The sequence below is a fragment of the Prionailurus bengalensis genome, chromosome D3, assembly GCF_016509475.1.
Source record: "Prionailurus bengalensis isolate Pbe53 chromosome D3, Fcat_Pben_1.1_paternal_pri, whole genome shotgun sequence".
NCBI lineage: Eukaryota > Metazoa > Chordata > Mammalia > Carnivora > Felidae > Prionailurus > Prionailurus bengalensis.
The window spans coordinates 17,728,441-17,835,400 of NC_057356.1; the positions used below are offsets into that span (position 1 = coordinate 17,728,441).

A 106,960-nucleotide genomic window follows, 5' to 3' on the forward strand; every position below is an offset into this window, starting at 1 on the left:
CGCCGGTAAAATTTTCTTTGCCAAATGAGGTGGAGAGCCAAATTTGTCCCACCGGCTGATCCCTGACCTAGAGAAATGAAGAGACACTGGCTATGGGGAGAACCAAACTGGAATAAGAAGTGACCCACCAGGTCCCCACGGATGGACAGAATGAAACACGGGTCCCCCTCAAGACTAGGCTGCTGGCTTTCTCGGCGCAGGGCACATTTATTGAGCCCTGACGAGTGCCAGGCACTGGAATGAGCCGCACCTAAGACAGATGCTATCCTTGCCTTCTGGGGGCCTCCAGATTCGTGGCCAGGCCAAAAGCCACAATCCAGGGTCACTGAATATAGCCAGGTGGAGAGCACAGGTCTGAGAATGAGAATTGGGTCCTTTAAGCTTGCTGCGTGGCTTAGGCAATTCGCTTGAGCTCTCTGAAAAACGGTCTCATCTGGAAAATGGAGGCGTGAATGCTTAGTGCAAAACAATGCAAGGAATCAGTGAAAGTCCAAGAGCATGTTTATTTTTTTTTAATTTTTTTAATGTTTATTTATTTTTGAGACAGAGAGACAGAGCATGAATGGGGGAGGGGCAGAGAGAGAGGGAGACACAGAATGGGAAGCAGGCTCCAGGCTCTGAGCCATCAGCCCAGAGCCCGACACGGGGCTCGAACTCACGGACCGCGAGATCGTGACCTGAGCTGAAGTCGAACGCTTAATCGACTGAGCCACCCAGGCGCCCCTCAAGAGCATGTTTATTGGGCTGCAGATGTAGGCAGAGCCCAATCGCCTCGTCTCTGACTCCCTGAGTCTCTCCATCTTAAAACTTCAGAGCGGCTACAGGTCTCAGGCCCCCAGTCCTCAATGGAAAATCCTTGCTCCAAGTTCAAGAACAACTCTCTGCCTGTGCAGGATTCAATGGCTCCCCATTGCTTTTAGAATAAAGACTTAAATCCCTGACATAGTAGACAATGCCTTGGCCCCCCTCTTCCTCTCCAGTTCATCTCATCCACATGACGCCTTGTTCCAGCACCTTCTTCTAGTTCCTCTCGTGTTTCCTCCTGACACAGGACCTTTGCATGTACAGTTCCTTCTGCCTGGAGCATTCCTTACTGCTCATCACCTGAGTAACTCCTACTCACAATTCAGACCCAGTTCATGTGCCATTTCCTCAGAAAAAGCCTTTCCTGACCGCCGGCCCCACTCTGATCTCACAACACTGTGCCCCTCCCCAACGCACATGTGGTGACTTGATACATCTCTCTGTCTCTGGAAAGCTCCAGAAGAAACCCAGGCCTCTTTTGGCCACTGTCGCACCTCCTGGGCCAAGCACAGTGCCCGTCGTATAAGCATAACAATGGCTAACATTTATCAGGTGCTTCTTCATGCCAGGCACTGTCCTAGGCGCTTGACATATTTGTCACAATGACGCAAATTGACAGTTTAATTTGTCCCAATTGCCTCACGAGGTAGGTAGTATTAGCATTCCCATGTTTGGATGGGGGGAAAAAAAAAACCCAAAGCCCAGAGAGGTTAAGTAACTTGCCTGAGGCCAAACAGCTAGGAAGCGAAGCAGGAGAGCCAGGGTTTAAATGCAGGCTCTCTGACTACTGAGCCTGCGTTCAATCACAGTGGAATAAATATACAAATTATCACAGCCCCTCCTGGCAGACGCTGCCTGTTGTGATTGGTCCCCCCCCACTTTACAACACCATGTGATCTGCTGGGGTGTGAAGGAGCTGCAGGTCAGCAAAGCCAGCAGGTGTGAGGTTCCTCTCGATACAGACCCAGACCCCGTGGTGGGACTAGCCTGGGGACCAAGGGCCATTTGGGGGGGGGGGTGGAAATGTGCTGCAGGGGGTTAACTAACCCGTTACCGCTGGAGCAACCCCATCTTAAAGCTCACTGGGTCCCGACTTGGACAACAACAGACTGGATATCCAAGCAGCCTACAGCCTCCTTATTACTTGGACGCCCCCTGAGCGGCTGTCCATGCACGAAGGGCAATTTTGCCTACATTAGCCGCTGCGTGAAACTGCTCGTAGCCGCCACGTGATGGTGTTTCCCATCAGCTTCGCGGTGGCCTATCCGGGTTGCACTTTGCTCCTCTCTTCTCTCTGGGCGGGGAGTGGAGCAGGGAGGGGACTGTGCACACTAGTGACAAGTTCACGGCGACGACGGTTAAGTTCTAGAGACACAGAGGGAGGTGCAGGTGACCAAAGCCAGCAACGCTTAGCTTCGACCTGGTATTTACCAGGTGTAGGCTGGTCAACTATGCGCTCAGCTAGCGAGGAAAATGAGGAAAAAAAAAAAAATTAAACACTCGTGGAATCCTGAAATTTCATGGATGGGCACGGACTGTACCTGACAGGTATAGCCGAGATCCAAAAAGCCATTTGGAATTTGCTGGGAACTCACCATGGGCACCCTCCGTCCCCCAAAGATGCCCATTTCCCTGAAAATGGGGAAAACTGCGGGCAAGGTGGGGCCGCAGCTCTCCTAGAATCATGCCTGCCTTCTCAAGTGGCCATTCTGCCTCCTAGGAAGCTGAGGCTCAGGGAGGGGGCCCGGGCGGATTTGAGCCCAGGTTGGCCAGACCAGACCACAAAGCCTGCAGCTTCCTACTGAAGCATCCAGCTGGCTGTGCAGCCTGACCTCTCTGGGCAGCACCGGGAAATTACCCGTCATGGGATCCTTTGTTCAAATGAGAGCAAAGATCTCAGAGAGAACAGAGCTGCTCTAAGGAAAGGCGGGGGCGGGGGCGGGGGGGGGAGGGGCCACCCTCAACTACCTGCCCGCCCCGCCCCCCCCCCCCCACTTCCCCAACACACACATCCTCTTTGATTGAAGGGAGGGCTCACAGCTGTGATTTGCCGATTCGGACCATCTAAAAGGGAAATGGCCACTTGGGGGGCCCACCGCAGCTGGGATGCAATTCCCCTTCTCAAAGGGCGGTGGACCCTTGGGGAGCCCTGGATTCTGGCTGTCACTCTGGGCAGCTCCGGGATGAAAGGCTGCAGAGTGAAGCTGTTCCTCCAGAGAGAAGAAGAACAGGCGTTCCCCAGGGTTCAGTGGGTCAGCTTTGGTGCCAGAGGGTGGTCAGCGCAGGGGCTGTTCCCAGACCCGGAAGGCCAGAGGGTAATCAAGCCTAGAAATGTGCTCCAAACTCAGGGATTTTTTCCAACAGTAGTCGCTGAAGGGATCAATGCCTCCAGCACCCACCCCAAGCACGGGGCAGGGAGGTACAGTGATGGAGAACTCCGGACTCAGACCTCACGGGGCTCTGATGATGGAGAAATACCGCCACGAGGAAGGAGTCTTGGGTGCAAACTCCTCCCTAACTGGCTTCAATGGCAATAGGGTTCCTGGGATAGCTGGTGGCACTTAAGGTTAGAAATGTAGCTGGATCTTATGCGTGGATTTAGGGAACTCAAGGGACCCAGAAGCCCCTTGTCCATCACCACACACCTGCTCTGCCTGCTTGCTCCCTCACATCCCCAAATCCCAGGCCTCTGTGAAGGGAAACGTGGATTTGGCACCGCTGGAGGTGGCTCCAAAGGCGGCGGGGGGGGGGGGGGGGGGAGGGGTTTTGGCCCAGCCAGGGGTCAGCGGTGCTCAGGGGAGGGTCATATCCTGGAAGCAAAGTACTGCCATGCGGACAATCCAGTAGATGCCCCCACCCCAGATCGTGTCCCTAGTTTCATTCATTTATTGAGCAAATATTTCTTAATACAATATGCCAGATTCCAGGGATAACAGTGAACGAAAGGTGTTCCTGTCCTGGGGGAGTTTACATTCGTTTCAGGGGAGACGATCTGATCTGATCCGATCTGATCCGATCTGATCCGAGTCTCCACCAAAGGTGCTAGGTCTTCATGGAAATAAGGTGTTATGGGGAGGGGGGCAGGGGAGGGAGAGCAGTGGTGAGCCTTGCAGACACTGGGGTGGGGGGAGGATGGGTGGTCTGGAGAGAGCAGTATGTGGGAAGCTCAAAGGCAGGGGGTCTCCTGAAAACCAGGGAACATCATCAGAGGAGGTCAGGGAGGCGATGGGGCCAGCCAAATGTGGGGATCTCAGCTTTTGTCCCGAGAGGAGAAGCCATGGAGGGTTTTGACTCCATAAATACGGGGATCAGCAAGCTTTTTCTTAGTGGGGCGGATGGTAAACATTTTAGGGTTTGCAGCCAGTCTCTGGTTGCAACTAAATTCCGAGGGTGTAAGGCAAAAGCAGCCGTTAGATGTGGCTTAAACAAATGGGCGCGTCTGTGTTCCCATGAACTTTACGGACATTACAACGTGAGTTTCATATGCCTTTTACTTGCCACTATTCTTTTTTAAAGTCCCCCCCCCCCCCCATCATTTAAAAATGTAAAGACTATTTTTCCCTTGTGGGCTATCACAGAAACTTTCAGAGGGTTGGATTTGGTCTGTGGACCTTACTTTGTCCTCATCTGCCTAATACCTTAAAAGGTTATTCTGGCCACTTTGTGGAAGACAGACTTATTAAAGCAGGGAACAGGAAGCTTGGTTTAGAAGCTCTGACAGTTTATGTTCATTTTACTGGGCCAATGGGGGTACCTAGATTATTTGGTCAAATATTCTGGGTGTATCTGTAAGGGGTTTCCAGATATTAACATGTGAATCTCCAGATTGAGGAAAGCAGACTGCCCTCCACCGTGTGGGTGGGCATCACCCAATCAGGCGAAGGCCTGGATAGACCAGACAAGGAGAGTAAGGGAGATCCCCTTGTCCTACTACCTTTGAGCAATGATTTTTTTGTTGCCTTTGGACTCAAATGGAAATATCAGGCCTCCTGGGTCTCCAGTTTGCTGACAGGAGACCTTGGGACTCGTCAGCCTTCAAAATGTGAGCCAGTTCCTTATAATGAACATTTTTCTTTCTGTATATGTACACATCCTATTGGTTCTCTTTCGAGAACCCTAACGCAGAAGCTTGGTCCACATCAGGGATGACAGGGCCATGGACTAGCGGGTTAACAGTGGCAGTGTGAGAAGCAGCTGGAATATGGACGTATTCTAAAGCTACAGCCAACACGAGTAGCTGGCAGAACGTGTATGGGATACGAGAGGAGACAGGAATCAGGTGGGGTGGGAGGCAGGGGGCAAGTCAAGGGAGCTCTCATAGACGACGCTGAAGAGCACGACTTCATCCTAGAGACAAGGGGAACCACTTGTGTCCCCCTCAGAGATCTTGACAGATTCTGTTTTAGAAAACATCACTCTGGAAACAAAAAAGGGAACAGGTGGGTGGTGTTAGAGGAACCAGTTACGAGGCTGTTCCTACAATGATCTGGTCTCTCTACAACTGGAAGTTTCTGGCAGGTGCACAGATGCCTACATGGGATTCTCCACCTTGCCATTTTCTACGGCACTTGAATCCACTGCCCCTTGTGGAAAGCGGCCAGGGTGCCAAGAACTCACTTTACTGTCTTGGGGGACGCGTGTAGTTGAGCGTGGCCAGAAGAAGCCCAGCAGTTTCTTAACCGTGAGGTGCCTTTTCTATCTTCTGTGACCCAAGTATCATCTCGGCGAGGAAATGAACCTGCAACAACTTCCTGTTATTTATGGGGCAACTTCCCAGTTCTCAGACCTATCTCCGCACAGCCCAAAAGCTTGGATTTTGTTGCTGAAATACTGATGGTTGAGGTCTTGACCCTCAGGGCACCGAGCTGTGGTCCGAACACCGAACAGCTGGACCACTTGGTCATTTGCTCAACTACAATTTCCTCTGGACCTTTACACCCTCACTGGAAAAGTATTCGCCCAGTGAATGTCAAGACAAACAGAACCACGTCTAGTTGGCGGCGGGGGCGGGGGAGGGGGGGCGCGGTTTGTAAGTAATGAGAAGACAGCAGGTCTGTGAGGAAGGCGGGGCCTGCTGCCCGGGACCAGAGGGGCCCCCAGGGGAAGTGAGGCTCAGCAAGTCTGGAAACCCACCCTCTCAGCTTCTGCAGCCCCTCAGGGCCCCCCCGGCGTCCTGTGCGGGGTCCCCTTGCCACTGTGATCTATCGGCATCACCTGAACCAGCCGGCAGCTCACAGCACAGGCACCACGTGAGCCTCTGCAACACCGATGACTGCTGGACCCTCAACCCGGAGCCTTCCCGACACCGGCAACCCGCCCGCTGGGCTTCTGTCTGAGTCATTTCTCTCCAGCGCTGCTGCAGACCCCCACGTCATCCTTTCCAAAAATATTCAGTCTTTGAGACCCGTGTGAGGAAGCCTCTCCATTTAAAACAAAGAATGAGGCACCCAGTGGTTTTGGTAACAGAAGAGATCTTCCTTCCCAAGCTCCCGAGTCGAGCAAGCTGCAGTGGATTCGAACTTTCCAGTCACCCGAGCTGTGTTCCTCATCCAACACTACGCCCCCACCCCCCACGTACTAGCCCTGGCTCTTAAAATCAGTTGTCTTACCTGGCTGCGTTTCCACACAATAAAGGAAAACTACACTGAATTGCAAAGATTTCAGCAGCTTGTCTAAACTCACCTTCCTCCACATTTCCACCGACCTAACCAACTTAGCGGCCACCTGACCCTCGAGGACCACTGGATCTGGAGCAGTCTGTCCCTTCGTCTCTGTCCCACCTTTTCCAGAAACTTGCAATTGGGGGAACAAAGCTCACTGTGCCTAGTGACTCCTAGCACTGTCTGTCCATCCACCCCTGGTTCTGATAAACCACTTGCTGACAGACTCAATTCCTAGGGGCCAGGAAGGAATGCTACGGGCGCATCAGCACAGATCACCCCCTTCGCAAACAGAGACAGCGGCTGGATCTGAGATCAAGCATATTACACGAAATATATTAGATACATTAGATGGAAATATACTTCATATCTTACTGGTTGAAAATATATTTCCCAGGTCCCATGACCTTCATTTTTTTGTTGACATATTGAAGTCTTATGTAATTCCACTTTAACAGAGCCAACGTTATCTTTTCCTTTGTGATTTAAAACGTTTCCGCGCAGACAGAAGTCTGGGTGGAAAAGGGCTTATTTTTTCTTCTAAACTTGAAAATAAAGTTTCCTTCCGTTTAACTACTGACTCTATCAGGAATATACACTGGTATCGTCGGGTGGCTCTGAGGAGTCCCTGCCTCCAGAACTGGTTATGGCACGCCATCATTTCCTGCCTCACCCCCCGCCCCTGTTGATTTAGGATGTTTAGGATCCCTGTTTCCGCGGATTACAAATTCATCACTCATACGTTAAAAAAATTTTTTTTAAGTTTATTTTGAGAGAGAGAGAGAGCTTGCGTGCAAGTGGGGGAAGGGCAGACAGCAAGGGGGAGAGAGAATCCCAAGAAGGCTCTGCGCGGTCAGCACAGAGCTGACAGGGTGGGGGTGGGGCTCGATCTCACGAATCATGAGATCACAACCTGAGCCGAAGTCAAGAGCCGGACACTTAACTGACTGAGCCACCCCGGCAGCCCACACATTAATTTTAATAACTTGTTTTTTATGTCTTAATGTTTATTTTTGACACAAGAGACAGAGTGCGAGCAGGGGAGGGGCAGAGAGAGGAGGAGACACAATCCAAAGCTGGTTCCAGGCTCTGAGCTGTCAGCGCAGAGCCCGACGTGGGGCTCGAAACCACGAACCGTGAGATCATGACCTGAGCCGAAGCCGGACGCTTCACCGACTGAGCCAGCCAGGCACCCCTTGAATGTTTTTTTTTAATGTTTATTTTTGAGAGGGAGAGACCGAGCATGAGTTGGGGAGGGGCAGAGAGTTGGGGGGGGAGACACAGAATCCGGAACAGGCTCCAGGCTCTGACCCATCAGCACAGAGCCCGACGTGGGGCTCGAACTCACAAACAGCAAGATCATGACCTGAGCTGAAGTCGGACACTTAACCAATTGGCCACCCAGGCACCCCTACTTTTAATGACTTCTGTCTGGGCGTAAAGACATTTGTGTGAGATAGAAAATTCAGGAAAATCTAATTAAGTCAAAACTACCCACCGCTGGTACCTCCACATAGAAACAAGAAAACTTGGGTTTATTCTACATGTAAATACACACTGTATATGCGTACAGCCTCAAGAGGGCTTGTGGAGAGCAATCGGTCCTGGGTGGTTAAAGTTAACTAACCCTGCTAGACTAATCTTCCCTCCTCTCGTTCCTGAAGAGTTCTTCTACCAGTTTCCTTGGGGCACAATTCCCAGAGGTGAAGACCCTGGGCCAAAAGGTAAGGGCATTCAAGACTCCAGACGGACCTTGTCACACCGCCCTCCGGAAAGGTTGCACCAATGTGCAAATACCCCCTTCGGTCTTGCAGGAAAATGTGCGTGTCCGTGGCCACGACTCACGGTCGAGTCCAGTGACGGCTTCGGGACGTTCTAATGTGCTAGCAGAAGAGAAGGGCCACTTAGAGTTAACAGATTCTTAAGAGCCAAGAAAAAGCTTTTCTGGACACACAACGCCGAGACCAGCAAGGGAAGTAGCCTTTCAAAAAACGGAAGTTCTCCCTTGATGGGGCCTGGCTGGACGTCTGGGGCGGACATGGTAACCTTTAGGTCTCTGACCAAGAGGCAAGGCAGCCAAAAGGAGAGAACGTCAGTCGTAAACACCTCCCAGCACGCGTCTGCCCCCTGACTGTGGGCACCAAGGGGCCCAGACAGCATCTGTCGTCGCTGCTTCCTGCAGCCACACGAGCTGACCACGAACCTGGCTGCTGTTCTCACCGACTGCAGCAACTTTAGGAGAATGTATTGGGGGCGGGGGGACATCTTCACGCCAATTATTCATCATGTTTACAAACCTCTGGAAAACCCAAACGGTGGGCAACTCTTTGCTAAAATCACTGAAATGTCCTGAGACGATATCCTGGTGTAAAAAGGGAAGCTGCCAAAGGCCACGAGATTCAAAGGACCCTGAAAACCTCCCACTGGAATAAAAGTCACAGCTAAGCTGAGAGGACCGTACTCCACCGAAGAGCACGCTTCCAAAAGCGCCGCCAGGGAAACAAGAGAAAGCGGCAGCCACTCGGCGAGGGCTCTTCGTGTGGCCGGTCCCAGGCAGCTCCCTTCCAAACCACGCGGAAGCCTGCGCCCCTCCTTCAAAGCAGGAAAAGGGATGCCTTGAGATTAGGAGATGTGCCCCAGATCCCCCCTCCGGTAAAGGCCGAAGGCAGGATTCAAACACGCAGGCCCGTGGGGGTCTGGCAGGCAGCACGCTCTCCGCTCTACCCCACTCGACGTCCCCGCTTTGCCGGGGCTGAGTGGCTCACCCACACTTCCCCTGTACTCACCCTCAGAGAGGAGACGGTCGCCCGGCCAGTTCCACGGAGTCAGAGGAGCTGTGCGCTGCCCCAAAGACAGCCGAAGGTGCGAAATAAACACGGACACCGTTTTGTAATCAATGACTTTTTTATCTTTGAAAATGGAAGCAAGTGTTTTGACAGAATACTATGGCCGCTCTATAAGAGCCGATCTAGGAGCAATTCACTGGTTTTCCTCTGGGATAGCACGGCTTTGAAAAGAAGAAGGAAAAAAATAAAAAAAGACACAACAGGAAAAAGAATCCACAAAGCTTCAGGCGCCGACTCTGAGCCTGGCTGGGCATTCGTTCATTAAATAAGTCATAAGCTAAAACCACTAAAATCAGGGTAATTTCTCCTTGCCCACTGTCTTCTCTTTGAACCACGTTCCCTATGGTGTTCCACCACTATCAACAATTTTGTTTACTTAATTTGTCAGAACCTTAAAACACTTCTCAATTTAAAAAATGAAGGTCCTCAGCAGATTACGTCGATAAAGAAACATGTACAGGTTTGAATAGAAGTCACTGTAATTATTGTTTTCTTTACATCTCATTATCCACTCCAATATTAAACACACACACGTACACACACAAAACCACACCAAACATTCAGATGCCCTGAAACTGTGGAGACAGTGATCCCAATTCTGGGTAAAAACACGGTACCTTTCCTACGCAGACATTAGCCCCAGCTCGACTGCGCGTTCCAACCCAGTGTCGCCACACTCCGCCTCCATCCTGGGTCCCTGTTACCGATGCTCCCAGCCAGTTCGTCCCCACACCGGCGGGAGCATGCGCAAGAGCCCCCGGGCGGTCCCAATGGCACTCCACGTTTCATGTTCGACCACAGACACTCAGTCTTTCCCAGAGATTCTTTAAATCTTGTTCCTCAAAGCATGCAAAATGAGAACATGGAAATGGACAAGTTCTAGCTAACCTAGGAATGGAACAGGTATTCAGAGCTCAGTCGCTGGCCCCTGAATCCGGGGGAACCTCTGTGCTTTGACACAGCCTCTGTGTGAGCTGGAGGGGCAGAGCAGGCTGGTTTGTGTGGAGGGTGCAAAGGGACAAGTTCGTACACATTAAAGCTACAGCAGAGGCCCGTGCTCCTGGTCTTGCTTCATTCTAGACTGTTCTCAGTCTCAATACTCAATAGCACCCTCTGCCCTTCATCTCAGCTGACTGTGGAGAGGGCCGAGGCAGGAAAAACAGAAGGACTGTCTGGGGGAGCCCTGAGAGAGGTGGCTGCATCTGTGACACAGAGGGGAGGGCAGGGGCTCTGGGGTGCAGAGAGAGCCATTTCTGCCTCCAGCACAGCACAGGGTCGGCATGCGATGTGCTGGGAGAGCAGAGGGTCCCGTGGGGGCACACTCCCCCCTGCAGGTTCGCTCGGCCTACAGTCCCCTACTGCACTCAGGAGCAAGACAGGCTGCTGAAATGGGCAAGAAGGAACACTCCACAGTGGCTTCTGTGGCCTCCTGTCCCGGGCACCCTTGTCAAGTATTGACCGAAACCTGAACTATGAAGTTTAAAGTGATCAATGCAATAGATTCTACGTGTATAACAAAACTGCGGAAACACACGCTAGTTTAGGTTAGATTATAATCATCTGAAGCACAGGATAACCAAGAAGTGAAATTCCATTCTGGTACAACCACCCAGTTTCTAGAAAAGAGAAAGGAAAGAAAAGAGACGATACAATAGGAGCTTTTTTGATCAGAAGACTCCGTGAAAGGAGAGGGGTGGTGACGTGACCCCACGTGATTTTTCAAGTCTTCCTTCTGTACAGTCATGAGGATGACCGGGTTTTGTGCTGCAAACGAGCCAGCACCATGAGGCTACTGCTCTGATTGTTCTCGGATGAACGTGTATACAAAATAATATCTTATCTTCATTTAGTTTATAAACATACACAGTGCTGTCCCTTTCAAATTAAGGAGGAAAAAAAAAACCCACACACAAATACTGCAAAGTAGCAAAATACAAGGGCGGCGGGGGGGGGGGAGCTAGTTTTGGTTTTGGCAACGTTAAAAAAAAATATATAAAAAGCAATGTGGCATTGGTCCCTGTTTATAAAAAAAAAAAGAGAGAAGGTACTTGGGCACAACACTGAATCAGAATTGGTCGGTTTTCTAAAATTCAGAATATCTGGGATTTTAAAAGTAGCACTTTTGTCTTTTAAAAGTTCGACAAGTCACGTAACACTTAAAACATCAAAAAGGCTTTCTGATAAAAAGCTCAGCTTTTAAATCACATTTTGTTTCTGCAAATTTGGGAGACGAATTGAGTTCTGGCTGGAATGCGGCCCATGGCTGGTTGACACGGGCCGCTGACACGGAAGGTCCCCAAATGGCAGTGCCTCCCTTCCGCCCTCCCTGGGACCACGCCCACAACCGGCTACCACGAAGAGTTCCTGCTCCCATTTTGGGGGTGGGGGGTGGACCTTCAGGCGGCGATCTTCGCCATCTGCTGTTCTAACTTGGAAATGCGCTCGTCTTGATTGCAGATTGTATCTTTTATAGATTTGATCTCTTTTAAAATCTCATCCAGCTTGGCTTCATTTTGCTAAGAAAACCAAAAAGGGGGGAGAGGGTAAGAGGCTGACTAGAATGCACTCAACGAAGTTCACCACAGTTGAGAATGTATAGGTTGCGCAGTCTCGTTTTCCACTTTGGATGTGGCCAGGCACCGCCACCAAGTTGGGCCATAGGAGAGCCCCGGCTGCTGGCCAGCCCACCTGCCGCCCCACAGCAGAGCCACAGTCCTGCAGCGCTGCTCCTCATGCCCGTGCACTTACCGGGACTCAGTCTCAGGACAGAAACTGTGGGAAGGGACCGGTCCCTTCACGGCTGCGCCACAGCCTGGCCACCCGGTGCAATACCATCAGGAGTAATGTCTACGTGACCTTCTGGAGGCTGCCGAGCCCCTGCCATCACCCGGGGAGGGCCCTTCTTAGGAGCTAAAGCCCTTGCCCTGCTCGCTAATTCTAAAGAGGCCTCAGCCTCTCCCACGTGCAATGGATCCTGTTGGAAACCCTGCAGTCCACGGCATCTGACGTGGCTTCCCTAGTTATGGCCAAAGTGCCAGCTCCTCCGGGCACTTGGCCTCTTCGTTCCACTTACCTTCTCACCGACAGTTCACCGACCTCCCTCTGGCCCCCGGGATCCTGCTCCACGCCCACCAAGTCCCCTTGCCGCCGCCTCCCTGGCTAGACCCTGCCCTCCTAGCAGCAGCATCCCCAGTGGCCGTGCGGGCCCCCAATGTCAGGCTTCGGCTCCCACCGCTCCACTCAGATGGTTCTTGCCAAGAGGTCCAAGATCATCTTCGCTAAGTTGCACTCGTCGCCACACGCCTGTGTCTCTGGAACACTCAGCAACATCTGGACCCTCGCACCACTCTCTTCCCCTCCCAGGACCCCCTCTTCTCGGCATCTGTGGCCCCACGCTCTCTCGCTTCATTTCCACCCCAATCAAAGATGGACGTGAACGGTCTGGGGAGACACACTTAAGAAAACACCCAAGCAGCTCCTGTGCACTCTCTTAAAAATGGTCGTAGACTGACACCTCTCGTGGTCATTACAAAAAAACGAAAACAAAAACCCCAAAAACAGCTAATGGAGCCAAACTCAAAAATGTTATGTGGCCAAGGAGGTTCTTAGAAATAGTCATGTTTTCATTCACTTGAAAGAAAGCCCTGAGCCAGCCAGGCGCACCGCACCCTTCAACCTCAGGGGGTCCTTACCACACTGGCTGTGTCCGGGGTTTTCTTGGGGATGTTGATCAGGTCACACTTCTTATTTGCAGTGGGCTTGCTATCCAGAATGTTCTTCTTGACCACTTTGAGATCCCGGTTTTTGCCAGGAATGTATCCATGCTTTAAGGAGATGAGGACGGGATCTGCATTCTTCCCCTCAAACCACTCCTCTGCCTCCAGCGCCGCTTCGGGCCCTGCTGTGTCAGGATACAGGTCATCCTGGAAAAGGTCCGACTACAAGAGACAGTTTGGGAAAACCCTCAGTTAAAGAAGAAGAAAGACCTGACATGTGAAAGTCTTTGAAACACAAATTTGCCTAAGAAACTGGGCACTTACTTTCCTTGGAACAGTCATGATAATGGGCTCACACTTTCTCTCATGAAGTTTGAAGAATCTTCAAGGGGGAAATAAAGGCAAAGTTGTATTAAGTGAAATAAGAGGCCAAGTCACAGGCTTCACAACAATTACTCTCCTGTATGGGATATGACATGCTCTGCCTATCACCGCGGCTGATCCACCCTGGGGAGCAGGTACAATCTGTGTTCCCATTTTCCAGATGAGAAAACAGAAGCCAAGAGGAGCTATGCTAGGAAATGGTGGACTAGAAACAGGAACCAGGAGTTGAGGTCTATGCTGCTGGGACAGTCAAACCCCCATCTTCAGGGCTGAGCAGCCGTGGTGGAAACGCCACCACTGCCGATGATTCACTTCTGGAACAGTGACCAAGTCAACAGACAGGAGAGAACAAACACCTGACATGAGATTAGCATCCACGATTTGGATGCCAGGTCTTCTGCCAACTAGAAGTGGCTGAACATTTGTTGGCATAAATAGGATTTTTAAAAAGGAAAAGAAGATAGGCGCCTGGGTGGCTCAGTTGGTTGAGCGTATGACTTTGGCTCAGGTCATGATCTCGCAGTTCGTAAGTTCAAGCCCCGTGTCAGGCTCTGTGCTGACAGCTTGGAGCCTGGAGCCTGCTTCGGATTCTGTGTCTCCCTGTCTCTATCCCTCCCCCACTCATGTTCTGTCTCTCTCTCTCTCAAAGATGAATAAACGTTAAAAATAAAATTAAAAAAAAAAAAAGGAAGATAATCCTAGGATTACAATTTTGGCATCTATGCGAACCGCATCATATTTGACACTCAAGAAAAATTTGAAATTATCCAAAATGTGGAAAGACCAGGAACATAAAGCACGAAACCTCTGCAGTCAGCAGAGTGGTAAAAAACAAAAACAAAAAAAAAAACAAAAACCAACCAAACTGGCCTGGGTTTGACGTCCAGCTCAAGTACTCAATGTATTAATGAATGCTCAGTAAACATTTAATAAGTAGGAGGTATCCTGAATGATTATGCTTACGGGTTTTTGACTTTTAGATGACAGTAAAATAAATGCTTTCCCAAGTACCAGAAGCACTCTCAAGTTTGGATTCAATCTATTTTAAACCACATTTTGATGAGTTTGGTTTAAACCATAATTTTGAATTATCTTTCTTTCACTACTCCAGCTATAGAGAATTAAGTATATTTAAAAATGAAACTTACAGTAATTAACTTAAAAGATGTGCTCATTATTTAACTGTATGACCAAAACAACAGAGGGAGGCAGATGTCCACAGAAATGTAGTGTTGTACAAATGTGCGGTACGGTCACCGGCCCAATAGCGTGGCGCTAGTCATCCTGTTGCTCAAAACGGTCAGTTATTCATGGGGCACCCGGGTGGCTCCGTCGGTTGAGCGCCCGACTCGGTTTCGGCTCGGGTCATGATCTCACAGTTTGTGGGTTCGAGCCCCGCGTCAGGTTCTGTGCTGACAGCACGGAGCCTGCTCGGGATTCTGTCTCCCTCTCTCTCTGCCCCTCCCCTGCTCCCGTGCGTTGGCTTTCTATCTCCCCCTACCCCTCTCTATCCAAAATAAATAAATAAAGCTTAAGAAAAAAGTTTAAAAAAAAATTTTTTTTTTCAACGTTTATTTATTTTGGGGACAGAGAGAGACAGAGCTTGAACGGGGGAGGGGCAGAGAGAGAGGGAGACACAGAATCGGAAACAGGCTCCAGGCTCTGAGCCATCAGCCCAGAGCCCGACGCGGGGCTTGAACTCACGGACCGCAAGATCGTGACCTGGCTGAAGTCGGACGCTTAACCGACTGCGCCACCCAGGCGCCCCAAGAAAAAAGTTTTTAAATGGCCAGTCATTCGTGAGTCTCACAGAGTATCTCCTGTTGACTAGGAGGAGAAAAAAGCCTACCCTTTGGGAAGACCACTGGCATTATGCAATACAAAATTTTTAAAAAATCCCTAGTAGTATAGACAGGCAGGAATTCTATAACATAGTTGCATTTCCTAAATCAAGCTAACCCAACACCCAGCTACTGGTCTCTGCCTTCTCTAATCTAGGGTCCGTAAGGTCCACGATCCAGTTTGGAACATGTTTGTCCCCACGGCGGGCAGGAAAATCATCTATTCGGTCCATCTCAGGGGCAGGCTCGCCCCCGCTTGCCTCCCAGCGGACACTGGCCACAGCCTCGGCCTGAAGACGAGAGATGGAGGCTTTGCTAGGTCAGTACGTGTGCAGTGCGCCTTGGCTGAGCCACGTCACTGGTGCTTCGGGCCACACAGTCTGAAGCACGGTTCCATGACACGATTTTGCAAGTTCTTTCCTGCTCTAAAACTCTGTGTTCCTCAGTGTGGACAGGAAATGAGAAACCAATTCCGCAGTGCAACGGAGGGGAGACAAGACTGCGGCCCTAGGGCATTACCGGCAGCTGTATCGCTCTGGTGTAACACGCGGGGCACAAACAACCTGCGTATCTTCCGGTACCGGCTCTTTACCTGGCGATCTCACATTTGTTAACGTCAAGTCCCCTCTTGGGCATGTAGCCCATCCCTCTCTGAGGCTCCTTGCTGCTGAATGTGTTGAGGTAGTGGACATACGGGGATTCATCTGTGATCTCAAAATAGCGGATACTGCTGTCACCCTACAAGAAATCAGAGAAAACTTCGCATTGAACGTTACCTGAAGCAGCTGGATGAGGCGGTGTCTCTCTCCCCTGTCAACCCAGCACTGACTGGGACTTGGCCTCAGTGGCCAACCTTCGCTTCCTCTCCAGAGGGAGAGGATCTGATGGTTGCCCTTCCTGGCAAAGCCCTCACTCATCAAATGCTAGCATGTCTTTTAAATGGTCTCCTCCGCCTCCTACTGGAGGCTCTCCACTGAGCCCGGACGCCAAGTCAGAGTCAGGGAAAAAATGTTAAGGCCTCCGGCCCAGCAACTGCATCGCATTTCAACTTCAAAAGACAGACAAAGTCTAGGAGGACCATGGAGAGGGCAAAGACTGGCACAGAACGGTGTCCTTTGCAGACCTGAGGGCGCCAAACCCGGACAATCAAGCAATAATAAAAAGTAAGATTTGTAGAAGAATGAAATATTAAGAGCAAAGAGTTTTTAATCATCCTTAATAATTAACTCACAATTCATAATTCTTCATTCATAATGAAGAAACTCACTAAAACATGAGTATTCCTTAACTTCAGAAGACAGCGCTGTCTTGTTGCAATGTACCAAATTCTAGGATAATTTTCCTTAGGAAGGTCAGATAGTTTTGGAGGTCGGAAGCGTACACGAGTGTCTCTAAGCAGAAGTAGCTGTCCCACAGTTATGCCACCTTGAGCGGCAAAGGCAATGCTGCCTGCTGGAGGGGAAATGTGTGTGTATATGCGATCGTGCCCTCCCAAGTGTCTCAGTTCTCGTGATTTCCACTTGTTTCGATAACGTAAATATCTAAAGTGATGGTAAACAAGCTAAACACAGACTGTTTCCTGTGTACTGAAAATAAGTTTCCACCTAGTGTTGCTAACATCTGGGTAATCGCTCCCGTTACTGGTTTTGATGCAGTCTATGGCAGCTGTGAACATCTGAAAATGACTCTCAAGGAAACAGACAAGATCCCAGGTTCGAAGCAGCTGATGGTAGGACAACGTGAAGCAGAGCTCAGTCAACTATGAGAACCGAAACATGTCTGGCTTTACTCAGCAAGGGGCTATCTACACGGGTTTGGGGGAAATACAGCAACAGCTTCAATTTTATTAATTCATTTATTTCAGCTACGGAAAGTCTAAGAAAAATTGAATCTACAAAAGACTAAGGAACATTAAGGTTACTGCCCACTAGAAATAAAAATAAAAAAAAAATAATAAAGCTAGCAAACACTGTAGTTAGGTGGAGATAAGGCAGGAGGTATGCTTTTTGATTTCAGTGTGGGGTCTTCCTATAAGAACTGTCACCTCCTGACACTTTAGTCAGGCCACATACTTTCAAGCCCAGGGCCCTAATGCTGAACTCCAGCAACAAGAACCCCCTGGAGAGTCTCTGAGGCCTTTAAAAGCTCCTATCCAAAAAGCGCTATTCTCTTTACAGGTCCATGGCACGTGGTAATAAACACCTAATGCCACTCTAAGGCTACCCAATGGATTTCAGCATCAGATGCGGCAAACTGGCTACTTGCTCCTGATACCATTAGAGAGGATCTAAAATCCTCAACCACACAGCACCAGAGGTGAAGAGACACCGGGGTGTCCTCTTTCTCTCACTAGAGCGCCCAAGCGAAGACATTCCTGCCAGTGTTCACCCCAACACCCGAGCCCCATCCCTGCTGTCCTCAGGGATGCGTACTCAGGAGTCCTAAACATGGTGTGCTATCACCACACAAATGACAGGCTCAAAGGGTCTAGGCTCAAGACCTAAAACACACCAAAACACACATCCGTCCTTATTTTAGTTTAAGACACATACACAAATCATCTAAATTAGACTATTAATATGATACAATGCATTGCCCGGCAACTAAATCTCTGAAGGATAAACTTCTCCTCTTCCAAGATTAAACTGAATATAAAACATTAAAATGACTGTTTACCTTTCCACATAAGTAAATGATACTGGTGTCAGGGTCATAGAAGGGCAGCAACACCCCATTGCTAGTGTCCATTTCATGAAGAGCGATTGGTTCCTGCATATTTTTCTGGGAAGAAAATACAAATATCTGTATCTATCTATATACTTGTATATTCACCCATATTTTTACAAGATGAATCATTATTTTATTAAGTGAGCCATTTCCTAGAATAATGCAAGTCTGAACGATGCACATATATAAGATTCATACGTGTAAATACCAAAGGGATACTAAGTGGTATCCAACCCACTGAAAATTGTGCCCATTTGACAACCTAATCAACGCACACATCTGTGATTCCATGACAAAGAGGAGACAGTTCTCTTTTGTGACTATTTTCTGTTTTAAAAGAAATTTTTCTGGGGCACATGGGTGGCTCAGTAGGTTGAGCGTCCAACTTCGGCTCAGGTCATGATCTCGTGGTTTGTGGGTTCAAGCCCCGCATCAGGCTCTGTGCTGACAGCTCAGAGCTTGGAGGCCTGCTTCGGATTCTGTCTGTCTGTCTGTCTGTCTGTCTGTCTCTCTCTCTCTGCCCCTCCCCCACTCACACTTTCTCTCAAAAATAAACATGAAAAATGTTTTAACATTTTTTTTCCTAACATAAATACGTGCTCTTTAGTTAAAGTTACAGAAACACTGTAATAATCATCCCATATTCCACAATCCCACAATCCCACAATCCAGTGGGTGGCAGAAACAATTGCCATTTTGGTCTGCTTCCTTACACACACACACACGCGCGCGCGCACTGAGATTGTACCGTATATACAGTTTATTTTTCACTTATGCTATTAATGTGTTCCTAAGCATGACTGTTCTGATTTCAACATTTGGTCATATTCTTTATAAAATAAAGCTCAGAACTTGGTTCCCAAGTCCAAAACACCGTTTCTTCGTGCATTCTTTGTAAAAAATACAGCCAACACAGACTACTTTGGAGTGTCAAGAATGCATTTTAGTAATACGTTTAGCAATAAGTCTCTAGTGAGGATGAGCATGTCACATCCAATTTAAGACAGACAAGAGTTCAGAAAACTACACTAAGAATCCTATAATCTACTTACCCCCCTCCAAAGACCTGCTCAAAAGAGAAAGCTCAGTGTAATAAGCCAGTGGGAAGGCTGGGAAGGGGCATACCGGATTCCAGAGAGCCAGCTGCCGCTCACTCATGCGGCTGAAACCAGTGGTGAAGACATTCCCGTCAGCCAGAAAGATGGCTCTCATGGGTCTTGCTCCTTCGTGCGCTTTCTCTTTCTCCTGGGAGGCAAAGAGCAAGAGGCACATTATATTCAAACTGCGAGAAAGAAAGGCGGAGTGGGGGCTTATACGCAGAATCCAACCCATGCCGCCATGCCATTCATCCTGATCGCCAGGTGTGTGTGTGTGTGTGTGTGTGTGTGTGTGTGTGTGTGTGAGAGAGAGAGAGAGAGCGAGAGAGCGAGAGCGAATTAACCACTGCTCCTCCCAAAATGAGGAAACAAAGAGACACTATGTAAGTTGGCCAAGGTCCCTCAGCTAGTGAGCAAGCAGACTGCCAGGAGTTGACTCAAAAGCCTCACTCTTTCCACCATGCCCTGCTGCCAACCCAAGTCCACGCTGCAAAAATAAAACACATGAAAGGACTCTACCAGATGTCCGTTTCTCCAGGGGATAACCTGAAGATTGGGTATACCCTATGGTTTCCACCAATTTCGCAGGACACAGCGAAGTCTAGTTCAGTGAACCCCTTCCTTTATTCATTTGTTCCTTGAGAGTGCACTAGTAGTGAGCCCTGAAAGGTTCTAGTGGAGAAAGCACTTTGCACAGGGCCAGGCAAGTCCCCAGTGCTTGACAAGTACGAGCTGTGGCTGTCACCCAACTTAAGAAGTAATACTGCCAAAGGACCAGCACATCCCAGAGAAGGGGAGACGCACGACATTCTGGGGTCCAGCACCTACAGCTTCAACCCCAGCTCAAGTCCCAAAGTCTTCTGTCATGACAGGTGACTTGTTGAGGCCTAGTCTGGGTGGAAGAAACTAAGACACCGAGCTGATAAGATACCCGTGGCATCTCTGTAACGTGGTCTGACAATGGTTGCAGGAAGGGGCGGGGATCAATGAAGCAATCAGTACTCAGTGCTGAGCCAGAAACGCAGTGAACTATCTGGGTTAGCTGATCTAGACTGGTAAATTCTTAAGGATTCTAGTGAACCGATAAAAACTTTGTTTCTTTGTGGAAAATGGTCACCAAGGGAGAGGTACGGCTTGTGTAAATTGTGGGATACACAACTCTGAAGTGTGACGGGGAGGAAGAAGCCTGTACAAGCCTGTGCGGATTCACGGTCCGGCATCTGCAGTTAGGCTCCACGGAGCGGGCGCGAGGCCTCTGCCGCCTGCCTTAACAAGCAAAGCTCGCCCTCGCCCAAGTGCGACAAACATGGGCGGCTCTGCCCTTCGCATACTCACAGCAACAATCTCTTGCTTCCTAGGATCGATCACTCTCACTTTCTTGTCTTTGGAAGCTGTGCAGATCAGACTGCCGTTCCGGTTCCAGCTTACATTGTAAATCATGTCCGAGTGCATATCGTCCAGGTTTATGAGGGCTTCCCCCGTCCCCACATTCCAGATGATGATGGCATTGTCACAGCCTGAAAGCAAACAAAACCATGCTCCTCAGAGATGAGAAACACCCATACGGCAGCGCGCTTGTGAAAACTAGGAATACAGCAGGGAGACACAGACACAGGAAGATGTTGATCGCGGGGAGGCCCTACTTTATTTTACTTTTTTTTTTTCCCAACGTTTATTTATTTTTGGGACAGAGAGAGACAGAGCATGAACGGGGGAGGGGCAGAGAGAGAGGGAGACACAGAATCGGAAACAGGTTCCAGGCTCCGAGCCATCAGCCCAGAGCCCGACGCGGGGCTCGAACTCACGGACCGCGAGATCGTGACCTGGCTGAAGTCGGACGCTCAACCGACTGCGCCACCCAGGCGCCCCTACTTTTATTTTTTTTAATGTTTATTTTTGAATACGTATTTTTTTTTTCAACGTTTATTTATTTTTGGGACAGAGAGAGACAGAGCATGAATGGGGGAGGGGCAGAGAGAGAGGGAGACACAGAATCGGAAACAGGCTCCAGGCTCTGAGCCATCAGCCCAGAGCCTGACGCGGGGCTCGAACTCCCGGACCGCGAGATCGTGACCTGGCTGAAGTCGGACGCTTAACCGACTGCGCCACCCAGGCGCCCCAATGTTTATTTTTGAGAGAGAGAGACAGAGAGAGAGAGAGAGAGAGAGAGAGAGAGAGAGACAGCCAGAGAGTGGTGGGGAGTGGGGGCAGAGAGAGAAGGAGACACAGAATCTGAAGGAGGCTCCAGGCTCTGAGCTGTCAGCACAGAGCCCGATGCGGGGCCTGAACTCACAGACCTCGAGATCATGACCTGAGCCAAAGTCAGACGCTCAACTGACTGAGCTGCCCAGGCACCCCGGGAGGCCCTACTTTATTGGCCGCTAATTAAAAACTAAAGTGACAAAGAAAAAACACATGTATATAAAAGAAATGTATTAAAGGAAAAACATGGTTTGCTCCATTTGGTTTCATATGAAACACACAAAAAGTAACAACCAAACAAAGAACTCTAAGAAAATAAAATCCTATGTTTTTTAAGAGCTAATGGGCTGATGGACCCCGAGTGATTGTGTGTTTCCTTTTCTAGTAAAAGCAACATCAGAAGGAATATGACTTATTTCTTTTCCGGAGGAAATAAAAATGAAGATTTTAAATGACCGTCTAGAGTACTCAACAAAAATGTGACACAGCACGTTATTCAAATCAACGATGCTGTAAAACATGGCCTCACGTTGAAGGATGACCTAACCATGTGCTCACAACATATCTTTATCTTTAAAGGGGGAGAAAAATAGGTCAAGGCTGGGCTGATCTGAGAAGCCCAAACTATAATCAAGTAGGCATGTGGATTTGGAAGCTGATCCCCAAAGAGGCCACAATGCTGGCTCAGCCACACCCCTCTGTTCATCGATTCCACATTCCTTCAAGCATCTGCCCCAAGGACCCTGTAATAAGTGGCACCATTTGTTGCTTCCAGGACATTAGTTCAAGGATGAAGTAAATAAGGGATGGATATCCTGAAGATAAATTCTTGCCAATAAGCCAATTTTACAAGCACTTCAGAAAAATTAGCCACTGATATCCAGGCACCCAAGCTGTCTAAGGGCCAGAAGTAGAAGGCTGGAAACAAACTTGTACAACAGTAAAGCTGGAGCTAAACCCTAGGGTGAGACTTGACTCTCCTCTGTCTTGCACACCACAGGCAAACAGGTAACTTCAGCCACCACGGGTAGATCACGTAGTCTTAAAATATGCACAACACAGCAATTAGCCATTCTCTTCTGCTTGTAAAAGGCAGAATGGGGAGTCTGCTGACAGTACCCTATATTTGACCTCAATGAGAAGGGCAGCAGGAAATTTTCCATGATTGACTTCCATCTTTACAACTGTTTTTTCTCCTTACTGGACTGAGTTGAATATGAGGAGAGTTCCCAGGTATAGTCACTTGCGACTTAAAAAAGGAGAGAATTCTAAGTAGCATCTGTTTTGAAAAGGAGTCCTTGGTTTCAACAGGTACACGTGGTATTAAGTTTTTAAATTTATTACATTATAAACACCCTCTATTCCCAGTTAAAAACTCAACTGCCCCCTTCCTTTGTACTGGTGAGGGGAAAGATTTTAAAAATTCTACCATTCCACATTAGTATTTCTTTTTTTGTAAGTCAATTTTATGAAAGTATGATTTATATACAATCCAACGCCCCCATTTTTAGTATACATGTGCTAAATTTTGACAAGTGTATATATTCATATGTGTGGCCACCATCACAATCAAAATACAGAACTTTTCCGTCATCCCATGACGCTCCCTTGTGACCTTTGTATGGCTTCCATAAAAGACAAAATCTCAAACTGGAGACAAAGAAGAGATTCCTGCAGGGTAAAACGTGGAAACCACTCAAGTGGCAAACCAAGAACGTTAGATCTTGGTTCGGGGGTTCACTGTAGTGCTGTCCGGCAGCGTAAAAACACAAGCCAAAACCTCCACGTCCAGAAATAGGGGACTGATTACATAAATGAAGATGTCTAGACAATGGACTATCACCAAGGTCGTTAAAAATATGATAGGAAAGGGGGAGCCTGGGTAGCTCAGTCAGCTGAGCGCTGGACTCTGGATTTTGGTTCGAGTCAGGATCTCACGGTTCGTGAGATCAAGCCCCACGTCCACTTCTGCGCCTGCTAGGGATTCTCTCTCTCTCTCTCCCTTTTCTGTCCCTCCCCCACTGATACTTGCCCTTTCTCAAAATAAATCAATAAACATTTAAAAAAATATATCAGAGGAAGAACATTCAATGGCACATGGAGAGGACTACAGTGTACCACTAAGTGCAAAAAGCAAGTCACAAGTAAAGTGTCTGAACCTATCTTGGTGGGAGACATCACTCAGGTATGTGCAAAAAAGTACCCTGTGGAGCGAAACATGGACATGGTAATGATGTTCCCTCTGGGCGGGTGGCAGGAGTACAACTGATTTTTACTTTCTCCTTTCGTTTCTGTATATTTTCTATAACATACACGTACTACTTGTAGAAGGAGAAAAATGAAAGTATCTTTTTAAAGGAAGGAGGATATTTGCCTCACGGGACCACCCCAAAGTTGGCGACAACATCAGAGCTGGCACCCAGGGCTCCCACCAGGGATCCTCCTGCTCTATCAAGAATAACTAAAACTGTGGTCCATGAAGGGCCCCAGCAGGAGCCGTGCATCTGCTGGATTTATAGGTAAGCACGTATCTGTTCATTTCTCTAAGCAAGAAGTCTTGAGTCAGACCGCCAATGCAGCCTTCACACACACACACGCACACGCACACCCACACACACACACGCACGCACACAGGGTGCAGGCAGGCTAGAGAACCGCTGCATCTCAGCACCTCAGCATGGATTCCTAATGAGCTGCTTCAAAGCTGTGGAGCACACATCAAAACGCACTGGCTACTGCCCCCTCCCCCACCGCTCGGCTCCCACCTGCGCTAAGAAGGACGTTGCGGGCAGTCGGATGCCAGGCCACGATGCCAACTCTCTTCGAGTGGCCCTCTAAAATCACCACAGGTTCGGTCAGGGAAAGGGTGAGTCCATTTTCTGGGATCTGCCACACCTGTTGGGAAAGGAAGCGAGAGGATCCACGTGAGGTAGGACCTTTCACGATCACCCTCCCTTGACCATCCGGTCTGCAGACGTGCTCTGCATAAACAGAACACACACTGGTCTTTGGACGAAAGGCGGAATACTGCACGTCGACTCTATGCCGCTGTTTGTAAAATGGAGTGCGATATTAAAGATCAGAACATCCACCAGGCCTCCAAAATGCTGCGTCCCCACTTTTATTTAACAGTAGTTGACATTTTATTCTAAATTCTCTGTTAAATTCAAAACTCTCTGACTAGAAGCATATAGAAATACTTAAAAGAAAGAGGGAGAACGACCGAGGCCCCCATGAGAGGCAGCACTGGGGTGATGAGCCCTCGTGGAGCCCACGGGTTTTGAGGGGAGAGACGCCACCCACCAGAGCTCTTGGGATGGTGCAGCGTTTAAAACATCATGATTTCTCTAGTTTTACGTTTGGAAAATAAAAATACACGTAATAGTTCTGTAACATCTACTACAGAAAAACCTTACAAAGAAACAAAAGATAAATTTGGCCTCATGGAAATTTAAAGCTTTGTGTTTCGAAGGACATGGAAAGAAAAGCTATAAAGAACTCTTACAAATCAACAATAAAAGTAAAACAACCCTATTTTTAAAATGGGCAAAGAATCTGGACATTTCTTCAAGAAAGATATACAACTAGTTTTAAGGCACATGAAAACACGCTCAGTATTATTTAGTCATTAGGGAAACGCAAATCTAAACCACAATAAAGTATCAGTTCACGCCCACGGGCGGCTACGATCAAAAGGCAGATACCGAGTGCCGACGAGGATGTGGGACAGTCAGGGCCCCCACACACTGCTGGTGGGGATATAAAATGGTGCAGCCGCTTTGGAAACGAGTCTGACAGCTCTCAAGTGATTAAACACCAGAGTTTATACGGCTTAGCAACATCGCTCCTAAGGTAACCCAAGAGCAATGAAAATATATGTCTACACAAAAACTCGTATGTGAATGTTCACAGCAACATTACTCATAAAGGCCACAATGTGGAAACAGCCCAAATGCCCGGCAACTGAGAAATGGATAAACAAAATATGATAGATCTATATACAATGGAGTATTACTTGTCCACAAAAAGGAATTAAGTACTGATTCATGCTACAGTATGGATGAAGCTCAAAAATATTACGCGAAGTAAAAAAAAACTAGGTCCACATATCGTAGGATTCTGCGTATATGAAATGTCCGGGACAGAAAAATACACAGAGACAGAAAGTTGATTAGTGGCTGCTTAGCGCCGGGGACTTCGGGACAGTGATAGTGAATGGGTACACGGTTTCCTTCTGGGGTGATGAAAAATGTTCGCGAACGGTCTCTGGGGATGGTTGTACGTATCTGTGAATAAATCGAGACCACTGAATTGTACACTTTAGATGGGTGAACTGTGTGTGAGCTGTAGCTCAACGAAGCAGTTTAAAAAATGCTTCTGACTGGTGAAGACACACAGGATATTCACCATATCTTAAATGGGGATGTGCCTGCATGGTAGAGGGGGTCAGGGATGGGAAGAACATCAGACGGAAGGGATAATAAGACACTACGACAGAGGAAGACATGAGTTTTAAAAGACTAAGAGAAACCCTCTACGAGTAACAACTAAGCCGAACAGCACCAAGAATCCTGTAGAAAACCAGACATTAAGTAATACTTAAGTGTGTGAAAAGGTTCAAGTTTAAAGTAATTATCTTTTCACATACAGAGAGTAAAACACATTAAATATGTTAATATATTTTAAATCGCTTGTATATTTAAAATATATTAAAATATTAAAATGTATTAAATAAGTATTAATGTATTCAAATAAGTAAACTGACCACCAAAAAAGATTTTAAGGAACCAGTTCACGAAAAATTTAGAACTTGCCAGTGAAAAATCATGCTCAACGGTGGAACAAGTGAGAAACAGAATTTTCCTTTGTTGGGGATTTTTAAGGAGGAGACAAACAATGTCTGTTTTCAACTGCTTAGTGGAAGGCAAAGATCTGGATTAGATGGGTGTTTAAGGTTCAGCTCAGTTCTGCTGTCCGGCAAAAAATTAGAAGAAAAAGTTTGCCATCCTGAAGAATGGGAAAAAGGCATGAATTAAGTGATCGTTCATTCTTACGGCTAAATTCTGCCCAGGCTAACTAAACCCCTTACGCCAATCACGGCAAAATAAACCTGGCCTTTTGAGGGCCTTAGTTGAGGATGTCACCTAATTTCCCCTGAACCCTCACCATTCAGCAAATTGTCAACAGTGCAGTTGTGAACGAGCACAGAAAGCAGAAGGAAAACCTACCTTGCCCCTCTTCTCCACCAAACAGACCTGAGCCATGGCCCCCTCCCCCGGAGAATGTGGGTATCTGCTGAACACCCCCAGCACTATAGGTTGCTTTCATCCCATACACATTACTTTATAATCAAAGCTTTATGATTGGTAAAACAGCTCCAAATTGAACTTCGCTATCTGAATGCAGAGCAGGTCTTGTGTTTTGTTGTTGTCGTTTTTCAACATAAGGAACAGAAAACAACTGATTTGATCAAAGCATGAAGTCAGAGAAACAATTACGAAATGGGACTTTAGTGACTCAACAGGAAATGCATTCTCCAAGATGAATTCCGACCCGGGCTTAGAACTGGAAGAGTGGCAATACCACCTGCCGTCTCCAGATGGCACCACAACCACGGGCTGCTGGTTTTCTTGCAAGGTCTGCGACACCTCTGTATCCCGCTCTGACCACAATTAAATAGTGTGTTCTCTAAATCCCGAACGGGGCATGGAGTGACGGAAGGCTTTGTTTAGAGCCAGCATTTCCAATCTTAAACACGAAGGTGGAAGCGGGGCCCACGATGGGACTTTACCTTCTCCTGTCTCTAGCTTCTCCCTCGTTCAGGTTTTCCTTGGATGGCAAGGAAATTTTAATGATGGGGCAAAACACTTATATAATTTGTAAAATGAAGAAACTATTCCTTTTTTAATTTCACCTTTAGAAGATTCAATGGTTCCTAACCCACTTTACCACCTTGGTCGCTCATTCACACAACACAGCTCTTGAGTAGCCACGATAAGGCAGGCTCATTACCAGGCAAGGGGGAAAAAGGGTGATCACGCACGGGCCCTGCTCTCAAAGGGTGTACAGTCTAACAGAAAGCAGAGACTTCTAGGAGACCAAAAATCAAACATAACTGGTGTGATGTGGGGGCTTGGAGCATGGGCTCCAGAGCCAATTAGACCCTGGTCCAAACCCTGCCTGGGCCACTTACACTGATGGTCCTGGGCAAACTTTCTAGGGCTGCTGTGAGGATGAAATGAGTTCATAAGCCACGGAACAGTGCCTGGCATACCACCTGTGCCCCCCAAATGCAGAGACAGAACAATGCAATGCTTAAGAACGTGGGTCCCAGAACTAGAACAGATTGTTCAATTCCTGATTCTGCCCGGTATCACCTGCATAACCTTGGAGACCTGCACCTACACTTGCTGGGCCTTAAGTTTTCCTCACCTCTAAAATGGGAATAACAATGAATCTGCTTTCATCAGGGCTGTCTGGAGGACAAATGTGGTGATATGAAACTAAAGTGTTTAGAGCGATGCCTGTCGTGAGGCAGGCTCTTCGCGAGTGTCAGCCGCTGCTGGCACTTGTCTTGTGCACCAGGAAACCACACGGTGTATGGAAGCAACGCTACGCTGCCGTAAGCCACGTGCTGAGCGAAAATGCAGGTGTCGTGAGGTTGCTTCCTTGCTCTCCCCGGCTGGTATGTTCAGGAAGGCCCTCTGAGGGAATGACCTCTCGTAGCGACCAGGACTTAGAGGAAAGAAGGGAGGGGTAACACAGGCATGAGGATTTACAGCGGGAGGAGACAGTGGCCGGAAAAGTCTATGCAACTAAAATGAGGAGACGACGGAACCCTTGCCTCCGCTGGTAAGTAAAGGTGGTGGCGTCGCGCACTGCGGGCTGCGGGCAAGAGCTGGAGACCCGTGAGCTTTTCTCCATCAAGCGAGCACGCCTCCCTGGCTGGTGCCCACTAGCCCTACTCACAGGCTGTCCTTACATGGCTCTCTGCCCTCTTTAGGGTTGTCCACAGCTTCCAAGCAGTGGCCTTCCAGTCCGGACTGAAGAGGTCTCACCACCGGCAGGGCAGGGACAATAAAGCAGAAGGCCCACTCGGTACGTGTTTAGTGTTCTCGTGTGTAATGTGGGACGCGGGCTGGTGCGGAGAAAGGACGCCGGCCCGGCTCCTGTCACAGCTGGGACGCTAACTGGCTGTGTTAGCATTAAGAAGGGGTTTCACTTCTGGAAGCTTCAATTTCCTTGCTTGATACGGGGCCAGGATCCGCTTACAGGCGTTACTGGAAGCATCAAACGAGCTAAACCACCTTGCATACCCAAAGCACTCCCCTAATGTGAAACAGCACAAAAAGGGTGACCTTCGACAGACCAGTTACTGCCTGGACTGGTGTTTCCTAAGCTTTAAAATGGGACATACTCTTGCCTTACTGTGCTGTTATAATGATTAAATATAATCATTGCACATAAGGGCTTATGAAACAGAGCTTGACCAAAAAAATGCTTATTGTATGTTCGTGGTTATTTTTCTTGCTGTTACTATGACCCCTGCATATATTTTCAGGGTGTGAACATCAGGGTTTCCTTCAAGAACCTTGTCTTCAAATTAATTCAGCACTTTCTAATTTACATCCAAGGTATTATGTGCGAAAGCTCTAATACGTGCCTAGGCCAATTAGCACAAATGAGAACAGCTCTGATCTCTATGCAGGTCTATTAGCATCTGTTACCGTGGCTAAAGCTAGTACTCCAAAACCAATCAGCTTTTTCAAAAACACGTCAGTGAGCAGAGAGGAAAACAGGAGTCAACCACCCTCTCTCTGCTGTGCCCAGACTGAGCATTTCAGCACGGCAGGGACAAGCTATCTCTTTCCTCCACTTGATTTTTTTGCTTTGTTTTGTTTTTCAAATAATACTGTGTATTCCTGAGATTTTCTATTTGGACTGGACATTGCTATGGCAATGTTTCGTTCTGGGGGGAAAAAAACCATAATCAGTCCCAAGGGCTTCCACATGAAAAAGTGAATCAATCAGTAAAAACCCATTGTGGTTCTGGAAAACAAAAAAACAAAAAAACAACTTTTAAGTGCATGTTCAGGAACTAATGTATCACTGGAATCCTTTTCAACATGTGGAATTCTGAAAATGGAAAAAGGACAGCTCAAGAGAACAGCTCCAATAAGAAAAAAGTGATGAATGGGGTGCCTGGCTGACTCAATCAGTGGAGCGTACGACTCGATCTCAGGGCTGTGGGCTCAAGCCCCACGCTGAGTGTCGAGATTATTTAAAATCTTAAAAAAAAAAAAAGAAAAAGAAAAAGAAAAAAGTGATGAAAATGAAACGTGGGTTTCTCTCAAGGAGTAATTTTAAAGTGCAGTTTGTTTGATGGTTTTGTTAAATCTCAAACAGTGCAAAATGTAAACGTTACGGGAAGCGTTTCCAGACACCTCTTCCCTATTTCAATCCCCCATTCTGAACTTGCTACTGGTCTAGGCACTAGGGCTACAGCCATAAAAAGGGCTGTCCCCCCCAAAAGGCTATATTTTTAAATGCGAAGGAAACCAATTCCAAAGAGAAAATGAAGAAAAGAGATGAGAGGAGACGGGAGGAGGCTCGCAGATTCTACAGCAGTGGCAGGATCCCCGACAGAGGCTGCCTATCCAATACCCACGGGGCAGCATGTAAGGAGTCAGGATGTGCCTCAGTGAACCATGACGTTAAGAACAACATTAGTTTTGGCAAAATCAAGAACTGAGAGCTGGGCTCTGATCTGCCCAGGTTACAATACCCACTAGCAAATGGCCCAGATGCCATCTGCCGAATGACCAAGGGGGTCAGAAATCTTGAGGAATTCACTCTCATCACCAACTACAATATCGCTTCCATTTTTATTTCAAGGCAAAAACTGTATTAGGAAAATTTATAACAGAAGCAACAACGTATAAAACAGGGAGTTTATCTTTGCTGATTTCCACCCAAGTGTAAAATTGATTTGGGAGAAGGGAAAAATGTCCACTTAAACTTCATTTGGGATGGGCTAGACACAAATAAGACAAATACTCCGCAAGATCTTTCCCTCTCCCTGACTCTGGAAAAAACAATTATGCAACCCACTGTGTGAATCAGCCATTTTTTGCATTTGTGTTTGATTACTACCCTGCAGATGAGCAACAGCACTGAATCGAGATCATTCACTAAACTTAACTTGGCTGCTCTTTGTGCTATGGAAAGCAGTAATATTTTCTTAGAGCTAAACTCTTCCCAAGTAAAATACTTAGCAGCCACAATCTTTAAAACTCTCTGTGAGAACACACTGTTGGAGAAAAGAACTCACAGTATGAAAAGTCTGGAAAACCTAGGAGCACAGTCTAATTTCTGGGAGGAGGATTTGTAGAATTCCTTTTTGCCGGTATAAAACACAGCTTCAAGAAGTAGCACAAGAAAGGTAAACTATGCCACTATAACTCGCTTTTGGGGCTGCTTAAAGAAGCCATCTGTAAAACATGAAGGAATGTGCCATCAGCCTGGCATTCCTTTTCCTAAACCTGCGATCAAAGGGACATCACTGTCCTTGAATCAATGCTTTTGCCACATTAACAAATCAGTGCCTAACTGCTCAGTGGAATTAGACTATTAATACAAAAAGCGGGGGGCGGGGGGGGGGAGGTGTAAATATTTTTTAACGTTTATTTTTTGAGAGAGAGACAGAGTGTGATCAGGGGAGGGGCAGAGAGAAAGGGAGACACAGAATCCGAAACAGGCTCCAGGCTCTGAGCTGTCAGCACAGAGTCCGATGCGGGGCCCAAATCCACAAACTGTGACATCATGACCTGAGCTGAAGTCAGATGCTTAACCGACTGAGCCACCCAGAAGCCCCAATACAAAAAGCAGTTTTAAAAATTAACCTAATTCTTTTATAGTTCATTTGACAAAGTGGTTCTATTGTACTTTTTTTTTTTACTGAATATTTACTAAAGATATTCTCATTGCTATGAATCTGCTATAGCTACACTGTAAAAAATAGTAACTCACTATGTATTCATAGCTTCCTCGTTGGTGTTGTTACTGTTGTTGTTATTTTACGTGTAAGGCAACTGAGGCTGAGAGCATTTAAGTGGCCTATACACATGCTCCCAATTCTCCATCTTGAGCTTTTCTCAGTATTCTTCCCCTGCTATAATGAGGCTTTGTTACACTATCTACTATTTGTAGCTCTGGGTTACCACCAACAGCCTAGGCTTGGGAAACTAAAGAAAGCTTTTCTGTTTAAAAAAAAAAAAAATGGTGTTGGAGCGCTTGGCTGGCTCAATCAGTAAGTACGCGATTCTTGATTTCAGGTTATTGAGTCCTAGCTCCATGTTGGGCACAGAGATTGCTTAAAATATAAAGTAAACATAAAATGTTAAAATGGTTTTGTTTGAAACTGTCTGATCTATCATACAGTGTTCTTTTACCTTTAGGAGAGCACAGTGGAAAATGAGGTATTAAGAGGTGGGGTAGGAGACAATCAACTATTTCTTCAAAATTTCATTTCAACTGCTAAGCTACAAAAGCTTCTTGTAATTGCCCCAATAATAAAAACAAATTATTTGGGGGACCTTAAACAATTAAAATATCAGTGCCATTCTTAAGAGCTTAAAAAAATAAACTAGGGGGAGGATTTACCTCAAAGCATGACTCAATTTACAAAATGTTTAGTCTGGCAATACCAATAAAAGGGCAACAAAGAAAATTCTGGAAGGATGGTGGTGTTAGCGGCAAGCACAGTTTTGGGATCTTCCCAAATCTCTCCATAAAAACACAGAGCAAGCAGATAACAAAACAAAAACCCAGAACTAGGTGATAATCCCCAAATGCAAGTGGGAGGAGGAAACCACCAATAACCACGTGACCTGTGTATTATCTATCGGTCTGTGTGGAAAAGTCATGGGGCAGCAATGGGGTGCTTCACAGACCTGACACCAGTAGGCCCCTATGACACTAGCAATGGAAACTGGGAAGGTTTTTGTCCTCTCCAATAGCAGGTGAGGACGGGGACCTGAATACAAAGGTCTGAAGGGGCTGGAGCAATCTAGACTTCAGTCCAGACCCTGTACTCCACAGGTCAACCAGAAAGGGCTCCTTTCTGAGACAGGCCCCACAGTGAGAAATTCCAAGGAATGGAAACAAATCTGAGAAAGACAGAAGTCAGAGGGGCAAAGGAATGACAAAAACAAAGAAAGGCAAGCTAGGAAATCTAAGAAAGCAAGCCACCATGATTCTGAACGCCCCCTGGAAAGGACAGACGGGGGGAGCTCTGTGAAGTTAGGTTGGCTATGTGCACTAAGCCACCTCTGAATGACTCTAAATGCACATGAAAATAAGAAGGGGCGCCTGGGTGGCTCAGTCGGTTAAGCGGCCGACTTTGGCTCAGGTCATGATCTTGCAGTTCGTGGGTTTGAGCCCTGCATCAGGCTCTGTGCTGATAGCTCAGAGCCTGGAGCCTGCTTGGGATTCTGTCTCCCTCTCTCTCTGCCCCTCCCCTCCTCACATTTTCTCTCTCTCTCTCTCTCTCTCTCTCTCAAAAATAAACATAAGAGGGGCGCCTGGGTGGCGCAGTCGGTTAAGCGTCCGACTTCAGCCAGGTCACGATCTCGCGGTCTGTGAGTTCGAGCCCCGCGTCAGGCTCTGGGCTGATGGCTCAGAGCCTGGAGCCTGTTTCCGATTGTGTGTCTCCCTCTCTCTCTGCCCTTCCCCCGTTCATGCTCTGTCTCTCTCTGTCCCAAAAATAAATAAACGTTGAAAAAAAAAATTTTTTTTTTTAAAATAAACATAAGAAATTTAAAAGGAAAAAAAAGCCAAGGCCCCCCAAATTACGATAAGAAACAAAGAGAATAAGGCATAGAATAGCATTCCTATAAACAATAGAAGAATGCTAAGAAAGGAGGCACCAGGGTGGCTCAGTCGGTTGAGCGGCCAACTTCGGCTCAGGTCATCATCTCACAGTTTGTGATTTCGAGCCTGGCTGGGATCTATGCTGACAACTCAGAGCCTGGAGCCTGCTTCAAATTCTGTGTCTCCCTCTCTCTCTGCCCCTCCCCTGCGCATGTTCTGCCTCTCAAAAAAAAATAAACACTAAAAATTAAAAAAAAAAAAATTAAAGAAAGAATGCTAAGAAGGTATGCTCAAAAGGAGGTAAAAACCATCACATACTATTTCAAAACAAAATAAAATCCAGGACACATAAATCAGAACTTGAAAAACTGAAAAGTAAGGTAGCAAAATTTTTTCAAAATTAGAAATAAGGTTGGGAGAAAAACTAAACAATACTGGAGACAGGTAAAGAAGACAAAGCATATGGATTAACAGGAGTCCCTGAAGAAAAAAACCAAGGCAGGAAAACAGAACAAATACAAAGATTGTAACTGAAGAAAACATTCCTGGGAGGGGGAAAAAGACCTGAAACCTTATACTGAAAGAACGTACCATAGGGCGCCTGGGTGGCTCACAGTTAGTTGAGCATCCAACTCTTGATTTTGGCTCAGGTCATAATCCCAGGATCATGGGATTGGGCCTCAAGTCAGGCTCCACACTGGGTGTGAAGCCTGCTTGGGATTTTCTTCTCTCTCTCTCTCCTCCCCTCTCACCACCCTACCTCCCCCCGCCCCCAGCTCGTGGGCACATGCTCCAGCTCTCTCTTCAAAAAACAAAGCCAAACCAAACCCAAAAACATACCACAAACCATGGAATGCCAACTCAGAATAACCAACAATATTCTAGCAAGATTACTATTATATTAAAAAAGGTTTGGGGCGTCTGGGTGGCGCAGTCGGTTAAGCGTCCGACTTCAGCCAGGTCACGATCTCGCAGTCCGTGAGTTCGAGCCCCGCGTCGGGCTCTGGGCTGATGGCTCAGAGCCTGCAGCCTGTTTCCGATTCTGTGTCTCCCTCTCTCTCTGCCCCTGCCCCGTTCATGCTCTGTCTCTCTCTGTCCCAAAAATAAATAAACGTTGAAAAAAAAAAAAAAAGGTTTTTTTTTAATGTTTATTTATTTTTGAGAGAGAGCAGAGCATCAGCAGGGGAGGGGCAGAGGGAGGAGACACAGAATCCGAAGCAGGCTTCAGGCTCTGAGCTGTCAGCACAGAGTCCAACACAGGGCTCGAACCCACGAACCGTGAGATTATGACCTGAGCTGAAATCGCATGCTTGCTTAACTGACTGAGCCAGCCAGCCCCATAGATTACTATGTTCTAAGAAAAAAAATCTTATGAACATCTAGGCAAAAAGAATATATGGTTTACAAGGGAGAAAGAATTAGATTATCTGATTTCTTTTGACAACAACACTTCATGACAAAAAAAAAAAATGGAATAATATATTTACATACTTGAGTAAGAACTGTGAACCAAAGATTTTATATCCAGAAAAACTCACCTTCAAATTTGTAAAGATCACAGACCAGCCATTATCTATGTAGAAGAACTTAGAAAATATTGTTCCCATGAGCCTTTTCTTTTGATTCCATTCTTGAGAATTTCTCCTCAGTGTGGGGCCTGTCCAGAGGTGAGCACTCTCTGGTTGGGTTCTAGTGTACTGAGGTCTAGAATCTACCTGGGAAGGAGCTTCAGATGGTCTAAGTGACTAGAAAGAGGTCGACATAAGGACCTATGGAGAGCACTAAATACGGATGCTTACAGAACTAAGGAGAGGCTGTTAAATATAATGGCTATGTGATCTTGGAATTACAGAGCACCTCATTTTATTTTTATTTATTTATTTTTATTTTAGAGACAGCAAGAGTGGAGTTCGTGCAAGCTGGGAGAGAAGGAGAGGGAGAGGGAGAGGGAGGGGGAGAATCTTAAGCAGGTTCCATGCTCAGCAGAGTCTCTTGTGGGGCTCAGTCCCACAACCATGAGATCATGGCCTGAGCCAAAGGACACTCAACCAACTAAGCCACCCAAGCACCCCCAGAGTACATCAGTACATCACTTTTTTAAAAACAAATTTAATGTTTATTTATTTTTGAGAGACAGAGTGTGAGCAGGGGAGGGGCAGAGAGAGAGGGAGACACAGAACCCGAAGCAGGCTCCAGGCTCTGAGCTGTCAGCACAGAGCCTGATGCGGGGCTCGAACCCGCGAACCGTGAGATGATGACCTGGGCCAAAGCTGGACGTTTAACCGACTGAGCTGCCCAGGCGCCCCCATCAGTACATCATTTTTAAAGAGGGAGAACAGAAATAGCACAGATTAAAAAGTTGTAGCTTTCCAGGGCTCCTGCTTGGGATTCTCTCTCTCCCTCTCTCTCTGCCCCTCCTCTACTTGGAGGATTTTCTCTCCTTCTCTCTCTCAAAATAAACAAACATAAAAAAAAAAAGTTGTGGAAACTATTTTCAGTAATCATAAACTGATTTATGGTGGTCACAACAGTATTTTTGCTTTGAATCTGTTGTATGTAATAGTAATAAAGCATGAGACATGGGACAGATCAGGGCAGTCTAATTCACCCCTGAGCCCTTCAGACCCCGGATTCTCAGTATGCAAGAAGGTAGAGATGCAATAGTGAAGGTTAGATTAAAACTATACAGTCCAGGGGCGCCTGGGTGGCGCAGTCGGTTAGGCGTCCGACTTCAGCCAGGTCACGATCTCGCCGTCTGTGAGTTCGAGCCCCGCATCAGGCTCTGGGCTGATGGCTCGGAGCCTGGAGCCTGTTTCCGATTCTGTGTCTCCCTCTCTCTCTGCCCCTCCCCCGTTCATGCTCTGTCTCTCTCTGTCCCAAAAATAAAATAGAAAACATTGAAAAAAAAAAATTAAAAAAAAAAAAAAAACCATACAGTCCAGAATTTTAACAGGGAATATTAAAGTGAGGTCACATGGTATCTTATCTTTAAATATATATGTATATTCTAGCCCCATTTACTGCCAAGTCTTTAAAAAGTGATCACCATGGTAACAATGACCATTCCTAGCACCCAGACTGTGATCTAGAAATTCTATTTTCCATTAAAAGAAACCAGAGCAGGGCACCTGGGTGGTTCATTAGGTTAAGCGTCCGACTTCGGCTCAGGTCATGATCTCCCGGTTCGTGGCTTCGAGCCCCGCGTCGGGCTCTGTGCTTACAGCTTGGAGCCTGGAGCCTGCTTCGAATCTGTGTCTCCCTCTCTCTCTCTGCTCCTCCCCCGCTCATGCTATGTCTGTCTGTCTGTCTCTCTCTCTCTCAAAAATAAACATTAAAAATTAAAAAAAAAAGAAAAAAGAAAAGAAAAAAAGAAAGAAACCAGAGCTTCGGAGAGAAATGACTGATATGAAGTGTAGGTGAAGAGATGTCCAAGATGAGCACGGAGTGCCTTACCATACCAAATACCAGGGAAGCTATCAAAAACAACCAGGGTATGTCAAAGGACTCAGGAACCTTGAACAAGTTCCTATTAACAAAGAGTGGATGACCTGGGCTTTGAGGTAAGAATTCTAATGAATCAAAACCCACGAAAGATGTTCCAATCCATGAATTCAAAATGACACGAAAGGGGGAAAAACCCTAACTGGTCGTCTTCTGAGGAAGAGAGAGAACCAATTCATTATCTTGAAAACTGATTAAACAAAAGGAGAGATTCAAGCATCTGTCCTACTTTCCTATAGGAACAGTACTACTGGCCAAATAGTAGATAAGAGGGGGCATCCCCTTACAATTTTTACCTGCTAAAAATTGAAAACAAAGTAACACAATTTAATATCACCATTTTGCGACCCCTAAGGATCTGCTGGATCTGGGTGCTGAACATCAATGGCTGCACGAATCATCCTGGTATCACGGGCCTCTTGATCAAAGAACGTAACACTAGCTATCATCCTGCCAAGGGGATCGAGCCTGAACGTGATCACACTTCAGGATCCAGCTGCCAATTTATAGGGAATTTAGAGGACAGAGGAATATGTTGAAATGCACCATGCATGTGCAATCATCAGAAACTAAGTTGAAAGATGCAGGTCAAAGGTCGGGCTTCTTCATCAGATTCATTGTCAAGGACAAGAAAACGATGGAAGAGGAGCCAAGAGGTTACAAAACAGGTACCAAGTTCTTTAAAGTGGCAAGACTGAGCCATAGCGTCTAGAAATACACGTTCGGGTGATTAAAACCATGGAGAATGACGAGGGGGAGCAGTGGATACTTTTGGAGGGAGGGAGGTGGGGGGGGGTGTTTATGACAGGGAAGGGGCACAGGGACAGTCTGAGAAGGCTGGCAAAGTTCTATTTCCTGACCTGGGCAGTGGTTACACGGGATTCACTTAACTGAACTCCCTTACCTGTTTATTTAGCGTGTTTTATAATAAAAAGCGTTTTTGTTTTGTTTTTGTTTTATTTTTCAGATGAATCAAACTTGCTTCTTCAAGAGAAGTTAATACTCTCAGTTTAAGATTTGGGCATCAAGGGTCTAAACAATGTTCCTTTCCTTTAGTAAAATGTGTCCGCAGCCATGAAAATGATCAATTTAGCAAGGCACACTAAGCAGAACAGTTCCTTTTAACATATTTCCTTAATATGATTTGGCTGCCAAAATTAGGACATCACAGGAGGAGCTCTCCTCAGCCAAAAGTCCATGGGGAAAAATGAGTAAATGTTTAAATGACACAGTTCCGGCATTAATTTGTTTATGTCAAATAATTTTAATTAATAAAAAAGCCTTCCAAACACGGTTTCTAAGTCTGGCTCGGTCCACAGAAAATGAAGAGGGAAATAAGAGTGGTCTCCAAGCTCTGCACCTGACATGCGTGAGAGCGCCTGTAACTGACGCAGGCACGGCCTTCACTTAGCTCAGCTCTTAATGCATTACTCCCCATCTGTGCCTATGTTAACCTTTCAACATATTTGGGGCTAGGATTAAAAACTGATCCAAACCCACAATTACATTTCAAGGCTAAGAAGAACATAATCAAGAACAAGACGCTTGACATTAAAAAGCATCCCAAAGCCTGGTTTCACACATAATCTGCTTTTGGAATCTAAATGGGGGAATGTAAAGAACTTACTTTAAAATTCTTTCATATTGTTTGTCTATCTGAATAAGAAGGAATTTCTTAACCAGGGTCAAACTAGACAGAACACACCTTCTGACGTTAGCTTGAAAATAAGCACTTTACTTATTGCAAAACTTTTCAATTTCCCAATATATGCGATATATCCCATTTTATATGTATAACCTTTGGCAACTTATTTCACTATAAAGTTTCCATTCATGTTAGTAGTTTCTTTCCTTTTGGGGGAGGGAGAGGAGTTATGTGGTCCAATGGCATTCACAGAATTACTGGAAGGTCATTTTACTGTCCTCAAAATCTTCCCATGGAGCAGACGTGACAACAGCCAACAAGCACGTCCACATGCACGCTCATACAAAAGAAGAAGAAAAACAGTACAGTACAACCTCTTTGATAGAAGGGCTTATAAAAGGCTTGGCTACAGTTGTCCTTTCATCTCACTAAATCATGGTATAATCCAATGGACAATCAAAACTGCTATGACTTTCTGCTTTTCAAGCCTCTGCACACACATGCTTTTTGAAAGTCGTAGGTAGGTCTCACTGGCCTGTGTGCATGCCACCCCCTGGGAGCTTACCATAACCGTGCAGTCCTCTGAACCGCTGGCAATGACCTGATCGTTGTGTGGGCACCAGTCTATGTCGAGCACCGGTCCCGTGTGGCCACATACTGTAGGGTAGGATTTGTCAATTCGACCAGTCTGAAAGAAGAGAGAAACAAACGTACTGTGTAACACCAACACCACAGAGTTTGTAGGTTTGCTCAGAATCATTTTTCCTTTATTACCTCCACCCCAAACTCTCAACTATCTATATATCACGGTCAATGTCAACTAGTAAGAACTGTCAAGTTTTATGTCCAGAAATAGCTACTGCCAAGGACACGCCACCAAATTACAAGGATCTAAATTTCTAGAACCACAAAGATTTTTATTTAATCAACTGCATTAGCAGACATAGTGAACGAGAATGCTAAATCTTTTCACCAAAATACAATTTGTAAATTACAGGTGTGTTTTTACTGTTAAAAAAACAAAACAAAACAAAACAAAAACTTGGTGTTACTCAAAATGTTAAATACAACTCTTAGTAAAATTAGCTAATACCCTTGAATATACAAAACACTAGTTCTGGAAATGAATGGCACTGTGAGCACACAAAGTTAGGGTAATAAAAAGAAAATCTTTAGCAAAAGATTGAGCTTTTGCTTAGGGGCTCAATCTGTATAAGACTGTCTCAGTCTCTTTACTGTCTTTGATCAACAGAAGAGTCAGCCAGACCAACTCATTAACACTAGCTTAGATCTCACCCATTATCTAGTCCACGTCTTATTGAGAATACAATATTCAGGGGCGCCTGCGTGGCGCAGTTGGTTAAGCGTCCGACTTCAGCCAGGTCACGATCTCGCGGTCCGGTCCGTGAGTTCGAGCCCCGCGTCAGGCTCTGAGCTGATGGCTCGGAGCCTGGAGCCTGTTTCCGATTCTGTGTCTCCCTCTCTCTCTGCCTCTCCCCCGTTCATGCTCTGTCTCTCTCTGTCCCAAAAATAAATAAAAAACATTGAGAATACAATATTCAGGGGCGCCTGGGTGGTTCAGTTGGTTAAGTGTCCAACTCTTGATTTCGGCTCGGGTCATGATCTCATGGTTGGTGCAATCAAGCCCCACATCAGGCTCCATGCACAGCGTGGAGTCTGCCTGGGATTCTCTCTCTGCCCCTCCCTCACTCGTGGATGCTCTCTCTCTCTCAACGTAAACAAACATTAAAAAAACATTTTTCAATACTGATCATAAGTAACCATCACGATATACTCACGTGACACATCTGAATCTAACAAGTCAACCTGGCTTATCAAGCCAATTTTGTGTTGACCAAGACAAATGCTATTGTAACAGGTACACAAAAGCTATTTCCTTTTTTAAACATGTTGGTGCAATCCATGCCGATTGCATGCTCTAAAAAGCGGGCGTACAACATACGCATCTGACTGAGAGTCAGACAGATATGGGTTCAAATCCAGGCTCTACTGTTCAAACAGTGGGTGGCCTTAGGCAAGTCACGTAATCTGAGCTTCAGCCCATCATCTGTGAAAGGAGTGACAATAATACTCATCTCCCAGGATTACCGTAGGATTAAATGAAATAACGTTTTTAGGTAAATCATAACTTGGTATTACAACCATCTGTATATGGTATGTAAAAAATTTAATTTCAGATATACCTCAGAGATATGGCAGGCTCTGGTACATATCAGTGCAATTAAAGTGAGTCAAATGTACTGTGTACACAAAAGTTGTATTTATACCATACGGTAGTCTATTAACTGTGCGACAGCATGATGTCTAAAAAAACACAACGCATAAACCTTAATTAGGAAGTACTTTATTGCTGAAGAATGCTAGCCATCATGTGAGCTTTCACTGAGTCATGATCACTGATCACATATAAACCATAAATGTAACAGCAACGAAAAAGTCTGAAATATTCCAAGAACGAACAAAATGTAATAGAGGCACAAAGTGAGCAAATGCTGTTGGGAAAATGGCATCGACAGACTTCCTCGATGGGGGATCGCCACAAACCTGGTTTGGGAAAAAAGAGTATCTGTGAAGTGCAATAAATGAGGTTAGCCTGTATGGTGCCTGGAATATAGTAAATACTCAATATAAAACTACTTTTATTACTAGTTCTTCTAGTTTAATACATTAATTTACTCTATCATTAAGAAGGACAAACACATGTCACTTATGAACTCTCATGGGGCCCAGACGCTGTGCTGAGTATTAGAGACAGAGAAGTAAACACGGCAGCCCTGTCCTGGCGGGACGTAGAGGCCGTGTCAACCACCAAATACGGTGCAGCAGAAGACATGCGCCACAGGACAAGCACAGGTGGCAGGAACACAGAAGAAGGGCATTCCGCCAGGCCTGTGGGGATCACAGTCTTCGAGGAGGTTTTCTTTCTTCTCTTTTAAGCTTATTTATTTTTAGAGAGAAGGACAGTTCAAGAGTGTGGGGGGAGGGGCAGAGAGACAGAGAGGGAGAGAGAATCTCAAGCAGGCTACACGCTGTCGGCACAGAGCCTGACGCAGTGCGTGATCTCACGCACCATGAGCCAGATGCTTAACCGACTGAGCCACCCAGGCACAGAAAGGTTCTCTGCCGAGAAAAGAAGAATTCTAAACTGAGGTGTGAAGATGGCCCTGTCCACAGACCTAAAGCCTAGGTTTTTTCACGTGCTCGTTTTCTCTTGTAAATCGAATTAAACCCAGTTTGGACCTGTGGAATTGCATCGCCAGAAAAGGAATCCTACAAGAAAGTGCCAACGAACACAGAACCTGGGTGTTATAAGGAGGGCCACACGGGTCATTTACAGGCAGCAAAGCACAGATGGCTGAGAAGCAGACTGCCTGGGCTGGCGTCACGACTCTGTCAGGTTCCAGCTCTGATGCCCTGGCCAAAATGACTTCACCTCTCCACCTCATCTCCTCATCTGTAAACTGAGAATGTCGTGATTCCTTCTATACGAGCTGATGTGAAGACAAATTGAAGATAATCCAGGTAAAGTACTTTCCCAGCACCTGCAGGGCTCAATAAACGTCACCCCAAATTCAACAACTGCTGGAATCCACTCTGTCATATCCCTGATCCCATCTCTCCTTAAAGAAGCAACTGCTGCTGAGGCCTCCAGCCAGGTTGTTTTCCCTATTGTCCGTACTGCATCCTCACAAAAACCGTGTGAGTGACCCAGCCCGGAAGCTACTACTCCTATTCTCTTTCTCATGAGGTGGCGGTGGACTCGCAGGTGTTCATTTTACAGTAATACTGTGATATACGTAATATGTAGTTGTAGTATCAACATCTTGAACCCACCAGCTAAAAGACAGCATGTCTCAGATTTGATTACAACCAGCTACAAGACATATTTTAAAAGTAATAAAGGAACTAAGTTAAAAAATAAAGAGGTAGGGGTGCCTGGGTGGCTCAGAGTGTCCAACTCTTGATTTCGGCTCAGGACATGATTCCCAGGGTTGTGGGACCGAGCCCCAAGTCAGGCTCTGCACTGCCCATGGAGCCTGCTTGGGATTCTCTCCTCCCCCCCATCCGCCCCTCTCCCCCGCTCATGCTCTCTCTCTCTCTAAAACAAACAAAAAACAAGAAAACTAAAAAGTAATTAAAGCAGGGGAAGGCCGTAAAAATATATGCCAAATAGCTGAGTGAGGACAGACTTTAAGGTAGAATGCACTATTAAAGATTAATGTCACTGTATAATATTGAAACAATTCACTGGGATGCTAAAGGCACTAGGAAGTCTAATTCCTCTAACTGCACAAATTCAAAATATTTATAGCAAAAGCTGAGAGAACTATGAAGAGAAAATGACGAAGCCATAATCTTAAGAGATTTTAACAAAGACTCACTCTCAAGCAAACAGACAAAAATTAGTATGAATATAGAAGACTTTAACAAAAGTCACAGGCTTTGGGGCTCCTGGGTGGCTCAGTCGGGTAAGCCTCTAACTTTAGCTCAGGTCACGATCTCACGGTTCATGGGTTAGAGCCCTGCGTTGGGCTCTGTGCTGACAGCTCGGAACCTGGAGCCTGCTTCGGATTCTGTGTCTGTCTCTCTCTCTCAAAACCAAATAAACACTGGGGGAAAAAAAGTAACAAGATTTATCTAATGGATATATCCAGCCTTGGAGCCAATATTTAAAAATGAACATTTTTTTTCAAGCACACATTAAACATTACCTTTTCTAAATGACCAATTAGGATACCACAAAGCAAATCTCACAAAATACCAAGAAATCAATACCTCATAGTGCATGTTCAGAGTACAATGCAATTCAATTAAAAATTAATAGAAAAAATATGAACCAAAAATCCCTAAGGCATCTGAAAATTTTTTAAATTTACTAAATAATTCACATAGAAAGTCATAATGACCAATAGAAATGTTAAAACTGATCAATAAATACATGACGTTTCATAACTTGTGGGAGAGGGCTAAAACAGATCTTAACGGTAAATCAATTAGCTTTAAATGCACATATACAGAAAGTCTGAAAATTAAGGAGCTGATAATAAGCACATGAAAAGGTTGCCGTATTTTATAGAGCACACCCAAAGAATGTAAAATTATGAAAAGAAATTAACAAGAAAGAAAATAAATAATAAGCCACATCAACACAATAGAATAGATTAAGAACGAAGAGAAAGCACGAATACCAGGAATTTAACAAGGGACATAACTTACAAATATGGTGTAAATTCACATAATATGAAAATACTAGGAATAACATCTGATAATAAATTTTAAAACACCAAATGAAAGAGGCAATCTCCTAGAAAAAAAACATATCAAAAAACTGTCAATAAATAAAAAACCTGAATAGACCAATAGCCATACAAGACCAGTAACAAAAGTCCACATACTACCTACCTCCCCATGAATCTAATCACGTAATACCAAAGGCCACTAGGCCCACGTGGTTTTACAGGAGAGCTTTACCAAACACTCAAGGAAGAGATCGGCTCAGACAAAACTTCCCAGAGAACAGAAAAGAGGAGTACCGCTCAACCCCTCACTTAAGGACTGTACCACCCTGATAACAAAGGACAGTATGACAAAGAGAAACTGAAGCCTACGTGACAAACACTGTTGCAAACTCTCCTCAAGAACAACAAAAAAACATAAGCAGAGTGCAGACAACTTGCAGACAGAGACAATACATATGCAACATCCATATCCAACAAAGTCAACAAACAACCTAACAGAATGATGGCAAACGACAGGAGCACAGGAGCACTGAATTCACGAAGAAGTAAACTTGAAAAGCCCATACAGATGTATGAAAAGATACTTGGTCTCACTCAGTGAACTAGAAATTAAGATGCTATGGTAACATCTTATACCTATTAAAACTGGCAACAATTTAGAAGCCTAATTACAAGTGTTGGCAAGGATGTCAGGAAAGAGGAATTCCAAACAACCGTTCACCGAAGGCTCCTGCTCTGATTCTTTTTGAGAGCAATCTGGAAACAGGTAGAGGTGAAGCTGCCCACCCCTGAGCAATACCATTTGAGGTGGTCTGTGGGAAAGAAAGGTTCCCGTATTTGCACAGAAAGGATTTTAACCGCAGCATCACTGGGAATGGTGAAAAAAGCAGAAGCAATTTAACTGTCCTTGGTATGGAAATAAATACCACTTACACAAAAGTTTAACACACACAAAAATCAGTCTATGTACAGATACATACACATGTAGCAAAAGTACACAAATAGAATACATACCAACTTTGAGGAAATGATTACCTCTGGTGAAGGAGAAGAGGAAAAAAGGGGAATGGTATTTTAGTTACATCTGTTATGCTTTATTGTTTTTTAAAAAACGGGAGGTAGGAAACAAACATGGTAAAATATTAACATCTGTTTAATCTTGTGGGTGAGTACATGAGTGTCCTAGTATTTTGTTTCCTATCTTAAAAAATAATTTAAAAAAGAAAAAAACTTTACTCCCAAGGGAAAAAAAGTTTTTGTATCTGAATTGTTTTATCTTTGCATTCTTAGGCTCTGCCCAGCAAACCACGTCTGGCATCTTTGATGGCAAAGTACACTTACTAAACTCTGAACTTCCAAGGACATCAAATAATTTTTTCTAATACAAGTTGTTCTTAATTATACTGTGAAACGTACTAAATGACTTTTTTTTTAGGTTAAAATTACACAATCGTGGCTGAAAGATACCGTTCAGTCAAGTCAGACATTTGAGGATAGTAAGTAGTAAGCCTCTCTTCCACTCTCAGCTCGGTGCTGACAAGTCCAGAGCATCAAAGTATTAAAGAGCCGAATGTTTTCACAGGAACTTGAATCCCAGTGGAAGGGCAACTGCCCTCCTTCCCATCAAAGCCAAATAAGAAGAAAACCTGCGAACCCTTTCAGAATGCTTATGCTACATGGTAGGAACCGTACGAAGACCTTTGTATCTTCATTCTCACCAAGCTGCTTCGTGATATAGCATCTTTACTGTCCTCATTTTCTAAATAAAGAAATGGAGCGAAGCAGCACAGACCTAAAGCATCAGTGACGATCCATCCGTACTAGATTTCCATAGGGCAGGAAAATTCCCACTAGGCCATGGGTTGTGAAAAAGGCACAACAGTAATGTTAAAACTATTGGCAGCTGGTCATCAGAAATAGAGCTCATAAAAATGATATCCTGCCACCAGCTGTCTCCTCTGGTTGTAAACATCATCACAAAGCCTTACAACAAATAAAAACAGGGAAAGTGGCATCATATTGCAGCAGAACAAAAAGGCCATCGACTACATGTCTGATAAAGGAACAAAAAAGGAAGAAAGTGTGAGAAGAACTGGCATCTTAATGGCACACTTGGGGCACCTGGATGGCTCAGTTGGTGCAGTGTCCAACTCTTGATTTCGGCTCAGGTCATGATCTCAGGGGCTCAGCTTGAGCCCCACTTTGACTACTTGCTGGGCATGGAGCCTGCGCTCTCTTTCTAAAAAGAAAAAAAAAATTGAAAAAATTTTGAAAAAAATAAATGTGCCCTAATCGTTTTACATACAGGATGTATGTAAATCAACCAAGGGTCAGCGATCACGATTTCAAGGGCTTACACTTGAGTATCTTCTTACCCATAATAAAATCAATTAAGAGAAAAGCACAACATATTTTACCCTATGAGTATATGTTATTACAAGGGCAGAGCGGGGCACTTATAGACTGCTGAGAGCTCGGTACAAGGAAACTGAGAGAAACCATACAACAGTGGCCGTATACGGTAAAGATGTGGACGCACCGTTCTGAGAAACATTTTGCACTAGCATTTAATGAGAATGTATTTCTCATTCCTACCCATGACGCGTCCTCATTCGTCATCCGGTCAACGAACCGAGGCATCCATGTCTAATTGCTGGCGTGTGGGGGGCCATTCAAAAGAGACACCCACTGTAAGTCAGGCTGGCAACATGGCTCACCTGAGCTTCTAAGCAGCAAATGTAAATAAATGCAGAGGCTGGAAAGAAGAGTTACAAGAATTTAATGCCAGCCCCCCCCCCCTATTTTTTAACTAAATGGTGGTTTATTTTAAGAACTACCTATCAATTTTCCAAGGCTCCTATAGAGAGTAATTTCATTTACTAACAAATCAGGTCACTGTCTCATTAAGGATGTGTCACACCTCAGCTGCATCATCTAGAATATTCCCACTTTTCTAGCATGGAATTGAAAGTTTAGCTGAGAACAGTCTGTCACTCTTTAGACTCCCTGCTTTAAATAATGTGTACAAATTCATTGATTACTTACTAGTCCCAGCCACTTGCCATGAGAGAACTCTATGTACACCTCTCTAGCTAAAACTCCAAGTGGTGGGAATTGCCAGCAAGTCAACTCAAGGGGCAAAAAATGACCCAGGTTACCAAAGGCTCTGGCCCCGAGCCTCGTTCACACACTTGGGGAATACTAGTGGACTAGGTCAGGGCACCGAGTTATGCACTATCATTATCTGAAAGATCCTTTGGCCTGCCCGGGGCCCAGCAACATGAGCCCCAGGGAAAATTCAGCCTCCAAAGTGCGTGTACAGCTGGCACAAGGCAGAGGTGTGACAGCACAATTTCCATGTGGCTGGCCCGAGCTGAGGCTGATGGCTTTGACATGTTCCAGCCACCAATCCGCATCGTGGCAGAAAACCACCTAGACACCAGCATTATCATTTACTCTGGGTTTGGGGAAAGTTCTCAAAAATTTCAAAGCAGCCACAAAACTCAAAAGAGCTCCTGGAAAACTGATGCTTCAACTAAACCCAAAGTTAGGCAACACTTTCCTCCAACAGGCATGTTTGGAGAGGGGAAAGTGATATCAAAATTTAAGCACCAGTAAATGTATTCTCTAACTGCTCTAAGAAGGAACACTTGTAATTTTAAATAACTTTGCAAACACATTCCTCCTGAGGTATACAAAATGCAGTGTAACTCTTATGACATGATAGTCCCGGTTGTTCAAGACATTTCCCATCCATTTCAATGGGAAACCGTAACTGTCCCACCTACATCTACCAGTGCACCTTACTTCTCACACCTCATGTCAAAAAGGAACCCCTACTGGGGCACTTGGGTGCCTCGGGTCAGTTATGAATCCAACGATTTCAGCTCAGGTTATGATCTCACAGTTTGTGGGACTGAGCCGTGCATGTTGGGCTCTGCACTGACAGCACGGAGCCTGCTTGGGGTTTCTCTCTCTCGCTCTGCCCCTCTCTCTCAAAAGAAATACATAAAAACTTTAAAACATACACACACAAAGGAATCCATACTTAAGAAGTGAACTCATCCTACATGCTGAGGGCAGTACTGGGCAACCAAAACGCTCTAAATATCTACGGATAAATATGTACAGTAGTCCTCTTGCATATTTGTTCCTATAAAGGAGCTCCACTCTGGGATGTGTCTTTAAAGGAGCTAATGGTGGCTCAGTCCGTGAAGTGTACGACTTTGGCTCAGGTCATGATCTCACAGTTCATGAGTTTGAGCCCCACGTAGGGCTCCGTGCTGACAGCGCAGAGACTGCTTCAGATCTTCTGTCTCTCTCTGTCCGTCCCTTCCCCGCTCTCTCTCTAGTTCATAAATAATAAATAAATAAATAAATAAATAAATAAATAAATAAATAAATAAAAGAAGCTAATGGTATATCTCAGATGAACCAGCAGACATTTTCACCCTCCCAAACTCCAAAGTCAACAGTAGGAAGCTGCCAACATGACCTCTGCATTCTATAAAAGATCATTCAGAATGACTGTTTCTTGATGTAACAACGACCCCTCACATGATAACCATTTTCAATCCACACATTAGCTTGCTCGCTCTGGGAGCATCTAATGGATGGCTCTTTCAAAATGTTACCATTCGGTACAGCTACCCAGCACTTTGCCCAGCAGGCTCATTCTCATGATAACACAGGTTTCCAAAAAGTTAATAAACTCCCACGGTGTTAAAAAGTGACACGTTGGGGCGCCTGGGTGGCTCAGTCGGTTAGGCGACTGACTTCGGCTCAGGTCATGATCTCGCGGTCTGTGAGTTCGAGCCCCGCGTCGGGCTCTGTGCTGACAGCTTAGAGCCTGGAGCCTGTTTCAGATTCTGTGTCTCCCTCTCTCTCTCTGACCCTCCCCTGTTCATGCTCTGTCTCTATCTCAAAAATAAATAAACGTTAAAAAAATTTAAAAAAAGTGACACGTTAATTTTATCAGTCAAATCAAGCATTCCCCCATAAGACGCTCCTTCTGCATACGACGTCTTTCCAGCTGACGTCCTGGCATTCAGCGACGCGGACACCCACACTGTTCCAGGGTGCTGGCTTCTGAGAACAGTCCACACCATCCCTCTTGGCTGGTCCGGCACGGCAGCTTCCCAGCGCCTTTCCAGCTTCGGACCTACGGTCATCTTATCCAGCCGCTTCATGACCCATCATTATAATCTGTGCTTATTATCCAGACGGGCTATTCTACCCTCGGATGTAAGGGTCTAACACAACCTCTACCCTATCCTGAATCAAGGAACAAGAGACAAAGATTTTGCAAACTGTCTGTCCCTACTTTATCTTCACCTAAGTTTTTATTTTAGGAAAAAATGTTAATCAAAATCACTTTATATGCCCAAAGTTCAATAACTTTGTCATTCCGTCCATACATTTAAGGATCTTTTTTGTAAGGCACTGACAATAACTCCTTGCTGGCCTTGGAGGGACACACTGAGAACTCCCCAACTCCGTAAGGAGGACGGGAAGTCAAGCAAATGCTCAGAAGCTAAGGAAAAGTTTTCCGTCAGGCAGAAGGGCTCCACACACACCGTGTGGAGTTCAAAGGAGTCCAAAGGATGTCTATTAAAGTGGGCTTTCTGGTTTTTCAACTACCTTTCTCTGGTATCAGTATTCTTTACGTAGATACACGCTCTGCTGAAATCTCTTCAGGCCCTGCTGCTTCACACGAAGATAGCTGGGGAGAGGCACAGGTGATGAGACAGGGACTTCCACGGCAGACTGGAAAGCCTGAGGCACACGATATCTGACTTGTGGACAAGCTGGTCACCAAGAGGGATAGCTCCTGACCCAGGAGTAGTACATTCGGAGGAGGTTTTACTTTAAGAGAACCAAAAACACCAACCTTGAGGGTAAGCGGAGGTGCCCTGGAATAAAACACACAGATTGGGTTACCCAGTCCTGGAAAGTAAGCCAGACACTCGAGCTGCCAGGGAGAGGCAGGGCGCTTCTGCAGAGGCCTCACCTGCCTGTGAGCGAAAAACAACAGTCTTCACGGGTACGAGAGAAAATGCCAAACAGATGATTTTGGTTATCACGGGCCCTCTTTAAAACCTGGGTCTAATACTGCATAGACCATTTTAAAAGTCCTCATTAAGAATCTGAGGGAAGTTACTGTAAAACTATTGATTTCATTATCAGAAAGCAAAAACAGTGGAAGTGAACGTCTCCTTACTCAACTGCACCCAAATATGTAATCGGGAATAGACACTGTATTTCCTAACAAAAAATCTGTAAAGTGAAAACTTCATCACTACAGACACATAATTCCAAACACTTCTGGTCTGAGAACAAACAAAAAACTAGGAACCCCAGATGAGATGGAATCTAGTCAAAATAAAATTCAGCTTGAAAGCAGAAGCTGAAAAGCAAAATAACTATTGATATAACTGCAAATCGAGGAAATTAAACCATTCAGTATCAAACCAGAAAGCAGAGTAATCGCTTGCTTGTACTAAGCAAATGACACTGGAGGGGTCTCCCCCAGGACCCTCTGAGGGGTCTCCCCCAGGACCCTCTGTGAATGACGAGGCGTTCCAGAGCTACCACCCCTTTCGATCCCAGCTCTGCACGGGTTTACATACAAGCTTCAGAATAAAAATCCACCCTCCCTGAAGAAAGTAGGGATGAAAACCAGAAAAATAGTGTAAGTTGTTTTTGGGGTTTTTTTTTAAGGTAAATGCCTTGGGTTCCATGGCAGAGGCAGTTCACACCTTGTAGCAGTTATAAACACGCAGGACAGGAGGACAGACCCAATTCAGCAGACTGTATCATTTACTCATGACTTACAAAGCTCAGCCAGAAAAGAAACCCAAGTCACCGTTCCTCTAAGAGAGCCAACACGTGCTCCATCACTCACCCCTCCCAGCTCAGCCTCCCCTGGACTCAACTCAGGTCCCACCCCTAACGAGCACAGATATTCAACTCGGCAGCAGGAAATTTGCTGCACATGGTTATAAGGAGGCTTCTGGACAAATCAGGACTGCAGATGTTTGTCCACTAAACCCTGGGTCTATTTCAGAGTAATCTGAGTTCAGAAACCTTTTCTTTGCCGCTTCCCCAGACTTAGGTTATAACGTTTGGACACCGAGGGCTTCTGCAGGCAGCACTGGCCCGTGTGCTCAGCTCAGATTCACGCTCCAAAAAACCAGCAAAGAGTTAAATGTTCTTTACACTTGACTCAGTGGCTTCCCTTCACCACACACTCCCAGATCCCACCATTCTGTGAGCCACCAAGCAGCCAATCAAAGCAAAGGAAGGAAATTATCCTGGCCGGCTGACAGCCCCAGAGCTCTGATGGCCATATATGGTAAAAACCACTGTCAGAGCCCTGTCAGGCCTGCGGGCCGGCTGCTGTGGACAGATCAGTGAACTGCAGCGGCAGGAGAAGCCGGCCAAGGAAACGTACAAAGGACGGGCTGCCTGCTCATCTCCAGGGGAGGAGGATGGGGAGGGGAGGGGAGGGGGGAAGCTGTCATCTGCCAGGGCACACTCTGAGTCACAGCCACTCACTGTAATCAAAAATAGCCCCGGGGTACATTGTGAGGTTCCTTCTGCCAGGATTCTGTGCTCCGTTGTTAACTGGGGGTGAGCAGTGTATCCCCCCGCCATGAGCCCCTATAGCAAGACTGTGGCAAACAGTCACTGGGAGAAAATGAAAGGGCCCTTCTGTGGCACTTCATGTGGTAATGAGGCCGTACAGTGCTCGTGTGGCTGGCGGCTCGTGACATAATTTGGAAGTCATTGTTCTGCACCTGGTGCCCTTCCCCTGCATCCTCCTCCCCCCACCCCTGCCTCCGAGCCTTTCAAGGCCCATACAATCGACAGTTTTAAGGTGCTCAGGGCATCAGACAGCGTCTATTTCAGGAGGCGTGAATGGGCATCCCATGACACATCAGGATACTAGCACTGAATAAAATTATTCCCTGCCCGTGACACTAAAGCTACCATGTGCCAAATGTCCACATCTGTACAAAGGGCTACTGGCGTCGCTACCCTTGTCCAAAACGGATCACTGTTATTTGTGGGAATGGAAATTGCCTGTCAGCCGTGTACAGTAAGGGGGAGACGCAGCCAATGCAAATCCAGCAGGTGCTGGCAGTGACTGGGGGTCATGGAGAAAAGCACCATCAGGAGACTGGCGTCCCTTTGGAACTAGCCCGTGAAAGAAGGCACTTATCAGCACGGTGCCTGGCGCTTAAAGGACACCCTCAGTAATGTGAAGTGCTGCGAGATCTCCTCGCTGTGGCCGTGTCCTCGAGGCACGGTACAGACCCAGTATTTTCCAAACCCTAAGACAATTCTCTGAACTGACAGAACCAAAGCCCTGACGAGCAAGCGTTTTGTTATTAAGCCTTCTAACCCCAGAGAAAGAATGCAAAGGATTAAGTATCAATTAGACCACAGTTTCTATATCAAAACAAAAACAAAAACAAAAAAATCTTTCGCACTCAGTGGGGGAAAACGTTCATCAAAAATATACACGATATACATGTACCAATCAAATAAAGACTCAGAGACCCAGGTTCTAATCCACGAAAGACCCCACAGCTCTGGGCAATCACTCAATCTGAGTTTTGATTTCTGCAACTGCAGAACACAGGGATGAAAGCCACCCTAACCAGTGCAAAAACTAAGACACCGTGTATGAAGGGGACCCTCCAAGCACATTCTGATGTCACACCCGAGTCTCATTTTTATGAATATGACACGACGTCACTGCCTTCTCCTGAGGAAGAAACAGGAACGATGCTGTGTTGATCCAGTTATGACAATCCTAAAATGGAGAACGGTGCTGCTTATTTTCTGGTTCTTGTCCATATGATGATTAAGGAAAACACCAATTTTGCACTATTTACACTGGAAGTGACAAAGAGAATGAAAGAATTGGTGTTTCTGCCAAAAAGCTACCTGTCACCTCCTCTTAATCCCTCTGATGGAACATCCCATTTCACCAGTTTCACCAAACACCCACCTCCACTCCCCAAGATCCAGGAATCTGAGGGAGAATGTGGCTCCCACCTCATTCTCTGTCCTTCTGGGAACAGAGCACCTCTTCAAACTCATCAGTTTAGCGAATTGGCTGGGCTCCTCTTCTGTTTCATCCCTGGCTCCTACACACAGGAGAAACCTGAATTCCAGTAGAACCTTCTCTGTGATGTCTTCCTTGATTTAGGAGCCTCAGCTGGAACTCATCTCTCATCACTGTGTCAGACAACTTTACGTGCACACAAAGCTCCCCACTGGAGAGATCAAGGTCAACCATTACCAAAGCTTTTTAAGAGCAAGAGCCCAGCAAAGGTCCTGGCGTTGAGCAGGTACTCAAATGTCTAAGGACTGAGTATGAATAGGTGGACAAATAAATATGATTTTTTTAAGGTACTGCTTTAAAGAGACTCTTAAAAACTGAAAACAAACTGAGGGTTGATGGGGCTGGGAGGGAGGGGAGGGTGGGTGATGGGTATTGAGGAGGGCACCTGTTGGGATGAGCACTGGGTGTTGTATGGAAACCAATTTGACAATAAATTTCATATGTAAAAAAAAAATAATAAAATAAACATTTTAAAAAAATAAATAAAAAGAGCCTTTAAAAAAGCAAAAAAAAAAAAAAAGGCACTGCTTTAGACTTCACTCAAGCTTAAAGAACAATGAACTCTTCATATATGTTCTGATAATATTACTGGTAATACTTTTAGAAATAACCTTTACCTGTAATAAGTTCATTGTAAAATATTTTGAAAAAATACAGGTAATTATAAAGTAAAAAATAAAAATCACCTTCAGTCCCACCATCAATGTTAACATTCCTGACTCTTCCCCAAAACCAATAACATAATTTGAAGTTACACACAGGACAGTGACTATGACGTTCCAACACATTTTTTTGGGTTATATGATAATATCGTGGAACACAGGATAACCAAATTTGCCATATAATTTTCTCTTGACACTGTACAGAATCCCTCAATTATTCATTTAAGATTTATTTAAGAATGTTATATACCTGAATCTATCTATGTATCTACATAAATATGTGGAAAGAGTGCCTAAAACTACCAAAAGGCCTTTTAGGTCGCTACTAGTAACTCATTTATTCACACATTGTGTGACCTAACATTATGAGTCAAGTGCTCCGCTATATTTGAAGAATACATGTATTAGTTATCAACCACTGCTTAGTAAGTTACCCTGAAACCTAGCTATTTAAAACAGTCAACATTTATTCTCTCATAGTTTGAGGGTTAGGAGGCCCAAAGCACCTTATCTGAGTGGTTCTGGTTCAGAGTTCTCATGAGTCAGTATGTCAGTCAGGGCTGCACGATCCACTTCCAAGACCACTCACTCACATGGTTGGTCAGCTGGTGTGGACTACGGGTAGGAGGTCCCATGACCCCTCCAGAGAACTGTTTAAGTGTCCTCGAAACATGGTGCTTCCCAAAGGGACAAAGTGGAAGCCAGTAAGTTTTCATGACCTAGTCTCAGAAGTCACATGCCATCAATTCTACCATATCCCAGTGGTTACACGTTCAGCCCTATTTACTGCGGGGGGGGGGGGGGGGGGGGTGGAGTTGGTGGGGGGCCACAGAACACCACGAATACGAGGGCAGAATGACTGGAGGACATCCTGTAGGTCCACCACAATGGATTAAGGCCAGATTCTGGAGAACCTCTACCAAGGGCTACTGTACAAACAGCCATCCAGTTTGCATCCTCCATCCACGTGACTGTCAAAGAGATCAAGAGGCTGTAATTATAATCATCCTCCCCTTATCTGTGAGGTGGCTAAGAAAATAATTCTAGTACAATGTGACAGTACAGGCTGTGGTACTAGTGGCACAGACAAGCAGCTAAGGGAACCCAGAGGAGACCTTCCCCTGACTCTGAGTCAGAGAGAACACTTGAGTTGCATACTAGACAGTGAGAAGAGGTACTTAGGATACTGACCGAAATGAATCAAGATTTCTTCCTCAATCGTTATGAAAGAAAAACACTCTAAAGCAACCCTTGTCAACCCAGGCTCTGTGAGAAAATTAAGTCCTGATGCTCTAAGGCAACACGTGTATGTGACGAATTAATTTCTCTCGTATGCATCTAGAAGGCATAGCATGTCCCATCCTTGAGAGAACCAAGAAAATATTTACTGAAATTATTTTCTGTTGGACTGAATTCTTTCACACAACCCTAGTTGATAAAGACTACAAAAGGAGTTGAAAAGATAGCTCAGAGACATAAAGCAATGTCGCAAATATCCCCACACACAGTTCCTACAACAAATGGGAGAAACATCACTGTGTGTAAGAAGGTACCGCACAGCTATTCCAGAGAACCAGGAGAGGAGACAGTGACCCAAAAGGTTAACAGAGGCCTGGCCCCACACCCAGCCCACCATGGCCCAGAGCTCAACTTCCTCAGAGGCAATTACCAGAAGGATGAAATTAGCCACCACCCCAAAAACCCCAAGTCGGAAGGGTCCAGGGAGGAAGGGAGAAAGCAATTAGGGGAGATAGGAGCCCTCCAATTTGCATCCTCCACTTAAGTGAACGTTAAGAGATCAAGAGCATATTAGTCTAACAGCTCCCCCCCCCCCCACCCTTGTTTTAAGTCAGGATTTAGATTCACTGTGATCTGAAGTTTCAGTGTGTAGGTGCACGCACACACACGTACCGTCCCACAAACACCGGTGTTTTGAGCCACCACAGCTCACGACAGGGATGGGAATGCCCCATCCCGCATCACCAGTGTGGCTGCCCCACAACAGCAGAGGCTTGTTCATGCCCACGTGATACAGCACACGGGGAGCTGAAACCTGTATGCTCTTGATACAAGGCAGCTTGTGTAACCGAGCGGGGGGGGGGGGGGGGGGGGGGGGGGCATCCCTACGGTCAAAACCACAAAGCCAACTTCTGTTCTGCAAGACTGCTATTATTCATCCTCTGAAAGACCAAATCCTAAGAAAATGTATTAAGCCACACCTTGCAAGTCATGACAGCACGGCATGCCACAGCTTGAGAGGAACATTACAAAAGAGATCCTGAACCATGCGTGCTAATCGAAATCACTCCACCTCAGGGCTGAGTACTTTCTGTAGTCCTCTAGCAGTGACCTCCTACGATCCCACTCTCCCTAATACAACCTTCTTAACAAAAACCTCAGAAACCATACACTTAAAATAAATCTACATTCATTCTTAAGTTTGCCTCTTGCTATGTATGTGTTTTACTGTCTTTGTCTCCGCTACTCTTTCCATTTTAAGTCCCGCAAGACAGAGATCAGGATTTTCCCAGAATCTAACCACAAGCCTCACGAAGTAGCAATAATAAGCCCTATTTACTGCTGACACTAACCGGCTTTGAAGAGAAATTCATGGAAGGCCGTGTTTTTTAACAGGAGCCTTCCTGAAAGAGTCACAATACATCTGAAGATCGATACGTGCATATTCAATATTAACATGCACAGAAAGCCCCAAAGCATCACCAAAACCAACCTGCCTATCTATAGTCAGAAAGAAGGGGAGGGATGGACATTACTAGAAGTCTCTGAGATGGTCATTAAAAACCATGCCCGTCTCCTACAGTTCACGTTTAGAGTGATTCCAGACTATCAGCACGCACTGGAGCCCAGCACACACCCAGAGCATCGCTGCCTGCAATCTTGATTTCGGGTATCATTTCGTATTATATGTGAGAATTTGGTTTTTCTTTGCTTTAAACAAAAGCACCTCGTTACAAAACTATCTCAAAGTTGTCAAGACACTGAAACTGCAGGAAGGACAGTGACATATCCGTGTCCCAGTATAAGTCTGCGGTAGAGCCGGGACTGAACCACCCGGCTCCCCAGTTCCCAGACCCGCGCTCTCCCTCTATGCCACAGCGACTCTAAGGGCTAAATACAGACACTTTAGGGCACAAAAATCCCACATGGTACATGTGAACCCATCGATTACAAAAGTCAGTAACTCCCAAGTACTGACCTCATTTCCAATGGCCAGGCTGTCACCTCCTCCAAAACAAATTAATCTTTGAGGAGCAGAGCCACCCAGACCATATATTTGTCTGGGAAAAAGACCCTTGAGGCTCCTCCAAAAACTAACACTTCTTCCAAACACGGTAACTTATTCTATCTTAATTCCTACAAAACTGGGAAAGGAACAAAATACCAATGCAAGTGAAAACCAAATCCTAAGATCTAGTTAGCTTAGGAACCACAGGCAGGTCTCCCTTAAGTGGTATTAATGAAGCTCAAAGTTTCCCATGGTTTGTACAAGTAAAGGTGGATTCACAGAGCCTTTTGTGGGTGAACTTGAAGAGAACTGTCTCAACTCGGACAAAGATTAGCCATTCAAAAGCTATTTCGGGCTTCTCAATTAGCTTCTTCCATTTCTTTGAAGGAAAAAAACCAACCCAAACGTATCCCTCAGTCTATAAAAGGGGGAATAAAAACGCAAACTCCCAAACAGATGGCGGTGGTCTGGTACTGCTGGATCTCGGCTGACAAGCTGAGGTGTCCTCTCATCTGGCCACTGTCAAACCCGCCACACGCGACTGACCGTAAATTCAAACTCCCACTCTAGAATCGGGTAAGCAGTTATAATACTGTAATGTATTATTTGCCACAAAACAGCCATTTTCTCCACAGAAAGAAAAGTATTCAAGTAGAAAATTAAATTTCAACTTAATGAAAAGATTCTCCTTTAAAATATAATCACCAGCTCTGCCAATAAGGAAGGTACATTTGGAAAACACTTAACAAATTTGTTTCCAAAACGCATCCCTCTCCTATTTCTGTAGTGAGATGGTCCCATTGTGGACTATCGCATCAATCGGGCCACTGAAGTAAAAATCAGGTGTTAAAATGAGTCAGTTATGAGCATCTGAGAGAAAATAAAGTACAGGAGAATTGGAAATTTTCCCAGTGAGAGTTTTCCCAATGAAAAAACACCAAAATGTAATGGGAAATGATACTTTGACAGCAATTCACTTTAACCACTTTCAGAATCACACGGTCCATTATGAGATGTACCCCTAATAGGCATGGCTGAGAGTCAGGGGGACCCAATGTTCTCAGCAGAGTGGAAACAGCTGTAACGTGACCCAACACCTGCGTCCTCACCAGTACTGAGCCCTTATCACTGGAGCTCAGGACTCATCAAACTTATTTTCCTCCTAGAAGCCAACTACAAAATGACGCTTTGCAAGCTCTCTCTCTCTCTCTCTCTCTCTCTCAGCATCCCCTCCCTCCTTATCTGCAATGCTGTGATTTCCTGTTAAAGTAGTACTGAGTTTCATCTATAATATTCAAGAACAGTCAGAAATTCCCAAATCTCCTACCTCCTCCCCATATGGGAGAAGGCTCTCTGGAAGGAGAAAGTCAGGAGACCGGGAAGTGGGGTAAGGTTGAAGGTCACACGTAACAGCTTTCAGTAAAGACCCTTTATTTCTACCACTTATTTGCACTGCTTAGATTCTATGCTAAAACTCAGTCTTGTCCAGACTTGAAACCTGCACTGTTTGGGGACATTTTCTTAAGCTCTCATTCCACTTATCATTCAAAACACCAAAAAGTCTCAAAACTGATCACTCACTACACCGGAGGAGGAGGAAGATTAACTTACAAATTTCTGCTCCTCTTAAAAACTGCACTTTTGAGAAAAACTCCCGTGAGAAGAGGATTATTAACAAAATCATAAAATGCCCGTGCCTGCCCATGCTCACAGCATCATTATAATCTCTTATCCACAGCAGCCACACCCAGAACAGAGTTCACCATTCTGTTTAATGATTCTCTGTTAGAAAAAACTGATGGGATCAGTAAAGTGTGTGGAACTGAGTGTCAATTACATCGGAGCCTAATGGTCTCCGCAAGCACACAAGTCTTAGTGAACTATCAATCCCCAAAGTCAATCTATGACAGAATAAATCGAGATTACCAGAGGTTGTCTCAGAGAATGGAAAGTCAGATTACTTACCTTGTGCAGAGGGAGCACAAGGAACGCCCCGCCCCCACTCGCTTCTATGATTATGGCAACAAATCGGGGATTGACAGCGCAAAAGGAACTATCCCAGGTCACTCGAGAAACCCGGATGTCATCGTAACACTGGTCATTTTTCACCGCTTGTCCAAATACATGCCGAAACTTGCTCTGTCGTACCACTCGCCTCATTGTGTCTGTAGAAGAGCAAAAATTATGTTAAAATCATGCACCTACCTGAAAGTTTTATTTTTACAAACGAGAAACTCAGAGAAAAAAAAAAAGTGAACGAAAGAAAGGAAGAAAGAAATCAGAATGATACGGCATTTTGTCTGCTCTCCTAAAAAGTAGCCAAATGGCAAATACGAATTTCCTTCAGCAGCACATACCCAGAGAAAACTGCAAAATGCGTCAGGGAAAGAACTACAAAGAAATGAAAAATCCCTAATTCAAGATCCAGAAACAGCTCATCAGTTTTAATTTCAGGACAAAGGTCAAGGCAAAGAACGAAGGAAAATTAGCCTTTCAGGGTTGGGTGGGAATTGAAAGATAATTCACTCCAACCCTCCCCATTTATAGAAAAGGAAACTCCAGAGTGAAGTTACGTGGTGAATTTGAAGCTAAAGAAAAACCTCCAAAAGTTATGATGCTGTGGCTTTTTCCTCAGTCTGCCAACGTAATTTTTCAGATTTTGAGCATTTTCCCCAGACATCAGCACTCCGCCGAGAGCCGTGCCTGCTTACGAGTGTTTCCACAAGACCAGCTATGTGTGGTGGCAAATTCAAGAGACGTAAGCAACCATCCTGGTCTTCAAGAGCCTTCCAATGTAGGAATAATAATCAGAGCAACTTACAACAGAACTCCTGGTGCCAAGTGCCAACGGGACTGTGACTAACACAGCAGACGGGTCAAAAGCCAGGTCTTAGAAAAGAGAAGCAAAGATTTAAATATAAAGTAGTGTAATGAAAGTGCTATTTAGGATGGCAGTAGCATATCAGACGAGGAGAAGCTACAGGCAGTAAACCAGGCCTGAGAAAGATCTGAGACGATCATGGCAGTAGGAGTCAGAGGAAAAGAATAATTCAGGGAGGGGAAACGAAACCAGGTTGGGTTTGCACGTCATTTCACCACAGCCATTTCACCACAGCCATTTCCCAAGTAACCGGGCGACCTGGGAAAGGGGAAGTGACACTGAGCTGGTGTTTCTGGGCTTCCTCAAGGGTCGCTTCGGACTCCAAATTCCATCAGGTGTCCCAGAGACATGTGCACTGAAAGCTGCTTTATCACCAGGCCTCACCTGATCAAAGTTTCCTAGACTGCACCCAATATAATTTTCCTGTCTTGCTAATGCAAGACATTCTGTTCCTATTGGCTAGGATAGAAGGAGCCCGGAGAAAACATAAGAGGAAATGGAACATGGTCAAACCTGACAAGTCAGCTGAAAACCAGTACTCCTGACTGCTATGCACAGAGGAAGGTTAACACCTGTCCACTCGTGCCAAATGGGACACATGGTGGGCTGTTGCTAATTCCTTCCCTCTGACGACTCCCTTCCTCATGGCTCTGGGCCCACTGCTAAATGCAGAGGGAGATCATTTATATTTGCCAGAGACTCCTTCTACCCTTCCAAGGCATGTGCAAAAGTGGACTCTTTCCAAGCCTAGGGCATGTGGCTGGGCTGAGGCAACAAACGCTTGGCAGGCAGCTGAGCACCCGTGTTCCTCAGCCCAGCTGTTGCCAGACCTTTCCAGCTGACGACCAGGACCATATATTTAGAGTATTTGGTAGAGGAGATGGCAACTTATTCGCTTCCACTTGGCCAGAGTCTGTCATTTGTGAAACAGTATGAGTAGTTCTCAAGCATGAATAGATAAGACAGCTTCTATGAGGTGGTGAAAACCACAAGAAAATCACATCCATACAAAAGTCAAGGTACAGCCAGCTGGTCTCATGATCCACTTCCCTATACAACCATCTGTATAAGTTGCCAAAAGCTGGAATCTTCCCCACTATCTTCCAGCAAGTGTTTCGAAAGTAAGTTTACAGAAAAGAAAGGACTGTACCGTTACCATATGTCAAAGAGGTATCGTTCATATACATCTAAAGTTTTTACAAATTCAGAACATGAAAACCCCAACAGAAAAATTTACAAAGGACATGAAGAGGTAATTTACAAAAGAAATACAAATTGCATTTATCTCCACTCCTTCCTGAAATCCTAATAAAATGCTGTAAAGGAATAAAAGTAGGTGTAAACACCAAAGGCAAGAAAAAGGACACTGGAAAGCCTACAAAAAAGCAAACGTGGAGGCACCTGGCTGGCTCATTCGGTGGAGCGTGCGACTCTTGATCTCAGGGTTGTGAAAATTCGAGCCCCGTGGTGGGTATAGAGATTACTTAAAAAAAATAAATCTTAGGGCGCCTGGGGGGCTCAGTCGGTTAAGCGTCCGACTTTGGCTCAGGTCATGATCTTGTGATCTGTGAGTTCGAGCCCCGCGTCGGGCTCTGTGCTGACAGCTCAGAGCCTGGAGCCTGCTTCATATTCTGTCTCCTTCTCTCTCTGCCCCTCCCCCGCTTGTGCTCTCTTTCTGCCAGAAAAATAAATAAACGTTAAAAATTATTTTTTTAAAGTTCATTTATTTATTTTGAGAGAGAGAGCATGTGTATGGGGGGAAGAGCAGAGAGAGAGAGGGAGAGAGAGAATCCCAAGCAGGCTCTACAATGTCAGCACAGAGCCTGACACAGCGCTCAGTCCCATGAACCATGAGACCATGACCTGAGCTGAAATCAGCAGTCAGACACTTAACCCACTGAGCCACCTAGGAGCCCCTTAAAAAAAATAAAATAACTTAAAAAAAAAAATGTGACAGTGAAATCTAGGAAGACAGAAAGCTATCATGCATGTGTAATGGACTTAAGCATGAATGTTCTCTACTCAGCTGAGTGCCTCAGCGGGAGAATCTCACCAAAACGATGCCCACCAAGGCCCACTGTGAAAATGCAGAGCACTCAGAAGAAAACTTGTACGCCTCTAAAGATAGGGATGTGGGATACGGCTGCGGAAAAAGTTGACTGAAAGTCTAAAATTAAGAGCAGCTGGACACCCTCCTCCAGCGCTGCACTACCAGGGGACTGCCCCACACCAGCCTCGGCAGAAGCCAGGCTGCGGGCCCTGGACACGACAACGCCCAGCACAGGTGTGAGCACAGGTGTGAGCGGTACGACCGACAACCTGGTTCTGTGGAGTGGAGCCTCCAGCCCTTGTTCCGGGGACTCCCAGGCCCAGACGCCACCCACTCTGCTCTGCAGGAGACCAAATCTAACCTCCCTCCGTGAGTTCCACCACTCAACCAGCCCCGCCACCCACACAAGGCATCAGGTCAGCTTTTTGTGCCTCCTTTGAAATGTGAATGGACGTCTGAGGCCTTCCTCAAGGCCTTTAACTTAGAGAGACCCGTTTTTCGTCTTTACTCAAATAGGCTAGATACCATCTAATCTCACTAACAATATGAATATTATATAAGCACGTAAAGTGCTTTGGATGTCCTCGTTGGAAAATATTATGCGACTCTGCTGGGTGACTGACATACTAAAATACCCTTAAAAGTCATTTCTGTATTACACGCAGTGACAACTTATTTTCATCCTAACCACGTGAAGTCAGAACGGAGCAGAGCGCTGGCTACATAGCAGAGCAGTGAGAAAAGACCGCGCTTCACGGCACCGTGCTGACTGAGCCCCGCACGTTCAAGTGGAACTTGAAGGGTAGTGTGCACCCGTTCAGATCCAAGGTCGGATCTGATCTGGGCTCAGCTGTCCACATGTGGCACAGCTGCTTTTGCTGCACACAACAGAGGAAAGCAATTACGACGGCAGGCCCCAGAGTCAGACAGCCTTGTGAGTGAGAAGCACAGCTGTACCATTTACTTTCTGGCCCAGGTTCAGTAGGGCAAGTCACTGAATCTCCTCAGGTGTCAGATTCTCTATGTGAAAGTGGGTATGAGATACATAAAACTGAAGTTATTACTAAATGAGCACTTGGTGCTGGGATTGTAGCAGAAGATTAACACGTTAAAGCACCTCGTGTGGTTAGAGACGCCTAACTAATTACGCAATAAATGTCAGCTATTGTTATCATCCTAGAACTTGACATAAAGTAATTTGGATTAAGATCCCAGTTTTCCCACTTCCTAGCAAATTACTTAATTTGCCTTTCTGAGCTTCAGCTTCCTCTTCTATACAACGAAGAACTGGTACTTGTAAGAGTTCAAAACAACATCTGACAAACCCAGGTCCAGATAGATGATTTCACCGCCAAAGCCTATCAAACATCTAAAGAATTAACACAATTCTTCACAAATTCTTCCAAATAACAGAAGAGGAGGAAACACTTCCAAACTAATTTTAAGAGGCCGGTATTACTCTAATACCAAAATCAAAGACATCACAAGATGTCTTATGAATAGAGACACAAAAATCCTCACCAAAATCAAAGACATCACCAATATGTCTTATGAATAGAGACACAAAAATCCTCACCAAAATACTAGCAGACCAAATCTAGCAACCTATAAAAAGGATTATACACCATGACCAAGTGGGACTTGTCCCAGGAGTGCAAAGTCAGGTCAACATTTGAAAATCAATTAGGGTAACATATATCAATCGAGTAAAAACAAAACTTGTACAATCATCTCACACAGATAAAGTACTTGACAAAATCCAACACTTTCATGATAAAAACACTCAAGAAACTAGGCATACAAGGAAACTTCCTCAAACTGATTAAAACAAAACAGAAACCCCACAGCTAGCACAATCCTCAATGATGAAAGAGGCTTTCTCTCTTGATCTCCAAGATCGAGAAGCAGATAAGGATGTCTGCTCTTGCCATTTTTATTCAGCAATGTGCTGCAGGTTCTAGCCCGGGCAATTAGACAAGAAAAAGAAAGAAAAGGCATTCAAACTGAAAAGGAAGAAGTCAAACTATCTCTGAACATAGATGACATGATCTTACAACCCTAAGAAATCCACTAAAAAACTATGAGAATTAATAAGTTCAGCAAGGTTGCAGGATAAGAGATCAATACACAAAAATCAATTGTATTTCTATATAACTCTTTTTTTTTTAACGTTTATTTATTTTTGAGACAGAGAGAGACAGACAGAGCATGAACAGGGGAGGGTCAGAGGGAGACACAGAATCTGAAACAGGCTCCAGGCTCTGAGCTTGTCAGCACAGAGCCCGACGCGGGGCTCGAACTCACGGACGGCGAGATCATGACTTGAGCCGAAGTTGGCCGCTTAACCGACTGAGCCACCCAGGCGCCCCTATATAACTCTTGATAAACCATCTGAAAATGCAATTAAGAACACAATTCCATTCACAGTAGTATTAAAAGAATACAAAACTTGGGAATAAACCCAACCAAGAAGGTGAAAGAAAGACTTGTACACTGAAAACTACAAGAAGACACTGCTGAAAGAAATTAAAGAAGACCACAATTAAATGGAAAGATATCCAGTGTTGATGGATCAGAAGGCTTAACATTAAGACAGCAATATTCCGGGGCACCTGGCTGGCTCAACTGGTAGAGCATGTGACACTGGATCTCAGGGTCGTTATTTCAAGCCCCACAGTGGGTATGGAGCGTCCTTAAAAAAAAAAAAAAAAAAAAAAAAAGACAGCAATACTCCCCAAGCTGATCTACAAGTTTACAGCAATCCCTTTCAGAATCTTAGCTGACTTCATAGAAATTAATAAACAGATTCCAAAATTCATATGGAACTGCAAAGGAAATCCCCCAAAAACAAAACCACCTTGAAAAAGAAGAATGAAATTAGGGAGATCGATACTTTTTTATTGCAAAACTTACTACAAAGCAATGAAAATCAAGACAAGGATGAACATACAGATCAATGGAACAAAATTCAAAGTCTAGAAATACATTCATACATCTTTGGTCAAATGATTTTCAACGAGTGCCAAAACCATTCAATGGGGGAACAATTGCCTTTTTAACAAAAGGTGCTGGGACCACTGGATAGCCACATACAAAAGAAGCCTGACCCTAACCCACACTATATGAAATAACTAACTCAAAATGGGTAAAGATATAACCCATAAGAGAATTAAAACTATGAAACTCTTAGAAAGAAACATAGAAGTAAATCTTCATGACTTTGGATCTGACAAGGGATTCTTAGACATGACACCACCAAAAGTAAAAGCAACAAAATAAAAAGTAGATAGGGGCGCCTGGGTGGCTCAGTCAGTTGAGTCTCCGACTTCGGCTCAGGTCACAATCTCACGGTCCGTGAGTTCGAGCCCCGCGTCGGGCTCTGGACTGATGGCTCAGAGCCTGGAGCCTGCTTCCGATTCTGTGTCTCCCTCTCTCTCTGCCCCTCCCCCGTTCATGCTCTGTCTCTCTGTCTCAAGGATAAATAAACGTTAAAAAAAAAAAATTAAAAAAAAAAGTAGATAAACTGGATCTTATCAAAATTAAAAACCTTTGGCTTCAAAAGATACCATCAAGGGGCGCCTGGGTGGCGCAGTCGGTTAAGCGTCCGATTTCAGCCAGGTCACGATCTCGCGGTCCGTGAGTTCGAGCCCCGCGTCGGGCTCTGGGCTGATGGCTCAGAGCCTGGAGCCTGTTTCCGATTCTGTGTCTCCCTCTCTCTCTGCCCCTCCCCCGTTCATGCTCTGTCTCTCTCTGTTCCAAAAATAAATAAACGTTGGGAAAAAAAAAAAAAAAAGATACCATCAAGAAAGGAAAGAGACACCCCATCAGAATGGGAGATTTTTGCAAATCATGTATCTGATAAGGCCTCTGTATCTAGAATATATAAAGAATTCCTACAATTCAGGAAGACACATAATCCAATTTAAAAGGGGGCAAATAACTTGAATAGATATTTTTCCAAAGAAGGTGCACAAATGTCCAATAAGCACATGAAAAGATGCTGGACATCATTAGTCACTGGGGAAACGTAAATCAAAACCACAAAGAAATACCACTTCATGCCCACTAAGATGGCTAGAATCAAAAAGTCAAAGAATAACTTGACAAGGATGAAGTGTTGATGTTGACAAGGATGCAGAGAAGTCAGAACACTCATACACTGCTAGCAGGAATATAAGATGGTGCTGTTGTTCTGGAAAGCAGTCTGGCAGTTCTTGAAATGATTAAACAGTGACCATATGACCCAGAAATCCACTCCTAGAAATACACCCCAAAGAATTAAAAAGAAGTATTCAAACAAATATTTGTACATGAATGTTCTCAGCAGCTTATTTCACAACAGCCAAAGGGTGGAAACCACCCACTGGTTGCATATCCATCAGACGAATGGGAAAACAAAATGTGATATACTCATACAATGAAATATTATTTGGCAATAAAAAGAAATGAAGTAGTAATACATGCTACAACTTGGATGAACCTTGAAAATATTACGCTGAGTAAAAAAGGCCAATCATAAAAGTCTACATATTATGATTCCATTCACATGAAAGTCCAGAATAGGCAAATTTACAGCTATAGAAAGTAAATCAGTGGTTGCTGGGGAATGGGGGGGGGGGGACAAAAGGTTACAGTTAACAAGTATAGGGTTTCATTCTGAGGCGATAAAAATGTTCTAAAATTGACTGTGGTGATAGTTGCACATATTTGTAAATATGTTTACTAAAAACCATTGAGCTGTATGCTCTAAATGGGTGAACTGTATGGTATGTGAATTACAGGTGACCCCTGAACAACATGGGTTCAAACTGCACAGGTCCACTTGCAGATGTTTTTCAATAAACACTGTACCGGACCGTAAATGTATTTTCTCTTCCTTAAACTTTTCTTTCTTTTTTTTTTTTTAATTTTTTTTTTTTCAACATTTATTTATTTTTGGGACAGAGAGACAGAGCATGAACGGGGGAGAGGCAGAGAGAGAGGGAGACACAGAATCGGAAACAGGCTCCAGGCTCTGAGCCATCAGCCCAGAGCCTGACGCGGGGCTCGAACTCCTGGACCGCGAGATCATGACCTGGCTGAAGTCGGACGCTTAACCGACTGCGCCACCCAGACGCCCCTTCCTTAAACTTTTCTTAACACTTTCTTTTCTCTAGCTTACTCTATTATAAGAATACAGTATATAATACATGTAATACAAAATATGTGCTAATCCACTGTATATGTTATCGGTACAGCTCTCAGTCAACAGTAGGCTGTTAGTAGTAAAGTTTTGGGGGAGTCAAAAGTCATGTACAGATTTTTAAGTTTATTTATTTGGGGGGGGGGAAGAGAAGATATGAGTGGGGGAGGGGTAGAGGGAAAGGGAAAGAGAGAATCCCAAGCAGGCTCACAGAGCCCGATGCGGGGCTCGATCTCACGAACTGTGAGATCATGACCTGAGCTGAAATCAAGAGTCGGACGCTTAACAGACTGAGCCACCTGGATGCCCCGAAAGTTACTGTGAGTTTTGACTGCACAGGGGGTCAGTTTCCCTAACCTCCATGTTGTTCAAGGGCCAACAGTATATTTCAACAAACCGGTTTTTTAAAATGTCTGCAAAGTACCTAGTACAGAATCTGAAGCATAGTAAGCACTATCCAATGAATGTCAGCAATTATTATTTCAGAGCTCCCTAATAGGTTTCTCTACCTGAAGAGAAAAGATCCAAATCAATTCCCTACTGATTATGGGCCAAGAGTATAATTTTCACATAAGAGAACTAGCATCAGTTATCAAGGACCCTTCACAAAATTTATGTTCTCCTACCTCAGCATGGTATTTACTACACTTCAATTTTCCCCTTAAAGGAAAAAATATGATCTATCTCAAACAGAAAAACCCTCCTCTCAAGAGAAGCTGCTTGCATTATGAAATGGCATTAGTGTTTGACTGTTCTTGTTTTTTTTTTAACGTGCTCAGCCATAAATTTCCAAATTGAAATGTATCATCCAATCTTAGTTCTTTTATTAAAAAATCTTGTCCCAAATTATAGAACTGAAGTGTCCCCAATACTAAGATACTTTATAAAGAAATCTAATGCTCAATTATAGTAAAAAGAGTAAATGAAAAATCCTAAACTAATACAACAGACACAAAGTCCAAAGAAATACTAGGTATAATTTTAAATGTCTTGTCAGAGTTGGCCCCTGGAGAAGTCACCTGTTCATTAGGTCTCTCAAGTACAAATTCTTAAAAATGCGTAGGGCTCTTTCTTTGCAATTGTAGGACTGTCACAGCAGCGGAGAAGATGTAGCAATAAGTCATTCATTAAGCAAATCAAAGAATTGTTCACAAATTTCAAAATAAATTGACTTTAGATGTGAGAAAAAGCAACGTGGTTTTTAATTTCCACCAAGTGTAAAATTACAAACCTTATCTAAGGCTTTATAATATGAAAGTTTATCATTCTACCCATATTTCTAATAAGACTGGGACTATCCTAATGGTTTTCATTATAAAAAAAAAAAAAACTGAGGTCCTTGAAAGATAATGTGAGAACAGGTTGAGAGCATAGGCTCAACTATGAAATGTCCTCTCTGGGGTTTAGCTGAAACTCTACTTTAGAAACATGGGCAGTCATCTCCTCTGCCCAAATCCCCAGGTAATACTGAACTCCAGAAAAAAGGATTAAGAGTTAGGTCTTGACTGTCCAGAGACTATCATAATAAATTTTTTTTTTAATTTTTTTTTCAACGTTTTTTATTTATTTTTGGGACAGAGAGAGACAGAGCATGAACGGGGGAGCGGCAGAGAGAGAGGGAGACACAGAATCGGAAACAGGCTCCAGGCTCTGAGCCATCAGCCCAGAGCCTGACGCGGGGCTCAAACTCACGGACCGCAAGATCGTGACCTGGCTGAAGTCGGACGCTTAACCGACTGCGCCACCCAGGCGCCCCAATAAATTTATTTTTTTAAAGTTCTTTACCTTTTCTGTGGTCACCATGCTGTAAATTACAGCCCCAAGACTTATGTATCTGAACATTCAAAGTCTGTACCTTTTGATCGCCTTCACACATTTCATCCACCTCACTCCCCCCACTTCTGGCAATCACTGTTCTGTTTCTATGAGTTCTGCTTTGGCTTTTTTAAAAAATGTAAGTGATATCATGCAGTACTTGTCTTTGTCTGACTTATTTCACTTAGCATAATGCCCTCTAGATCCATCCATGTTGCCACAGATGGTATAATTTCCTTCTTTTTTATGGCTGAATAATATTCTAACATATGTATTCTATATACATACATACACATTTATATCTATACGTATGCAATACATACACACGTACCACATTTTCTTTATCGATTCATCTGTTGATTGCACACTTTGATTGTTTCCAAATCTTGGCTATTGTAAATAATGCCACAGTGAACGTGGGAGTGCATATATACCTTTTCAAGATAAAGATTTCATTTCCTTTGGATAAATACCCAGGAGTGGAATTGCCAGGCCATAAGGTAATTCTACTTTTAATTTTTTGAGGAACCTCCGTAATGGATGCACAGATTTACATTCCATTTTCTTTCCATAATGGCTGCACAAATTTATATTTCCACAAAGATTTCTAAACAGTAGATAATATACTTCTGTTTTCGCTTCAAATAAAAATCTAAAAGCTGACTACTGACATTCACAATACCTAACAGTTCACCTACGGAAACAAAAAAACAATTAAAATTTTCTTCACATGTTGGGTGATCATCTTAACCAAGAACAAGCTGTTAAAAATAAGGTCTATCTCTATGGGTTAAGGACTTATTTTATCTTTTAAAGATTTTATTTTTACATAATCTCTATACCCAATGTGGGGTGTGAACTCACAATTCCAAGATCAAGAGTCACATGCTCTACCAAATGAGCCAGCCAGGCACCCCAGATAAGTTGTCAGAGGAAAGTTTGCTAAAAATCACTCTCAGAATAAAACTTCCATCTTACGGTCAGTTGATAATCTCCAACCTCGAGGAGAGTGTAAGAAGTCTTATGGTGCTGCCAGGTTATACACAGAAAATTTATCTCATAGGTCATACAAGAAATGTGTTGGATGTGAGGAGGAAAAAATGTAGACAAGACAGGGTGTTTATACTGTAATGGTACCAAATAAAATACACTCAAAACACCTGAGTAAATGTTACTACATTTTCTCTATTCTCTGTCTACTTCCATCAATCTCATAAAAAAATGACCACAATTTTGACATTTTCCTGTTTATTGAGAAGTTATCTGTTTAAAGATTCCAGCAGATGTATTTCTACGGTTCATATAAAAGGAAACACATCCTGCTAGGAACACATACAGGAAAACCCCTACTAATAGCAAAATCCTGCCCAGCACATTTGCTGAGACTGTTCCAGAGCATCAATTACTCAAGGGCTCACAAAATGTTCCCTAGCCAGCAGCAACCACAGGAAGACTCCAGAATGTCCCAACAGGGAAAGAACATGTTCCCTCTAAGTTGTTGCTTTTATGGCAGGCACTTTTTAATGTGGGAGAAATAGGATGCATTATTTAATAGAAAATGCCAAGTGAGACAGCGGATGAGGAAATAAATGTCTGAAAACCAGCTATTTAAATGGCAATACCAACAGTTAAAATTGCTTTTAAGAAGCTGGAAATGGAACATGTAAGCCTACGTAAAATACACATTTAAAGAGAGCAGACACCCAAAGCAAATATGGGAGGTGCCCTGATTAAATACAAAAATTCAACATTCATCAATTCTGGATATGAGATGGCTCAGCTCTTTTGAATTTTCTTAAACAAAATCTACCAGTGACATTCGAATTCATCCAACAAATAATTCTCATTGCATCCAGTCCCTTAATTAACAGATTCATATGTGACACGCTCCAAGAAAAAAATATATGTAATTTGCCTCCTTTAATAGAAGCTGTTTTAACAAGGAAGAAATTCTAAGACCACATGCAACGTTTCTTACAAAGCACAACAGACCTCACACACAGCAGCTATGGCTAAAAGAGATCTGGACTCCACTAATGACAATGAGGTGCTGGAAAAGAATGGTTTTTTTCCAGAAAAACTGCTGACCATTTATGACAACTGACTGCAAGCATGGAACAGCCTTGACGTTGGTTCAATCTGTCATGACATGGAGAACAGTAAGAGCAAAGCAGGAAAATTCATCCTCATTACAGCCTCCCAAATAGTTCTATCCCATCATCGTTATCCATCCAGGTCATAGGCAAAATGCCAAGTAATCAGGCATCAATTATAAAGGCACTTTGTTTTGATTCAATAACCCATTATCATTTTAGTTTTTAAATGTTTCCAGGAACAACAACAACCAAAACAAACAAACAAATAAATAAAAAACACCCCACAAGTAAGATCCACCAAGAAGCATCCAGGCTCAGTCCTCACAGAAGCCCGGAGTGGAAAAGGCTCCAAAGCTCATCAATTCCAGGCCCTTCATTTTCAGTGCGGAAACATTATGTGACTTGTCCAAAGATAAAAGACTTCTGGAGAGACACAATGACCTTGCACCACAAAATACAGGGCAGTTCAACTTTCCGTCCCCTGAACTTTCATACTTTTTCAATGATAAACTCCCCCTCATACATACAATTTGGCTTTCCCACGTCGGCCTGTAATGCCACTCAGCGCTCTCACTGGGGTGTTGCCTCAGCAGTTCAGGGTTCCACTAGGCCTGTTTGTGCAATTTTTAAATATGAAATTACATTTTGCTCACATTTTATAAAATATAGAAACTGGCTGTAAACATCCAAATACAGAGAAACCAAAGAGAGCATTAAGTATGCCAAAGGAGGCAAATCTTTACTTCTGACTGAAAACCCTTAGGCTCAATGCCAGAGGACTATGTACTCAATTGTCCGAGAGAACAGCACGAAAGGACATGCATAAAAAGCCAGAAATCTACATATCAAAGACAATTTCTGAAAGGTGAGGAATAATGAATCGGTTTATATTTTTAAAGCTTTCTAAGAAAACAATTCTTACTTTTACATTTTGCAATTTTGTACCAATTTAAGAACTTGTTATAGAGAAAAGCTGAGGACAACGGATGGTGACTTAAAGGCTCACTGATGATCTGGACTAGAACGGGAAACTATGAAAACGACTGCTAAAAATGAAGTCGGACAAGATATGAAATGAGCTACAGAACATAAATCAAATCACCACAATACACATTTCAAATATCTTACGATTTTATGTCAACTACACCTCCTAAAGCCAAAATTTAATAAAAGCAATGAAATCAGCATATGGGGGCTCCTGGGTGGCTCAGTCGGTTGGGCGTCCGACTTCGGCTCAGGCCATGATCTCACAGCTCATGAGTTCAAGCCCCGCGTGGGGCTCTGTGCTGACAGCTCGGAGCCTGGAGCCTGCTTCGGATTCTGTGTCTCCCTCTCTCTCTGCTCCTCCCCTACTCACACTCTGTGTCTCTCTCAAAAGTAAATAAACATTAAAAAATAAAAATAAAAAAAAAAAGAAAGAAATCAGCATATGAACAGCAAAATAGCAACATATAAAGATCCTAAATGCAAAAAATATGAAAATCTTCAAATTCTCTCACATTTGTATTAAAGAGACCCTTTATCAACTAAAAGATGCCCTAACAGGGCCTGTAACTCGCTTAAAATATAACAATAATGACATACATGACAGAAATTTTACAGTTACTAAAACATGAGATTGTGAGGTTTTAGAGGTCATCTCTCACTCTTCAATGACAGAAATATATTTTTTTATTGCACTATCAGAATAAGAGCAGATTTTTCCTACAATAATACGCAAGCATGACATGTTTACTATCCCTCACATTCTTCCAATTTGCTGCTTATCGCCAAATCTTCAGAAACACAACCACCTCTACCCATCCCCGGAGCTTTGAAAAAGAATTGTGTAAGAAATCTCCATCACAGAGGCTCTACCTGCCCAGAGAACACCGTGGACCCGACTCGGGGGCTGCACCCCAAGAGACTAGTCTCAGAAGCTCAACTCTGCCTCTTCTCATCAAAGAGCCAAATTAATCCCAAGAGTCCTCGTATCAACTACAGAACTTTTACAGATGTGACTGACCCAGCAATCCCACTTAAAAATTAATGATGAATGTGTTTCCAAATACTCTTTCTATACCAATGACCTACTTCTCTTATTAACAACTGCTAAAAAGCACACTGTGTATGACTGTTAAACTCACTAAGTCTGTTTCCACCACTTAGTCAGATGGTGTTACTCTTGGAATGAAATGTTAATAATTCTTTGCCAATATACTTGTACCAGGAAATGAAATTACCGGACTCCCAGATCTTTTGAGGGTTTTTTAAAGGCATTTTTATGAAGACCCTCAAAAGGCTAGAGTCACAGGAGAAACTACCAATGTCAAAAACAAAGTAATCACCTCCCACTGAAGAATTTCAGTCTTCCCTTTTTAATGCCCTATACCCTGGGCTGTGACTACACATACACACCCGATGAGTGTTTCAAGGGAACGGTGAGGCAGAGTAGGAAAACTGTGGCTTAGATGCAAGATGCGAGTTTATCCTGACACAGTCACTTAGCCACTAAATCATTTCTGGTCCTACGGTTGCTGGTTTCTTCATCTCTAAAATGGACGAGTAAAATAAGTCATTATTCTATGGTCCTATTTTAACCTGAAGCCTACAAGTCAATACGAAACACTTGTTTCACTGGGATCCAGTCCACACGCCCCCAATAAAAGGCACACAATTCACGGAGAACTCAATTAGTTTTTACAACTCACAGGGGTATACGTACAACACGTACCCTCAACTGTGAATGCTGAGCAGGTCTCTAGTCCTAGTCATTCATCATTCATTTATTCCACAAATATTTATTGAGCTTTGGTCATGTGCTTGGCATCATGACAGACACGCCAGACGCGGTGGTGAGCAAGGAAGGAGGCCTGGCCCGAGCTCTCATGCAGCTCACAATCTGCTGGAGGAGGACACATCATAATCAAAAATTCCCACTGACATTAATGTGCTGCTATGGCAAATGCTGGGATGCAGTGCACACAGAAGGACAGAAGGAGTCAACAACCAGGGCAAAGAACCACCTCTTGCTAGTAACTCCAAAGAGCCTTCTCTTTACAAGTAGTGTATTTGAAAAGAGAAAAAAAAAAAAAAAATAGAGAAAAAATTTCAATCACTTATTGTACCTTTTCACACTGATAACTGGATTCATGGGTTTAAAATTAAGGTACTCCATCCACAGACGTGCCCAGAGCTTGAAGGTAAACATACTGAGCACACAATTTCAAAATTAAACTAACAACTAACACTCTTTAAATCTAAATCTCCCTGTCTTCAGAATGTTCAGACATCCTATAGAAATAGGAAAGTATACCTCTTAAAATCTTACTACACCTCAGGGCAAAACATTTTGTCTGATCCTTTTTGGTAAAAAAAATACAAACTACTGGGGTACCTGGGTGGCTCAGTTGGTTAAGCGTCTGACTTTTGATTTCGGCTCCGGTCATGATCTTGTGGTTTGTGGGTTCGAGCCCCACCTCAGTCTCGGTGCTGACAGTGAGGAGCCTGCTTGGGATTCTCTTGTCTCCTTCTCTCTCTGCCCTTCCCCTGCCCCCTCTGTCAAAATAAATAAACTTTAAAAAATTACAAATTACTTCCTTATCAGCACACCTCTCTTCAAAAGGAGCAGGGGCAAAGACTCCCACAGAATATCAGTATCTACAACACAAGAAGCTAAAGACTGAAAATCCACTGGGGAAAATATAGTTACTACAAATAACTACTTTGCCACCACCCACTACCTTCCGAAAGTCTCCATTCTTCAGGAAAAAACATCATACATCCCATTTCACCAACAAAATGAAAAAACCTCCAGGGAAGTGAGAAAAACAAATAAGGCCCTCTTTGGGGAAGAAATAGTTCAGCTACGTATTTTGGGAGTGAATATTCCATAGCTTTTAGTAGCCTTGGTTAACAAAACTAACACAACCCCTCCCCACCAAAATCTACCTTCCTTCCAAACTGTATGAAGACTTGAAAAGAAAACCACAGTCCATTTTTTATGTTAAATTAGACTATAACTAAAAGACAAATTTTATATGCCTTAAAAGAAAGTACGAAGAATCCTCTTTAAAGCACTGTGATTAGGAAACTAGCAGAAAGATCAAAGGGCTTCCCATCCCTAATACTCTCTTAAAAGACTGCATTTATGGGGCGCCTGGGTGGCGCAGTCGGTTAAGCGTCCGACTTCAGCCAGGTCACGATCTCGCGGTCCGGGAGTTCGAGCCCCGCGTCAGGCTCTGGGCTGATGGCTCGGCGGAGCCTGGAGCCTATTTCCGATTCTGTGTCTCCCTCTCTCTCTGCCCCTCCCCCGTTCATACTCTGTCTCGCTCTGTCCCCAAAATAAATAAACGTTGAAAAAAAAAAAAAAAAAGACTGCATTTATAGCAAACAGACAAGCAGAAAAACTACATTTATAATTTAGTAACCTCTAAAAACTGCCAGAAATACACACATATACCACACACAAAAACAATTACAAAACAATTCTTTTTTTTTTTCTCTATGACCACTGTGGGGCTTGAACCACGAGAACAAGAGTCCCAGGCTCTACTGACTGAGCCAGCCAGGGGTCCCTACGAAACAATTCTTATGATCTCTTATCACAATTACAATGTTTTTTGTGATCGCTCATCACTAATATGATATAAACCAAAACCTACAGTTTTTGAAATTTTAATACTGCACCAATGAACCCCCAAATGATTCAACAGTTGGAATGGTATACAATTTGCCCGATTTTAATTTGGCCATTTCTTGTCAATTTCTCAAGTCAAATGAATCCAAACGTATTAAAACCTTGGAGCTCCAGGAGCCACTGAAATGAGCTTAGATGCATCAGGTGATTTCTCTGGGGCTGGCCTGGAGGCCCCTCAGGGGCCACCGTGGGCACTCGACAGTCAGTCAACGTGTCGAAGGTTAAGAAACTTAAGAAAAGAACGACAGGAAAGACAAACTCGGTTTTTTCCATGGCTACCTTAACTTTAAATCTTCATCTTGATACAAATAATGGTTCTTCTCATATGCATTTTGACAAAAACTCACAAAATGAAAGCATACTTCCACTCTGATGTTACTTCAATTGTTTCTAAAGTCAAAGTTGCTAACGAAACTACAAAACAAAGACCTAAAAACCCCACGCTACCAATATTTTCAACTTATTCAAGAACTAGGGTAAATTTGCAATGGTGTACCCATAGGTAATGTAACTCTTCTTTTTCATCAGAATTCATGCTTTAAATAAATAACTCCAAAATGTGCTTTACAAATTAAACACGTTTCAATAATTAAATGTGTACATATACACCACGTACTGCTTACAGTATTTATAATAAAAATTATAGGGTTAGATTATAATTTAATAAACAAATGTTTACAATCAGCAATCCTTCTACACCATAGAAAACATCCCCATCAGGACGCCTGGGTGGCTTGGTGGGTTGAATGTCTGACTTTGGCTCAGGTCATGATCTTGGGTTCGTGAGTTGGGGCTCCACATCAGGCATGCTGCTGTCAGCGCAGAGCTCACTTCAGATCCTCTTTCCCCCTCTCTCCTTGTCCCTCCTCCACTTGTGCTCACTCTCTCTGTCTCAAAAATAAACATTAAATAAAGCAAAAGAAAACGTCTCCTTCATTACTTTCATCTTCTAGTAAAATGGGAAGGAAGACTGAAAATCTCGATCACAAGTGTATCACATAAAACTGAAACTCAATTATTCAACTAACATTTATTGAGCACCTACTGTGTCTCAGGCAACATCCTGGGAAATGGAGGCACAGAAAATGTAAGACGTTCTCTGCCTTCAAGGAACATGGAATATGATGGTATTAGTGTTCACTTTCACAAACTGAAAATTAATAATTCCACACGGATATTTATTTTTACTTATTTATTTTTTTAATGTTTTTACTTATTTTTTGAGACACAGAAAGACAGAGCACAAGCAGGGGAGGGGCAGAGAGAGAGAGGGAGACACAGAATCCGAAGCAGGCTCCAGGCTCTGAGCTGTCAGCACAGAGCCTCACATGGGGCTCGAACTCACGGACTGTGAGATCATGACCTGAGCTGAAGTCGGACACCTAACCAACTGAGCCATCCAGGTGCCCCCAGATATTTATTTTTAAATTTATATCCATTTAACCCAAAATATAATTCACAGTAGTATAGAAATCATTAACATTAGTGACACCCACAAATTATATTTTCATCTACCTTTGTAACTCCCCATCTAAACTCTATTTACATTTTACCTAAATGTGCTGTATAAAAGTATACTCTATTATGACTTCCCACAATCCAGGCCATCTTCTCTATCTACCTTACACTATTCCTCCTCTCTTACACCTGTTCCAAATCAGCCAAGTGCTATTTTGCACACCCTCGGGCAGGACCTCAACCCTGTGTCCCATAGATACTGACCCTCCAATATCTTGCCCTCTCAACTCCCGAGGAGCTCAGTCCCCACACAGAATTCGGTATTACGAATTATACACTCAAGGGGTGCCTGGCTGGCTCTGTCAGTAAAGCATGCAACTCCTGGTCTCGGGCTTGTGAGTTTGAGCTGCACATTAAGCATAGAGACTACTTTTAAAAAGTTTACAAGGAAATGGAAATATAGAGAGATCAATGCCTAGCTCTAGCCAGTATAAGCCAATCCAGTTTACAGCCATTACCCTGCCCTGATCCCCTTTTCAAAGGTCAAAGCAACCAAGACAGTGCTAAAACCTAAGACCCTTTCAAGAGTGGTTCCAAATGGAAAAAACAAAAAAAAAGGGATCACGAGTATTTCGGGAAGGGGGGGGGGGCACGAAAAGCCAAAAAAACACAAAACTTACCAGATTAACTGTTTTAGAGGTAACAGGAAGAACCTTTCAAAAGCGGGCAGGGCTTCTTCCTGATTGCAGGTACCGGGGCCAGCCTCTACATGGGCCATGCCTGATCCCACATGCATCAGTTCAACTTTCCCCTCCAAACCTTGTTACGCTGACTGAATACCACAATTTCAGAGAGATGATTTATCACAAGGAATCTCCTTTTTAAAAATATTAATACTGTACCCCGGAAAGGGTTGAGGGATGTGAGAAAAATAATATAATGAAAGCCCTTCGTCACCTTGGCACTGATCAACAGTGGTAGCCTAGTTGTAACTGTGGCCACCCAGGAACACATTAGTGAAAATGCATTTGAATCATTTGCTTTACTACTGCTTAAAGGAGATCAGCTTAAACAGGGGAGACGTTTCAAATTAAGAAAGATGGATGAAGCACACAGAGGACTGCTGGGGCAAGAGGCCACTAGATGTCAACACAGGCTGGTGGGGGAAGAACATGGCTCCTTCCTTCTTTTTCACATGACTCCCAGCTCCCACGATCTAGGATTCCACTATCACCATTAAAGAGTTTAAAACCCTGGGGCGCCTGGGTGGCTCAGTCAGTTAAAGCATCTGACTCTTGGGGCGCCTGGGTGGCGCAGTCGGTTAAGCGTCCGACTTCAGCCAGGTCACGATCTCGCGGTCTGTGAGTTCGAGCCCCGCGTCGGGCTCTGGGCTGATGGCTCAGAGCCTGGAACCTGTTTCTGATTCTGTGTCTCCCTCTCTCTCTGCCCCTCCCCCGTTCATGCTCTGTCTCTCTCTGTCCCAAAAATAAATAAACGTTGAAAAAAAAAAAAAAAGCATCTGACTCTTGATTTTGGCTCAGGTCATGATCTCATGGTTCGTGAGTCTGAGCCCCACATCGGGCTCTGCGTTGACAGTGTGGAGCCTGCCTGGGATTCTCTCTCTCTCCCTCTCTTTCTGTCTCTCTCTCTCTAATAATTAAACTTAAAAAAAAAAAAAAGAGTTGAAAACCCTGTGCTATGAATTAAACAGAATTCTTCAGTCTAGGCTGGAAACTTACCCACCACTTATAATACTGACTCCATACCAAAAATGCCATGCCATCTGAGTTCCAAATAACTGAGTTCAACTTTGGAACACAACCCAGTTCTGGGTTGGGGACTGAATGTATACAGCGCCTACAAAACAGAAACTGCAGCTGGGCTCTCCATGGTTTTAGAAAACCGCGCGGTTCACAACTATCCTTTGCAGGTAATATGCATTATTTGTTCCACTTGACAATGTAATTCAGCCCAGCGCATGCAAGATATCTCTGCACTGCATAAGAACAAACCGAAAGCCTCAAGGTATTAAAAACAAAAACAAAAACAAAAACCCTTCCAACTTACCTTTTCCTATAGTAGCGCTGTAAGCAGTGGCTCAAATAAGGAAGTCTAAGGTTACTCTATTTCTAAAACAGACAACAAGCATCTTATTAAATACCACCCCAAAGAGCTACGGCCAGCACTTGTTGGCTGAGGCTGCACTCTGGCTTGCCAAGAAAAACTAGGATGACAACGTTAAGCTAAAGACACCACTAACCGCAAAATTAATTCGCCATCTAGCTTGTACAGTGATGAGTCTCCCAATAAACCCTTCTGCTTAAGGGAGATGATAACTCAAGTTTACATGTGTGTCTCAGTCACCACTCAGGCAGCATTTGAGTTTTTATATTAATAAGTCAGCCTCAATTCTTTAAGTTCCTAAGAATGGAAGGAATTAGAATCTTTAACCAGAAAAGAATGCTTGACCATAATGAAAAGGAATTTAAGTATCTTTCATGTGCAGTAAGCAAACAATAGTGATTAAAATTTGTGCTAAGGAGGGGGTGCTTGTGAATTATTTTCAAGAACCCCTAAAATATCCAGAGTGGAAAATACCCTCTCAAAGGCTTCACTCCCCCTACGCTACTTTCCCACGTGTGTTTATGGCCTTTCATGAAACTGAAAAATGACAGCTTTGTTCATTCAGGATAAAGACCTCAGCAGTTGTCAGAATATGGGGACACACATCTGATTCCACAATGGGGCAAAAAAGGCTCTTGCACCAAACTGCCAGGTGCCCAGATTCCCAGAATGTCTCGGTTCTGTGGAGACAGAATGACCGCACTGTGAAGCTGTGGTCAACCGCTAATCCCGAAGAGTTTTCATGCTGCCTGTTACAATCTGTGTAGTTCCAGTACCGGGTGCGTGTTGCCCCTCTCAAAATTAGCATCTTCATCTACACGTGGCCTAGTAGTGCCGATTATTCTGGCAAGACACAAAGCAAAGGCATCTCTGCAATGTTAATTGGCCTTTGAAACTTCTGCGATACTTACAACTACTGCTTACTAATGGTCAGATTAGAAGATTGAAGAAGTAAAAAGGGATTTTTTACACTAAAACTAGGAAAATCAAATCTAACAAAGGCTTATCCAAGAGATTCAGTGTATTCTTAAGTTCCCCGAAAACGCATCTTAAAAAACCTGAAAAATCTGGACCAAGCTTCATGTGTAATCTAAAGACATGAGAAAACACACAAACATTGGTACAAACACTGACAGCGGTGATAAACTGGAGAAGTACAACCTCTGTGAGTAGATCTGGCAAGAGACCGTGGTGGAAAGTCAAGAGGGAACTGGTGCATTCAGTCAAGGACTAAAAAGAGAAGGCACACCAGGTTCACAGCGTCTAAAAAAAAAATTTTTTTTTCACACAACACTATAAATCAACACCACCAACTCTAAAAATGAATTCACACTACACATGGAAAGAGGTGGAAGACAGCTGGGGGAGGTGGGAAGGGACCGTTAAGTGCCTGATCATGGGCGTATCGCTCATGCTCCTGACCACAATCCCCTCATCTGTAAGATGTGGAATAGACCAGTAAGGTACTTTCCACTCTGGCTGTGATTCAGAGTCACCAGGGAGGACAAGCCCAGGCAGCTGTATTCATAAAGGTCTACAGCTGATCCTCGTGTGCAGTCCAGAATAAGGGCCTCTGGACTTGAGAAATAATCTCCCAAATGCCCCCAAAATGATATATTCTTAAAAAGGTGGTAAGATACTGGTCTATGTATGATCCATTTTTATCATTTTTAAAAAGTAAATGTAAGGCGATTTCATGACCCTAAAGGGGGAGGACATATATTTGTGAAAGTATTATCTTTAGCCATACAAAATATAAGCCTTCCTACCTCCCTTTGTATCACAGTTTCTCTCACCCTGACCTTTGTATTGATCTGATTTAATTTCTCTTTACTGTGGCAAACAGGAGGAACTCTTTTCGTTATTAATGTGAGATTCAAATGACAGGCCCCATTTAGCATCCCATGAAACTACTGAGGCTCTTTTCCCACACAGAATGTTACAGTTTATCACAATGCTGCCATTCACATCATAACCAGATGACCATCTATCTCAAGCACCGCAGCACGGTCTCCTTCCAAACCCTAAAAAGATCAGTCTTTTCCAGGAACTAAACCACCTTCCTCAAAATTGACAGAGACTGAATACAAGGGAGGCCTGAGTAAGAGAAGCTTGTCTAATAGACATTTCCAATTCAGACAGAAGGCAAAAACAAAACAAAACAAAACCTGCCTTATCTTTAATATTACCTTCCTACCCTAAAATTAGACTTTTTTTCCCCTCTTCAGTAATTCAACTTTGATTTGAAGTCTAAAATGCTGAGGTGGGAGTAGGAATTCATACATGAATAGCTTAGTATCAGAAATGAAATGTATTAAACTTACTCTACTTGATTCTCCCCAGTTCCATTCATTAACAGACATGAAGAGTGAAGACGGAGGGAACACAAACTTATTCACTGTCTACTTGATGACCCAACAAGGCACCATTAGCATCTCCACACCACAGAAGAGGAAACAGGCCCAGGGAGGGGAGGTGATTGGCAGTCACAGCTATTCAGAAGTGGAGCCAAGGGTGAAACCCAGCTCGGTCCAGCTCTAAAGGCCTGCACCTTTCAATTCCTCAGTTTCTTTGTATACAAAACTCTGTGGCAGCTCAACTATATAAGGGAGAGCCGAGAGCCCAGTGAGATGAAGAAATTTTTCTTTTCTTTACTCCCTTCCCATAAGCCAACCACTTTAATAGAATACGCACACAAAAGAAACGTTCCCCAAAAAGCCGACTGGTTTCTCCTAATTTTTTTTTAATGTTTATTTATTTTTGAGGGGGGGGGTGGGCAGAGAGAGAGGGAGACAGAGGATGCAAAGCAGGCTCTGTGCTGACAGCAGAGAGCCCGACGCGGGGCTCGAAGTCACAAACCCTGAGATTGTGACCTGAGCCAAAGTCAGATGCTTAACCGACTGAGCCACCCAGGCGCCCCTGGTTTCTCCTAATTCTTAAGATGCTAAGTGGAGTATTTTCAATGAAAGTATTAAAAATGAACATAAGAACACAAAATATAACTAAAGACTACTACCTGAGTCAGATGCTCTGAGAGAAGAGAGCAGGGGAAAAAAGAATGAAAAGCAAGAAAGCGTGTGCCCTGAAAACCCAGTTTACACCCGTTATCAGGTATACACCGAGGTAGTTCCAGTACTGACCGACTCCACACCAGCAGGGCTGGCCTCCATTTGGCGTGGTAAGTCCTACCAAACTAAAAATGTTCCCTGGCCATCTTATCCTACTGAGAAGGCTGTGCACCAGTCACCGCTGGTCATCAAGGGGAGAGAACCTGCGAGGATGTTCTGCCCTTGGACAAATGCTTCAAACGCTTGGTTTTACGTCTGAGCCATTTTTTGGCAACAGCTGGACTTGGGTGCCAGAAAGGCAGAGGGGAATCACCCCGCGTTACTTCAGCCCAGGCCACAAAGACGTGTATAATAATCCGAGACGTGCGCTGACCTCACGATCTTTCCAATTAACTTCAATCACCCTTCATTCAGCAAACAACCCAACAGGCACTCGAGACCAAGCGGTGAGCAAGGGAACCCGCTCTGCCTTGCACGTGAACTTCTCTCTCACGTCCTGCCTTCTATGGAAGGCGCCTCTCAGACAGGAAGCTCGAGTTCAGGTCCAGCTCCTTGTAGCAGCAGACAGTAGTGATGGATGGAGGATGCACGAAGACAAGGACAATGTCTGCCTGCAGGGATGAGGAAGGAGGCTCCCAAAGGACAACTGGGACTCAGCAGATGGAAGGAATGGGGGGTGCGCAGTAATGAGCTCATCGCGAGAAGATCCGAAGGCTGGGATGTTTGGGGAAGTGGCAGCAACGATGAAAACATAGGGAGGAGAGTGATGAGAGACGAGGCAGGCTGAAATCAGAGACACCTTGATCCACAGCCCCACGAAGAAGCCTAAACTTTAACCACAGACGAGGAGGTAGGAAGCCACTGGAGGATTTCCGCAGGGGAATGACATGTTCCTGATGAACCCTTTCTGATCTAGAACTAATTTACTCTTTCCCTGACTCTTTCACATTTGGCTTTTAATTTATACAACCAAGATACTGATGGTGAAGTGATTTGGGGTCTAAACAATTTTTAACTCCATTATCAATTCTGACTCAATTATGCATAAATTGAATGTTACCAAAATGTTGTGCTTCAAAGGACACCATCAAGGAAAGTGAAAAGGCAACTCACAGAATTGGAGAAACATTTTGCTCATCATACATCTGATAAGGCACTATATAATCTAAAATACATAAATAACTCATAACAAGAAAAACAGAACCCAATTTAAAAATAAGAAAAACATCTGAACAGAGATTTCTCCAAAGAAAATATACAATTGTCTGCTGATGACTTCAGGAGATGCAGGACATCCTTAGCCATCAGAAAATGCAAATCAAAACTACAATGAGATACTGCTTCACACCCACTAGGATGGCCAGAGTCAAAAAGTAAGAGAACAGCTAATGTGACAAGGATGTGGAGAAACTGAAACCTTTATACACTGCTGGTGGAATTGTAAAATGATGCAGCTGCTTTGGAAAACAGCGTCTGGCAGTTCCTCTCATAGTTCAACACAGAGTAACCAGTATGACCCAGCAATTCTCAAGAGAAATGAAAACATGTCCACACAGAAACTTGTACAGGAATGTTCATACGGCAGTATTATTCATAATGACCAAAAAGGGGAAAACACCCAAATGTCCATCAACGGATGAATGGATCAACAAAACACGGTATATCCATACAACAGAATATTATTCGACCGTTAAGAAAAGAATAAAGTACTGATACAGGCTACAACACAAATGTTGAGAACATTATGATTTAAAAAGACAGACACAAAAGACCAGTACGGAATGATTTATATGAAATTTACATGAAATGTCCAAAACAGGCAAATTCATAGTGACAGAAAGTAGACTAGCGTTGTGTAGGGCATGGGAGGGATGAGAATGGGGGGGTTGGAAGACCACTAATAAGTCTGGAGTTTCTTTCTGGACTGATGGATACGTTCTAAAATTGTGGGTGAATATAATAAAAACCACTGAACTGTACACTTTAGACAGGTGAATTGTACAGTATGTGAATTCTACCTCAAAAAGCAGTTATAAAGCAAAAAAGATCCTGCTATGCACTATTAAAATACAAACAAGCTCTCAAAAAGGAGTATAGAATCTTGCTCACTCATTTTAAAGGATCCAAACTAGGGCAAAGAAAACCCAGAGAGATTCTATTACTTAAGATTCTTGGTACTAGGTCATACTGAAATATTCATGACGATTTCCATGTTTTAATACAGAAAAGGCATCTTAAGTTGAAAAAGACAGAGAAGTGTCAGAAAACAGTTTTTTTTAACTCAGAAACAGGATAACATAGGGAAGTCACCAAATAAAAAACGAACATGTATTTGTACCCTGAATATGCAAGAGGCACCGCAATTTATTATTGTTTCACCTCTGAAAAAGTCAAAGGTAAAACAGCCCAGGTAACAATATCTGTTTCTAAAGTACCAGTTTGTGACAAATCAAAGCATTAAGAAACAATCTGCCATTATAAAGAACTGAATCTCCACATTCTCCGTCACATAACTGAGAACTTATCATTTATCCTTTTGAACATTCCATTTCACAGGCACTGGAGTGACTCTCCTCCTCATGGTTGAAGTGGATCCCAAAAGTGACAGGTGCATTAAGCGTAAAATGTAAATCAAAAAAAGTAAAGTGTTTAAAAACTACTCTTTGTCACCCTGAACCTAATTCTAAACCATATATAAATTAATAGACATAAATGCTGATTAGCACAATCTGCAAAGTAACATTCAATACTATGTGCAGTGCTAGCTCACCGGTATGTGTCTATTAAAATTCATCAGGCTTGGGGCGCCTGGGTGGCTCCGTCGGTTAAGTGTCCGACTTCAGCTCAGGTCACGATCTCACGGTCCGTGAGTTCTAGCCCCCCGTTGGACTCTATGCTGACAGCTCAGAGCCTGGAGCCTGCTTCAGATTCTGTGTCTCCCTCTCTCTCTGACCCTTCCCCGTTCATGCTCTGTCTCTCTCTGTCTCAAAAATAAATGTTAAAAAAAAAAAAAGTTTAAAAAATTTAAAAAAATTAAAAAGAAATTCATCAGGCTTTAATGTACCTTCCACAAATAATAAAAAACAAATACGGAAAAGGCACCTTCTGGATTTGTCAAAAAGGTGTGTACCCGACTTTTATACCAATCTTTGTTCAATCCTCAGTACACAAGACTATCACCTATCACAAAACACTGAACATCAGGCCTAATTTACAACACAATTCCCAGTTTTATTTCATTCCCAGCCTCCACATATTTAGGCAACCTCTCAGACCCCAGGGTTACTACTAGTAGACTTCACACCCAACCACCGAGTCTCTGAAATGTACCTCCACTCTGAAAAGAAAATTAGTTTCCTAAAGTTAGTTTTCTGAAATACACAGAATCAAGTCCAAAACAGATTTTTCCCATTTCTTCAGTTTTACAGAGAATGCAGAAAGTGAAGATATATAAACAGATATCTATTTGCCTTCACAAATGAACAGACGGTACAAAGCAACTGCTTATACTTAATCATGTTTTTGTCTATTCTAGCAGGCCCTGGTGTCAGGAGAGTTCTGCCAGATAAGGACAATGAAATGCATTATTATATGGAGTGACTAAGAGCCCTACAAGTACTGTTTTAGAACGTAATCCCAGGCAGGAAGGCTGCGGTAAGAGGGCCTAATATTTTGTGATAACTATTACCGAAACTAAAGACATTCACCACCCAGTACCAGTTTAAAACCTCGCACTATATTCAATTGTTTAAATGTCTTACAGGAAAGAAAGGCCTTTGTATCTTCCTATCCTGGGGGAGACGAACAACTTGCAATTTGCTTCTCACACTGAATCCCACGTTTCCAACATGTAGAGGAAGTACTTTGGACACCACAAAACAAGGGCAGCCTACATTAAGGCCAAATATAGGATGTGATTCTAAACCATGATGCCGTAAAGCCTACGTTTCCTTTTCCAGCGATCAAAAAAAAAAAAAAAAAAAAAAACCCTTTGAACGCTCCCAAAAAAGGACCGCAGGGCCAGCGCCTCCCTCCAAGAGGAAGCCCCTTTCTTCTCGGCGCTCCCTTGCAGCCTGCCACTTCCCCCAACACATTCAAATCATTTGGGAGACGGAGAGCTGGTGTGTACGCGCCCGTGCGGACAGGCGGGAGAGCTGGGTTCCTGCATTTCCACCCTCAACATCTGACCTCATCCCCAGTCATTTAGGCGCAGCGGAGCCCCACCTGCACCTCGCTCCTTTTGACTGCGTCCCTCGCCAGCTGCTCCGCTATTGGGGGAGCACATCTCGGAATCACCCAGTTCACTCAGACGCTCCTGGCCCCCGACCCTGCAAGCAGCGTGCCAGCTCCGTTCTTCCTCGAGACCAACACCCCCCACCCCCCGCCAGTCCCAGCCCTCCCAGCCCGCCGCTCCCACCGCCCGGCTGGTCCGCTTCCCAAGCCGCCCCCCACCCACGTTACTCCAGGTCCAGCCGTGCCCCGCCCTTCCCGACCCCGGAGCTAGAGCTTCAGGGCCCGGCGCTGGGCTCGCACCCACCGCCAGTAGTCCTCGGGCCAGACCGCCGCCCTCTACCCCTCCCACGCAGGGCCCCAGCTTGCCCCGGCCCCACGTGAGCCCGGCCCCGGCCAACCCCCCACCCACTGGCTCCCCAGGGCGGCTCAAACCCCGCCCCCAGGCCCGGGGGCCCCCCGGCTGGGCGCCCTGGCCCCGAGCAGCCCCTCCCCACCCCAGGCCCCACCCAGCCAGGCGAGTCCCCAGCCCCTCAAATCCTTCCTCGGGCAGCCCCGTCCCCACTCAGCCCGCGGCTCCTCACCCGGCCGGGAAGGGTCTGGAGCCCTGAAAGCCTCCCCTGGGCAGCCGCCTCCCAAAGGGATCCCAGTTCTCTCTCCCCAGGCCAAGGGGTTCGGTCCCGAACCTCGGCCAGCAGCCCCGGCTGCAACCCGAGACACACCGGCCGGGGGAGCCCCGGCCCAAGGATCCGCGCCCCGCGCGCCCACCACAGCCCACTCCCCTCCACCGGGCCCTGCTCCACGCCCCGCCGGCTCCTGTCAGCCGGCGCCGGCACATGCTGAGAGGGCCGGTCGGCCCGCCGGCTCGCTCCCGAGCGGCCCCGCCCGGCGCGCGCTGCTCACCAGGGCCGAAGTGCCTGAGGCGCCGCCGCCGCCGCCGCCGAAGTCCCCGCTGCAAAGCCCGGCGTAGCCTCCAACCGCTGCCGCCTCCCGCCTGGCACTGAGCGCCTCGCGGGGGAGGGGCGCGGGCAGCCACCGCCGCCACCGCCGCCGCACGCAGGCCCCGCCCCCGCGCCGCGCCGCGCCCAACCAGAGGGTCCTCAGGCTGCCGAGCGCCACGCCCACTTCCGGGAGGGGAAGCCCACTTCCCACCCCTCGTTCCACGCCCCACTCTCCTTAGCGCCCCCTCTGGTCGCGCCGAGGGATGCGGGTGGGCTGCGGGGGAAGGTGGTGCCGAAGCACACGCACCGCCCACTAGTCAACTAGCCGGAGGGCCACGCCCACTGCTCCTCAAAACGGGGAGCCGCATTCTTAGAGCTCCGCCCACTGACCCGCTTGGCTCTGCGGGGCCACCTCTTCCAGCTCCTCAAAGGTTCCCAGAGCCTCTCCAAACCGGAACATCAGCTCCTCTGAGCCCCGCCCACTGCCCTAACCAAACCCTTAGCCGGCCTCCGGGCTCCCTAAGCCCGCCTACCCTCTCGTAGCCGCCGAACTGGCCCAGCGGCCCCACGAAACCGCGCCCCGCTTCTAGAAAGCCCCACCCACGGGCCAGCCACCCTGGTCTCAGCATCCCACGGGCCCCGCCCACTGCCTATCTAAACCCGTAAACCTCTAAGCCCCGCCCCGAATTCTCGAACTCGCGCCTCCGGCTTCCGAAGTTCTGTCCTTGCTGCCATCGCCCCCTCCCACTTCCACTTCTGGGGACTGCCAGCGCTCAGGCCCGCCCTGCACTTTCCGTTGTCGCATTCCTAGCACAGGGTGGCTGTCCCTGGACTGGGCCACACCACTACTCAAGGAGGTCCCATCTTGACCCCATTTTGCAGATGAGGAAATAAAAGATACAAGGTCCTTCCCTTCTTTTTCCTGGCCAAAGCCCCTCACCGGTTTGCTTAATAACTGGGCCAGCCAGGCCAAAGGGCAGTGGATTCGAGTCTCATCTTGGCTGCTGTTCAGACGATGTGTCCTAGGTCAGTTCCCTTCGCCTCTTCAGGCCAAAATTTCCTGATCTTTCGCGTGAAGCTGTCCTGTTAATAGAGTCCCATTCTGAAATACCAAGCTCTGAAATACCAAGATTTGGGGAAACTGGACCCGAGGAACTGAATCAACCAAGCAAGGCATCTTTGCAATTCGCAGGGAGGGATTTTTCATTTTAGGCATTGGCCTCAGAAATGTGTGTTATGTAAATCATGGTCCACCTTGAACCAAAAGAGCTCGAACAGCAACTTACTTACCCTCTCTAGGCCTCAGTTTCTTTAGCAGTAAAGTAGGGACTGTAGAAGTCACTCCCTGGAAGGATTCCTTGAGCTTAGTAATACATTAGGTAGGGCGCCTAACTCGTGATGAGCCCTCCACAAATGGTACCTGTTGCTGCTACTGCTGTGCCTCAACAAAGTGGAGGGGTGAGTTTCATTTTGCCTTCCAGCAGCCACTAACAGGAGGGACTGAGCATCCCTTCCGCAGCAAGACTTGGCCACTTACTTCGTCTAAATGAGAGATGATGATAGCAGAGCACCTAGCGCAATGCCAGGCATTTGGTGATGCACAAAAACGCTTGGCTATTATTAGGATTCCTATTTTTAATGAAGCAAGGGCATTGATAGCAGCAGAGCTCTGAGTGGCTTGGGGAAAATGAAGGTTGATGCAGTGCTCTGAGAAGGAACCAGGAAACAAGCTGGCTTACTCTTTGGGAACAGATTATCGCCAACATTTTCCATCGCTTCTATGTGCCAGGGACTATCTGAGTGCTTTGAACACAAAATCCCCTGAAATCCACCCCCCCCCAACAATCCTATGGCTACAAGAAACAATTCTTAATCCTCATCAATAGAGGTGAAGAAAATAAGAAGTGGGGCGCCTGGATGGGTCAGTCATTTGAGCAACCGACTCTTGATTTCAGCTCAGGTCATGATGTCACGGTTCCTGAGTTCGAACCCCACGTCGTCGGGCTCTGTGCTGACAGTGCAGAGCCTGCTTGGAATTCTCTCTCTCTGCCCCTTCCTTGACCCCCCCTAAAATAAACTAATAGACTTTAAAAAAACTTAAATGAATTGCCCAGATCACACAGCTTGAGCCAGGCAGAGTTAGTGATAGAACGCACATCCCCCTAAAGGCAGAATTTGCACCCTTTGCCAGTTAGCCCTTACACTCAACTGCCTCTATGGCTGCATGAAGGAACAGAGAAAACAGGGACTTTAGATCCTGGCAGACTTGGCCTTACGTTCAAACTCCTCTACTCACCAGTTGTGTGACCTTGGGCAAGTCATTTTCCTTCTCTGAGTCTTACTCTCTTTATTCAGTGGGGCGCATCCAAATGCTTACTTCAGGGAGGGGATTTGAAGATTTCAGGAGTTCAGATTCAATGCATTAAAGTATGGCAAAGCATCCAGTACAGTTGCCTGTCATACAGCAGTTGTTTAAAACTTGTTGATTCACTTATCCCGGGTCTTTAAATGATTAAATTAGAAGTAAAATCTCCCACGACACCAATTCCCCCCAGATGATAACACCATAGAACAACCATGGAATACAATGAGAAAGAAAGATCTCCAGACCTTCCCCTTCTAGGTGACTGTTTCAGTTCCTGGTTTTATCGCTGGGTTGGGAGAGGTGATTCTTGCACAAGAAACAAGGCCAGAAGCAAGGTCACTTTACCACCCCACCCCGCACCTGCCCTGAATGTGGTCAGGTGAGAGTTCCTACTCCCAGAAACAGCAGGAAAATTGCATAACCCTTTCCTGGGAGAAAACTGCCCCATCCCTATTCTAGAAGCCATAGCAGTCCCTTTGTGAGCCTGAAGGAAATCTTGGCTCTGCCCAAGCCGGCCCTTACATGAAGGGACCCGGATCCGGGTGAGATGCTGGATTTTATTTTATTTTTTAATGTTTATTTATGTACTTTGAGAGTGGGGGAGGGGCAGAGGGAGAGAGAGAAAAGCAGAGAGAGAATCTCAAGGAAGCTCTGCGCCCAACACCGGCCTCAATCCCACCAACTGTGAGATCGTGACCTGAGCTGGAATCAAGAGTCAGTTGCTTAACCGACTGAGCCACCCAGGTGCCCAAGATGCTGGATTTTAGAGTCTTCTCCAGTTCTCAACGCCAGTGATCTTTATTTTTTTTTTAAATTTTTTTTTAACGTTTATTTATTTTTGAGACAGAGAGAGACAGAGCATGAACAGGGGAGGGGCAGAGAGAGAGGGAGACACAGAATCTGAAACAGGCTCCAGGCTCTGAGCTGTCTGCACAGAGCCCGACGCGGGGCTCGAACTCACGGACCGTGAGATCGTGACCTGAGCCGAAGTCGGACGCTTAACCGACCAAGCCACCCAGGCGCCCCGCCAGTGATCTTTAAAGTGACCTGAGACACGTGCTAGATGAAAGGGAACTTAATGATCAGAAAAAATAAGAGTGATTCCAAATCCCACATGACACAGGGGCTAGCTCATGTATGAAGAAGAAAGGATTGTAAAACCTACATTTGGAGGTTCCTTAGCACATGGTTTTTCTGGTTTCTCTTTGTACCCAATGGGGACATTCGTCTTGGGTTGCCAGGGCAACCTGGAAGCTGAGTGAATTAGCCCTGTGGAAGCATTAACAAATAATAATAATATTAAATAAATGAGACTGAAAACCCCTGGAGTAATCTCAGCAGGCAAAACCCCTAATTGAGTGACAGAAGAGGACAAAGCTCAGAGAATATTAAAATTCACACCACATTGATAAATCTTGATCCTCACCGCTTTGAGTGCTTCTTTCTGCAAATGAGGAGTTGGAAATGATTGAGCAGCCACAGAAGGATTGCCTTTTTTTTAATTAAACATTTTTTAAATGTTTATTTATTTATTTTGAGAGAGAAAGAGCGTGAGTGGGGGAGGGGGAGAGAGAGAGGGAGAGAGAGAATCCCAAGCAGGCTCGGAACTGTCAGCCCAAGGCAGGGCTCCGTCCTAGAAACCGTGAGATCATGACCTGAGCCAAAACTAAGAATCAGATGCTGAACCACCCAGGTGCCCTTTAATTAAATTTTTCATTTTGAGATCATTGTAGATTCACATGCAGGTGTAAGAAACAATACGAAGAGATCATATGAACCCTTTATCTTGGTTCCCCCAATGGTAACATTTTGCAAAATGATAGTACAATATAACAACCCAGATGTTGACATTGATACAGTCAAGATACAGAACATTTCCAAAACCACAAAATCTCCTTGCCTGTTCAGAGCCACACCCACTTCCCTCCTACCCAGCCCCCCTTAACTCCTGGCAACCACTCATCTGTTCTCAATTTCTCGAATTCTGCCATTTCAAGAATGACAAATAAAATGATATAGAATGCAACTTTTTGGGGTTGGCTTTTTTTTTTTTAATGTTTGCTTTTTTATTTTTTAGAGAGAGAGCATGAGTGGGACTCAAACTCATGAACTGTGAGATCGTGACCTGAGCCAAAGTCAGACACTCAGTCGACTGAGCCACCCAGGCGCCCCATGGGATTGGCTTTTTTTTCACTCAGTTTAAATTTCTGGAGATGTACCCAGGTTGTTGCATGTGTGAATAGTTTGTTCTTTATTATTGCTGAATGGTATTCCATGGCATGGATGTACTACAGTTTAACTATTCAGCCCTTGAAGAGTTGTTTCCAGTCTGGAGTGGTTTATTATATATATATTTTAAAAGCTGCTATAAACATTATAAACATTCACGTACAGATTTATGTGTGAACATACATTTTTATTTTTCTGTTAACAAATAATTTCCCCATAGTACAATGGTTAGGTCATATGGTAATTGTATGTTTAGTATTTTAAGAAGCTGCCAAACTATTCACCGGTGTAACCGTACCATTTACATCCCTATCAACCAGTAAGTCATAAGTGATCCAGTTTCTCTGCATCTTCACCAGCATTTTGGTGTTGTCATTATTATTTTTTAGCCATTCTGATAGGTAAATAGTGATATCTTATTGTGGTTTTAATTTGCATTTCTCTGATGGCTAATCATGTTGAAATCTTTTCCTATGGTTATTTGCCATCTCTTCATGTCTTCTGCCCATTTTTTTTTATTGAACCATTTGTCGTTTTGATTTTTGAGTTTGAGAGTTCTTTATATATTCTACGTACTAGTCCTCTGTCGGCTATGTGGTTTCCAAAAGTATCTCCCGTTATGTAGTGGTTTTTTATCCTCTTAATGTAGTCTCTCACAAAGAGAATGTTTTTAATTTTATTCAATTTGTCGGTTTTCCTTTTTAAAAAAATAGTTATTTATTTATTTTGAGAGAGACAGAGAGAATGTGAGCAGGGGAGAGGCAGAGGAAGAGGGAGAGAGAGAATCTGAAGCAAGCTCCTTGCTCAGCTTGGAGCCCAAGGTGGGGCTCGATCTAACAACCATGAGATCATGACCTGAGTTGAAATCAAGAGTCAGATGCTTAACCGACTGAGCCACCAGGCACATCAATTTTTCTTTTTTAGATTATGCTTTTGGTATTAAATCTAAGAAGTCTGTGATCCATATTGCACTATTGTTTAAGTTTATCTTTTTTTTTTTTTTTTTTTTTAGTAATCTCTATATCCAACGTGGGGTTGGAACTCACAGCCCCAAGATCAAGAATCACATGCTCTTTCAACTGAGTCAACCAGGAGTCCCTTTGTTGAATTAATTTTTGTATAAAGTTTGAGACTTAGGTTGAGGTTAATTTGGGGGTGTGTGTGTTAATGTTTATTTACTGAGAGAGAGAGAGAGAGAGAGAGAGAGGTAGAGCACACAGGGGAGGGGCAAAGAGACAGGGAGAGAAAGAATCCCAAACAGCCTCCGCACTGTCAGTGCAGAGCCCAATGTGGGGCTTGATCTCGAGGCTGCAAGATCTTGGCCTGAACTGAAATCAAGAGTCTGATGCTTAACCTGCTTAACCAATGGAACCACCCAGGGCCCTGAGGTCAATTTTTTTTTCTTTTTTTTTTTTGCCAACAATTGTACAATTGCTCTAGTATCATTTTTTGGAATTGCTATCTTTTCTCCATTGACTTTTAATTTTTGCACCTTTGTCAGATATCCATTGGGCATATTTATGTGGGTCTATTTATGGGTTCTCTATTTCTTGCATTGATATATTTATCTGTCTTCTGCCATTAACACACAGTCATGATTACTGAAGTTATATAATAAATCATGACATTGGGTATACTGTTTCTGCCCACTTTATTCCCTTTTTAAGAAATGTTTTAGTTATTCTAACTTCATTGCCTTTCCACATAAATTTTAGAATAATCTTGTTTATATCTGCAAAAACGTCTTCCTGAAGTTTTATAGGAATTGTGTTAAACCTGTATATCAGTTTGGGGAGAAGTGACAGTAGCTTTATTGTGCTGTTTTCTAATCCATAACATCATATGTCTGCTTATTTGATTTCTTTCATTGTGTTGTCTGCTTCAGTATATAAGCCCTATTCATGTTTTGTGAGATTCACACCTAAGTAATTTTTTTTAATTGTAAATAGCATTGTATTTTTAAATTTCAGTGTCTGTGAGTTCCTCGGAAGTATATTGAAATATAATTAATTTGTATGTTTAACTTGCATCCTGCAACCTTCTCTTTTTAATTTTTAAAAATTTATTTTTCTGGGGCGCCTGGGTGGTGCAGTCGGTTAGGCGTCCGACTTCAGCCAGGTCACGATCTCGCGGTCCGTGAGTTCGAGCCCCGCGTCGGGCTCTGGGCTGATGGCTCGGAGCCTGGAGCCTGTTTCCGATTCTGTGTCTCCCTCTCTCTCTGCCCCTCCCCCGTTCATGCTCTGTCTCTCTCTGTCCCAAAAATAAATAAAAACGTTGAAAAAAAATTTAAAAAAAAATTTATTTTTCTTATGTTGGGGGGGGGGGGCTGTGAGTGGGGGGAGGGGCAGAGGGAAAGAGAGAGAGCATCTTAAGTAGGTTCCATGCAGAGCCCAATGCAGGGCTCAATCCCACAACCCTGGGATCATGACCTGGCCTGAGATCAAGAGTCAGATGCTCAATCGAGCCACCCAGGCATGCCTCTTGCAAACTTCTTGAACTCACTGATTAGTTCCAGGAGGTATTTTTTAGATTTCTTGGGATTTTCTATGTAGACAATCATGTTATGCATAAATAAGGATAGTTTTATTTCTTCCTTTCTGATCTGTATGCCTTTTGTTCCCTTTTCTTGCCTTATTGCACTGGCTAGAACCTCCAGTACTATGTTGAGTAAATAGTGAGAGCAAACATCCATGCCTTTTTCTTGACTTTAGGGGGGAAGCATTCAGTCTTTCATTATTAACTATGAGGTTGGCTATACTCTTTATCAAGTTGTGAAAGTTTCCCCTTTATTCTTATTTTTTTTTTTTTTTTAATTTTTTTTCAACGTTTATTTATTTTTGGGACAGAGAGAGACAGAGCATGAACGGGGGAGGGGCAGAGAGAGAGGGAGACACAGAATCGGAAACAGGCTCCAGGCTCCGAGCCATCAGCCCAGAGCCCGACGCGGGGCTCGAACTCGCGGACCGCGAGATCGTGACCTGGCTGAAGTCGGACGCTTAACCGACTGCGCCACCCAGGCGCCCCGTATTCTTATTTTTTAAAAGAGTTTTAATCATGAATAGCTGTTGAATATTGTCAAATATTTTTCTACATCAAATGATATGACCATATGATTTTTTTGGTTTAGCCTATTAATAAGGGAAGTTAGACTGGTTGATTTTTGAATATTGAGCCAGCCTTATAAGCCTGGAATAAATTCCACTCGGTCATGGTGTATAATTCTTTTTATATGTTGCTGAATTCTCTTTGCTAATGCATTTTTAAGTATGTTTGTTTCTAAACTAATGAGGGATATGGGTCTATAGTTTGTTTGTTTTTTTTTTTTGGTACTCTCTGCCTGATTTTGATATCAGAATAACACTGCCTTAATTAAATGAGGTGGGATGTGTTTCCTTCTCTTCTATTTTCTGAAAGAGATTGTGTAGATTGCTATTAATTCTTTAAATGTTTGCTAGGCTTTTCTGGTGAAACCGTATGGATCTAGAGACTTTTTCTGAGGGGGAGCTGTTAAATTACAAATTCACCTTCCTTAATAGTTATATTGTTCTTCAAATTGTTCCCTATTGAGTGACTTAAGATAGTTTGTGCTTTTTTTTTTTTTTTTTTTTTAGGTACCACAGTTTATTTATTTATTTTTTTCAACGTTTATTTATTTTTGGGACAGAGACAGAGCATGAACGGGGGAGGGGCAGAGAGAGAGGGAGACACAGAATCGGAAACAGGCTCCAGGCTCCGAGCCATCAGCCCAGAGCCTGATGCGGGGCTCGAACTCCCGGACCGCGAGATCGTGACCTGGCTGAAGTCGGACGCTTAACCGACTGCGCCACCCAGGCGCCCCTAGTTTGTGCTTTTTAAAGGTATTGGCCCATTTCCTTTAAGTGGTCAGATGTTTGTGTATAGAGTTGTTTGTAGAATGTTCTTATCTTTTGATGTCCGCAGGGTTTGTAGCGATAGTTCCTGTTTCATCCTGATACTGGTTAGTTGTGTCTTCTTTTTGTCTTGTTTTCTCGATCATCCTTAGAGATTTGTCACTTTTACCTGTTCTTCCAAAGAACTGCTCTTTGTTTCGTTGATTTTCGCTATTGTCTTTCTATTTTCAGTTTAATTGATTTGTGCCCTTTATTATTTCCTTCCTTCTTCTTGCTTTGGATTTATTTTGCACTTCCTGTTCTAGGTGCTTGATGTGGGAGCTTAGATTACTGCTGTGAGACTTTAGCTAATCCTATATAATATATAATACTATATAATTCTTTCTCAGTACTGCTTTAGCTTGTGTGACACACATTTTGATATTTGCATTGTTGTTTTCATTCAGTTCAATGTATGTTTAAATGTCCCTGGAGACTGCCTCTTTGACTCATGAATTATTTATAAGTGTGTTGTTTAGTTTCAAAGTGTTTGGAGATTATCCTGTTATGTCTCTGCTATTCTTTTCTAATTTGATTTCCTCATGGTCAGAGAACACATTGTACGATTTCTTTAATTGTTGTAAATTTGTTGAGGTTCCTTTTTAATGGCCCAGGATATAGCCTATGTTGGTATATGTTCAGCGGGTACTTGAAAAGAATGTGTATGCTGTTGTTCAACAGAGTGTTCTACAAATGTCAGTCAGATCCTGTTGGTGAATAGCGTCCTTGCTATTGACCAAAAAATACCAATTTTTTTTGTCAAGTTGTTCTTTCGGTTGTTGAAAAAGGAGTGTTGAAATATTAAACTACAGGAATGGATTTGTCCATTTCTCCTTTCAGTTTTGTTTTTTGCTTCATATATTCTGCAGCTCTGATGTTTGCTGTATACACATGTAGGATTATTAGGTCTTCTTGGTGGATTGCCTTTTTATCATTATAAATGTTCCTCTCTGCCTGGTAGTTTTCTTGGCTCCGAAATATACTTTATCTAATATTAACATGGCCACTCTTGAATTCTTTTGATTAATGCTTCCATAATATATCTTTTTTTTTCCATCGTTGTACTTTCAACCTGCTTATATTGACATATTTGAAGTGAGTTCTGATCCACTCTCCCAATCTCTATCTTTTAATTAGTGTATTTAGACCCTTTACATTTAAAGTAATTGTTGATCTGTTAAAGCTTGATCTGACGTATTGTTTTGTGATTTATGCTTGTTCTACTTTTCATTTGTCTTGTTCTCTGTTTCCTGCTTTCTCGTGGGTTCCTTGAGCACTTTTTAGAATTCCACTTTGATTTATCTCTAGTGGTTTTGAGTGTATCTCTTTGTACAGCTTTTTGAGTGGTGGCTCTAAGTATTACATTATAGATAGGCTAAGTCTATATCATGTTCACAGTCTACTGGTGTCATTTCACCAGTTCAAGTAAAGTCTAGCAAACTCATTTCCCTTTATGTCTCCTTTGTTTATCATATAACTGTCTTAAAGATTCCCTCTACATACATTTAGGACTGTATCAGACAGTGGTAAAGTCCTGACTCTCTATTATGCTTCCTCTGATGCCACCCTAGAGGAGAGAGATGAACACATCATTTCCTCAGTGGGGGTGGAAATCCAGACTTCTCCTGTGGTCTCCACTGACACCAATGGGCGAAGTCTTCATGACTACCCAGTGGGGATGAAAGTCCCTACTCCACCCCCTACTCAGCCTCCTCTGACACCACCTCGCGACGTGGGAACATCCACGAGAAAACGCATTTCGCGCACTTGGCTCAGGGCCCAGCACATGCTGGGGGCTGAGTCCATGCCTGATGGCCATGATGGACGGAGCTGATGACGGTAGAAACCCTGGTGTCATGATTGGCCCTGCCACCGGTCCTGGTTCTGTGATTTTGGGTGAACCATGCCACCTTCTCAACGTCTCGGGTCCTTTATCTCTTCAATGGGGAAAAATGATGCTGACCTGAGATTCTGTTTGTAAGAGCACCTGCCACAGATGCTTACTACAAATAAATATTATAACAGGACTGGTACTCACTGCTCACCAGGCCCAGTGTTACCAATTTGCCAGATTCTAACTCAAGGAATCTTCACTCTAAGCTGATGAAAAATAATGTGTTTTTTTGTAAATCTCCATTTTACAGAGGAAACTGAGGTTTGTTACGTAATAGGAGGTGACTGATACAACCTCAAAAGAACTCAGAAGGGCTATTCTATGTTAGCTCATAATTCCATTCTCAGAAATTTATCCTGAGGCAATAATCATGGTTACATGCAAAGATAGTTAATTCTCATTTTTCACTGTTGTTCTATTCTATAATGAAGGCACCACAAACATCGAATACCAAATCCTTGCACCTAGGGGAAATATAGGGTTCGGTTCCAACAGGCTTCTGGTCACAACAATTTCATCAACCAGTGACCACATAACCTTGTTTTATGTGTGTTTCTGTTTAAAGACACCTTTTTTTAGGGACACCTGGCTGACTCAGTTGGTAGAGCATGTGACTCCTGATCTCAGAGTTGTAAATTCAAGCTCCACACTGGGCATAGAGATGACTTTAAAAAATAATAATAACAAAATGGGGCTTATTCCGCGGCTCAGTCAGTTAAGCGTCTGACTTCAGCTCAGGTCACAATCTCGTGGTCCGTGAGTTTGAGCCCCTCGGCGGGCTCTAGGCTGACAGCTCAGAGCCTGGAGCCTGCTTCTCCCTCTCTCTGGCCCTCCCCCACTTGTGCTCTGTCTCTCTCTCTCTCTCTCTGTCTCAAAAATAATAAATAAACATTACAAATATATATATATAATTTAAAAAGATAATAAGACACCTTGTTTAATATATACGTTGTTAATTAATGTATATTTATATAGTTGATTCATTAACATTGAACTTACAGCCAATAGCACTATAACTCAGGGCTGAACAAAGCTTATCTAACGCATGCATTTTCTCCCTAAGGCACATCGCCGCCTCCTTGCACTTCCCAATCTCAGACCATACATTAGCACTGCAGTTGGGGGCCACTTTAAATAGCCAATCATGGCCCAAATGCACACAAATGCTAAATATACGGTGAAAGGACACTTTTTTTTTTTTTTTACATTAGGAGAGCTAAAATAAGCCAGAGCATTGCCTCCTTCCATCTCAGCTGGGATGAGTAACATTTTCTCTGCTGTGTGCACATGCCCCCGAATGACTACAAAAGCAGGGGCTGCAGATAAATCGTAACAAGTAGTTGAATTTGCAAGTACAGAGTCCACGATAATGGACATTTGTTGCTGTTTGGTATGGAAACAACCCTTGATGAAAACAAGAAGAGTGGATGGGCAAACGCATTCCAGTGTAGTAATTGGAGCGAACACTATAGGTGAGGGATGTGGCCAGAAAGACAGACTGAGGTCAGGCACTGGAAAGAATGAACAGCGGCCAATAGTGTCTGTGCCTCATCCTAGAGGCAAATGTGACTTCCCAGAATCCAACCTCTGCTCTCCTCCTGCATGAGGTCTGTGGTCTCCAGCCCCCACATGCCCAAGTAACACCTGCAAAGGACGGGTTTGCCACAAACTATGGACTATGGCTTCAGCGTTTCCCCCTTGTGAAGCCTGACTCTTCTCAGTCCACTGGGAGCCACAGGTTTTTAAGCAGGAAGTAGAAAAGAATTTAGTGGAGGAAGATTGGTTGCCCAATTCTATGTCCCATTTCTATAAACACACACGCACACAATAATACAAATTATCTCTGAGTGACAGGATTCGAGTTACGAGTGAGTTTCCTTTTCCTATTTCCTGTTCTGTGTTTTCTCACTTTTCTGCAAGGGGCATTCAACGGTTGGAAATTTTGAAATGTCCCCTCTTTGAAGAGGGTGAAGGAATTCTATAAATTCAAGGTGTCCTGTCGAGACCCCCAGGCACCTGTGAAGATTTTTCAAACTTCAAATACGAACCTCGGTACAAAGACTACTCGCTCACCCAGGCAAATAAATCTCGTTGAGACCATAAGCTTTCCAATTGCCTGTACCATCTACAGCAGTGTGAGCAACAGCTTCCAAAGTCTAACTTGGCTTTTGCTCCCCTCACAAATCAGATGCCTCAGCCTCACGTGAAAAGGAGATTATTGTTAATTTGTTCATTAATAACAACGATAAAGGCTCAGACCAATGTTTTCTCAACTGAGGGCAATTATACTTCCCATCTCTGCCACCAAGGGGACATTGGACAATGTCTGGAGGCATTTTTGGCTGTCATGACTAGGACAGCGCAACGGGCATCTAGGGAGTAGAGGCCAGGGATGCTGCTGAAAACAGTGTACAAGGTGGCCTCCATCTCACCGACGACAAAAGAAGTATTAGGTCTCAGATGTCATCGGTAGCAAGGCTGAGAAACCGGGGCTCAGACATACGGAGCTTTACTAAGTCTTACTGGGCCAGGGGTTTCACAGGAAAGATCTCATTCAATCATCACAGCAATCCTAGGAGAAAGGGCCTATCGCCATGCTCATTTTACAGAAGAGGAAACTGAGGCTTCAGGAGGGGAAGCAACTTGAAATGATATGGCTCCATCTTGCATGTCTCTGACTTCAGAGTCTGCATTCTCCCCTCCCCAGCCTGTCTTTCCAAATTGCTGAGTTACCCTTGTTTGTTTATGACGGAAACTTTCAGAGATAAGCAAAAGCAAAGAAACCAGTTGAACGGGCCCACGTGTTCCCACTCTCCAGCTTCGGGGCTACACTTGGGACCTCAGAGACATGATGCTCTCCTGGAGAGTCAGAAATGCCTGAACACACCAGGATAAATCACACCAGGCTTGGACCCTTGCGGTGGGGGTGGGGGGGTGGGGGGGTGGGGTGGGCACATGAGCTCCTCTCCGGTGGTTTGGAATATGTTCCCTTTTTCCTTTACAGGTTTTGACCATAGCCCCCACCAGCCGTTGCCTTTCCCAGCAGAAAAGCTGGGTATAACAAGATCATCTGTTCTCTCCCCAAGGAAGTGCCACCTCCTTTTCTGGAGAGGTGAGAAAAATGGCTTTTCCCAGAGGACAGTTCCAATGGGAGAACACCCCTCTAAGACACAGATGCTTTGTACACCAAAACTGTTGGTGGCAGGAAGGTATTGTTTGCAATGTGGGGACCAAAGTGGCTCTCTCTCTCTTTCTCTCTGTCTCTGGGTCTGCATGCATTCACAAGTTCTTAGGATGGGAAGACGTGGCAATATCTTTTATTCCAGCAAATGCTCTCCGGTTTCTGCTTTGCGCCAGACTCAACTGCACCCCGGTCCCAGACTACTACAGACAACAAGCAGTAGTCGGCTGGCTTCTTTCAGATGAGGCCAGACCTTCAAGGCAGGGCAGGAGAAACCGGGTTTGTAACCCAGAGAGGGGCCTCTATTAGTCCCTATTCATATTCGAACTGAAATGCGTGTGCTGGGAAAACAGCAGGAGGGATGGCTATGAACGTGAGCTTTGGAATCAGACAGCCCTGGGTTCAGAGTCCAGCTGTTTCAAGAATTAGCTGTGTGATGCTAGGCAAGTTATCCGTGTCTTCGAACAACAGTTCCCTCACCTGGAAAGTGAGGATTATTCACTCAGTTTGTTTTGAGCCCCTACTGGACACCAATAAGTGATTTCTGTTAAGTTCCTTACTACTGAGAACCGTATCATTTCTCATTTGTTCTTCCCAATATCCCCGCCAGGGATGCTGAGGTGAGATTGTAAAAATGATTATAAACTCTCCTCCTTCCCCTAGCCATGCCCTGTGGAGTTGCTCTCCACGCTGACCCAGGCCTTGACCTTGGGACTGGCTTTGGCCAAAGGGACATGAGCAAACATGACACATGCAAAGACATGTGAACTGTTTGTGTGTGGAGCTTACCCTCTCTTGCTCTACTTGGATCCCAGCCACCATGTGAAAAGCCCAGGAAGACGAAGTTAGCCCTGCTGGATGACGACAGTCGCATGACCCAGACACATCCCGTCACCCCAGCCAGCAGCCACCAAACTCCAGACATACGAGTGAGGACATCCTAGACCATCCAGTCATGATCAACCTTCCATCCGGCCACAGCTGTAAGAGCAAACCCACAGCCAAGTTAGCCCCCCAGTCATGAGCGAAATAATGCATGTTGCTTCAAGCCGCTAACACTTTGGAGTGGTTTGTTACACAGCAGTAGGTAACTGATACAAAGCCCTTATCCTCCCATTTTCTAGACAAGGAAATGGAAGCTCACAGAAGCTTGCCCAAGGCCATGGAGCCAAGGCTCACTCTCCTTTTGTGAGGCCCCTTCTGCCATCTCCAACTCCCTAAAGCAGGGCCACTGATTAATCAGACGGCTGACGAGGTGAGGGCTGTATTCACTGCCTCTGCTCAGTGGCCTGCTGGGATACCTGGAATTGGCTTCAGTAGCCTGATGGACCTGTAACTGGCTTCTGAGGAGCTCTGTGGAGATATGTCCAGCTCGGAGCACGGCAGGGAGACCCACACAAGGAATTTGAGGATACAGGCTCTTGGAGAACTCAACATTCCCTGGGGGGGCCCTCACATGTTCACCAGTCTCCCCTGTGTCCTACCCTGTATATCTGACAGCCAGCGAGGGAAGGGGGTATGTATGACCCTTCTGAAACACGCGTGAATGAGAAAACACCTTCCTTGGAGAAGACCGACTTGCAAAAAATAGCAAAAAATACCAGCAGCCTCCTTTACCGAGCACATCACATATATATTGTAGACCTTGGGTCTACATCGAATTTTATCTTCCCCCAGACCATGTCATGGGGATATAAAGCTGCAGAGTTAAAAAGTTCAGAGCACTGGCCAAGGACCCTGACTGCCTGGGTTTAAAACCCGTCTCAGGGGGCCTGGTGGCTCTCAGTCTAAGCATCCAACTTCGGCTCAGGTCATGATCTTGTGGTTCGTGGGTTCCAGCCCCATGTTGGGCTCTGTGCTGACAGCTCAGAGCCTGGAGCCTGCTTTTCTGCCCCTCCTGCCCTGCCGCCCTCAAAAATAAACAAACATCAAAAAATAAAACAGAAAACAAAAAAAACCCTGTCTCCTGGGGCACCTGGGTGGCTCAGTCGGTTAAGTGTCCGACTTCGGCTCCGGTCATGATCTAGCACTTTTTGAGTTCAAGCCCCACATCGGGCTCTGTGCTGATAGCTCAGAGCCTGGAGCCTGCTTCAGATTCTGTGTCTCCCTCTTTCTCTGTCCCTCCCCAGCTTGCGCTCTGTCTGTCTCTCTCTCAAATAAACATTAAAAAAAAAAAATTAAAACCTGTCTCAGCCACTGACTAGAGAGTGACCTAACTTCCCTGTGCCACACCTTGCCCATCTGTAAGATAGGGATATGATAATAGCACCTACTTTGCAGGGCTGATGTGAAGACTCAGAGAGTTAAAATGAAGGTAAAGTACTTAAAACAAGGTCCGACACATCGCTGGCAGTCAGTGCAGACCAGCTGTCATCATTAACGGTATTTTACAGATGAGGACACTGAGGCTCCAAGAGGGGACTGCATTGATTAATTTCACTTGACTAAGTCAATGGCGGAGCCGAAGTTTGGACTCTGGTCCGACAGACCAGACCCTTAATCACAGCTCCACTGCTCCTGGAACTTCTGGGATCACCTGCCCATCACACAGAGTCCCGCCCTCTGCAGCCAGAGTTCCTGCCCTGAAGTCAAAGGAGAACTTGCTCTTTTAGGGTTCTCTTTAAGGTTCTATTATGCAAATGGATCGCAGGCCAGTTCCTCAGAAATCCACACCCCTGTAAAGACCTTTGCATTGATCACACTGCATTGCAATGGGTTGTTTTTCTTTCTTTACTTTTTTTTTTTACGTTTGTTTATTTATTTTGAGAGCACGTGAGCACAAGCAGGGGACTGGGGGAGGGGCAGAGAGAGAAGAGAGAATCTCAAGCAGCCTTGACGCCGTTAGCACAGAGCTCGATGCGGGGCTCAAACTCAAACCGTGAGATCATGGCCTGAGCCGAAACCAAGAGTCGGACGCTTAACCGACTGACCCAGCCAGGAGCCCCACAATGGTTTGTTTTTCTAACCATCTTCTTTGCTAATAGAAATATCTACCACATAGGGGCGCCTGGGTGGCTCAGTCGGTTGAGCGTCCGACTTCGGCTCAGGTCACGATCGATCTCACGGTCCGTGAGTTCGAGCCCCGCGTCCGGCTCTGGGCTGATGGCTCAGAGCCTGGAGCCTGCTTTCCATTCTGTGTCTCCCTCTCTCTCTGCCCCTCCCCTGTTCATGCTCTGTCTCAAAAATAAATAAACATTAAAAAAAATTAAAAAAAAAAGAAACATCTACCACATATTGTGAGTCTCCTGTGTGTTGAGCGTCAAAACATACACGTTGCCTTTTAATCTGCACGACAACCCAGCAAGGTACATTGATTGGACCATTTCTACAGATCACGGGTAGGAAAAAAAAAAAAGCTCACAGGACACCGTGAGCGTTGGCTCAGTCAGTTGGGCATCCGACTTCGGCTCAGGTCATGATCTCATGGTTTGTGAGTTCGAGCCCGGCATCGGGCTCTGACAGCTCAGGGCCTGGCGCCTGCTTCGGATTCTGTGTCTCCTTCTCTCTCTGCCCCTCCCCTGTTTTCCCTCTGTCTCTCTGTGTCTCTCAAAAATGAATAAACGTTCAAAGAAAAAAAGAAAGAAAGAAAGAGAAAGAAAGAAAGAAAGACAGAAAGAAGAAAGAAAGAAAGAAAGAAAGAAAGAAAGAAACGCTCAGAGTGGAGAAGACATGTGATGCACACACTTGGGATTCAAATACAGGTCTGTCTTATTTGTGATGTGGGCTTATCTGAAGCATGGTGGGATGTTTCACTACTGAGAATAATACACTCTACAGTAGTTAAACACATGCCATTGTTCTAGGTCCAGTAGTAATCGTGTCACATGTGTATCTCCTTTCATCCTCAAAACATTGCAAATAGAGTCTGTTGTTATCTTTTCCTTTTAGAAGAGGAAACTGAGGCCCAGAGAGGTATAGAAACCCGTCCAGGGTCACACAGGTAGACGGAATAGTTGGGACTTGAACCGAGTATCAACAACAGCATCTATGGACTTTCTACTCCATTTTCGGTCTCTCTGAATGACCTCAAGCACAAAGACCATTATTTCCACTCCTTAGAATGTTCTCAACAGTGTCTGGGGTGCTAAATAAATATTCACTGAACATATTAATGATTAAATGAATGGAACCCTCAGGGTCTCTCCAAGCACCCAGGCAGCTTCCCTGGGTCTGTGCAGCGAGTGGGAGATCTTTGGAGGACGTGAGCCAAGCAAGTGGAAGCTTGGCTTCCTCACCATAACCCTCATGCTGGTTGCATGGCCTCTGATGACATATTCTTCCGTGAGCCAGATGTTTTCGCTTACACTCCTTAAAAAGTTTTTGAGAATCCAGAGAAAGAAAGGGGGCAGTTAACTTATAACAGGATTGGCTTTCTCTGCTGCCTGGCTTGGGCTATTAGATGGCTTAACTGGGCACAGACACAAGCCGGGAACATCTCTCCCTGAAGTGCACACGGCCACAAATCAAAAATCAATCTTCATGTGGGAACAGCGTGCAGAGGGCTGTTGCTCACATAGGGGGCTTTCCAAAGCTCTGCATCCCCCGAACTGATAGGAACTCTTATCAGGAAGCCACTTGAGATCATCAGACCAGTTAGTTGCAAGTCAGTGTAAGAGCTGACAATCTGGCAGAATGAAAAGGAAAGAAAGAATGACTCCTGACTCCATGAGGAGTCTTGAAAGTGGTCTGGTCTTCAGCCCAGTCTATGAATTATCCGCGGCTGTAACACAAATCACCCGAAATGTATTAGCTCAACACAACAAAATCATTTATCATCTCTTGCGGGTTGACAATTTGGGAGCCGCCTCACTGTGTGGCTCGGGGGAGGGCTCCTTAGAAGGTTGCAGGCAGATGAAAGTCGGGACTGCGGTCCGTGGAAGTCTTCACTGAGACCCCACCCCTGCTTCCAAGTTGGTTCGCCCACATGGCTAACAAGCTGATGCGGCCGTTGGCGGGAGGCCTCAGTTTCTCGTCAGGTGGGCATCTTCCCTGGCTGTTTGAGGGTCCTCATGACATGGCAGCCGGCTTCCCCAGACTGAGACATTCAAGAGCCCACGGCAGAGGCTGCAATGCCGTTTATGACTGAGCTTTGAAAGTCACACACTGTCAGTTATGCCTATGCAGGCCAGCCCTGATTCGATATGGAAGTCAGCTTCCTAAAGACGTGACTATGAGCAAGCGTGGATTGCTGGGGCCCCCGTTGGAGATAGGCTACCGTTTCTGAGAATCGAGTCTAAGGAAGGATGGCAGGTGCTATAAACGCATTAGGCATAAAGGTGTTCACCGCAACGTTGTTCAACGGGAATAAATTGGAAACAACCTATGCGTCCTTCTTTTGAGAAGCCACACAATGGAGTCATGATGATCTGTGTGCATGTGCCGAGAGAAAGAACTGGGAAGACATCATCAAGACATCATCAGACTCTGAGCCCTGGTGATTTCTGTGGGTGGGCGTCGGATTGCGTAGGGTAGGTAGCAGATTGTGGGTCAGGGCGCCCAAATGTGGAACCGACGAGGGAAGGGAGCTGGCTCTTCACGTATAAATCCTTCCTGCTGGGCTGCTCTCTCCACGACGCTCCCAGAAAATTGACGCTGAGGATTTTGGTGACTGAGTGCCTGCATGGCTGAGATACGCCTTTCACCAGGCTGGTTTCAAACCGGAGGTTTAGCGGCTGCCTACAGGGTTTGATTCTGGGTAGTAAATGGTCCAGCTAGGTGTCAGGGACTGGTGCTCATCCACCTACACTGATTGGGACACTGAGAATCTTCTGGAGCAGCCAGGATAAGGAAGGGCCGCAGAGATATTACCATTTCCTGCTAATTAGAAACAGACGTTTGTCCCCTGCCCCCTTGCCCTCCACCAGCTCAGTGAGAAATGACCAGTCATTCTTCTTGACCCTCAATACATTAGCCATCCAGGGATTGCAAAGAAAATGAGACCATTTCTGGAAGAAATCTATGGCCCCATCTGTCCCTCTTTCCCTGAGGCTCCCAGGACTCAAGCTTTTAAAAGATGCAAATACAGTTTTTTCTTGTCGCCAGATTGCGGCGGCCCCCTGCAGCTGAAACCAAGTCCTTTCCCAGGGCCTGGGACAGTCACATCCCTCAGGGAGAAGACGCTGATGGGGTGAGAGAATTGGATGCTAACCCTTCCTCCGCCTCAGTCAAGCCAGAGGAGATGGAGAAAACCAGCAAGACTTCCTGTTATCATGTTAGCGCCATCGAAGCAGTTTGGCAGATGAGGCTTTGGCAGTGAGCAG

At 44.8% G+C, this 106,960-nt stretch overlaps 1 protein-coding gene across 2 annotated transcripts; it reads right to left on the bottom strand.

Moving 5' to 3' along the window:
- Positions 1 to 9,349: 9,349 nt before the first annotated feature.
- On the bottom strand, positions 9,350 to 87,555 carry CORO1C (coronin 1C). 2 transcript variants are annotated; one of them, XM_043557815.1, is made up of 11 exons: positions 87,086 to 87,555; positions 58,566 to 58,765; positions 38,860 to 38,982; positions 24,043 to 24,172; positions 20,411 to 20,592; positions 19,104 to 19,223; positions 17,928 to 18,032; positions 15,844 to 15,989; positions 13,351 to 13,408; positions 13,003 to 13,248; positions 9,350 to 11,826 (listed from the first exon to the last, which is right to left on the bottom strand). In XM_043557815.1, exons 2-11 carry the CDS (start codon positions 58,758 to 58,760, stop codon positions 11,707 to 11,709), a joined length of 1,425 nt encoding a protein of 474 aa, XP_043413750.1. In that variant the 5' UTR covers positions 58,761 to 58,765; positions 87,086 to 87,555; the 3' UTR covers positions 9,350 to 11,706. The 2 variants fall into 2 exon arrangements, with proteins under 2 accessions (XP_043413750.1, XP_043413751.1); XM_043557816.1 differs by lacking the exon at positions 58,566 to 58,765 and having other exon boundaries at positions 87,086 to 87,353.
- Positions 87,556 to 106,960: the final 19,405 nt, after the last annotated feature.

Excerpts from the sequence above, each read along its gene's own strand:
- CORO1C (XM_043557815.1), bottom strand. The coding sequence starts at position 58,760 with ATGAGGCGAGTGGTACGACAGAGCAAGTTTCGGCATGTATTTGGACAA. Across the intron at positions 38,983-58,565 it reads TTGTGCTCCCTCTGCACAAG|ACTGGTCGAATTGACAAATC; the intron begins GTAAGTAATCTG and ends CTCTTCTTTCAG. Across the intron at positions 20,593-24,042 it reads CAACGTCCTTCTTAGCGCAG|GCTGTGACAATGCCATCATC; the intron begins GTGGGAGCCGAG and ends GTTTGCTTTCAG.